This window comes from Erpetoichthys calabaricus, chromosome 14, assembly GCF_900747795.2.
Source record: "Erpetoichthys calabaricus chromosome 14, fErpCal1.3, whole genome shotgun sequence".
NCBI classification, from domain to species: domain Eukaryota; kingdom Metazoa; phylum Chordata; class Cladistia; order Polypteriformes; family Polypteridae; genus Erpetoichthys; species Erpetoichthys calabaricus.
In genome coordinates, this window is record NC_041407.2 from 62,777,700 (window position 1) to 62,921,878 (window position 144,179).

The window sequence follows — 144,179 nt, forward strand, 5'->3', positions numbered from 1 at the left end:
ATAAGCATTTGTGCTTTATAAATGAGATATGATGTTAACACTAGAAAAGAGCTGTGCAAGTCAAGGAGAGACGAGAAAGAAATATAGAATGATTCACGGTATCAAAAGTACCATTCAGGTCAACGAGAAGGAGAATATTGAGGGCACCATCTTCAGCAGACAAAAGGAAATCATTACCAACTTTAGGGCAGCACTCTCAGTACTGTGCAGAGTGAGAAAACCAGATCAGAAATGTTAAGTGTTGGCAACCACCCTCTCCCATTATTTTCTAGGAAGAGGAAGCTGAAAAGAGGGGTTCAGTTTTCAAGAATGAATAAATCAAGTAACTGAAACAGTTTTAGGGACAAATAGAACAGAGGCAAAGGTTAAAGATACATTCATCAGATAGGAAGTAAGGCTAGAGATGACATATATACAGTTTTAAGGAAGAAGATGGTCAGAATGAAGTCATGCGGAAAAGAGAGAGAAATAATAATTGGGGAGAAGCTAGATAAGAAATGCTCAAAAACGTTTGGTAGGGCTTCATGGAGAGAAGAGAGGAAGTAACTGGAGAGACCTGATGGCAGATTTTACTGGTTTCACCCTTAGAGAAGTGTAGAAAGCTGACATAGTTCCACAGAGGTGGAAGCAGTTGGAGTAGGGGGCTGTAAGTTTATTTAACGCTCTAAAAAATCTCATGACTGGTAACTGTGTCTACACTCATTTATAGTGAATGAATAGTAAGAAAAATGGGAATTATTTAGAGCTTCCCTATATTTGAGAATACACTTAGTGTTTTCTACAGAGTGAACAGTAAGGACAGTCCTCTTCCAATTGTTTTCCATTTGTTTTCATCATCCTAAACTTGTAGGAAAATCATGGATGAGCTGGATCTGACAAAACTGTTGAGTGTATTTGAAATAATGCAATTAAAATGAAAAACCACGTCATCAGGGCAATAAAGCTTAGAAATGTCCAAGACAGATGTGGCCTGATAAGACTGACAGAAACAGAAAAGTTCAACAGACAGCATTACAGAACAATATAATAGTTTTCATATCAGGTTCAGGAAAGGGAAAATAAATATTACATTCAGTTTGTGATCAGACATACCAATTAAAGAATCAGAAACAATAATATTATGAAGATCAGAGGAGCAAATCAAGACTTTTGTGCGACCATTAATATGAGTGTGAAAATTAACATTCCTGCGGTGGGCTGGTGCCCTGCCCGGGGTTTGTTTCCTGCCTTGCACCCTGTATTGGCTGGGATTGGCTCCAGCAGACCCCTGTGACCCTGTAGTTAGGAAATAGCGGGTTGGATAATGGATGGATGGATGGATGGATGGATGGATGGATGGAAAATGAACATTCTGGGTTTAGTTAAAGCTTTCAGGAACAGACAGAAACTGTTTAACAAAAATGTTAATGTCCTCGTGTAAATTAAAGTCTCCTAGGATAATGATAACGGACAAAAATGCAAAAGATAGATAGATAGATAGTGTAAAATTAAGCACAGAGACAAGATAAAGGGTTGGGGCTTCCGGCCCTGTATACTGTACAGTATGCCAAAAACCAAAAAAACAGCACTAGTTCAGTACACATCGACATTCAACAAAACCAGGGGGAAACTGGGGAACATTTATAGTAGGAGACCGGAAGCCAATCAGAGGAATGCTGGGTAAGGAGATGAATGGTCTTCTGGGAAACGTGATGTCATCAGAGGGAAGGAGAACGAGGAAGGAACTTATAAGCAGAGACTTACAGCACTGCTATAAGATAGGTAGTGACAAGAGTTGATGAAAACATATTAAACATGAACTTGAATGTGGTCTTCTAAGATGCTGATTTTGTAAGCGTCAAAAGATTAGTTCCTGATAATTCAATTATGTGAATTACATGTTTTTAGAATTTGTGGTTTAAAATGTGCACATCAATATGGATGGTGAAAACCACAAAATCAAGTATATCATCTTTGACTTTTTAGTGTTAGAGGGCAATACACCATTAAGAATCACTCTTGCCTAGTCAATACATACCAGGACCAGCCACCTTCACATGCCATAGTCAAGAGATGGACTGGAGAATTTTGCTATGGTACTTTCAAAGATGACCCCATGGCCCTAAAAAATTGGCCAAAGTGTTGTAAATTATAAATGAGAATCAAAAAGTGATGGTGCATGAAACAGCAAATACTGGTGGGTGAGTTGTGGGTCAAGAACAATCAAGCTTGTTGAATATTGACTCCTGAAATGAAGTATCACTGCTTCCAATGTTTCAATGAGAATCTTGAACTGATCAATTTGGACTTGTACAAATTTTAAAAAGTGTTTCAAAGTTGGGGATGATAATAGAATATATCATTTGACCTAGGATCCAAACAACAATAGATCAATGCAGATTCTACAACACCAAAAAATGGTCCCAGTCAGTGCTGCCAAGACCAAGGGCATAATCTTATGTGACTTTGAAGTGTAGTCCATATTGATTACATGTCTGTAGAAGCTTTCAGAAACACTCAATACTGTGATGGTTTGCTTTGGTGTTTTTAGAGGTCTGTAAATAGAAATCTCTTGCTCATACTCCCTCTGTTTCATGACAATACCCAAACCTTACTCAACACGGGTTGCAAAGGCTTCTATAAGAAACCATGTGAATCTTAAGGGCTACTTCACTGAGAGGTACTATATGACGATAATGAAAACGTCAAGTCAGATACATTAAAGGTTGTGACGAACGGCCGGGTCCCATGCCCGGCCGGGACGTCCCTGCTGTGTATGTTCCGGAGGAGCAGCCATGGACAGCTCAATACCTCCCCCGGGGCACTTGGTGGCAGCCTCCCTGGCCAACGCTGATTCCCCAACCTCCCGCAGGGCTCCATGGAAATGGAGTCCTCCACAGCTTGGTTGGGGCCCGGGGTGGCTGCTAGGGGGGGCTGTCTCCTTCCAACAGCCTGGCTGGATGAATCTGCAGCCCCAACCGGAAATGCAATTAGGACCAGGTGGTCAAGCACCTAAAACGCTTTCGGGTGGGTTATAAAAAGGGCCAGCCACCACCACTCGACAGCCAGAGTCGGGAGGAGGAGGAGGAGGACTAAGCTAAAGGAGGACTGGTGGTCAAGGAGAAGAGTGTTTTGGTGTGTTAAGTGCTTTGTGGTACTGTCTTGGGCCTGTGGGACATGGGGAAGGCATGCCCCACGGCTGAAGAGAAAATAAAAGTCTGTTTGTTTAAGTACGTGCCTCTGCGTCAGTCTGTGCCGTGTCGGGCGCTATATAGCGCCTTACACAAGGTGTTGTTCAAGCAAGACAAAACGTTTTATCTGATCGGAATTGAAAGGCTTCATTATAATAGATGTATTAGTGTTTATAGAGATTATGTTGAAAAAAGTAAACCTATTTGATTTTACAAGTATTTCTCTTAATTGGTCAAGCTCAGGACTTTTTGATCAGATTCAGTAGATCATTCTTGAGTTTAGATCTGATTTAGCTAAAGGCTTTACATTCTACAATAATTTTAAGGTGTTTTCACACCTAGTTTCTAATGGCATCTGTTTTAAATGTCAAATATTCCAGTTCAACTCTGGTACAGATCAAAACAACCCAACTGAGACCCTTTAGAGAGTAAAACATTACAAAATTAGAAAAATCTAGATGAAAACATGCAATCAAGTCCGACAAAACTCACCTGTCCTATCCATTTAATTCTTACAAAATAACATCAAGTTAAGTTTTGAAAGCCCCTAAAGTCCTACTGTCTACCACACTACTTGGTAGCTTATTCCATGTGTCCCTGGTTCTCTGTGTGAAGAAAAACTTCCTAATATCTGTGTGAAATGTACCCATAACAAGCTCCCAACTGTGTTCCCATGTTCTTGATGAACACATTTTAAAGTAACAGTCTTGAACCACTGTACTGATTCCTTTCATAATTTTAAACACTTAAATAATGTCACCTCTTAATTTCCTTTTGCTTAAACTGAAATGGTTCAGCTCTTTTAACCTTTCCTCATAATTCATACCCTGTAGCCCTGGAATGAGACTAGCTGGACTTTTTCTAGTGCTGCTATGTCCTTTTTGTGGCATGTAAACCAAAACTGCACACAGTACTCCAGATGAGGCCTTACCAGTATGTTATAAAGCGTGAGCAAAACCTCCTTGGACTTGTACTCCACATATCAGGGTGCTATATAACTTAACATTCTGCTAGTCTTCTGAACACTGTCTGCAGTTGATAGTGTAGAGTCCACTACAACTCGATATTCAGACATCCCATTGTGTATTCAAACCTATTTACTTCCGACATTTAATACTTTACACGTGTGATTATAAATGGTGATGTCGATTCTGTATCAAGCACACCGTTGAGTGGTTCACATGAGGCATGAATATGATTCACCATGACAACAGTCTCACTACAGGAAATACTGTAAATTATGGGCAATATCCTCTCTATCTCTGTGGTTGACTATTTAAAAAAAAAAGTATAAATTCACTTGTTATCAGGTCAATCCAACCACATGAAAAGGTTGTGAGAAATGAATAACCGTGTTCAGTGCGACCAACGATCAAACTCTCTAATCTAATACCCCAAGAGTGATGAGTGGAGTTTGGTATTCTCTCTATCTGATCAACCTTATGTGAACACTGGAGGCATATTTACGTTGTTACCATGAATTAAACATATTTCAGACATTCCAAAATTAACAAATATTTACAGACATGAAAACAGCAGACATGTGATTTGAGACAAACAAAATAAATACCTTATTATGTCAAGCTACTTGAGAAAGCATCTTCACTTTCCAAAATTGATAAAGTGGAGAAAGCAAGTTTTAAATGGTGTCAGAATGCCATGAGTAAATGTTATATTCTTGTTAACTTGTCATACTGAAATATAATTGCTTTGAATTGAGAGCTGTCACTATTGTCTTGCTATTGATATAACTGTGACCTGCAAAAACAATGTAATTATAGTGTCATGTATGAGCCTCAGCTATGGGAGCTTTCCAAAAACGTTGTTTGTTCAGGACCGACCATTTGCTCAAAAGATGTCTCCGTTTACAGTGTCTAGTGTTGACACTAAATATGAGACAGAAGTGGCAGAGAGCTCTTGAACTCTGTGTGGGCATTTATTGCTTTATGTGAACACCCAACACATACCATAAGTTGAGTTGTTAGTATTGTTACCTTACAGCGTGGATGTGAGTTCGGCCCTTTATAGTAGCTCATCTTATTACAAATGACAGAAAGAGTGTTATGAGCCTTACCATTAGTACTAGGGTGTTGTACCATGTTAGCCATTATGGGTGCAATGAGAAGTCAAACACCTTTTATTGGCTAACTGAACAGATTACAATATGCAAGCTTTCAAGGCAGTTCAGGCCCCTTCTTCAGGCAAAATGTAATCAAAGAAAATAAAAGGAACAATAGGTCCTAACTGAGACTGCTACAGTAATTTGGTTAAGAGGATTATTAGTAGTGATTTAAAGACTTAATGAAACATTCCACAAAGTGGCATAGTGATCAAGTGTGTAGCCCTCGTAAATCTCTGTATGAAGTTTGCATGTTCTCCTAATGTGTTTGTGGGTTTACTTGTGGCTGTTCTGCTTTTCTATGTTCCTTTTTAATTCCAAACTGCACCCTTCCCCTTTGTAAGAGTCGGTATGTGAATGAGTAGGACCTGAAGCGGACTGTCCAGGGCTGGTTCCTGCTTTAAACCATGCTCAGGAGACAGGCTCCAACATCTCTGTGGCCCTCGATTGGATTAAGTAGGTTTATGCTGTGAGGGATGGCCGGCCATATATTCCGGTCAACACCTCCAAGCCGCCAGATGGAGCCATCCCAGCAGCATCGAGGTTCCCTGAATTCCAGCAGGGCCTCATGGACCTTGTAGTTTTTACAACCAGCCCTGTTGGATACCATGGGGACCTCCAGAAGACGCTGTAGGGAGGCTCAGGGAATTCTACATGCCCTATAACTAGGAAGTACATCATAGGCAAGGCGACAAGGGAAATGACGTGCTTCCGGGATGAAGAAAAGGACTTTTTATCTGACCCGGAAGTGATAGGAGATCACATGGATTGTAGGGTTGCAACCACTTCCGGGTCAGGGAATATAAAAGGACGATGGGAAATCCCAGAGAATGAGGTGAGCTGGGTGGAAGGGTGGCAACACGTCTGGGAGTGGAGGATTGTTTACTGTAGTGATTGATTATTGGATTATTATATAAGTATTGTGGAGTGTAGGTGCTTTGTGCACTTATTTATAATAATAAATATTCATCTTCATCATCTTCATCTGAGGGTTCAAGGAGTCACAGGGACCATTTAAACTGTCACAATGCATACATTATAACTTTAAGGACATTGACCACTTCTGAAAATGCAGCATATGTAGAAGAACATGTTTATGAAGAAAACTGTGACATGGATGCACAATGGTTAGTTTTGACACTTCAAAGCTCTTAGGACCTAGGTTTAAAGCTGTGTGTGTTTAATGTCTGTGTGGAGTTTGCATGCTCTTACAATGTATGTTTAGATTATTCCCCAGAATCTGAAGATGTCTATGTTAGGCTGATTAACAACTCTGAATTGATCTAATATGGATGAGTGTGTGTCAGAATGTGCTTTGTGATGAACTGGACTTCCTCTCCAGGCTAAGGATGCCAGAAGAGGTTCAGGCCCCAGTATCCTCTAATTGAATCAGCAAGTTCACAATAATAAATACATTTTTTGGGGGAAAATGAATATAAATATAGATCAGTCTCACAGCCTTGATGCAAAAAATCCAACCTCAATGAAGAGTTAATGGTAAATGTGAAACAAAATAAGACTACTCTGTGGTGATGTTTCTCATTTAATAGTCGGAAAAGATTAACTGAGTGATGATGTATGAATGTTGCAGAAAATCACAGATAATTCAAGTCTACTGTAAGGACTTGGGGTCCAGATCAATGACAAGATGGACTGGTCTAGTAACACAGAGTAACTACATAATAAAGGACAGAGCAAACTATTTTTTCTTAGGAGACTGTGTTCCTTTAAAGTGGTAAGTGACATATTTTACATGTTCTATACCTTTGTGATAATAAGTGTGATTTCCTATGCTGTAGTGTGCTTGAATGGAAAAATCAGTTCATGAGGTGCAGGCTCAGTCAAGGGATGCACTTGTACAAATAAAGGCTATCTATCTATCTATCTATCTATCTATCTATCTATCTATCTATCTATCTATCTATCTATCTATCTATCTATCTATCTATCTATCTATCTATCTATCTATCTATCTATCTATCTATCTATCTATCTATCTATCTATCTATCTATCTATCTATCATGACATGTCCACACTCCTAAAAATCTTAGTTTGTTATTATGGCACATTACTGGATTGTGTAGTTAATTTTTGAACCTTTGGTTAACAAAGAACATTTTCATTCTGGGAAAGGTTGTTTGCATAGTTCTTCGGGCTTTAAAAAAGGTTCCTAAAATGTGGACAAAACAGAAATCTTTAACGTATAGAAAGTAGCAGGATACAACAAATCAGGAAAACTTGAACCATAGCCTGTGTGATTGTATGAACCAAGAGTCCTTTAATGAGGCCATTGGTATTTCACAAATCTGTTATCTATTTATGGTTATTTATGGAACCAGTTAACGATCTAAATAAAAAGTTTTTTTTTTTTCCTGGAATAATAATCTGGGTGGTTTTAGGGACTCTGAAGAACTACTTTAGCACTCTGTTTCTAAGAGTGTGGCTGCAAATGTCTGCACTCTTAAAAATAAGGGTTCTTCAATAGCATTTTATGTTTCATTACTGGGTTGTGTGATTCCTCATAGAACTATTTCTTGAAAAAGCACCGTTTAATTCTGAGAAGCTGGTTCTTTGTGTTTTGAAAAAAAAAAACCTGAAATTTTTCATGTATAGTAGGCTACCTAGCAGGACACCAATAAAAACAGACATCCTAGACTTAACTAGCCTGTGTTATTGTGGACAAGAGTACTTTTCAAATTAGGATTTTATTGGTATTTCACAACTCTGTTACCATCTATGCATGGTTATTTATTGTATGTAGGCTGTTACTGATCTAAATAAATAAAGGTTCATTCTGCAACCTTCATGTGGATGGGTTTTTTGGGAACCAAAAATGGGTCCCCTCTGACATTGCTCTGAAGATCCACTCTGGCAGCTAAATTTTTAAGAGTGTAGTATTGTGGTTCAAGTCCCACCAGTATCCCTTTTTTTCTTTCATTGACCTTGTTAATTTTTTGTAAACAAAAATATAAAAACTGAATTGGTGGTTCCTCCACCCCATGCAGTTAATATTGTTTACAAAGAACTAAAGTATGTTTTCAGAATTACACATCTCTGACAATATGAAATTAAAGGTACAGTATGTATTAAATAAAACTATTCCTTACTAATCTGTTCCTTGATAAAAATCCTTTGAATTTTAGATTATATTAGAATTTGAAAAATAGTTTTAAAAAAAGTTATTTTTTATTATTGTTCCTTATTTGTCGGACCCCTTTATCCAAGGCTACGTGCAACATGTGAGATATAATTGGTTACATTTCGTTTGTTTTTCCAGTTGTTGTGCAGACTGGTGAAGTGACACACTCAGGGTCACACTGTGTCTGTAGCTGGATTGGAATCCATAACCTCAGAGCTTGATGTCTAAAGTCTTAACCACTATTTCTACAAAAATCCTAAAATATTGAAACTTAACAGTATATACAATGCCCAGAATAGTCTGCTTCTTATGTTTTAAGATGTGCATATAAAGTATTCCATCCATCCATCCATTTTCCAACCCGCTGAATCCGAACACAGGGTCACGGGGGTCTGCTGGAGCCAATCCCAGCCAACACAGGGCACAAGGCAGGAAACAATCCCGGGCAGGGTGCCAACCCACCGCAGGACACACACAAACACCAAGCACACACTAGGGACAATGTAGAATCACCAATCCACCTAACCTGCATATCTTTGGACTGTGGGAGGAAACCGGAGCGCCCGGAGGAAACCCACGCAGACACGAGGAGAACATGCAAACTCCACGCAGGGAGGACCCGGGAATCGAACCCAAGTCCCCAGGTCTCCCAACTGCGAGGCAGCAGCGCTACCCATTGCGCCACCGTGCCGCCCTATATAAAGTATTTTATAATATTTTATTATCTGAAACGTAACATCGTTTCATTCTAGATTGCTGTCTTCTGTATGTTATAATTTAAACTAATTACATTACCAACATCCCCTTAAGGAATCAGAACCGTCTCTATTTATCCTGATTTATTCTTTTTCAGTTCTGACTTCCCCCTGCAAAAAATAAAGTTTAAAATGATCATTAGATTTCCTAAATATATCCTATCGTATGGGCGGCACGGTGGCGCAGTGGGTAGTGCTGCTGCCTCGCAGTTGGGAGATCTGGGGACCTGGGTTCGCTTCCCGGGTCCTCCCTGCGTGGAGTTTGCATGTTCTCACCATGTCTGCGTGGGTTTCCTCCGGGCACTCCAGTTTCCTCCCACAGTCCAAAGACATGCAGGTTAGGTGGATTGGCGATTGTAAATTGGCCCTAGTGTGTGCTAGGTGTGTTTGTGTGTGTCCTGCGGTGGGTTGGCACCCTGCCCAGGATTGTTTCCTGTGTTGGCTGGGTTTGGCTCCAACAGACCCCCATGACCCTGTGTTCAGATTCAGCGGGTTGGAAAATGGATGGATGGATGGATCCTATTGTATGAACTCCTGTTCCTATGCTGTAGTTATGATGACAGAATGAAATGACCCCCTGCAGAAAGCAACCCTTAATCATACTGTATGCTCTCTCTCTCTATATATATATATACAGTATATTTATGGAAGAGAAGGTCTGTGATACGGTTTGCACATTTGCATCTGGAGATCCACAAAGGGAGAAAAATAAATCACATATCATAAAGTAGTTTTTATTCCTGAGCTTTCAACTCCTGCCAGGGGTCTCCATCAGAGGATAATGCTTAGACTTACAAGAATCAAAGGCAATAGGCCTATATAGCAAAAAAAATTACGTGGGCACGTATACAGGAACATCGCAACGCCGTCAGAAGAAAGGACTCACTATCATTGATCTATATGCATACTAAATCAACAGGACATACATTTAACTGCGACAATGTACAAGTAAAATTTAAGGCCAGTACTAAAAGTGTGAGAGAGCTGGCCGACTCTTGGCTATCAAATGAGAACGCCATCAACAGACATTTGGACATCAATCCAGCATATGCAAACTTAAGAAGAACATGTTCATAATAAATAAACTGTACACCCAATACCCCCCCCTCCTGATCACACTGACTTAGTCACCTCCCCCCCCCCCCCACACACACACATAATTTTTGGTTATATATTGCCATTGATTCTTGTAAGTCTAAGCATTATCCTCTGATGAAGAACCCTGGCAGGGGTTGAAAGCTCAGGAATAAAAACTACTTTATGATACGTGATTAATTTTTCTCCCTTTGTGGATCTCCAGCTGCAAATATATATATATATATATATATATATATATATATATATATATATATATACCGTATATACCCCATAATATATATATGCTTTCGAGAGAGAGTATATATATACCCCATACGTATATAGGCTATATGCTGTCTCTCTATAGCCTACAGCAGGGGTAGGCAACGTCGGTCCTGGAGTGCCACAGTATGTGCAGGTTTTTGTTCCAACCCAGTTCCTTAACGAGAACTCAATTATTGCTGATGAAGCACATATTGCTTAAGTGACATTTTAATGCTTCATTTTAGTGGTCTCGCTTGTTAAGGTTCTCCAACCTTAATTGCTTATTTCAATCTTAAACTGCTGCATTCAGTGTTTTAATTGCTCCTTATTAGCAATAAGATGTAAAAGACAAAGCAGCCAGCAGTTCTCCAGCTAGCTTTTTTCCAATTACATCTGTGTGTGTTCATCATGCACGGTTTGATTTAATAAAACACTTAATAGAAAAATGTGACAGACTCAAAATGATCTGTTTTAGGCTTCAAATCATTTGGATGATATCCTTGGAAAGGAAAAAAATCTACGATATAAAAGCCTTACATTGCACAGACTAACAAGCCATAAAATTAAATAAGGTCTGAGATTGGCAATGATTGGTTTCTAATTAAGCAATTGGGTTGAATGAAAACCTGTAGCCACTGCGGCTCACCAGGACCGACATTGCCTACCCCTGTTTTACATCTTATTGCTAATAAGGAGCAATTAAAACACTGAATGCAGCAGTTTAAGATTGAAATAAGCAATTAAGGTTGGAGAACCTTAACAAGCGAGACCACTAAAATGAAGCATTAAAATGTCACTTAAGCAATATGTGCTTCATCAGCAATAATTGAGTTCTCGTTAAGGAACTGGGTTGGAACAAAAACCTGCACATACTGTGGCACTCCAGGACCGACGTTGCCTACCCCTGGCCTACAGTATATATATATATCTTTCTTCTCTCTATACAGTATATATATATATCTTTCTCAAAGATATATATATATACTGTATAGAGAGAAGAAAGATATATATATATACTGTATAGAAAGAGAGAGAGAGAGAGAGAGAGAGAGAGAGAGAGAGAGAGAGAGAGAGAGAACCCTCGAAAGCTTACATATTGTAATCTTTTAAGTTATACAATAAAAGGTGTCATTTTGCTTGACTTCTCATTTCATCCATAAAGGCTAACACGGTACTGTAAGCATTTCCATAATTAAATTTTAAAATTCGATATATGTACAAGTCGATAAAGATCCCAACATTGAATTAAATGAGTTCCCACTTGTTTTTCTTTAATTAATTCCCGGCATTCCCCTCGGTGTGAGTCCAGACGTGAAGGCACTGTTTTGAGTCCTTAGATCTTCACAAATACGCCCTGCAGGTGGACTCTCACGGCACCGATGGACTCTGATAAGGTCTTCTCACCCGATGGATAACAAAGCGTTTGCGTCAGTTGTGCAGGTGAGTGTCGCATGCGCTCCTCGCTTGCTCTCTGTGAGCTTGTGATTATCTTTTCGGGGCGTATGTTAATGACAAGAAAAAAAACGCGTCTTCTCGAGGTGTCTCGATGTGCTATAACGAATGCTATTAATGAGCGCCTGCCGCCGACCCTCCTCGCTTGGAGGGCAATTATCGAGTCAATAATTATTAGTGTAAACAGGCCGGCGCCCCGGTGCGATGTGCCGCCTCACTACAGCGGTCTCCAGCTGTGCGGCTGCGACCCTCCCTCCTCATCACCTCCCACTCAAGGACTTGCCAAACGCGCGACATTTGCTTGTACTGCCACCAAAGCAAAGTCCTGTCATAAAAATCGAGCAATCATGACGATCGTTTCTGTGTTAGATGGTGGTCATGTTTTGTTACCTTTGACAATGCTTAAAACAACAGGCAGCAATGATATCAAGGAAGCATCATTCATGTTGTTGCTTTGCAATCTCTTACACAAGTAAAACATTATCATTTTTACTGTTTTATAACCCTGGTCTCCTTTACAGAGCAGCAAAGAGTTAGTGCCTGTCTGGGTATCACAAGGTGGAAATTATGCTGCATTCCATTTTAAATGGAAAATCGGAATTTCCAAGTTCCTAGATAGAATTTTCAACTGGAATGCCCCCTTAAGTCTGGGCTGGTCCAACAAGTCTGATTTCAGATCATGACTTCAATCCAAAACGGCAACATACTCCACGAACTTTAGTGAAAGTTGTAATATTGTACTGTTTATTAGCACTTCTGTTAATTTGTGCCTCATTAAATCAGTCGTACACTGAAAGGAAAACCTTTGTTGTGCTTGCTCCATTGGACTAAATGCCGGTTTATTACAATACATTACACAGTATGTTGAGTAACAACATGACCATATATAGGGGGCATTCCAGTTGAAAATTCCAAATAGGAACTTGGAAATTCCGACTTCCCACTTCAGATGGAACACAGCATAGGAGACACACGTGTACACCCCCAACTGAGCTCAAATACAGTCACAAATTAACATAATTTGCACATCTTTAGGATCTTGAAGGAAAACCATTGCACACACAATGAAAATCCATAAACTCTGCCCAAACAGCTGCTGGTACTGGACCCAGAACCTCATAGGAGTGAGGCAGCACACACTGAGGCAGTCGTAACTCTGTGCATTATCTTAATCTGTTTAGTTTGTTTTAGGGACCCAGCAATACTGTAAGGCTGAATTTCTGAAAATTACATGTTACCCCACTTTAATTCAAGCCACATGCCCATTTTCACTCCAGATATCTGACTGATAGACAAAAGTTTGTTAGTCTTGGTAACAGCAGATCCAGCTCAGCGCCAGTCACACAAGGAGTTCCTCAGGGCTCTGTCCTCGGTCCTCTGCTTTTCTGTATTTACATGCTTCCCCTTGGCCATATTATACGTAGCTATGGACTGGGTTATCATTTTTATGCAGATGATACTCAACGTGGAACTTCATCAGAGCTTTCTCAGCTCACAACCTACCTTAGTGAAAGTAAAACCTGGATGGAGCAGAACTCTTTAAAATTAAATTGCAACAAAACTGAACTCCTGCAAATTGGGAATAAAATGCAACTTAATAAAATGAGCTCCTTCCCAGTCTATCTTGGCGGTAATCTCATCAGACCTGCCTCTACTGTAAAGAATCTTGGTGTCATTTTTGATTCCTCCCTCTCTTATTCCGCCCACATAAATCACATTAAGAAACATTCTTACTTTCACCTCCGTAACATATCCCGTGTTCACTCCTTCCTCTCCTTCTCTAATGCTGAGAAACTTGTCCATGCTTTTATCACATCCCGCATCGATTATTGTAATTCCCTACTGGCAGGTGCCCCTTCTAATCTTATATCACAGCTCCAGCTTATTCAAAACTCAGCTGCAAGAGTCCTTACACGGACCAGCAGCAGCGAGCACATAACACCCATCCTGCTTCGCCTTCACTGGCTCCCTGTGTCTTACAGAATCGAATATAAAATCCTACTAATAACCTACAAAGCCTTAAATAACCTTGCACCAAACTACATCAGTGACCTTCTCCATCACTATGTGCCTGCCCGTCCACTAAGGTCCTCTGATTCTGGCAATCTTGTTGTGCCCGTCACTAATCTACACTCCATGGGTGACAGTTGTATAGCGCCCAGACTCTGGAATGACCTACCGAAATTAATCAGGTCAGCTGACTCTATGAATTCTTTTTAAAAAACAACTCAAAACTCATCTGTTCAGGAAGGCTTTTAGCTCTACTTGACTTTATTACCCTTCTCTCAGTTTACCTTTATGTCAAGATGCTCATGTAACCTGTATGAGTGTGTGCTAGACCATCAATTATGTTGTCTGTTAGGCTTTTTTTCTCTGATTTCACTGTTGTAATCTTCTTTATTTATTTATCTGGTTTGTACAACGCTATATACTGTATACCCTGCCGTTCTTCTTATATTTTGTAAGTGCCTTGAGTATGGGAAAGGCGCTATATAAATAAAATGTATTATTATTATTATTAGATTTTTTGTATAATACTCTGAAAGCAACCCAAATAAGGCGCCTACAGATTTTTTACCAACTCGTTTTTTTTCTTTTTTACCCTGAAACTGGGCAGATCAGCACAAAGTCATAGGGGCAAGTCCCTATCAGAGGGCTGATACACTTTGACTTTATTGTTTGACAGCCAAATAATTGATAAATGGTGTGAAGATAATAGGCACTGAAGTAAATGGCACCAATGCCTTGAGGATTGCGTGCTTTCTGTATGTGATTTTACTAACTATACAGTCTAACTACAGTAAATGCAGAAGTAGCTTACATTGCTTGTGCATATACTGTCACCCACACAACCCAAAAATAATCAAAGGCTATCACTTTAAAAAAGATCTCTTCTGTGTAGACGGCTACAGACAAATCTGTGCAGAGTGATAGTCTGATCGTCGGATGATTTCATTTTAGAAATGAGGCAAATATAAATCAGTGAAATGAAAAATTTAAAGCAATATCTAGCTATCCATTTTAAGAGCATCAGATTTCACTAGATGGCTTTGTTCCAGCCCGAGAGCATGAAGCACAATTCAACAAATCTGTCCTGAATGAGGGCATCCATCGTTCACAAGTCCTGATGCCAGAAGCTTCTGCTAAAAACATACAATGAAAGATACATTTTAAAAGATGTATGATGTGCAATTGTGATCCGAGTATTGACACCCTCACTACATTCCAGTATAATTTCATGGTGCCCAGTACAGGATGATATAATACAGAAGTTAACCTGAAAACATGCTGTAGGCCTATACAATTATGCAAATACTTTTAAAAATTGATTGTTTCCGCATTGATTTAAAATACATGTTGGAACATGAATAATTGAGGATAAGCAGTAATGAGCATTTAATGATTGTGCAGACTGCCTGCTCCAAAGGGGAACACTTCGTTGTTATCGGGATCCTTTGTGCAGCCACAGCCATCCACAAAGGGCCACGCCCCACAGCCGCCCACAAAGGGCCACACCCCACAGCCGCCCACAAAGGGCCACGCCCCACAGCCGCCCACAAAGGGCCACACCCCCTTTGACAGCAAAGGAGGCGACAAGACGCAGACTGGGAGCAGCCAAGCCTTTTCAGTCATGAAAGGCTGAAGGAGGTCACATCTTAAGGTAACTGTTGTTCTGAGGAATATGACAGCATACCCTAAAAATACTTAAAAGAAATAAAAAAACAATTCTTGGTAATAAAACATGCACACACCAAAAAGCATGCTTTTTTTACCACATAATATGATAAAAAAACTGTTCATAACAATACTGTAGAATTCTGGTAAACCTAGTACAATATCTGCAGGATGTTTGGCAATAATAGCATAATTGGTTCTCTATTACTGTTGTTATTAAATAGCATCAACTTTTATGAAAAAGTATATTTTTGTACATAAATTGTGTACATATATATAGAGCCAAAAATAGTATTAATCTCCTAGGATGTTGTCTCATTTTATTCCTATACAAATTTGAATCACAGTGGATTTCACTTGGCTTTTTTGACACCGATGAACAGAAAAAGACTCTTTAATGCTAACGTGAAGATGGATCTCCACAGAGTCGTCCAAATGAGTTACTGATAAAAAACATAATATAATTGATTGCCTAACAATTTACCCCCATTAATATGATGTGTGTAAGGTAACATGACTTGGAATTTAAATATATGTTAACATTTTATACAAGTCACTTGACATATCGACATATTTCTTAGCACTGCTGCCTCAGGTTGGTAAGTTTCGGTGGCGTTTGCCTATTTTTTTTCTATCTTCATGTGAGTTTTCTCCTGCTTCTCCTGTTTACTTCCACATTCCAGAGATGTTAGTTAGTCAGTTTTTTATTTTTGGCAAGACAGAGTGAGCTGTGTTTGCTGACATCCCATTCAGAATTGGTTTGTGACTCACATCTGTTACCATGGCCATAGGCTCCAGCTCCTCACTACCCAGACTAATATCCTGAAAAATGGATGGACTGGTCCCATAACATTTCACGTAATGTGAAGGTGGTATTTGTTGTCTGCTGTCACTTCATTAGCCTATCCATATTTAACTTTAGCCATGTTCCTCATGGTTAGAATAATGTTACTTTCTCTCTTGTGCCTCATGAAAGGCAACTTAAGGAGTCTGTTGTCGCGTGGGCTATCTGGATATAAAAGCTTCTTCTTCAATAACCCCCTTTGAGGGGGCAGTTGAGCAACATACTGTAGGTGAACTCAGAAAATGGCTATAAAATCAAGAGAGACTGAAAGGTATATTTAATTTAAATTTGATACTTTTGTGTTAAGCCACGGTACGACATGGTAGCTACTGGCAGCCTGGCCTAGTGTCAGAGGCAGTATAGTGAACCACAGTGGAGTGGGGCGAGCTCCTCCACTTACCAAATCACTAAACCTACTACCAGTAACATAGATCTTGCTGCACCATCGTCATTTCTAAGTCATATATTCTTAAACCTGTAGGTACAACAGCTAGTCAAGAGCTAACTCTTTGACAAAATCTCATACATGTTAGCATTTTTATTTAGTCAGATTCTTATGTTGGTCTGTGTCCATACGTTTGTGCTTGTACTCATAACAAAACGACAAAATCATAGATAAAGAAGCCTGTTTTGAGTCTGCTAAAACTTAAATTGTGCTAAGCAAGCAAGTCCCCAAATGCCTACTTTCCCTTGTCTGTTTAATTCCTACAAGCTGCTAGGTGACTGGCGCCCCATCGAGGGATTATCCCTGCCTTGCGTTCTGTGCTTGCTAGGATAGGATCCCATGATACTGCTCAGGATTGGAAAATGGATGGATAGATGGATGGATGGAGTTGCAAGGTGCCTAGTCTATGGTAATTCACCATACATAGGACTTTTGCCCAAATTGTTAATTAATTTAAAGCATCAAATTGTGTTTAGTTAATAAAATTTTTAATTAAATATTACCCCACAGTAAGACACAACTGTGCTCCTTATAGGAAAATATAGCTTTAAAACTTTCATGAAAAAACACAAAAGTTCCACAATATAATTTCTAATATACGGGCCACAAGATGTAATACGTCCCGTCACCTGGCTGCCAACTCTATAAAGGGTGCTGGTGGGTTCACTGTTGCCCCAATATGTGTCTCCATTGCTGCTGTCCTGGACTTGATCATATTTACATCTCCAAGATGAGGGTGAAGTATTCTTCAAAACTGGAGCCCTTCATTAATTTTCCTCTGTTTCACTATTCTTCTCATGTTTGGTATCCAGCTGTGGCACTTGGGACAACCACTATATTGCCAAGCTATTGCTTCAGAAGGTACCCAGAAAGACAAAAGGGTTTAAACTTAATTTTACATTGGTTGGCATGTGTTGTGAACTAGAGAGCGTCAAAGCACAAAGTCCCAAAATATCGCCAAAGATGCCCACGTTGGCTGGGGGTAACCACCCACAAAACACAAGGAACATAACAGAACATATTTTGACATTCAGAAATAAAATAATCAACAAACAAAAGTAAATGAGAGTTTTGAACCCCAGGCATAAGGAGAACCCTGACTGAAACATGACAGCATTTACTTAATACAACGTACAATACCCTGAATGGGGTGGGTATGCAGTTGGCCCAGGGCATTAGCACTGTGATGCTGTCTGTTGTAATGGACCGTGGATCCACTAGAAGTTTATTTTCTACATAAATGTTGGTGACTGTGGGTGGGCACACTGAAACACACCATCAACATTAGGGGGATTACATTAAGAGATCAACTTAATTCACATGTCTTAAGGATGTGGCAAGGAACCTGAGTGCCTGGGCAAATCTCCAAAGAGAGGTAGTGGCATCAGCCACACTAGCCACAAACCATTCTTTAAGAGCACTAATTAAGGGTCCTTATATGCAGAGGATTCAGAGTATTTAGTACCTTTCACTCTTGGCACACTTTCTTGTGTTGTAGTTTTCATTTTAAATTTTTGCTCATCAATCTACACTCAATATCCTGTAATTACAAAGTAAAAATAGGTTTTCATAAAGGTTTTCAAATACATTATTTTAAAAATCATAAACTGAAACCTTTAAATTCATGTAAGTATTCACCATAGGGATGGTATTAGGTAGGTGATGAGCAGTTCCTGGCCTTCAGCAGATATAATACTTATAGTTCTGCCCAAAAAGTTCATGTTTTGTCTAATCATACAAGAGAATTTTCTCCTCATGAGCTCAGAGACCTTTAAATTGTCATAGACCTTTTACTCAAGAATGGCTCCTGTCTAACTAGTCTACCATTTGCGTTTGAGTGATGAAGTGCTGCTGAGATGGTCAACCTTCCAACAGGTTCAACCATCTCAGCAGAGGGCTTCTGAAGTTCAATTAGAGTAACCATAGAGTTATCGGTCAACTCCCTAACCATGGTTTCCTGTCTATTTACTCAGTTTGGTTTGATGGCAAACTCTGGAAAAATTCCTGGTGGTTTCAAACTTCTTCAGTTTCACAATTATTGAGAAACCTGTGCCCCTGGGGACAATGAAAGGTTTAGAAATGGCTTTATTTCCTTGTCCTGATCTATGCCTCACCATAACTTTATCACAGACGTCTAAAGAGTTCCTTGGACTTCATGGCTTGGTTTATGTCCTGACGTGTGGTGTCAGTTGTGGGGCCTCATATACTGTATACATATGTGTGCCTTTTTAAGTGACGTCCAATCATTTCAGTTTGCCAGAGGTGGTCTCCAATCAAGTTCTAGACACATCTCAAGAATAAATTAAAAAAACAGGACTCACCCAATCACAGTTTGGTGTGCCACAGCAAAGGGCCTAAATATTTATAAATGAGAGATTTCAGTTTTGGATTTTTAATAAATGTACAATCCTTTCTGAAATCATGTTTTCACTTTGTCATTTTGGGTTTTTGAGTGTAGAGTATCTGGCAAATATATTAATTTAAAATAAAATCTACAACACAATAAAGAGTGCAGAAAGGTAAAGGGTCTGAAAACTTTCCGAGACCACTTTACTGTAACTTTGTTCACCAATGAGGAGAACAGAATTTTTTTGAACCCTTATTCATTCTCATTAATAACAAATATGCCGCAAAGGCTCTTTTTAAAAGATTGTCCACTTTATTTTTGTTCCTTAATGTACTAACCTGCTAGTAGTATCAAAAGCATTCTTTGATGTACTTTCCTTTAATTTTTCAGTCAGCCAACATACTTATTATTTATTGTGTTTGAACAGTGTTGTTTTCAAATGGTGTGTCCCTGGTAATTAAACCTTCACAGAGTAGAAGTATAATTCATTTTTTATGAGATGCTGTGGGTTTTTAAAAAAAAAAAGAATTCAGAAGATAATACTAACTTAATTCATGGAGATATCTACACAATCTAGATATTAAAGGCACAATATTAAATAGATAAGTAAACAGAGTACTTTATTGATCTATAGAATGAAATTCATTAGCTCCAGGAGCAGTATAGTACTGTATATAAAGTTATAGTGCAATATACTAAAACCAAAGTACAAATTATGTGCAAAAATTAAAAATATACACACATTACATTAGCAAATTAGAAAATTTATGCAGGGTGTAACATTGAGGTGCATTCAGATACTTACTTAACTGCTGCAGAAGTCAGAGCATTTTTACACTTTTGTTTGTTATTCTGTTTTGTTATTAAAATCCTTGGAGGCCGTCTCCACCATTTAAAAATATTGTCCTGGGCCACTCTTGTGGCTCCTCCCTCTTTGAGTTAGTCAGAACTTCCAGGCATGTGTCTGGACAGTCATGTGTCGTGAAGGGTGAGATTTGAAAAGGATGAGCACCAGTCAGGATTCACTTGAGCACTGTGCCTCAAAAGTTGTTAAACCTTAATGTGTGTGTCACTGCTTTGATGCCTTTGAATTGCGTGCCTGTGGTTTAAGCTATCTTTCCAAACTTGACTTTACTTTCCGACTATGGCCAATAAGACACATTTATTTTCTTGTTAATAAGGATTCTTTTCAAGCTTTACCTCAGATATCAAACTGAATCAACTTATTCATTCAACTTGTACAATTGGCTGGGTGTTATGGCACACTTTCTCTGTCTTTGCCGTTGAGGCTTGGCTTCTTTCCAGATTCTTCCCTGGAGCATTGAACCAAGGGGGTGATCCAGCTTCTGGGTGAGGTGATGCAGACATGGCACATTTTTTTTCAAATAGTTGAATAATGATCAACTTATCATGATCCAAAAAACCCCTCAAGCTTCTCCACCCTGTACTTCCATGACAGACACCCCTTAGATGTTTTCATATTATTATATAACATTGAGTCACAGATGGATTTAATGCAGTATGTCAGTTATGACACTGTTGAGCAGAAAAAGGCTCTTTAATAATAAAGTGAAAACAGATCTCTGCAAAGTGATATAAATTAATTGCAAGAATTAATATTCGCTATATTTGCTTCATCATGGTGCTGGTGTGCCAGTGGGCATAGCAGACACCTACATCAATTAATGAATTGTATATCCAATCTTGTACTATATAATAAAACGCTAAGGGCTCTGTGTGTGTCCCATCTGAGCCATCTGATTGGTCAGTTTGGCTTTTGTGACATGATTGAAAGATGAAGTGCGAGTGCCAGATACGTGAGGAGGAGTAAAGGCTTAGGAGACATGCTGAGAGTCATCGTCAAGAATGGCTAGTATGAAAGTGGACAGGAGGCAAGTAAGACGCCTCGAAATGACAGAGTCTGAGAAGCAGGCTTTATGGGAACATGCCCAAGAAAGAGAGCAGATACATGAGGATGCCAAGAAAAAGGTGATGAAGGTACACATAGGGCAACAGATATCATATGTTTTTAAATGTATTCTGTTATCTATCTTTGACAGGTAATGAGGTGTACAGTGAATGGTTTGTTTATATGTGAGACCTGAGACCAATAATAGTGATCATTTACACTTCAGATGACTGTGGCTAGTCTTAGGTAGCAAATTTGACAATGTAGGTATTGATATTAGGAAAGGTGAACTTGTGAAACACAGAGAATATCTAGTAAATGTGGCATATTTCATAGAGGAAGTGCCAGTGACCTTGAATTTTATTATAGCTGTCATTTCATATTGTTTTAGTACTACATCTCAAGAGGAGGACCTCTTTGAAACTTTCAAAACATGTGTCTTTAGGATGAAAGTACATTGGCCAGAATGCTTTAGTGTTTCAATGATTTCCACAGGAATGTCTGCTGGTTCAAAGTAACAAATCTGTATGGCTGTATGGCTATATCTCAAAAACCATATAAGAGGAGATACATCAGAGATGGACAGACGTAAAAACAATCCTTTGGTAAAGCTCCCAGAGAAGTTCAGAAGAAATCAAATCAAAGCGAATTAAAAGGAATTTTCAGAACTACAATTTATTCTTTACAAGTCTGTAAAGAAGTTGAAATAATCCCAAGCGCTCTGGCCTCATGCTAGGCAGCTGCCATCGATGGGACACAAGCCCAATGCAAGACACACTAACGTTTACACCTAGACTCCAATCTCAAATGACAAAAAAAAACCAACTTTGAAATATGTGAGGAAACTGGACTGCCTAAAAGAACACCTCCACAAGATTAGGAAACGTAGGGCAGACTGGCATTACCCATTTTGCTTTGCTTTGGGGCTTTGCTTTCCTGTTTTAATTTCAGCTAAAGTGTCAGTTCTATTCACAGGGCTTCTCTTTGGAATGCAATGTCTCATCTGATAAGACTTATTGACCGCAGGCAACAGACACCCAGAGAAATCTATGTGATGCACCATTTGAACACTTGGCCAGTAAACCAAGAGCATTAGATCAGCGAATGGCAATTTTGATGGATAAAACTTTGCACCAATTCTCAACCAAAAAGTTTGGCTTATATGTACCCAAGAAACCAATGGAAAAATGTCAACTCCTTCCTTTATAACCCATTGCAAGAACTAGGTCTATGTTCTCTATATGCTCTGTGTTCTCAGCCTGGCCATAACTTCTGCTTTATAGCATTACAACTATTGCCTACAGTGTTACCATAACAAAGGCTGGAATGATCAACTTTACTCCAAAGGGTAACCTACAGTAGTGCTAGACTGAAAGAGTGAGAGACCATCTGCATCTGAAATGAAGCTGGACGACGGTGGCACAAGTCCAAACCTTGCTAAAGTAAAGCAAGATGCACAAGCAAGAGAGACCTTACATAAAGCCATGCATTCGTCCTGCTAAAGACAACAGTTGACTGTTTACCGACTACCGAGCAGACATAAATTTTCTGCTAGCAAACGAGGACCACTGTGAGAAACTTGGAGAAAACAGCAGTACCACCCACAATCAAAAAGTGCAACCAAAGTGTAGAAGGAGAAGAACTTCTGAACAAATGAAGGAAAAGGACACTGAACATCCTTCCATGTGTGCTGAAGAAAGCTGACCCAGAAGAGAGAAAGCATTGCCAACTCCCAAAGTCAACAGGAACCAAACTATAAGTACACTTGCTTTGATTTCTTCTTTCTATTGACTGTAACTAGTAGTTATTATAAAGCCAGTTAATGTATTGTAGATATTGATGTCAACATAACTGAAAAGTGTTAACCTTTGTGAAGGATACATTTTTAGATATTAAAAGTTTCTCTTCATAAATTTACTGAGAAAGTTCAGAACAGTTTCTGTCACACACACACCAAGTGCTGTCTGCTGTGAGCAGATCAATGGCACCATCACAGTATAGGCACTCAAAACTTTAGAAACTTTATAACTAGCTAAAGAACTTATCCATCTTGTCCAACTGAAAGATCAGAGTTCTTAGAAAACATTTTAAAGCCAGTCTGGAGAAAATGATGGTTCCCGAATAATTTCTTAGCTGAGAATTAAGGAAATAGAATTCATAAGTTATGTGCCTTTTCTTATAGGACAGAAAAAGTATAAACTAAGCTAGCGTGGATTTAATCCATGTTTTACCTCATTGTTACTGTCCCTCATCTATATATACTTGCATATATTCATATGATATTACCCTTACATTATGAAAACATTTTATGAAGTGTGTTTGGGTTATTTTTTAAAAAATAGTCTATCATCACGTCCAAATCACAAACACAGAAAGTAAAAGTTATTTAATCTGGATTTACTTATGAACTTAATGAACTTCGTTCATTAAATTGTAAAGTCTCTTTATACTTCTATCATCCTGGTTGGAAAGTGAAACAGAGATATCCCACACTTATATCACAGAAGAATGTATGGGAATCCAAAAACTGGGCTTTTGGGCAACAGCAGTAACATGTTCCCTAATGTGCCACCCTAGAGAAAAAACAGACAAAGTAAACACTTAGTCTTCAGCTTGCTGTGAGAAGAAACACACAGAAAGCACATCAGCTTTCCAGATTCCTCACATCTAGATAATTGATTTAATATTTCTTCAGTGCCCAAATACCATCCAGTCATCTCTGTGAAGGGTTATACTCAAGAATGTGCAGGTGGATGAGCCTATGGTGTCCTGGGTAATGGACTATCTGTCGGGTTGACCGCTGTTTGTGAGACTCAAGAATTGTGTTTCTTATGTGGGTGTCAGCAGCACTGGAGCCCCACTTCAGTCTGTACTATAAATATAACACCAGGTCATGTCACTTGCAGAAATTCTCAGATGACTCTGCAGTTATGGAGTGATTAGACAGAATACAGGAGTCAGGTGGAAAAGTTTGTTTTGTTTTGCAAAGAGAATTGTCTGCATCATAACATCAGCAAAACCAAGGATCTGATTATTGGCTTTCTCCACATGTAGAGGTAGTGCACTCCTAAAAGTACTTGAGGGTCCACATCAATGACAGGCTGGCCTAGTCTTGTATCACAGAGGAACTGTGAAGACTATGTTTCTTTAATGGGGGAAATTACATCCTTCACATCTTCTACAACTCTGTGATGGCCAGTGTGATTTTCTGTGCTGGGGTGTGCAGGGCTGGTATCATCACTTCAAGAGAGGCCCACCAAATCAACAAGTTAATTAAAAGAGAGCATGGTCAGTTATGGGACCACCGGCAGGTATTAGAAAAGAAGAAAATGAAAACAAAACCAAGTGCTATTATGAACAATGCTGCACATCCTCTCTGTGACACACTAAGACTGAGGATTTTCTTCAACAGAATCCCTGAGTACAGCAATAGAATTTTCTCTTCTTCTTTCTCTTCAGCTGCTACTCCTCCCAGAGGAGTGTTGCCTTTCTACTCTCCCGGTTCTGACTTGCCTGGATAAGGCAGCGTGGCTCTTTTAATTGAAGACCCAGGGAGTACTTCCGATGCCAGGGCACTGCTTGTTAGAAGCAGTTCCAGTTCATACCGAAGTTCCCATAAAATAGAGAGTGTAACTCCCTGCAGCACCCCCTGGAGGCACCCACAGACCCTAACATGGCTGTCTCACTGGACAACAGTTCCCAACATACCCTGCAGATGTCTGAATGGGTACTGAAGCCCAGGGATGCTGGCATCTAGTGGGTCAGAGGAGCATACAGCCTTGATATGGAACCTCCCCGATCTCCCGGCCGGTTAAGAAAGTGAGGCCTGTCCCTGGAGTTACATCAGCCCGTACGTGCTGTCCATTACACTATTTATTTATTTAAAGAGCTTCTGTAAAAAGTCATATTTCCCACAGGGGACAAGTAAAGTCCTCTCTGTTTGTTGACTTGCCACAGAATTGGACCAGTGGAGGGCTGATAAATCTTCCTTACTCCACACATTGCCTCTTCAAAACTCAAGAACATCAAAATAGGTTTATTACTATATGTACTGAAGTGAAATCTATATTAAAATAATATGGAGTGTAGTATTTTTTTCTTCTGTTTAAAATGCTGATGTGTTTAACTCCAAGACATTAAATTTTACTAGAATTAGACTTCTTATGTACGTTAATGGACTTCAGGGTTGTAGACTTATGTGTTATTTTGGGTACCTGAAGTTAATTTAATCCAGCAGTTAAACGTACTTTGTAATGCGAGATGTGAAAGATGCATTAAATGTCACACACTGACAAAGTAGAAATGGGAAGAATGATTATAAAGATTTGGTATGAATGAAATGGACTGCTAAGATGAGAGAAGAAACCAGACAGCTAGAGTGGTGGGTTCGCTCTTTAGTATGTCTAGACTTCATATTGTGCGTTCAAAGAAGCAGGACAAACAGCAACTGGCTGGACATGTGATATTAGCAGAGAGACTGTTTAATCTTTTTTTTTTCAGTACAAACAAATGTGGAATATGAGGACTCCTGCCAGAGTATTTTGAGGTAATAAAAATGACAAGCAATGCCAATTTAGAATAAGCTTTTGAAGAACCGTGGGCTGATGATGAACGAACCTGTTCAACAACATATTATGCAAGTGTAACAGGGTCGTGCTGCAGCATGTTTCTCCCTCCAGGATGCGGACACGCGACCACATGCTCTTCAACTCTATCTGTAAGGAGCACAAATTAGAAACCAGCCTGCTGTGTGCAAGGGACACTCGTTTAGATGAGGAGACTTCCGTTGCTCTTAACTCTGGGGAGGATGATGTCATGACAGCACTTGTAAGAAGCTCACACTGAGAAACTAGTCGTTCCAGAAACATTTAAAGTAGTGAGATGGAAAGTCAAAATATAAGAGTCATTCAACCTGAAATGCTGATGGAAGCTGAAACGGATTCTCCAAATAGTTCCTTTCTCATAAAGAGCTTTTAATATAATATGAACTGGGGATGGATAGGCAGTCATCATGACTGTTTTTTTATTATTTGGAAACCAAACATTAAAAACAAAACACAACTCAAACAAACAAATGAAGATAGCATATGCTTTGTAAGCAATCCAAAAAGAGCTCCACCTTCAACCCTGGCCCGTCAAAGAGAGCAATGCAAATAAAGAGCCCCATCTATAATAGTTCTTTGTATATGATAAAACAACAAGTATAATAAAAAAAGAGTTAAGTACGGGATTGGAATGTTTATTTTAGGATTACATTAAGAAGTTCTTGGTACGTTCTGAAAAAAAATTCAAAACGGATCCTCATAAAGAGAATTTGATTTCCACCAATGTGAGATAATAGGGAACATCACTTACCTGCTGAGTTATAGAAAGTGAACTGCATAAAATAAGTCCTTGTGCAAGCAGTGTGGTGTCGGATGTTACAATTTTTCATAGCACACCCATGTGATATAACTGTAGATATGACTGTTAAGGCATTAGAAATAATTTATCACCCAAAGCAGGGGTCCTCAATCACGGTCCTGGAGGGCCGCAGTGGCTGCAGGTTTTTGCTCCAACCCAATTGCTTAATAAGATGCCCTTATTGCTCAAGTGACACTTCTGCTTCACTTTAGTTGCCTTGCTTGTTAAGATTTTGAACCCTTATTGCTTATTTTAGTCTTAATTGTTCCTAATTAGCAATAACATGAAAATAACAAAAGAGAGCAGCGTTTCTCCATTTAGCTTGTTACCATTTACACCTGTGTTTATTTATCATGCACTATTGGGTTTAATTAAATACTTGGAAGGAAAGTGAAGAGAACAAAATGAAGGACTGAGAATTACTCCTCCATTTTAGCCTTCAACTCATTTGGATGAGATCCTTAGAGAAGGGAAAGAAAATCTAAGATATGAGAATTACCTGACATAGCAGAGTTAAAGCACTAACAAGCCAGGAAATTTAATTATTCACAAGGATTGCTTTCTAATTAAGAAACCAGGTTAGAACAAAAACCTGCAGCCACTGCGGCCCTCTAGGACTGGGATTGAGGACCCCTGACCCAAAGCAATCTGAGAGATATACAAAATATTTGTTAGAAATGGTTTACTTGGGGGCTTTCCTGAAACCTTGTGACACAGTCATTTGGTGTCGTTGGTAACATTTTCAGTCTTGCTCTGAATTGAATTGTGGCATCCTTGGCAGATAGACATCTCTTTGATGGTATTTCCTCTAGGTTAGTATGGGCAAAGATCTGAATCATCTCCTGCTTTTTGCAAGGGTGCCAAGGTTTAAACACATTATGAGTGGAGTCAACGTTAGTTAGCAAGTACTGACTTTTAGTTATGACTAAATACTACAACATTCTTAGTGTTTTGTCAAGGTCCAGCTACGCGCAACCACTGCAGAAGAACACAGTAGTTTGTGAGACACCAGAAGACAAAGTAACTGCAGGAGAATGAGGGGGACAGCCTAACATCTTTACAGCCTGTGCTTTTATCTCAGTTGTTATGGAGTACAGTTTCTCAATTGAAATGTGTTATGTGTACAAGCACTGAAATGAGAGCAAGGATTTTTGGTGTCCAGGCCATGGTGGTCTGCCAGTCAGGATAAAGTATTCTCAGATGATAACCTTCCACATTTCAACATATGGACAAAGCCTATGCAGTGTTATAAAAAGTACTCAACAGCCATACTTGAGTAAAAGTAGAAATGTTTTTGCAAAGTGATTATTCAGGTAAAAATAAAAGTTACCTGTGAGTAAACTACTCAAGTAGAGGTTTTAAAATTTCTGGTAGAAGTTAATGCAGAATTTCTCCCCATTTTATATCCATTTTTGAAACCTGTTTATCCAGAGCTTGATCGTGTTTGAAGCTAGACCCTATCCGAGCAAGCAATGTGTGCAAATCTATATATATAATTCACTAAGCCGACAAGGCACGCAAGACAACCATGGGATACGCACGACATAGCCACGCCCACCAACTCTAAGACCATGTGATACGACGACAACTCACAGAGCCACGCCCACCAACTCTAAGAATTCACTAAGTCCATGGCAAGCAAGACCCACGCAAGCCAGAGCCACGCCCGCCAACTCACAGAGCCCCGCCCACCAACAAATTGAGCGAGAGTGAAAGCATTTGCCAAGAATGTTTTCATTAATCAAGAACGAAAGTCGGAGGTTCGAAGACGATCACATACCGTCTCTATATATATAATTCACTAAGCCGACTGGGCACGTAAGACAACCATGGGATACACGAACAATGAAAAGTCAATGTGGCTCAGAGGTGCATGTGGACTGTAGTGGAGACAAAAGCGACTGAGGCGGTGTTTAGAAAATGAAAAGTCAGTGTGACTCACAGGTGCATGTGGACTGTACACAGATGAAAGCGACTCAGTTGGGGGCGGGCACATGAGCAGGCAGTGCATACTGAACGATGACTAAGAGATGACTGTGAAATCAGACTAGAATGGCGGGGGGGGCGGAATGGGCGTCCTTCCCCTCTCCCCCATTCCGCCTTCCGCTCCCGAGCGCCGTCCAGCCCCGTCCAGCCCCGTCCCTCGTTCTGGGAGGAGGAGGTGCGACGGCGGTCCTCCAGTTTTCAGTCATGGACAATTGTATGTCGCCCTCTCCAGAGTTCCATCTTTTCATTCACCTACAGTCGTATCCTCAAACTCACCCCATTTGGACAACTGTGTCTTTCAGGAAGTGTTCACCCATCAATACATAATTATGCGCATACGCTGCGGGTTGGCCAGTTAGGAATAATCTCTGGGCAGGATTCCAGCTTATTACAGTATGAATACACACACACACACGCACACACACAAGAAAGCATCTTAATAAAAATGTACCTTAATTCATTGAGGTAGGTGCTAATAGGAGAGGTATACAGGCTTTGTGGAAGAATAATTTTAGGGTAACATAACATTCATCTTAAAGAAATAGCATAAAGAGTTAATAAATGTGGGAAACTAAATAAAGGTCAAGTGAACAACAAAATGTACACTGAAATATAAGATTTGGTTTAGGAAAAATACTGAGATGGTCAATTAAATAAAGGATGTACCAGAAGAAAGGTTGATGTAATATACAAAATGTACTGAAGGATGACTAAGAAATCAGCAGATGTACTATAAGTAACGAGAATGGACAGTTGTTATATGCACAGAAATGTCAAGGGTGGTGGCGCAGCTCAAAGGTATAAGAAGAACCAGAATATAACAGACTTTTATTTTATATAAATCATTTGGGTGTAAACCAACGAACCAACCAGAGTAAAATGTATGCATTGATTGACTCAGTATGTAAATTCAACAGTTTATAAAATGAATCTCTATTCTTTGTAGTCCCTGGCCATTCTGACCATGCTGTAACAGACTGCTTTTGAAGAATGCTCCCTCTAAGGCATTTTGCTGAGAATTCATTAAAAGATACAATGAACATCTTTTCTCCTGCTTGATTACTGAATTGTCCTGTTGGAGGACGTTTCTTTCTTTAATATGATGTTAAATTTCAACCACAGCTTCCCCCAACTTTAAGTAACTGTTCTTGGGATCTCATTTGCAAAATTTTATTTGGATTTATGTGTGAAATTATGCATACTACAAAAAAAATCCTCTACTGTTCTTTCTGTACTTTGTATTCTTTTCTTATCAGTGCTATGCGAGTAAATCACAGCTAAACCTGTCGTTCCTACAGGAGGACAATACGATATCCGCTGGAATCTCTGCATGTCTTACTGTTATCACAAAATGGATGAAGGATCACCATCTACAGCCCAACCTAGCAAAAACCGAGCTTCTTGTGATCTTAGCCAGCCAGACTGTTCACCTCTCTATCTCTGTAGAGCTTGTTTCACTGTCGCTAATACCTGTCAATACGCAAACTTTGGTTGGTGATTGGTGAGCAGCTATCTTTATCTGACCAAATTTCTACTGTTTCTTGTCCATGCAGGTTCACGCTGTACAACATCTGCAAGATCAGAATTTTTCTGACATAGCATGAAGCATAACACTTCTGGTTCAGGCTTTGGTTTTGTTCCATCTAGACTACTGCAACTCGCTTAGGGCAGGAGAACCAGCATGTGCTATCAAGCCACTGCAGATGATCCAAAAGTAAAAAAGGGAGAGAATCTGCTTCCTCAGTGCTTTAAAAGCTTATTCTAAAATGTTATTGATTAGGTCCTGACAGGTTTTGAAAAAGTTCTGCACAGATCCTCTAAGTGAGAATTTGATTTTTTCCAATTTCAAATAGTATATAACATCAGTTACCCACTGACTTAGAATAGGGGAGTTAGACTCATCTTGCTCAACTGGAAGAATCCTATGTGCCAATAGTGTAGTGAAGGCAGTTACAGATTGTTTGTCCTTCTCCACTTTAAGCCCATCTGGGAGTCCACCAAACACAGCTGTTAATGGGTTAGGAGGGATTGTGACATCAAGGCTGTCTGATAGACATTTAAAAATTTTAATCCAGAATGTTAATTTGATGCAGGTTCAGAACATGTGACCCAGTGAGGCTGGAACTTGATTGCAACATTCACAGGTTGGATCTTACCCTGGAAACATTTTGGACAATTTTAAGTGAGACGTTATATATAATTTTGAGTTGAATAAGTGTATGCTTTGCACATATGGAGCTCGAGCGGATTCTCTGCATTGCTACTTTCCACTCCTTTTCTGAAATATTGAGTGAGAGATCCTTTTCCCATTGTCCTCTTGGATCTTTGAAAGGGAGGGACTGTAAAATGGTTTTAAATATTACAGAAATGCTGTCTGAGTCCTCGAAATTGAGCAATATTTTTTCCGGCATAGAGGGAGGTGGGAGGTGAGGAAATTTGTGCAGGTTCTGTTTAACAAAGTTTCTGATTTGAAGATATTGAAAGAAATGTCTTGCTGGGATGTTAAATTTGCAATGTAACTGTTCGTAGGATGCAAAGACGTTGTCTATTTACAGATCTCTAAGTGATTTAATCCCAAATATTTTCCAGATATTAAAAACTGCATGTGTTTGAGAGGGTGAAAAAAGGTGGTTCTCGTGCAGAGGTGCCACAGATAAAAGCTTCTTTATCTTAAAATACTTCCTACATTGGTTCCATATTCTGAGTGAGTGAAGCACAATTGGGTTGTTAGTATATTGGTGGTAACTTGCATTAATTGGGGTACAAAGCAAAGAATATAAAGATGTACTGCGGGATTTTATTTCTATTGCTGACCAAGCCTGTGTATGTTCATCTATTTCTGTCCATGTCCATGTTTTTATAGTTTGTATGTTTGCTGCCCAGTAATAAAATTAAAGGTTAGGTAAAGCCATGCCACTTTCTACCTTAGGTCTTTGTAGGGTCGCTCTTTGGATAAGTGTTTTGAATAGTTTTGAATTCCAAATAAATGAGGTTATGGTTGAATCTAATTTCTTAAAAAATGATTTATTGATGTATACTGGAATGTTTTAAAATAAAAAGAGAAGCTTAGGAAGGATATTCATCTTAACAATGTTAATTCTTCCAGCTAAAGTGAGATGAAGGGTTGACCATCTTGCTTAATTTTTTCAATACAGACAGCGAAATTTTGTTGATAAAGAGCTTTATGTCTACTTGTAACATTTACCCCTAGATATTTAAACGGATCTGCAATGATAAAAGGGAAGCTGTCCAATCTAATATTGTGTGCTTGAGAATTCACTGGAAAGAGCACACTTTTAGTCAAATTAATTCTGAGACCAGAAATCTCAGAAATTCTGCTAGTGCTGTTAGGACTGCAGACACAGTATTTTGTCAGTCTGATATATACAGTATGATATCATCTGCATATAGAGAAATTTTCTGTTCAAGTCCTTCTCTGATAATCCCCTTTATCCCATAAGCATTTCTTCAGTGAACTGCCAGTGGCTCAATGGCGATTGTAAAAAACAGTGGTGACAAAGGGAGCATGGGCCCTCTTAATAGGGAACTAAAAAAGAGTCTGTACATCATATTCATCATTTTTGAGATTTGTAATGTTTGTCAAATCATTGCACATTCTAATAACAGCTGCAATGATATGAATTATTATATGTGTGAGTTGTCACTTAGCAGCATTAGCAGGTTTCCCTACTTGATCAAGGGTGTTATCATCTTTTACTTTCTCTGAAATGTTGTGTACACATGGGTCAGAGTTGCCATAAACATATGCACATTCTCCCAACCAGTTTCCTTTTATAAATTCCAACTTTTGCATGGGAAGTTGCACATTTTGAGCCTCGTTTTGCCTGCGTATGCAAGTTGTATAAATCCGAACTCTGAAAGCTCTTTTGCAAAGTTAATTTACATAATGCAAATACCTAATCACAATTAATTTAAATGGAAACCATGTTTCAGAATTCTCTGGCCCCAGTAATGCCCCTTATTTTTGTTAAAATAATACCAGACTAAATGAAAATTGACAATATTAGTTTAATAACAGTCATAAAAACAAACACTTTTAATGTTTAATAAAGCACTTTAACTAGACTTTATCACTAGTTTCACATTCAAAGGAATGGTCTTTTGGTTTTTCAGGTTGGGCTTTTCTAACTCGTTCATGATCTGTTTTGGAGCTATAATGCCTGGGATAATGCGAGAAGACATACTATATGATCAACACACATGACAAGGTGAGTGAACCGCAGCACGTGAACATGCAGGTACACATCGAGCTCAGAGTCTGAACACAGCTGCATCAACTATTGAACAAAATTAGACTGGGATTACACGTCACCAAAGTCCAGCCTCGTTTCAGACATCCAGGCTCGTTCCCAACAGACTGCTGTGAGGATTGAAAGAGTCAACATTAACTGTGGAAATAACTGAGACTGAGATTGCATATCACCATCACGCAGCCCACTCCATACTATGAGATACAGCAAGGTATATTTGGAATTGTAGATGTATGGGTGTTATGCCAATGTTGCACATTTCAAAAACATTACGCATTTTTGCCAAGCCTGTTTTTTGCTTTAATATTACAGTAATAAATGTGTCCAACAAAATATGTTGGAGTAAAAGTATTTTCTTAATAGTTACATTATGGTCAGCTTAAAATATTGCAAGTGTACAAGAAAACAACAGACAAGGGAAAGGTTTGGGGTTCTACCTCGTATATTCTTTGCAATGTCTCAAAAACGAGAGGAATAAAGAGTAGTCTCAAATGAATGAGTCCAAAATGGGATTGACTGGGAAAGGCAAGTGGCTGGTTTTATAGGCAGGGGAAAGGAGGATGGGGGTCCAATGGGGAAGGGGCGGAAGCGAGGTCAATAGAAGGGCATGGCCTGGAGATGGAAGTGGAACCTGGTTTGAGGCGTTTTACCCCAAGTTAAACCCATTGACTGCCTCCCATGCACATGTGTGTGACACAAGTGTTTTGTTTTTGTTGTTTTTAATGCTTGCAGGGTACAAGTTCAGCTGAACTACTGATCGATTAGTAACATCACACATGCCTGTATATGCTGTAGATTACTCGGGGATGTCTGAAGCAGATCAGGTAGCGCCATAAAGTGTCAGGAGGTGTACACTTACAGTATGCACACGTGCAAGTTCTGTGCATGTGCAATCCAAATCAGGCATGGAGAGAAGATAAAATAGTGGTATTCCCATCCAGCATGGTGACTACAGCCCTGTGATATCACGTTGGCATCATAAGGCAACATGGGGTGCTGGGTGGTGCCGTTGGGAGGGAAGAGCTCTAGAGCATGGGTGTCGAACTCCAGGCCTGGAGGGCCGCAGTGGCTGCAGGTTTTCATTTTAACCATCTTCTTCATTAGTGACCAGTTTTTGCTACTAATTAACTTCTTTTGCTTTAGTTTTAATTAACTTGACTCAGGCACCTTAGTTGTCTCTTTTTCCTTAATTAGCAGCCAAACAATAATGAGACACAAAACGAACTGCCACATGACCAGCTCACCTGTGCCTGTTCACACAATATCTGAAAATAAAGAAAGGTGAAGGTCTCGGTAAGGTTGATCTCTCAGGTCACCAAAACATTTTGACGAACAGAAAATCAACGTTTGGAAGCGGAAATGATGTCATAGGAACGCAGGTTCTGAGGGGCTGGAGGTGGAAGTGACATCATAGGGAGGCACGTTCTGAGGGATTGGATGTGGAAATGACGTTTGTAGTAGGCAGGTTCTGAAGGACTGGAGGCAGAAGCGATGTTTTTATGAGGTGGGTTCTTCTGATGGTCTGCAGACAGAAAGAGGAGAAGTAGTTAGAGTGCCATGCCATCACCATGTCCGGTGGAGAAACACATTTATTCAAGCCTATAAACTGTCTCTCATGCACATGTGTGTGACAGTATATAAAAACACTTGACACAACAATGTGCCACCCACCCCCCCTCAGTTCCTCAGTGTTACATACACATTTCAGCATGCTCAAAACCCCAATGGGAGACCCCAGCTCCCTTGCTTTTCATGTTATATATGTATATCGACATGTTTAATACTCCAAGGGGACTCTCCTGCTACTCAATGTTATATACAGTATGTATATCAACAGACTTGAAACCCAAAGCGGGTGCCCACTCTTCAATTTTTTCTATGAATATCAATGCGCACAATACCTCAAGGGGACATCCCCTCACTCCTCGCTTTCATTTCTACCTAGACACCCATAAAGGGGGCTAATGACCCTGATACCATCAATTCTTAGAAACACCCTTGGTATTGAGGGAAAAAAACGTTTCTTCAAGCCAGCAACACAGCAAATTATTATGGGAAAAATTGGCTAGCTGAGTTACTGGTGAACCCAGTAACTCATCCCAATTCACTGCTAAAAAACGTTCACAGATCAACACAGATAGTGACCAGGCCAGGATGATGGAGCTGTGAGGCAGTAGTGTTTCCACGGCTTCCCAAAATATACGAAAATCAGGAATGATAAGTATGTCATATTTGTTATGACAGGTTGTTTAATTTGCCAAGAAATGATAATGCATTAAGTGGTACAAGGAAATGGCACACTCTAAACAATAGAGGAGTTTGGGGGATTGGAGACCCCTGTGCAGCAATGGGTGCTGGTTCACCGTTAAGCAATAAAACGCAATCCACAAGCTTTTATCCCTGATATCACCTGCATTGCAGTTCAAAAACAGATGCGCCACACAGTTAAAATTGCTGTGCTACTGCCAAGATCGCCAGCAGGAGAGATGGGCTGAATGTATGCAGCAAGCAGCAGGTGTTGCATCCAATTCAGTCCCCCTTGTCCCACCCTGTCCACCAAAACTTGAAATCATTGATGTTTCACAATCAATGCTGTTTGCGGTTTCAAATGAGCCACTAGCTGCTCATATCTGAAACCTGAGATAAAAGTGATCATAAGGGAAGAGCTTGAACAAAAAATCACTGTCTATGCTAAGGATACGGCACTTCATATCTTAGATTCATATTAATTAATGCACTAGTGTTCAGCCTACTAGGGGAATTTCACAAGATCTCTGGATTCAAAATGAATTTGAATAAAAGCAAGCATTTTCTAGGAAGTTCTTTGTCACGTCAAATTAGGGTGGATACCTTTTCACTGACTGCATCAGAGCAGATTAAATGCCAGAGGATTAAAACTACAAGGAAGCATAAAGATCTCTTTAAGTGCAATTTCACTGATATAATGGAAACCATCAAACCCATCTTGTGCAAACGTTATGGTACTCCAGGTCAACATGCACTATGGCCGGTGCTGATCAATAGCTGATATCCAAATGATATCCTGCAACAGCTGACAAGGTAATCCATAGGTCTTCTATGATGAAGGCATTCACCATGTTGATCTCGGCTTGTATGCACTATGTTGATGGTCAGCTATATCGAGCTTTGTTGGTTACATTTGATCTTCCTACTTTAAACCTTTCTACACATTCATTAGCTTTTTGTTGGGTCATCACTATGCAAGGAGTGGATATAATGGTGGTCCATTCCTACAAATACTTGGTGGGCCACATTAATGACAGGCTGGACTGGCCTAGGAACACAGAGGAACTACATAAGAAAGGACAGAGCAGGCTCTTTTTCCTCAGAAGACAGTGTTCCTTTAATGAAAGAAGTGACATCCTTCATATATTCTATAACTCTGTGATGGCCAGTGTGATTTTCTATACTGTGGTGTGTTGGGCTGGTAACATCACTTTAAGAAAGGCCCATTGCATCAACAAGCTACCGTATTTACCCGTGTATAAGTCGGGTCTTGAAACCTGAAAAATCGACTTGTATGTCCGTTGAAAAATACGACAGATTTTTTTTTTACATCTTTTTGCTTCTTCCAATCTCGCACCAGTTTCTCAGACACATCGAATTTTGTTGCAGCAGCGCAGTTACCAATTTCTTTTGCTATTTCAATGACTTTTAATTTAAAACCAGCTTCATATTTTCTTCTGATCAAATGCTCCATTGTAGATAAGGGATGCTTTTACGATAAAGGTGTATGATGGTGTGAGATACACAAAACAGTGCAAACATCGCTTCGGAATAGTTCAGGTATTACCGTGTGGTCACGTAGGCACAATACATAGAAAAAAAAGGCAGTGTGCTCAGTGGTTACTCTCTCAGGTGGGCGTTAGCATATCATAATCACTTGGATCAATCAGCGTGAGTTTTCCATGTTCGACTTATACGACAACATTATAAAATATCAGAAATTATATCAAGCTCCAACTTACCTGCGGGAGAAGATAAACACGAGTATGTACAGTAATTAAAAGCGCAAACTCACTTATAGGACACACTCTGGACCCCCTGGAGGTTGTAGAAAAGGAGAGAATTAAAGCAAAACTGAGTGTCATTATGAACAATGCTGCACATCCTCTCTCTGAGACACTGACACTGAGAGCTTTCAGAGAATGAATTATTCTGTAGAACCAACAGCAATATGTATGCATAATGCCTCACTGTGACTGTGACTGTCAAGTCAGAAGTTTTCTTTCTTTATAATTTCTTCTTCGTTCAGACCAAAGTTATCTTATTTATGTATTTATTTATTTAAAGAACGTCTGTAAAAAACCAAATTTCACCCTGGGGACAAATAAAGATCGATCTATCTATCTATCTATCTATCTATCTATCTATCTATCTATCTATCTATCTATCTATCTATCTATCTATCTATCTATCTATCTATCTATCTATCTGTACTGTTTTCACTTCCATGCTGAACCAACATACTATCTATCTATCTATCTATCTATCTATCTATCTATCTATCTATCTATCTATCTATCTATCTATCTATCTATCTATCTATCTATCTATCTATCTATCTATCTATCTATCTGTACTGTTTTCACTTCCATGCTGAACCAACATACTATCTATCTATCTATCTATCTATCTATCTATCTATCTATCTATCTATCTATCTATCTATCTATCTATCTATCTACTTCGGTGAAGTTTAGCAGGTGCCACTCTCTCTGCCCAAAGAAATCCCACTATGCAGTGTTTTTCAACAGTGATGCAATCCTGTACAGTGTCCATGTTCATTTGACATTGGCTTCAGCTAGACTAATGACAGAGTACTGCACTGCGTGTGTTCAAACTACCCATAAGCCATCACAAACATATTGTATTATATTAGCTTCTATCCATTATGGTTACCATGTAATTTTCAAATAGCCTTTACTTTTTGATTTTCCTTCGTATAAATTAGAATTCAAACAGAATGCTTGGTGTTCTTTCCTGCATTGAGCCTGATACTACCAGGATATGCTACATCCCTGAACTACAGTAACTGGGTTCTGGAAATGGAAGATGGCACAATCATATGGGTTGGGTGCCAAAGTGATTGGTGCTGATTTCATGCAACTCTAGGGACCTGAATTCAAATCCTAGTCCATTTAATATCTAAATGCAGATTATCTGTTCTCCTTGTGTTTGTAGTTCCTCCTTAATCCCCAAAACGTGCAGCTTGATGAATAAATCTCATTTTTGTAAAGTCTAGGGTCCCACCAAGTGTTGCAAACAGAGCTGCTGGGATAGGTTACAGTTGCCTGTGAGACTGTCATAGAGACATAAGATTGAGAATGTAGATAAATATTGTGCTTTCAAAAACGACTTGAGCTGTTAAGTGCTTTGTGATAGCACACAATTTAAGGACATTGCATAAATGCAGGGTTTGTTGATTATAGCAAAAAGAACAAAAAAAAAATTGGCTTGGAATTTATATTTGCATTATTTCACTAAGCTCTACCCCCATTTCAGCCAGCCCACCTATACATTTGGCTAATTTGATGGACGTGTTTCCTGTTAATGTTTAAAACAATCTGCAGACTTGTATTAGTTGCATCAGAAGAAGCCCATTGTTTAGAGTTGGAAGTCACGTTCCTTTAAAGACGGAACTCTTTCTTAGTAAAATGCTCTGCTGCTTGTGTTTATTTGCCTAGTCATCTATATATTTATCTATTCATGTTTTCCAAGTGACATCTTTTATGAAAGATGTGGTTTTTTTTTTTTTCTAGAACTACAAGCGTAAACCGCATTGTGAAGAGAATTTGACAGGCTTTTTTTTATTTGTCTTCTTTTTCAAACTGTATTGTGTACCTGCCCTTAAAATTAGAAGCATATCGCTGGAGGAAAAGGCAAGGTAATAACTATAATTACAGCATTGTACGGGAATGGTCGGTGTCTTCAGCGGAAGGTTGTTTTGCCAACTCCCGCCTCCTGGACAAAACATCTCCTTACAATTACAGAATGGAGCAACAATTGAACCACCAGTCGGCTTTAGAGGATGTTAGAGATTAGAGCTTAAAAGATACATTCAATTCTATAAACGGAGCTTTCACTGAAAATCCGCTGCTGTCTTTTCAGAGGTGCTTTTTGTCATTAAAAACCCAATCCTTTTCCCACCATATAATGGAAGTCATTTGTGAATGCCATAAACAGACACACAGAATATTCTGCAAGCTACCCTAAGGCAGGCTGACAGAGCAGTTGTGTTTAAATCTTGTCAAAGGCTCACTGTGTGACCCCGAGCAGGTCACTTAAATAACCTCCTGGCGCTCAAACTATGCTTGAAAAAGAATGTGTCTCGTGGTGTACAAGTTAAAAGAAAATTAAGATGAAACAAAAATCTAGTGCATGGCTTTACATGGCTCTCATTTGTTTCTTCTCTTACTTTAACATTGCACACACTAATATTTGGAAAGTGAAAAGGTGTAATTATGGTAATTGTATAACAGAAAAGTTGGATTATTTGTAAAAGGAGCTGCGAGGTGTTTCCATTCCACTTGTCAAGGGCTGTCGTTCTTTCTGTTTTGCAGACTTTCTTGGTATCAATTAACTTCATAACTCGATTATTTCCAATGAAGTCATGTCTCGCTGTAATCTACAGCAGAGATTCCTAGAGCTTCAGTGACTGATTATTTTCATGTCAAACAGTTTGTTAGACTTTTTTTCTATTTGTGTCTGTGATGGGTGACCAACCTTAACTGAACATTCTATTTCTGTGTACAGTTAGTGTAATGGTCCACAAAAACACAGATAGACAATATGCTCTAATGGCTAAAGAAATGGACATTGAACCCCAAGACTGTTAGCTCAGTCCCTGCCTCTAATCTACTGTGTGATCCTGATGAAGTAACTAAACCTGCTTGAACCATAAAAGTACAGTGGATTCAAAAAAGTATTCACGACCCCTTAATGTCCTGCACCTGTGTTGTAGATTTCATTTTAAATGGATCAATTTGTCATTTTTACCCATCAGTCTGCAATGAATAATCCATAATGACAAAGTGAAAACTTTGCACATTTATTAAAAATTAAAAACTGAAATCTGGCATTCATATAAGTATTCAGACCCTTAATTCAGTACTTTGTACAAGCCCCTCTGGCAACAATTACAGCTTTGAATCTTCTTGGGTGTGTCACGACAAGCTTTGCATGCTTGGATTTGGGCTGTTTATCTCATTCTTCTTGGCAGATCCTCTCAAGCTCCCTTAGATTGGATGGGAAGCGTCTGTAAACTGCCATCTTCAGTTGTCTCCACAGATGTTCTGTGGGGATCAAGTGTGGGCTTCAGCTGAGCCACGTAAAACAGTCAGAGACTTCTCCGGAAGTCACAGTCATGTTGAAAGGTGAACCGTCACCCAAGTCTGAGGTACCATGCCCTCTGCAACAGGTTTTCTTCAAGGACCTCTCTGTATTTGGCTACTTTCATCTATCCCTTCTTTCTGACCAGTCTCCCTGTCCCTGCCCCTGAAGAGGAGCACCATACCATGATGCTACCTCCACCATGCTTCACTGTAGGGATGGTATGAAGCAGGAAATGGGGACAGTGCTTGGAGTTCTGCCCAGAGATTTTAATTTCTGTCTCATCAGACCAGAGAACATTATCCCTCATGCTGTCAAGACTCCTTTAAATCCTGTTTAACAAACTTCATGTGGAAGTTAGCCACTGTACTGTAGAGGCTTGGTTGATGGAGGTCTGCTAAGATTGTTGTTCTCTTGACATTTTCTCCCATTTCAGTAGAGAAATTCTGAAGATCTGATAGAGTGACCATTAGGGATCTTGCTCACCACTCTGACCAAGGTCATTCTTGCTCGGTTACTCAGTTTGGTTGGACGGCCACCTCTAGGAAGTGTCCTGGTAGATCCAAACTTCTTCCATTTTACATTGTGATATATGGCCGGCTGTTTATCCTGGCCAATACCCCCAAGCTGCCAGATGGAGCCCTCCCTGCAACATGGAGGTGCCCCAAATTCCAGTAGGGCATCATGGACCTTGGAGTTTTAATTCACAGCCCTGCTGGATACCGTGGGGGCCACCAGGGGATGCTGCAGGGAGGGTCAGGGACTTATATTTTCCGTATAACCCAGAAGTACTTCCCAGTCACGGGGACAAAGGAAATGATGTAGTTCCGGGTTGAAGAAAAGAAGATGATTTCATCTGACCCGGAATTGAAGGACAGAAACATTTCCGGGTCAGGGACTATAAAAGGACTCTGGGAGATCCCAGCAAGGAGCCGAGTTGGGAGGAAGGGTGACTGAGCTGCTGGGAGTGGAGGATTGTGTATTGATTAGTGTATTATGATTATTATTGAATTATTATTGGAGTATTGTGGAGTGGAGGGTGCTTTGTGCACTTTATTATTATAATAAATAATATTTGGACTTTTACATGGTGTCTGATGTGTGGTCTGAGGGTTCAAGGGGATGACAGCGTCCCCTATCTGTCACAATATTTATTGAGGCCACTGTGCTTCTGAGAATGCTCATATCTTTAAAATGGTTTTAAACTCTTGCTGTGATCTCTGCCTTACCCAGGTTTTATCACAGAGGTCTACAGAGAGTTCCTTGGATGTTATGGCTTTGTTTTTGTCCTGACATGCCATGTGAATTGTGGGACCTTCTATACACAGGTGTGGGCCTTTCTAAACCATGTCTGTTTGCTAATGGTGGAGTCCAATTAAGTTCTCGGCACATCTCAAGGAGAATTAAAGAAAAGAGAATGTGCCTGACCACAATTTGGAGTGACACAGCAAAGGGTCTGAATATGTATATGAATAATAGATGTTACTTTGTAATTTGTAATAAATTTGAAAACCTTTCTGAAAACATTTTTTTTTGTTTGTCTTTGTGGGTTATTAAGTGTGGATGTGGGACGTGGAATGTCACCTCTCTGAAGGAGAAGGAGCCTGAGTTAGTGCTTGAGGTTGAGAGGTTCCGGCTAGATATAGTCAGACTCACCTCGACGCACAGCTTGGACTCTGGAACCAATCTACTTGAGAGGGGCTGGACTCTCTACCACTCTGGAGTTGCCCCCGGTGAGAGGCACCGAGCGGGTGTGGGTATACTTTTTGCCCCCCGACTTGGAGCTTGTTCATTGGGGTTTACCCCGGTGGACGAGAGGGTAGCCTCCCTCCGCCTTTGGGTGGGGGGACGGGTCCTAACTGTTGTTTGTGCGTATGCACCGAACAGCAGTTCGGAGTACCCACCCTTTTTGGAGTCCCTGGAGGGGGTGCTAGAGGGGGTACCTTCTGGGGACTCCCTCGTACTGCTGGGAGACTTCAGTGCTCACGTGGGCAATGACAGTGAGACCTGGAAGGGCGTTATTGGGAGGAATGGCCCCCACGAAATGAACCCGAGTGGTGTTTTGTTATTGGACTTCTGTGCTCGTCACGGATTGTCCATAACGAACACCATGTTCAAGCATAGGGGTGTTCATATGTGCACTTGGCACCAGGACACCCTAAGCCTCAGTTCGATGATCGACTTTGTGGTCGTGTCGTCAGACTTGCGGCCACATGTCTTGGACACTCGGGTGAAAAGAGGGGTGGAGCTGTCAACTGATCACCACCTGGTGGTGAGTTGGCTTTGATGGTGGGGGTAGATGCCAGTCAGGCCTGGTAGGCCCAAACGTGTTGTGAGGGTCTGCTGGGAACATCTGGCAGAGCCCCCTGTCAGAAGTAGCTTCAACTCCCACCTCCGGCAGAACTTCGACCACATCCCGAGGGGGGTGGGGGACATTGAGTCCAAATGGGCCATGTTCCGCGCCTCTATTGTTGAGGCGGCTGACTGGAGCTGTGGCCGTAAGGTGGTCGGTGCCTGTCGTGGCGGCAATTCCCAGACCCCGTTGGTGGACACCGGCGGTGAGGGATGCCGTCAAGCTGAAGAAGGAGTCCTACAGGACCTTTTTGTCCTGTGGGACTCTGGAGACAGCTGATAGGTACCGGCAGGCCAAGCGGAATGCGGCTTTGGTGGTTGCTGAGGCAAAAACTCTGGCATGGGAGGACTTTGGGGAGGCCATGGAGAACGACTTTCAGACGGCTTCGAGGAGATTCTGGTCCACCATCTGGCGTCTCAGGAAGGGCAAGCAGTGCAGTGTCAACACTGTATATGGTGGGGATGGTACGCTGCTGACCTCGACTCGGGACGTTGTGGGTCGGTGGGGGGAGTACTTCGAAGACCTCCTCAATCCCACTAACATGCCTTCCAATGAGGAAGCAGAGTCTGGGGACTCAGAGGTGGGCTCCCCCATCTCTGGGACTGAGGTCACCGAGGTGGTCAAAAAACTCCTTGGTGGCAGGGCCCCAGGGGTGGATGAGATACGCCCGGAGTTCCTCAAGGCTCTGGATGTTGTAGGACTGTCTTGGTTGACATGTCTCTGCAACATCGCATGGACATCAGGGACAGTGCCTCTGGATTGGCAGACCGGGGTGGTGGTCCCCCTCTTTAAGAAGGGGGACCGGAGGGTGTGTTCAAACTACAGAGGGATCACACTCCTCAGCCTCCCTGGAAAAGTCTATTCAGGGGTCCTGGAAAGGAGGGTCCGTCAGATAGTCGAGTCTCGGATTCAGGAGGAACAGTGTGGTTTTCGTCCTGGTCGCAGAACAGTAAACCAGCTCTACACCCTTAGCAGGGTCCTGGAGGGTGCATGGGAGTTTGCCCAACCAGTCTACATGTGTTTTGTGGACTTGGAAAAGGCATTCGACCGTGTCCCTCGGGGAATCCTGTGGGGGGTACTCCGAGAGTATGGGGTACTGGACCCCCTGATAAGGGCTGTTCGGTCCCTGTATGATCGGTGCCAGAGCTTGGTCCACATTGCCGGCAGTAAGTCGAGCCCGTTTCCAGTGAGAGTTGGACTCCGCCAGGGCTGCCCTTTGTCACTGATTCTGTTCATAACTTTTATGGACAGAATTTCTAGGCGCAGCCAGGGTGTTGAGGGGGTCCGGTTTGGTGGACTCAGGATTGGGTCACTGCTTTTTGCAGATGATGTTGTCCTGTTTGCTTCATCAGACCGTGATCTTCAGCTCTCTCTGGATCGGTTCGCAGCCAAGTGTGAAGTGGCTGGGATGGGAATCAGCACCTCCAAATCCGAGACCATGGTCCTCAGCCGGAAAAGGGTGGAGTGGCCCTCTCAGGGTTGGTAGTGAGATCCTGCCCCAAGTGGAGGAGTTCAAGTATCTTGGGATCTTGTTCACGAGTGAGGGAAGAATGGAGCGTGAGATCGACAGGTGGATCAGTGTGGCATCCGCAGTAATGCGGGCTATGCATCAGTCTGTTGTGGTGAAAAAGGAGCTGAGCCACAAGGCGAAGCTCTCAATTGACCAGTTGATCTATGTTCCTACCCTCACCTATGGTCATGATCTATGGGTAGTGACCGAACGAATGAGATCGCGAATACAAGTGGCTGAAATGAGTTTCCTCCGCAGGGTGTCTGGGCTTTCCCTTAAAGATAGGGTGAGAAGCTCAGTCATCCGGGAGGGGCTCAGAGTAGAGCCGCTGCTCCTCCGCATCGAGAGGAGTCAGATGAGGTGGCTCGGGCATCTGTTCAGGATGCCTCCTGGACGCCTCCCTGGTGAGGTGTTCTGGGCACGTCCAACCGGGAGGAGGCCCCGGGGAAGACCCAGGACATGCTGGAGGGACTATGTCTCCCGGCTGGCCTGGGAACGCCTTGGGATTCTCCCGGAAGAGCTAGAAGAAGTGGCTGGGGAGAGGGAAGTCTGGGCATCTCTGCTCAAGCTGCTGCCCCCGCGACCCAACCTCGGATAAGCGGAAGAGGATGGATGGATGGATGGTTAAGTGTAGATTGATGGGCAAAAATAGCAAACTTATTCATTTAAAATGAAATCTACAACACAATAAAGTGTGCAGAAAGTGAAGGGGTTGGAATACTTTCTGAACCCATTGTATGTATTTATACTGCTCAGACAAATTAAAGGAACACTTTGAAAACACATCAGATCTCAATGGGAAAAAAAAATCCTGCTGGATATCTATAATACCATGATATGGACTGGGTAATGTATTAGGAATGAAAGGATGCCACATCGTTTGATGGAAATGAAAATTATCAACCTACAGAGAGCTGAATTTAAAGACACCCCGAAAATCAAAGTGAAAAAATTATGCGGCAGACTTGTCCATTTGGCTGAAATTTCATTGCAGCAACTCAGAATCGTACTCAGTAGTTTGTATGGCCCCCACATGCTTGTATGCATGTCTGACAATGTCGGCACATGCTCCTAATGAGACAACGGATGGTGTCCTGGGGGATATCCTCCCAAATCTGGACCAGTGCATCACTGAGCTCCTGGACAGTCTGAGGTGCAACCTGGCGGTGGTGGATGGACCGATAACATAATATCTTAGAGGTGTTCTAATGGATTTAGGTCAGGCAAGCATGGGGGCTAGTCAATGATATCAATTCCTTCATCCTCTAGGAACTGCCAATATACACTTGCCACATGAGGCCGGGCATTGTCGTGCACCAGGAGGAACCCAGGACCCACTGCACCAGCATAGGGTCTGACAATAGGTCCAAGGATTTCATCCTGATACCTAATGGCAGTGAAGGTGCTGTGGTCTAGCCGGTGGACGTCTGCGTCCCTCCATGGATATGCCTCCCCAGACCATCACTGACCCTCCACCAAACCGGCCATGCTGAACAATGTTACAGGCAGCATAACGTTCTCCATGGCTTCTCCAGACCCTTTCACGTCTGTCACATGTGCTCAGGGTGAGCTTGCTCTCATCTGGGAAAAGCACAGGGTGCCAGTGGTGGACCTGCTAATTCTGGTATTTTATGGCAAATGCCAATCAAGCTCCACATTGCTGAGCAGTGAGCACAGGGCCCACTAGAGGACGTTGGGCCCTCAGGCCACCCTCATGAAGTCTGTTTCTGATTGTTTGGTCAGAGACATTCACACCAGTGGGCTGCTGGAGGTCATTGTGTAGGCTCTGGCAATGTTTATCCTGTTCCTCCTTGCCCAAAGAAGCAGATACCGGTTCTGCTGATGGGTTGAGGACCTTCTACAGCCTTGTCCAGCTCTCCTAGAGTAACTGCCTGTCTCCTGCAATCTCCTCCATGCCCTTGAGACTGTGTTGGGAGACACAGCAAACCTTCTCGCAATGGTACATATTAATGCGCCATCCTGGAGAAGTTGGACTACCTGTTCAACCTCTGTAGGGTCCATGTATCACCTCTTGCTACCAGCAGTGACACTGACCGTAGCCAAATGCAAAACTAGTGAAAAAACAGTCAGAAAAGATGAGGAGGGAAAAATGTCAGTGACCTCCACCTGTTAAACCATTCCTGTTTTGGAGGTCGTCTCATTGTTGCCCCTCTAGTGCACCTGTTGCTAATTTTATTAACACCAAAGCAGCTGAAACTGATTAACAACCCTCTCTGTTACTTAACTGACCGATCAATAGCCCAGAAGTTTCATTGACTTGATGCTATACTCTGATTAAAAAGTGTTCCTTTCATTTTTTGAGCAGTTTATATACAGGATGCCTGGTATCATAGGAATAAAATAAAAATGGCAATTCAAGCAGGTAAGTTTACAGAAAATTTTAAGCATTTTTCCTGATCATCAATGTAGATGAAATACTCAGTCAGTAAGAACAAATTGAATGAGGACAGGAGGAATGGTGTTACATCAATAACATTAATTTATACAGCACATTTTCATACATCCCTGTGGTTCAAAGTGCTTTACAAGGTAACAAAGAGAAAGTTACAAGAAAATAAAAACAAGATTAGGAAATAAAATTAAAGAATAAGCAACAAAGAAGAAAAAACCATAAATATCAAATAGAAGTCTGACATCCTTATATACAGTGTGTGACAGATGGCCGGGATGCCCCTTTACCACATATACCAGGGGGACAAGGGTGGGAAACCCAGTATCTCCCCCTGGACGCTAGATGGCAGCCTCCCTGGGTTGGAGCAGTGCCTTGAACTCCCCCAGGGCTTCATGGGGGTTGAAGTTCTGTGCAGCACTGTTGGGTTCCGCAGGTGCCACCAGGGGGTGCTGCAGCAGGAGCTGCTGGCCCCTTTTGGGCACTGGTCTCGCCACACCCAGAAGTGCAGCCGGATGTCAGCAATCAAGCACCTGGAGCACTTCCGGGTACTCAATAAAGGGAGCCAGCGACGACCACTCAGCGGCCGGAGTCGGGTGGAAAGAGGACAAGCTTGCTGAAGAGTGGTGATGGGAGAGAAAAGAAAAGTGCAGTTTAGTTTGTGAGTGCTGTGCTTGGGACTGTGTTGTGGCTGGAGGGATTATGGGGAAGACGTGCCCTCCAGCTGAAGAAAAATAAGTATTTGTTTTATTTTACCCGTGCCTCCCGTGTGAATCTGTGTCGGGTCGGGCACAATATAGTGCCTTTCTTACAAGTGTCATGATGTAAGTCTGTAAAGATGAGTCTGGTGATAAGGTCACATAGCTGGGAGGACAGAAAAACTCTGGAGAAAAAAAAACATTCTGCAGGGGTTCCAAGGCCAATAGACCACCCAGTCCCCACCGGGCATTCCACCTAACATAAATGTTCTTAAGTCATTCCTCTGTGTTTCCAGGCTTCACATGAGAGGATTTGATGAAGTCGGTCTCGTGGACATCTGGGGCACCAGCCTTCATTCCATCATCACAGGGGGCTGCATGGTGCCTTGATCAGGTGGTTACATGTGTCAGTTATGTGTTGTCAGAAATTTCCAACACTCTTGAGTTTTCTCCATTGAGACCAGTGAAGCCAGAAAAAAATAATCTATTGGTTTGAAATCAATATATAAAAGTGGGCAGTGAATATATAAATATAATCCATATATAAAAGTGGGCAGTCAATATATAAATATAATCCATATATAAAAGAGGGCAGTCCAGGGAAGATGGTGACTCATTTTGGAACTCGCCAGGTGGAGCTCCTGCTGATGAAACCCTTTTTTGCTTTGTTTGTTTCTTTGGCTAGAAGCCCTCATTTTAATGGAGTAGAGCTAACTATTTTTCCTGGCTCCTTCACATTCTGTCCACCGTTCACACATACCCTGTGACTCATTATTTATTTATACATGTTATGATATTGAGGAGTTTTGTGGTTTATTTTTTAGTTGCATTCATAACAGACTTATGATTAGTATTATTTTGAATAGACTTCTTATTATTTTGTTACGAATTTTGGCTGCCATTTTATGTTTCTCTGTTGTTTACTTTTATATATATGTAAATGTTAATGCTCTACGGTGGATCTTTAATAGCTTGTGAGACTTAAAAAAGATTGTCATTTATGTTTCAGTTTAGAATCAACTTTGTCACAGATGGTTTTCTAAAATTTCTTAGGAAAAACAACTTTAGGCAAAAAGGAGACATGAGATACAACTCAGGAAAATAGAGACAAAATTGGGAATTTGGTTTGTTTTTATCTCTTTCAAGACTTCTTATTTTTTACTTTTTGGTCTGATGCCTTTACACAAGGTGATTTATAACATTTCAGATAGGATTAGTTACATTTCTTGTGTTTTTCTAATTGAAGCACAGTCAGAGGAATTGACTTGCTGATGGTCACACAGTGCCAGTAGCAGGATTTGAAACCACAGCCTCAGGGTTTGATGCACCTGTTCACATCGTGCTCTGCTAATAGCTGTAAGTCATCCGTCCATTTTTCCCATTTCTGAATGTGTTTGACTTCCCCTTCTTCATCCCACCCATGTTTATCTTTGCACAAGTCTCTTAGAATGAGCTTTGCTGGGAGTGTAGCTGGAGCAAGAAATCCGAGGGGGTCATAAACTGAGCTAACAACAGACAATGTACCACACCTTGTAATGGGCTTGTTTTGTAACTGAAGTCTTAACCGCTATGCCACACTGCCTGCCGTTACTTCCAGAATGAGTATGATCTAACAGGAGCACAGCAAAAAGAAAATTAGAGCAAGTAATAGAATTACTTATTACCACAAATGACTGTCCATATATTACACCATGTATTAATGAGTACGCAATGCAAATACTTTCTAACTGCCAAAAAATGTCAAGACACTACTTGGAAGAGGCTGAGTTAAGTTCCTCACAAAAAACAAAAATCTATCCATGCCCAGTAAGTACAGTCATGGACAAAAGTTTTGACACAAATATTAATTTTCACATTTGCTGCCTCAGTTTTTATGATGGTAATTTCCATATGCTCCAGAATGTTATGAGGAGTGATCAGATGAATTGCAATTAATTTCAAAGTCCCTCTTTGCCATGAAAATGAACTTCATCCCAAAAAACCCAGTTCCACTGCAGTTGTGAAGAAGGCTTCAGGGTGTCCAAGAAAGTCCAGTAAGCTCCAGGACCGTCTCCTAAAGTTGATTCATGGCTCGGGATCAGAGCACCACCAGTGCAGAGCTTGCTCAGGAACTACACGTACAGTGAGGCAAAGACTTTTGGAGGATGGCCTGGTGTCAAGAAGGGCAGAAAAGAAGCCACTTCTCTCCAGGAAGAACATCAGGGACAGACTGATATTCTGCAAAAGGTACAGGGGATTGGACTGCTGAGGACTGGGGTAAAGTCATTTTCTCTGATGAATCCCCTTTTCCGATTGTTTGGGGCATCCGGAAAAAAAAGAAGAAAAGGTGAGTGCTACCATCAGTTCTGTGTCATGGCAACAGTAAAGCATCCTGAGACCATTCTTGTGTGGGGTTGCTTCTCAGCCAAGGCAGTGGGCTCACTCGCAATTTTTCCTAAGAGAACAGGCATGAATAAAGAATGGGACCAAAACATCCTCCAAGAGCAACTTCTCCCAACCATCCAAGAACATTTTGGTGATGAACAATGACTTTTCCAGCATGATGGAGTGCTGTGCCATAAGGCAAAAGTGATAACTAAGTGGCACGGGGAACAAAACATCAAAATTTTAGGTCCATGGCCAGGAAACTCCCCAGACCTTAATCCCATTGAGAATTTGTGGTCAATCTTCAAGAGGCTGGTGGACAAACAAAAACCTGCAAATTCTGACAAACTCCAAGCCTTGATTATGAAGGAATGGGCGGCCATCAGTCAGGATTTGGCCCAGAAGTTGATTGACAACATGCCGGGGTGAATTCAGAGGTCTTGAAAAAGAAGGGCAACCCTGCAAATATTGATTCTTTGTATAAACTTGATGTAATTGTCAATAAATGCCTTTGAAATTTATGAAATGCTTGTGATTAATAGTTCAGTATACCATAGAAGCATCTGATAAAAAGATCTAAAAACACTGAAGCAGCAAATTTTGTGAAAACCAATACTTGTGTCATTCTCAAAACGTTTGGCCACGACTGTAGAGCAGGTTTAGACAAAAAGGAGACATGAGATACAATTGAGGAAAATGGAGACAAAATTGGGAATTTGGTTTGAAGAAGCAGAGTATATTTTGTAGACCATATTCTAGATTTGTTTTAATCTCTTCCAGGACTTCATATTTTGAATTTATTGGACTGGGGCCTTCACACAAGGTGATTTACAACATTTCAGATATGATTAGTTACATTTCTTGTATTTTTCCAATTGGAACACAGTCAGATGAAGTGACTTGCTGATGGTCACACAGTGTCAGTTAGCAGGGTTTGAACCCACAACCTCAGGGCTTGACAACTAAAGTCTTTAATCGCTATGTCACACTGCCTGCCATTCCTTCCAGAATGAGTATGATCTAACTGGAGCACAGCAATCAGAAAATTAGAGCAAACAGAATTATTCAGAAACAAGGAATACAGTTTTAAAAGCATAGAATAGTGTTTTATTACCACAAACAACTGTCCATATATTACACCATGTATTACTGAGCACACAATGCAAATACTTTCAAACTGCCAAAAAAACGTCAAGACACTACTTGGAAAATCTGAGCCCATCGTGTGACTTTACTGAGATCTCTGCTGAAACTCAAGTGGAGACACTTGTAAAAAATCTGAGGAGCATAAGACAAAGAATGATGTCTCCCTTTTATTTCTTTCTGATCTCATTGTTGTCTATTAAGGAGATCTCTTTTTTGATTTTTCATTTTCATGGGTTGGCCTCTACTGCTGTCCTGTGCATATTATCCTGTTTTCTTGCCCTCACATACAATAACACTGGTGTAAGTCATTATGTCAATTCCAGGAAGTATATCAGATGGTGGCACTTTTTCTGGTGTCCATGACTACAGATTCTTCTTTAAAAGGTGCTAGAAGGAGGGTTAAAAAGAATGATTCAGAACAAAAGACTTTGGTTTGTTATTTCAACTTCAGGTTTTCACTAACGTTTTAGGTTTGTTACTATTGGTTTCATTTTGATCTTTGGTAGTTTTTACATTTTTTTTTTTTTTTTGTCCCCAACTGCAAATAATGTCTCTTCCATTTCCTGGTTATTTATAAAGTATATTTCTCTCTGTTTTTTCCATCCTTACCAGAACAATATAGTAAAAGCTGGACCTCTAACAATAGGTTTGTTACCTTCATAAAGGACAAGGAGGTGGGACTCAGAAGAATACTGGGGAGAACAACCAGTTTGGCACTACCCAGTCACAATTTATAGTATGGGGAAAGCCCTGGCGCCACTAGGCAGAGTACCACAGGAGCACTAACAGATCTTTGAATGGTGGCCAGTTAACCCAGAAGTGATTAGGAACTAATACCCAGAAGTGTTCCTGAAACTGAAGGCTTAAAAGACCTTTCCTAAGGGTACCCTGTGAGCTTGGAGTTGGAATTTGCCTGGTGATGTGGGCTCCATTGGTTGAAGCTTGGAATGAAGGCCAGAGGTGTGGAGAGTGACATGCGTAAAACTGTAAGGTGAACAGAGCAAAGGGACAGTGGGCAAGTGGACCAGTCACCCCATTAACTATCGGATATCCCCTGTGTGTGTTTGGGGCTTGGGGTGTCAGGCCCGAAACCTTTGGTCTTTTACTTTCCTTGCTTTTATGGTTCACTTGTTGCATTTTAAGTTTCATTTCTTTGAATACTTTGATTGTTCTGGTCATCATTTGGGTTTGGCGATGGCTAAGTAGTGCCCCACCTTCAATAATCAGTGCTAAGCTTGTCCTCCAGTTGCTTGGTAATCATTGTGCAGTGACATGTAATATATGTGGTTCATAAAGCAGAATTGCTGCTGGTTGAAGATGCAGCATTGAAGATGCAGAGTGGGATTTCATGCTCATGCCAGAAGCAGGGGGAGCAAATTGGAGAGATTTTGCTTCCTTTACCCTTCCCTGTATTTACTGTGGGAAGTCAAAATCAGATGGGGGAAAACTCATGGATGTCTGTTTGGGGAGAAATATGATTTGAAAGGTGCATTTGTGGGAAATGTGGTGTATTTGGATTAGCACACCACACCCCTAGTTGCTCAAAGGAATGCCTCATTTACATTCTGCCAGCTCAATTAAAAGTCAGGTCCACCTTGCAAGGAGACCCTCCTCCCCCACTTTTTAAAGGGCGAGGACAGGCACACCCATTTTCTAAAGAGGAGTACACGGTTGTGTGTCTAAGGGGAATTCCCCACAATCATCTCTCCCAAAGGGAAATTAGAAAAGGGGTTGAGGTGTGAAGGGGTAAAGGTCTGAACAAATAGAGATTCTAAGTGTGCCATAAAGGGGTAAAGGATAATCCACCTGGAAACCCTGACAGACAGACACCACCTTTGTGGTCTAACCCTTGGCTCTATGGACCCGACCACACTTACCATGCTGTCAACCAAAACTGCCAAAGCACTGTTGGCCATGTGCCACCATCATGATTGGCAGCTGTGGTGCTACCTTTTGACGCCATCAGTTGTGCCCATTCTGTGCCAGTTTTACACTTGTAGGAGCTGTCAGGCAGTTCACTCAGGACTTGAACTTGTGGTCCAAGGATTAATAATCAATCTGCACCTTTTGGAAGACAGACCTGGGTTTTATTTGATTAACTGCTCAAAAAAATTAAAAGAACACTTTTTAATCAGAGTATAGCATTAACTCAATGAAAGACAGGGCCATAGAAGGTCCTTAACCCATCAGCAGGACCAGTAAGAAGGGCAAGGAGGAACAGTATGAGAACTTCCAGAGCTCTACAAAATGACCTTCAGCAGGCCACTGGTGTGAATGTCTCTGACCAGACAAACAGAAACAGACTTCATGAGGGTGGCCTGAGGGCCCAACACCCTCTAGTGGGCCCTGCGCTCACTACCTGGCACCGTGGAGCTTGATTGGCATTAGCCATAGAATACCAGAATTGATAGGTCTACCACTGGCACCCTGTGGTTTTCACAGATGAGAGCAGGTTCACCCTGAGCACGTGTGACAGACATGAAAGGGCCTGGAGGAGCTGTAGAGAGCGTTATGCTGCCTGTAACATCGTTCCGCATGACCGGTTTGGTGGTGGGTCAGTGATGGTCTGGGGTGTATATCCATGGAGGGACGCACAGACGTCCGCCGGCTAGACAACAGCACCTTGACTGCCATTAGGTATCGGGATGAAGTCCTTGGACCTATTGTCAGACCCTATGCTGGTGTAGTGGGTCCTAGGCTCCTCCTGGTGCACGACAATGCCCTCCTCCTGTGGCGAGAGTATGTAGGCAGTTCCTGGAGGATGAAGGAATTGATACCATTGACTGGCCCCCACACTCGCCTGACCTAAATCCATTAGAACACCTCTAGGGCATTATGTTTCGGTCCATCCAACGCCTGATCCAGATCTGGGAGGAGATCCCCCAGGACACCATCCGTCATCTCATTAGGAGCATGCCCCCTCTCAGGCATGCATACAAGCACATGGGGGCCATTGTCCTCACAGGTGGCTCAGTGGTAGTGCTGCTGCTTTGCAGTAAGGAGACTGTGGAAGATTGTGGGTTTGCTTCCCAGTTCCTCCCTGTGTGGATAGCACTTTGAGTACTGAGAACAGCGCTATATAAATGTAATGAATTATTATGATTATTATTATACAAACCACTGAGTATGATTTTGAGTTGCTGCAATGAAATTTCAGCAAAATGGACAAGCCTGCAGCATCATTTTTTCACTTTGATTTTTGGGGTGTCTTTGAATTCAACTCCTCTGTAGGTTGATAATTTTCATTTCCATCAAACGATGTGGCATCCTTTTGTTCCTAACACATTACACAGTCCATATCAGAATAAATATCCAGCAGGACTTTTTTTCCCATTGAAATCTGATGTGTTTTCAAAGTGTTCCTGTAATTTTTTTGAGCAGTGTATTTTACAGTTCCAGCACTAGCTTTTATCTCTTACCAGTGTTCAGTCATGTATATAAAAGTTTCTGAAAACTCTTTAGCACACTTTATTATATTATTTGAAGGCATTATTTGAAAATATGAGGAATTCAATGACTTCTAGTCAATTAATAAAAAAGGTTTTGGTGTTGAATGTTTGTATATTTAAATGGTGCTTCTGTCACATTGCTTTTCTTACTCTGTGTGGCGGCTGGCTGGAACCCTTACCTGCCCAGGATGCCCTGAGTATGGAATGACTGTGGGAGAGTGTATTTTTAAAACCGTTTCTCCCCTGGACCAACAGGGCAGCCCTCTTGGTTTCCAGTGGGGCCACTGCCAGGGGGTGCATGGACATTTTCAGGACTCTATTTGGCCGCATTTCCGCCACACACAGAAGTACGGCCAGAAAAAACTCATTGGGCACCTGGAGTCCTTCCGAGTGCCCTATAAAAAAGGGCTGGCTGACAGAAGTCAATGGGCAGAGTCAGGAGGAAGAGGACAGAGGAGGAGTGGAGGCAGAGGGACTGGTGGCAAAAAAGGGACTGTGTTGTGCTCTGTGCCTTGTGTACTGTGTGCTGAACTGTGTTAATAATCTGTGTGCTATGTGTGCCAAAGTCGTATTGTGCCTGTCTGTTTCAGGGTAAGGGAGGCTGTATGCGTCCTGGGCTTCACGTCTGGTATAATCTTATATACTGTATATACCCAAAAAGAACACCAGAGCCACTAAGAAGAAGCTGGGTAGTGCTCCTCATGCAAATCCAGTAAGCAGAGCAGCAGCCAGCATGCTGGTGTTTGTTTTGCTTTTCAGCTTCAGGAACATTCAGGCTGGTTTGGAGGATTATGGAAGGGGGGGGGGGGGGGGGCACAGGAAGGAGCTTATCTTTACCCCTTACATCTTGCCTGAAGATGGGGCCTGAATTGCCTCAAAACCTTGCATATTGTAAACTTTTAGTTTGCCAATAAAAGGTGTCATTTTGCTTGACTTCTCACCCCTTGCATGAAATTCTAGAGCAAACAGCTTCAGTTCCTTATCAACAGGGACATACACAGTAAATCCTTTATTACTGATTTAATAATAGTGATTCGAAATTGTGAACTTTTTTCCCTAAGTTTTCTTAAATTTGTTGTTTCCAGTTGTGTCCCTAAGATTTATATAAACACATACATGAATGTTTATAATCACCATGCAAGGCATATAGGAAATAACTGACACCAATGTGCCACACTCAGGCTCAACAGAAATCTGAATATGAAGCGGAGGTGGACAGATCAAGACTCCCATCATCTATGTAAGCTTCTCTTTTAGGTTTTTGGTAACAGAAGAGGTGTTTTAAAATGAATCACTGATCGTAAGCTTGTTTGTAAAACATGACTTCCTGAAGAATAGGGGAGATTACCCAAGGCCCAAACGCTGCCTATTGTTTTACCTGCAGAGCTTGCAATAACAGTATCCAAGCGATGTTCTTGGAGACCCTAGTGTAACCACAGCTCCTCAGCTGCCATGGAGATCAAACGTGAAATTATTGTTTGTCAGGAGTACAATGCGCTCTCACTCTGTGGGACTATTAAATTCATCTTGGAGTTGTTTGGTGGTGAAGCCTATTAGCCTAAAAGTTCACTTTGTACTGTATTATTTTACATGAAGGCTGACCTCACCAGATTATCTTGTACTTTCCTTGATTTATGGTCCTTTTGTGAAAGCTGCTTTGATACCACCCTAATTGCAAAATCTAAAGAAGCCAATATCTAAGTATATATTATTATCTGAAAATATGGAGCATTATTCTCCTAAAACGGAGTACAATGAAACAGAGAAGTCTCCCATTCATTTCTGATCCTGCCTTTTTCATTATGGGATTACAGTGAGGCAAAGTCTGGTAGCATTACACACAAGGCAGGAGTCGGCCCCAGATGAGATGCCAGGATTTTGCAGAGCTTCTCATGCACTTAGACTTGCTCATTCTGGAGCAGCTCAGAGTCATCAGTTTTCATTCAAGAAAGGCTGCTTCGGGATGTGGAAAAAAAACCATGCTGGCCATTGACAAACTGCTCCCAGTGAGAGTAATGGGAGCTGAACCCTGGTGTTGGGAGTGGAAAGACATTTGTGCTAACTTCTGAGCCATCATTCTGCCAACAGAAACAAAGCCTAAGAGTCTGTCTATCCACTGAAATTGATTAATCCAACGTAAGGGTCTGCAGGAGCTGGAGCAAGGCATGAACCAACTCTGGACAGCACAATACAGTTTTACTGTTCTAACATTATACAAAAGTTCATTAAAGAAATAAAACATTGAGTTATAACATATAACATTCTTAGTTGCATGGATAAGAGTATATTCTCACATTCCTGGGTGCAAGATAGATAGATAATGAAAGGCACTATATGATAGATAGATAGATAGATAGATAGATAGATAGATGATGAAAGGCGCTATATGTATGATAGATAGATAAATAGATCTCTTTGGCCCCAGAGGGAAATATGGCTTTTTACAGAGACTTTTTAAATGCATAAATAAATTCCTAAACAGATAGATAAATAAATATACACATCCACACTATGATCTGAACACATACCAGAATGACTAAAAAACACGAAAATTTAATAAGTAAGGTATCATTTGACTTTGCGGTCACAATCCAAGTGTTTCATATTGCTGTTGATATAAAGGAGCCCCCTTAGTGTTTCTTGACACACTTCAGCTGAATGATTCAATTCCTGACAGTCCTCAGTGTTAAGTGTGTCACAGAGAGAATGTGCAGCATTGTTCATAATGGCACTCAGTTTTGTTTTAATTCTCCTTTGCCACGACCACCAGGATGTTCAGAGTGTGTTGCATAACTGAGCTTACACTTTAAATTAGCTTGTTGATTTAGTGGGCTTTTCTTGAAATGATGTTACCAGCCCAGCACACCACAGTGTAGAAAATCGCACTGGCCATCACAGAGTTGTAGAAGATGTAAAAGATATCACTTCTCACATTAAAGGAACACAGTCTCCTAAGGAATAGAAGTCTGCCCTACCCTTTCATATATAGTTCCTCTGTGTTCTGAGACATTTACATTTACATTTACATCATTTAGCAGACGCTCTTATCCAGAGCGACTTACAACAGTGTTTGTTAGTTTTTTTTTGTTTTTTTTTTCGCATACCCCTTGGGGTCAGAGCGCAGGGTACAGCGCCCCCTGGTGCAATTACAGGTTAAGGGCCTTGCTCAAGGGCCCAGCAGAGTAGGATCTCTTTTGGCACTGACGGGGATTCGAACTGGCAACCTTCGGGATACCAGCGCAGACCAGTCCAACCTGTCATTAATGTGGACCCCCCATATACGTGTAAGAGTAGACCATCTCTACATCCACTCACTGAATAGTGACTGGACATAGAGGCTTTTTAGTGCCAGTTCCCTGGTTTTGCTGTTGTTAAGATGCAGACAATTCTCACAAAACAAATGTCCCTTTATCAATACACCTCATAAATGCAGAATCATCTGAGAATTTCTGTCAGTGACATGACCTGGTGTTATATTTATAGTCTGAGTTGTACAGAGTGAAGAGAAAAGGAAATGGGACTGTTCCCTCTGGTGCTCCAGTCTTGCCCACATCCACATAAGAAAGACGGACCTTGAGTCTCACAAACTGTGATCTGCCCGAGAGATAGTCCATTATCCAGGACACCATAGACTCATCCACCTGCAGGATGGCTGGATGGCATTAAAGGCACCGGAGAACTCAGAAAACATAATCGTCACAGTGCTGCCAGCTTTGTCCAGGTGAGACTAAGCGTTGTGGAGCAGACAGATAATTGCATCCTCCAATCGAACTGCAGTGGGTCCAGGTGTCTGCCACAAGATGACTCACATAGTCCAGGACCAGCCTCTCAAAGGTCTTCATTATGTGAGACGTGAGTGCCACTGGTCTGTAGTCATTAGGTGAAGAGCCACCTGCCTTCTATGGAACAGGGACACACACATACAGAGTGGGTCAGCCTAATCTGTATGTCTTTGGTGATTTGGGATGTAGACTGGAGTACGTGGAGAAAACCCCACACAGACACAGGAGAAGTGTACAAAGGTCCACACAGGCAGTGGCCAGGCTACAACTGAAACCCAGTCTCCTGGAACTCTGAGACTACAGCAGGGATGTCAAACTCAGGTCCTGGGGAGCCATAAGGCCTGCAGATTTACATTTCAGCCACTTTCTCCGTAATGAACTATTTACTAATAATAATAGAACAGCATATGCTGTTGCCTTGATGTTAATTTGCTTCCATTTTAATTGCTCCATTTCTTCTTTACTGAGCAGCCAAACAATAATGCGATGACCAGCTAACTTGGGTCTTACTTGCAGCTGTGTATTTTCATACAGTACAGTATGTGTCTCAATAAAATATATGAAAAGAAAAAAAAAATGAAGGTCTGAGAAATTCCGATCCACAAAACATTTAAATGATGATCTCAGAAAAAAAGAAAATCCATTTTAAAAATGACTGCTGTGGCAGAATGAGAATACTAATGAGCCGTAGAATGAAATAATGGGCTTCATTAACAGCTAAATGGGAAATTGGTTGGTGTGAAAATGGTGGCCCTCAACTCTGTTTGCGACCCCTGTGTGTTAGCTGATCATCTGTTGGCTTGCTTTGTATCTCTTTATTGTTTGGCTGTACGATGAGAAAAAAAAACAATTAAGCAAGTCAATTCTAATTAAGGCATATGCATTATGTTAAATAAACAGCAGTGACTCATTACTAATTAAGAAAGTGGCTAAAATGAAAGCCCGCAACCTCTGAGGCCCTCCTGGATCTGATTTTGACACCCCTGGTCTACCATATTAATATGAGACCTGATACTGAAATGACATATTATGTAATAAAAAATTTAGTAATTAAATCAGAGTAAGGACTGTCTAGATTTTATTCTTATAGATAAATACTGTATGTTAAATTCTGCCACACTGAAACTGGTTTAAAATGTAAGCATTATTCTTAACATGCCCTCCATGTATCTATCTATCTATCTATCTATCTATCTATAAACATATGTTTTGAGCTGTTAAACACATGCTGATATGTCACTTCAAATCATTAAACATAAAGAAAACAGACACTGGATGGATTTACAGAGCCATCATGTTTTTTTTCCTCAAAACCAAAATACTGCAGGCACCTTTAACGTTTACTAAACACGATCAGGACCATAAATGCATTCTTAAACTTACAGCATGTTAATGATAGGTGAAAGACATTAAGTTTTATGTAAACCAGGAGAGATGGAAAATTATGTTGTAGTCCTATAAAATAAACTAATAGGAGGGCACTTTAGACAAATGGAAATAACAGCTTTGCCCTGAAGATATATTTTTAAGTACTAACTGTCATTATTTCTATAGAGCATTATATAACAAATATAAATAATATCTAGGGATGACTGTTTAAACATCTTCTTTCGGCCGCTCCCGTTAGGCGTTACCACAGCAGATCATCTTCTTCCATATCTTCCTGTCCTCTGCATCTTGTTCTGTTACACCCATCACCTGCATGTCCTCTCTCACTACATCCATAAGCCTTTGCTTAGGCCTTCCACTTTTCCTCTTCCCTGGCAGCTCTATCCTTAGCATACGTCTCCCAATATACTCAGCATCTCTCTTCTGCACATGTCCAAACCAACGCAATCTCGCCTCTCTGACTTTGTCTCCCAACCGTCCAACTTGAGCTGACCCTCTAATGTACTCATTTCTAATCCTATCCATCCTCATCACACCCAATGCAAATCTTAGCATCTTTAACTCTGCCACCTTCAGCTCTGTCTCCTGCTTTCTGGTCAGTGCCACCGTCTCCAACCCATATAACATAACTGGTCTCTCTACCATCCTGTAGACCTTCCCTTTCACTCTTGTTGATATCCGTCTGTCACAAATAACCCCTGTCACTCTTCTCCACCCATTCCACCCTGCCTGCACTCTCTTTTTCACCTCTCTTCCACAATCCCTATTACTCTGTACTGTTGATCACAAGTATTTAAACTCATCCACCTTCACCAACTCTACTCCTTGCATCCTCACCATTCCACTGACCTCCCTCTCATTTGCACACATGTATTCTGTCTTGTTCCTACTGACCTTCATTCCTCTCCTCTCTAGAGCATATCTCCACCTCTCCAGAGTCTCCTCAACCTGCTCCCTACTATCGCTACAGATCACAATGTCATCAGCAAACATCATAGTCCATGGGGACTCCTGTCTAATCTCGTCTGTCAACCTGCCATCACCATTGCAAATAAGAAAGGGCTCAGAGCCGATCCCTGATGTAATCCAACCTCCAATTTGAATGCATCCGTCACTCCTACCGCAGACCTCACCATGGTCACATTTCCCTCGTACATATCCTGTACAAGTCTTACGTACTTCTCTGCCACTCCCGACTTCCTCATACAATACCACAGCTCCTTTCGAGGCACCCTGTCATATGCTTTTTCCAGGTCCACAAAGATGCAATGCAGCTCCTTCTGGCCATTTCTAAACTTTTCCATCAACATTCTCAGAGCAAACATTGCATCTGTGGTTCTCTTTCTTGGCATGAAACTATTCATACTCGCTAATCATCACCTCACTTCTTAACCTAGCTTCCACTACTCTTTCCCATAACTTCATGCTGTGGCTCATCAATTTTATCCCCCTGTAGTTATTATGGTCCTGCATATCCCCCTTATTCTTAAATATCGGCACCAGTACACTTCTAAGGGTTCAATTTACTTCTTCGGACTAATATTCACAATTATGGTTAAATTAGGACATCATGGCCAAGACTAGAAAGCCCCACTCGCTTAGTGTGCTCAATTCACTCTGATACATTCTGTCCAACCTGGCAGATCACAGAGACATCGGTCGCCTGTGGACTGACTGTCACTCAGACTGAGGCTGATCACAAGTAGTCCAGATGAGTCAGTCCTAAAGATCTGTTCAGTTTGGTTGCACCTACTGGGTCAGTAGGAGGAGATCTGTAACTTATAGATATTCTCATTCAGATAGTGATATGTTTTAATACAGGTTTTGGCATTTGGTAGGTTATTAATAAGGCAAAATGGAATCTGAAACATTTTATCCTTGGTTTGCTAAAAGTGAAACTATGCAATAAGGTAAATGTAATTTTTGTTAACACACAAATGATTTGTGAAAGTGTTTCTAAAGGAGTCATTCACGAAAAGGTGACAAGTTTCTTAGTTTGTCTTCTTTACTGCATATGCTGAGCTGTTTAAGCACTATTATGCTAAAATAATAGCTATATAGTCTGATTTAACCTCTGACTGTATTATTATAGCCTTATTGTAAATCAAGTGAGGAGCAGCTTACCATTAACAATTTGTATGTAAATCATTGCCACTTAGAAAGCAGATTATGCCGTACTTCAATATAAGTCATCATACATTAGTGCCAATGTCCTCAATTAAGACCCAATAAAGGTAGACACTGGGAGATACTAGCATCATTTGTAATTAAGATAGTGGACTAAATAAACACATTGCCAGGTTGGAAATAAAACACTTAACCCACCATGGTCCTCCATGAACTGACTTGAGAAGACTAGTTTTAATACAATAGGGTAACAAACTTTCTCCATTATCATGGACAACATATATTCACACAATGGCTCTGTCTATTTATATTTGAAAAAGTATCAGACCTCTACTTTCTGCACACTTTTATTGTGGTGCAGATTTAATTTTAAATGGATACATTTGCCATTTTTGCTGGTCAGTCTACACTCAGTAACCCATAATAACAAACTGAAAACAAGCTTTTATTAAAATTTAAAAAGTGAAATCTCTCATTCATATACAGTTAGTATGCAGAAGCATAACTCTTTGACAGCAATTACAGCTTTGAGTCTTCATGGGTAAGTCTCTACAAGATTTGCACACATGGATGTGGGCAGCTTATCGCATTCTTTCCGGCAGATCCTCTCAGACTCTACTAGATTGGATGGGACATGCCTGTAAAGTGCCACCTTCAATTCTCTACAAAGATGCTCTATGGGACTTAGGTCTGGACTTTGCTGGGCCACTCAAGGATTTTCTCAAACTCATCCCAAAACCACTTTAACATGGTCTTGGCTGCACACTTCGGGGTGTTGTTGTGCTAAAAGGTGAAGTGCTGCCACAGTCTGAGGATGTGTGTGCTCTGAAGCAGGCTTTCTTCATTGATCTCTCTGTATATGGCTGAATTCATCTTTCCTCAATTCTGACCTGTCACTGAGAAGCACCCCCAAAGTATGAGGCTTTCATCATCCTGCTTCATTGCATGGATGGTACAAGGCAGGTGATGAGCAGTGTCTTGCCTTCTCTAGGTATTGTGCTTAAAGTTCTGCCCAAACAGTCCAGTTTTAGTCTCATCCAACCAGAGAATCTTTTATCTCCTGCTCTTGGAGTCCTTTAAATGTTATTTGGCAAACTCCATGCCTGCTGTCAAATGCTTTTTTTCTAAAAAAGTGACTTTTGTCCAGTCACCCTGCCATTATTGCTTGATTGATGGAGTGCTGCTGTGATAATCATCCTTCTGACAAGTTCTTCCATCTCAGTAGAGGACTTTTGAAGTTCTGCTAGATTGACTATTATTGTTCTTGGTCACCTCTCTGACCAAGACTATTCTTTCTTGGTTACTCAGTTTAGCCGGACAGCCATATTGGCTCAAAACTTATTTCATTTCACAATTGTGAGGCCCTCTACTTCTGCAAACATTCAGAGCATTAGAAATGGTTTTATACCCTTGCCATGATCTATTCCTCAATACAAATTTTATTATGACGCTCTACAGAGAGTTCTTTGGACTTCATGGCTTGTTCTTTTTCATGACATGCAGTGTGAATTGTGTGTGTGCTTTTCTAAACAGTTTTCAATCAATTCAGTTTGCCACAGGCAGACTCCACTCAAGTCCTAGACACATCTCAAGGAGATTTAAAGTCAACAGGAGACACCTGACCACAGTCTGGACCACCACAGCAAAAGGTCGGAATATGAACAAGAGATGTCAGGTTTCGATTTGTAAGAACTTTACAGACCTTTCTGAAAACTTGTTTTCACTTTGTCATTATGAGTTATTCAGTGTAAGACTGATGGGCAAAAATGGCAAATGTATACACTTTAAATACACAAATTAAATCTAACACAGTGTGCAGAAAGTGAAGGGGTCTGAATACTTTGTCAATCCATTGTATTTCAATCCACTATGCAGGTAATAAAATGTCATGCTGTTTGTGTTATATGCCAGTTGTGTGGTAGGTGAGTTAATGACTCTTATATATAAATATAGTGTATATATAAACAAGAGCATAATGTTTTGGCATTTCATAAAAGCAAGAATGGAAACTTCTGCACACATGCTGTAGTTTTATGATACACTATTATTAGTGTAATGATGCCCAATTATTAACTATGTAAGTGAAGAGATATCTGATATATAAAATGAGCACTGAACTTTGATTGCATAATGACTTCATTTACTTTAGGTAACGTTCATTCTGCCCTTAAATCTCTTATTGTAATGAGAGATCCTTTTAATTGGTATTGTATTCAATTTCTGGGATTTTCTTTTTTAATGAGAATAGTTTAAAGCTGATGGAAAGTAGATAGATGTAAATCTTTATTGTTACCAAATGGAAAGAAAAAAAAAGCTTTTTAGAAGCAATCCTGTTGAATGAACCCTTTTGATGTCCCAGTAAATTGTGAGCAGCACCTCCCAATTTAACCATTCTCCTGGCAGAAAGGGTGGGGTAGATGCCTTAGTTTCTCGGAAAATTGCTTGCTAAACCAAACTGACAGCCTCAGGGTCTAAGAGACGGTTAACATTAGAGTTCAAACACCTGTTGCAGTTCAGGTATACTTTTTAAGAGAGTGTGTGTGTGTGTGTGTGTGTGCGTGTGTGTGTGTGCGCGCGCGTGTGTGTTTGTTTGTGTGTCGTTATACACCCTAAAATTCCTTTGCCTCCTGGGGCTTTTTTAAGCGTATCCCAACAGATATCGTGTTTCTTCTTTTATTATCTCCAAGGCACAGCCAGGCAACCAAAGGAATTTAAAATCTCCTCAATTATTACAAATTAACTATGTTTGTGAATTGAATCTGTTTTTCTGTTTATGGATGCCTATCATGAAGGTATTAAGAAATATACATTTTTCTTTGGTTAAGGGGGGAAAATGAGCTATTTAGAGACGAGAGTAAAAATCCAACAATGAAAGCTGCTGATTTTGTCTGTGAAGAACCGTCACTCTTTCTTCCAACTCACACAGTTTGTTGGGCGTCTTCAGATTAACTGAATGTGCTTACGGCCTGCTGCATGCTGTGCCCAAGCAAACTTCAAGTCTTCAGTGATTCAAGACAGTCACGTGTTCCACTTATATACAGTTGCATTATATTATATTGTGCTATAATATAAAACCTAATAAAATTCTAATTTCAGAAATGTTTACTTTTTATAGCAGGTATGTCATTATTCTATTGATTGTAGTACCAGAAAATGGTAAATTAATGCATAATGACCTGTCAGTTATTTTTTAAAACATGAAATAATTGTTTCATGAAAATAAAGCAGTCAACAGTTTTCTGATTTCCCCTTCTCCGTTAGAGGATCATTAGAAGTTGGAGTTGATCCAAGCAGCATTGCATGACTGGAAGGAAGGAAAGATGGACATGTCACCAGCCCATCAGAGGGTGCACCTTTTCTAAATCTTCAGACTTTCAAATAATCTAACCAGCCCATCTTAGGGAGGGTGTTTGAGCACCCAGAGATAACAGGAGAAACATGACAGCTCCACACTGAGAGCGACCAGGCTGGAATTCAAACCTCGTGACATGAACATGTGAAGCAGCAGTGTTAAGCTATTGCTGAAATATTCAGCAATTTATATAATGATTCATAAATGGTTCTTTAATGGCCCTTTACTGGTTTGTGTGGTTCCTTGTAGAACTATTTGTTTGACAAAGAACCCTTGGGGGCTGTGAAGGGTTCCTTGCATGTGAAATTGGTTCTTTGGGCTTGGAAAATATTCCAAATCTATGGACAAAACAGAAATCTTTAATGTACACTCTTAAAAACAGTGGTTCTTTAAAGGCATTTTATGGTTCTTTACTGGGTTATATGGTTCCTCATAGAACTATTGCTTGACCAAGCACCCTTTCATTCTGGGATGGGTTCTTTGCATATGAACATTTTTTTTGTGCTTTGACAAACTTCCTAACATGTGGAATAAACTGAAATCTTTAATGTATTTTGGGCTTCCTACAGTAGCAGGACACCAACAGATTAAGAAAACCTGGACATAGTTCTTATTACTGGACATATGCAGCAAGACTCCTTTTAAAATTATGAGACATTGGTATTTCATAGATATGTTACCACCTATTCTTGGTTACTTACTGTATGATGCCTGTTATGGATTTAAATAAATAAATGTTCTTTCTGGAACCTTCATGTTGATAGATCTTTTAGGAGCCAGAAATGGTTCTCCTCTGAGGAACCACTCCTTCACCTTTATTTTTAAGAGTGTATGGTAGGCTAATCAAGCCTGTGTTATTGTCCTCTTAAAATCAGGAACCCATTGGTATTCTACAAATCTTTTGCCATTTATTCATTATTACTTATGCATTCTGTTACACATCTACATTAAAGGTTCTTTCTGGTATCTTCATGTGCAAGGTTCTTTTTCGAACCAAAAACATTTTAAGAACTGCTTTGGCACCTTTATTTTAAAGAGTGTACTTCAGAGTGTCTCTTAAATGTAAAACACTGTCTTTGTCTTATTTACATGGAGTTGTCCTTTATGAGAACATCCATCCATCCATTTTCCAACCCACTGAATCCGAACACAGGGTCACGGGGGTCTGCTGGAGCCAATCCCAGCCAACACAGGGCACAAGGCAGGAACCAATCCCGGGCAGGGTGCCAACCCACCGCAGGACACACACAAACACACCCACTAGGGCCAATTTAGAATCACCAATCCACCTAACCTGCATGTCTTTGGACTGTGGGAGGAAACCGGAGTGCCCGGAGGAAACCCACGCAGACACGGGGAGAACATGCAAACTCCACGTAGGGAGGACCCGGGAAGCGAACCCAGGTCTCCTAACTGTGAGGCAGCAGCGCTACCACTGCGCCACCGTGCCACCCTTTATGAGAACATGCATTCTGGTATTAAATTGAGCTCTTAGTGGCTGAATGTTTCCCACACTTTATAAAATATATTTTTACTTTAGGGTGGAATGGTGTTGCTTCCTCACAGGTCCAGAGGCCAATGCCTGAATTTGAATCTCTGTAGAATTTTGACATACTGTATTCTTACTGTTTCTGTGTCGGTTTTTCTTCCAGTAATGTGGTTGTGCCAGTATGAGTGTGCCCTGCATTTGACTGGCACCCCTGCCGGGACAGGCTACCACCTGGCATCTGATGCTGCTAGGGTAGACTTCTGTCCCTATGACGCTGAACTTAATTAGCAATTTGGAAAATTAATAGACTGAATTTAACCCTGTTACTGAATATAAAAATACAAGCCATGTCAGACTCATATGAGTCAGAGTGTGGGTGTGTGTTGGCCCTGGGCCCACTCCATCTGTGGGTAGATCCTGCCTTGTACCCAAAGCTGCCAGGATAGGCTCTGATCCCCTTTGACCCAGAATTGGATTAAGTGGGTTTGAGAGGGTAAGGTTATTTTGCACTACATTTTTCAGAATGGCTGAGAGTTAAAATTGCTTTTCTATCTTCACATTGCTTATTTTTATTTTAGACATGCAGCTGCAGTATCTTTGCAAGAATACAAATAGGAGTTCATATTTGTGGACTAGAAATAGCACATAAACTGCACAAAAGGTATGTGGAAATCAGAACGTCTTTCATCTCAATTCTGCGTGAGCCAGATGACATATTTTAAGTGAAAAAAAAAAACAAATGACATGTTGACGTGCAGATTTTGACATTATTGTTATCTTTTTTCCTATGGCATTTATAGTTTAGAGATGTAGTTAATGTGCCATAAAAAAATGATGACCAAAAAAATGTCATTCATGAAGAGAAGTTGAAATGACAATCAAAAACTGTAAGAAAAGAGCAGAGCAGTTGAAATAGAAATTTGATCAATGGCGTGTTTATGTTAGATAGTTTGAGGATTTGCTCCTTAGTAAAGCACACCACGTCAGCTTATGAAATGCTTTTTTGTTTCATTTTAAGTCAGGCATGTCTGAAGAAACCACACTATCAAAACAGAGTACGAAAAAATGTGAGTGAAGTATTGAGAGTGCAAAATGTCATGCAATATAAAAATTATTTGTTTCTACTTCATCATTTCTACTTTGTCAGAATTTGGTGATGCTGTTGCAGTTCGGTTTATTCTTATTAAGTGCTCTTCCACTAATAGACAGGCATGGCACAAAATCCACTGTTGGAGAAAAAGTAGAGTACAGTAGAATAAAACTACAAAGTGATATAAAATACACACAGATGTAATGTAAAACACATAAAAAATAAAACATGTGAATGGAAATACGTAAGTGTATTTATTTGTACCTTTCAGTACAGTTTTATAATGTGATAAACTAGCTGCAGATATGATTCATCAAAGTTAATTTCTAATGTACATGCAGCATCAGTCCATTGTTGATTAGATTTTGGGATAACTTAACTATTTGCACAGTGATGAGACTGGACATTTCTAAAATGTCTGGCCTACGGTCTCTAATAAGACATCTGTAAATATGGGATCACAGTGAATGCACGGTTGTTTACTTATAACTCATCTTGTACCAGTTCTCCGACAGGAAACACCCTGAAGAGAAATAAGCATGGTACAAAAATACTGAAATCATTAACACTAACAGCAGGCTGTGGTTTTGGTCGGTCAAGTTTAAACAATGAGGTATGTCTAATAACAACTTTCTTAGAGATTTTGCTATCAGTTAGTCTTCTTTTCTTCTGGTTTATCGTTCTATTTAATACAAATTAACAGTCTTATGATGATGCAGCCTTAAAGCACACACTTCAAAGAAATGCAGAGATCTTTATCTCCAGTTTCTTCTGCATCTGATGTAACTTTCATGTTAGTAGTCGATACACTTAGTTCCTTTTTTTCTCAACACAGTCTCAACTTGATCATTCCTTGGCTGATATCCTCCGTGACACAACCCGCAATTGTTCAGTGAGGATTGGCAGTCTTACACAGGAAGATTTAAATGTACTGCACCTGCCTTGTCATGAACCTGTCTGCAGGCACCTGTCCTGATCTGCGCACCAATCAGAGGCGGGTAGTAGGTGGGTGGAAGGGGGAGGGGGAGGGGGTGGCAATCTACCTGTCAGCAGAAATACCTCAACACCAAGCGGAGCATAAATCAAACATTTCACTCCGTAGGACATGCTTCCTTCACTCTGCTGAAAGCAAATCCTAGAAGCACAGGTTTTACTAATAAAGCAAGCAGGAACACTCTGAAGAAAAATGACTAAGGAGATGGAGTAAGTAGAGTGGTCATTCCTCATTAGCTTTGCAATGGTCAATATTAACTGCAAAACGTTTTTGTTTACGGTAATCACAAACTGGGGGCTTTAACGTGCTAGGCTGTTTATCTCTAGAGAAATCTAAGTTCTGGAATGTTTGAGCAAATGTCTGCTTGTTAAATCCTAGTGTTTTATTTTAAAAGAAATTTAAAAACACAATCTGTACTAATATTTTAATCTGTCATCTTTTCTCTTTCTGTTTAAACACTTTAAATTGTTGGTACAAAAGGATACAAATACGTTAAGTACAACCTGGACTGTTTTCATATATATGTTGAAAATTGCATTTAAAAGGAAATCTTTGCAGGCTTCTTAAGCATAAATTGTTTAGAATTCCAGCTTAATCGGCAAAAATTAATAATGGCATGGGACATGTTTGAAAGGAAAAATAGAATTCTATTCATTAAGGTGTGTTTATGCATTTATTGTAATATCGCTTCAGTAGACTCATTGTGTACTCACTCTTAGAATAAAAAAAAAAAGGCAGATATTTAGGTGAAATACAATATGTGAAGGGAATTGGTGTTTTTAGGATTTGCTTCAGTTTTGAAATTTTAGTGCTGGTGCATTCCAAGTAAACTGACATTTAGTGAAGATGTGTTATGCATAATTGGCTATCTACTTATCACAGTTTTTACTATTGTACTTCTTATGTGTTTTTTATTATTATTTTAGAAATATGTATCCATCCACTAATTTTTGGTGTTGAGTTTTGTCTTTAATATAATATAATATAATATAATATAATATAATATAATATAATATAATATAATATAATATAATATAATCATGGCCCTGAACTCAGAATAAAACTGCTCCATATCATTCTCCCAATGTGCAATATAGACCTTAAGTCAACAAGTGCAATTTGTATATTTTGTAAAGTACTTTTATTACTATTCGGTTTTTAACTCTTATGCCTCACTCTGAGTCGACTGCACCTTCAATTTCGTTGTTCCTTTGTAAAAGTGACAATGACAATAAAGATCTATCTATCTATCTATCTATCTATCTATCTATCTATCTATCTATCTATCTATCTATCTATCTATCTATCTATCTATCTATCTATCTATCTATCTAATATAATATAATATAATATAATATAATAAATTGAACTTTATAATACAATTCTCAGCAAACATGGAAAGACATCAATAAATGCAATAGTATATCTCTATAAAATTAAACAATTACTCAAGTGGAAAATAAACCTTTCATATGTAGTAATAATTTCTTACATATTTTTCTATGTGTGTATGCCTTCTGGCAAGAAATATAATTTGTATTTCAGAATTTTCTGCACACTTGTACCCTCTATCATGAAAAATAGTCCAGTCTATAATCTTTGTGTTTTTTCTAAAAAGGGAGCTAATAATAATTTGCTGGTCCGATTCCTCTTGTTGATGAGTAAATCTCAAAGGTTCCACAAACTCTTTCTTAGTTGCAATAAAGGGAAGTTTTGAAATGCTGAAAAACCATCCGATTTGTTTGTGCCTAAACAACTAGTGTTTTCCTCCAGTCCGCTCAGATGACAGCATGTGTCTGTTCTACGAGGAAGTGCTTGCCGTCTCTGGATTACCAGACGTATCAAGTCGCGTTCCGTCAAGTTAAAAGTTTAATTATAAACATTAATTTAAAACTCCATGTGCCAGCACCCTACCAACACAGAGTCCTTATCGCATTACTATTTTTTTATTCATTAAAATACTGCTTAACATCCAGTTGAAATTCATGACAGATGGAGTACATCAGTGTCAAAACAGTTTCGAAGAGTTATCTTCTTTCAACATTTGAATGAAAGCATTAATTTTGTCAACTTTACTAGAGTATTTTGTTAGAGTGCAGAGTTATTCAGTTATATTTAATACATAAATTAACCCTAACAGTATTTATACCATCACATTCTTTGTAGGCTGAGACTGCATTATAAGTCAAGATGTGATTTAACGTCTTCAGACATTCTTTATTGTAATTCACATGCACAGATATGATTATTCTTAAAGATGCATTTGCAATAATCAGACCCTTTACCAAAAAAAAAAAAAGTTCATTAAAACACTAACAATTAATTAAGTCTCTTCACTTTTTTTCTTTCTTACTCAACTGAAGAGTTTTTCCTTCAATATGCCTATTGGCTAAAACAGAGGCTTTTTAGAATAAAGGCACTTTGGCCGAGTTTCTCGGAGCTCCTAATTGATAGCACCATTGGCAACACTTTACCGAGGTGTGGTCACCGATGCTTCTGTTAAAGATCAGCAAATAGCCGGCAGCCGTGTGAGACCACTGTCATTGAAAAGGCTAATCAATGCTTAGACAATTTACCTGTGGGCGAGCAATAAATTCTGCAGACAGAAAGGCTGCGGGAAAAAAAAATATCCACATGCTTACTAACAGCTATATTTAATTTGAACAAAGCAGATCTTTAATCAGAAAGCAGGAGCAGCAGCTCTATAATCATGCAATAAAGAGGAATGGGAGTTTTTATTTTTCGGATTTTATAAATTTTCACATTTCACCTTTACTGAATAGTTTAAACCTTTGATGTTACATTGAACCCCACAATCCACTAAGGGAGGTTCAGGGTCCTAAAATGAACGGGTGTTTAAATGGAAAGTGATACAGTAGTCCAGAAGTGGACAGGTTCATTTTTGTCTTTAACTGTTACATAGTTGTCCAGTTCACCTCACATCATGAGGTGCCTTAATTCACTTTAATCACTTTTCCAATGTAATATAGAGATGATATTATGAAATTTTTTTTAGATGAATGCAGTAAAAATATTTGTATTTTGGGTAATTCTGCCTAAAACCTAGTTTGCTGTTTACCTTTTCCTTGTGGCTACTTATCACACACGTTGCAACTTTTAATTTGTAGTACTTTTCATAGTCTCCTAACACAAGAAATTACTGTTCCAATATTTTAAAATATTTATACTGTTTTTTGAGGCTACTATAGACTTAAGCTGTTGCTGAGCCCATGTAATAGACTTTAAAGGATCTCACTCATGCATTGCTTCAGTGCAGTCCACCTTAATGCTGTCTGCCGGTCACAAATAAGGTCCCACCTTCTTAATGTTAGCCACCATTGTTAGTATAAGTGGCATCAATTAAAGCGCATCATAATCATTTCACTTACAAAGGCCCATTTACAGGGCAGTAACTTGGTCACACTTATAACAGAAATCAGGCATTGCATTTTTCAAATTGGCTTTTGAAATTCAAATATTCATGTATATAGTGTTGTAAGTAGAAAATGCTGTCATTTTTAGTAACTACATGCCTAGTATCACAGCCTGACTTCATACAAACATTAGTGACCAATGTGTGTTTGTATGGGTGTTTTATTTCAAAAAAGCTTAGCTGACACAAACTACATGAATGCCACTTTGGTCAGCAGCTGTTTTTCAGATTCATTTTCTTTTCTTTTGCCCTGATTTGATCTCTGCCAAGCACTGTTTTTAAATCACAGTCGCTTTCAACAGTTGAAATAGCGTGGTGCAAAACCACCCACTGCCTTGATACAAAAGAAAAAAAAAAGATTTATGACTTACCAACTGAGAGGTTTTGCAACCGAAACCTACTTTGCCAGAAGCAAATTTCTGTCATGCTCATGGTATGTTATTAAAACTTCATGTCTATTACAATGCCAGGGTTATCAGACAAGCTCTGAAAATGAATACTAAAAGATTGATTTGAAGGATAGATTACTCTATTCTCTTACTGCAAAAATAAAAGGTAGGGCCAAATAACGAATAAACCCTGAGTGATATGAGATCACCATGAAACTTGCACAGCAGACCAGGCTTTGAGTCGAAGATACTTTAGATGATGCACGTCTTGGCTTTTCCCTGATCACTGAGGTCATGAAGCTGCAGTAGATTATGGAAAGTAAGAATACGGCTTTTCTTGCCCTTTAATAAATGGAAGAATGCATTGAACTGTCAAAACTGAGACATAACAGCTTAGTATTTATATACACTATCATCTGCCAATAACTCATCTTTAATACTCTGGATCATCTTATTTCAGTGCAAGGTTCTGGAGAGTGAGAACAAGTACAATGATATTTTTACAGTCACTCTTGCAAAGTCAGTTTATATGCACCTATGTAGAATATCAGAAACAGTGAACAAGAATGTAAGCAGAACATGTATATGTTACACAGAGAAGGTCAAACCTGGGACTAGAAGCCAGCTCCTTGTCATTTTGAAGCAGCAAAGCTAACCACTGTTCCTCCTTGCCACCCTTAATAACAACTAAGAGTATACTGTATAGTAAGATCTGATCACGGCTAATAAATAACTCAGTACTGTATTTGTTGCATGTTCTAAGGAATGAAAGGAGCATATTGTTTACATTTAGACCTGAGTAATGTTGGCCTATTAATTTATGTAGCTATGTATGTATATATTTGGTGACATATGTAACCTGTGGCATGATATATATAACTTCTGCATTTTCCAAATATTGAGCTAGTAAACACTGCTGCCTCACAGATCCAGCATCCTGGGTTTGAAGCCCATAAAGTCCACCTGTAGTCTCTGCGTGTTTTCACGATGCCTACATGGCATTTCCAAAAGGGAGTCAAATTTTTCCTCCCACATTGCTCACGACATGCCAGTTAGGCTGATTGGTGGTTCCAGTGTGAGTGCGGGTAGGTGCAAAAGTGGAACTTCAGATAGAAATGCACCCAGTCCAGGGCTGGTTCATGCTTTATGCTGGTGATTATAAATCGGATTATGTGGATTTGATAAAATTATTCTTCAACTTAATATTACTAAGTGAATGGATTGTTGTTCAAAAAGTATGAATTGCTGCTTTTCACTGAAAAGCAAACTCTTATGTTTGAACTGTCTCATAGCCTCACCATTTAATTTTTCTTAACGATCAAAACGTTTCTGTTACTTTTGTAATAGTGACATATCACATTTACCAAAATAAGTGCTTTAGTCTTCAGGCAATGAGAGGAATGTATTATTTTTTACCACTTAATTGGCCTTTAACCAAATGGGCATGAGGCTTTAGCGTCTCTAGCCTTACATTGTCGCACACAAGAAGGCGTGAACGCTCTCTGTCAAACGTCAAGTTTCAAATCGTGTTTTATCACTCTAACAAAACAATACCCTAGGAGCATTGTGCATTAGCTTAGATAATTGGGTGCTGTACTGTAATTCATACCTCTCTGTGATCAGTCTAGTATTTAAATTTACAAAATAGCATTAGGGGGTACGGTCTATAAGAGGCAGATGTCATTTACTTAAAATGTTTTAAAAGTTCTGTGCAGCCGCACCGCAAAGAATGTTAGAACACTCAACCTCACCAATGTTTTACAGGATGTTCATTCAAAAACAAGAGCCAGGTAAGACACCTATCACCTTTCTGAGGGCAACAGACGCAGATTAATCACAGGGTGCATTTTAGGAACGGATTTGTTGTGTTAGTGACAGAACTCAAAACAAGTATCCAGTGACACACGAGTAAGTCTGAGGTGCCTCTGAGACAATAGCAAACATCAGACAGGCCATTAAGAGTATGTGTCACTAGCAGCCATCAGAAAATATCTCTTCTGTTCCCATTCATGACCTCTCTTTTGCAATACATTTTTCTTCTAGCCTGAGATCTGGGATCGTCCCCCATACAGAAAACACAAACCACAGATACGCCTACACTAACCATGAGGATCCCTGGAAATCCTACCATGAAAACCCAATGCCGATCACAAGCAAACCCAGGATGAAACTGAACAGCGACGACGAGGCGGTACTGAGCTTCTTCTGTGATCACTACAGCAAGGTATTAGATTGTAGAGCTTTCATACTCATTCTGTTCATATAAGCAAATTCTAATATTTTGTTCACTTGAATAATGATAATGAATACATTGAAAAGGTATTTTTCCAAGTCTGCAAAGTCTCTCTGTATAGAATGGTCCTCTGTCATTTTAGATTGTTTGACCTCCTTCACTTGCCTTGTGGCCTTGAGTGCCCAATTGACTTTGGCACAAATCAAACCTGCATGCTTGGGAAGGACTTTAATCAAAAATAATACAAGTAGATGTGCATCTTGTTTATTTCTTAAAATAACACACTTTTAATTTTTTAAGGGTCCAAAAGACTTGAAAATAACTGCATCAAGCCGGACAGTTGGCGTCTATGAACAGAATAAAAGGTAAACCAATGCTTTAGGTTAGAATTGTGAAAGATTAAGAGAGGAAATATTTAGTCAGTTCAGAAATTACATTTTGCTCAGAATCAAAATAAAGAGATAAAGTGGTAAAATACTTCATCAATTCAAAAATTACCTTTTGCTAGAAGAAAAAGAAAGCAAAAAAGGTAGTAACTGTGCAAATACATACCAAATATGTATAGTTTACAAAAATTGGGGTTAGACAAAATTATTTCAGTTAGTGTTAATGGTGATAAAAGTCCAAAAAAGGATGTTTCTTTTCTTTTCTTTTCGCTTGGTTTCACCAGCACTGTGCATTTATACCCTTTCAGCCTTAGCACAGTTACGTTAAGGAGAATTTTCTACAGAAGGGAAATATTTTGCACAACAAAAGATTTTGTAAGCATAACATTCTTTGCTTGGAATGCAATGTGCTTTTTCGCCAATATCGTTTAAAAGCAAAGAAACGCTTCGCTTATTTCAAGGTAACCTTTCAACGTTCTTCGCCAGTCTTGACCTTTTACACAAAGATTAGCTTCCTTCCTTTTCCCCTTTATTTATGTGATGCTGCACTTGTGTGGCTGTAGAAGTCAATTGTGTATCTTGAACAATTTTAATCCACTTTCCTTCGCTGTAATCATTTTGATTTTGGCAAAGCTAGTTGACGTGAAGTTCAGCGCAGATGTTCATTACATATTATTTGTGCTTAGAACTTTGGGATGATACTCATAATAAAAAACACTGTGTGAGTATAAAAAATAATTAATTAATAATCAGAGGTTAATTGGTTTTATCTCCTTCATTGCCAGCTGTTTTTAGCTTAATATATTTTATATTTAGAGCGATTTTTCATTACCATTGGCATGCTGTGGTGGAGCTGATTGTTGCTGTGTGTTCATTAGTTGACTGTCTCCTAGACATTTAGGATGGTTGAATAAATAATGTGATTGGATGGATAGATAATGGGTGGGCTGCTATTTGAAAGGTCAGAAGGGCCACTTGTTTATGCAATGGCCATATCAGTGTCTCTTTCCTCAGCTGTGCACCTCCATCTTATTCAACTTGTCTCATGAGACTGTCTCTCCAATCAGACCTTGTTCTCCTGTTCTTCATCCACCAACTGCACCGATTAAGAGTCTCACTTTGATCTCATGGAGTCTGTGCATCAATCCATAGCAGAATGGCTCTAGAGACTCTACCAAGAAGGCCAGGGTTAATGGATTTTAGGGGAGGAGAGTCTGACATATCCGTTTGACAAATTAGTTCTCTCTTTGTGTCCCATGCGTGGGCCAAGATCCTTTAATAGTTGACTTTTTCTTATGACCCCTTAGTCGGGTCTCTTTCACAGGTTTAGTGTGTATGTCTATGTGTTTTTGTATATGTATGTGACTGATTACTTTTTGCTCAGTTATCTATTAGTTGTCAAATCTAGTTCAGGAACTTGGACATTTTGATAATTTACCGGCTTGTTCAATAGGCAAGCTTAATACGTACCTACAGGTCAATTTCTTTGCCAATAATAAATACCAACAACATTCTGTCCAAATGGAGCTGATCAACTAATTGAGTTGTAATAGGAAATTAACATCAAGATAACTGTCATAAAAGCCATTAAACACTTAAAATCATATTGTGTATCCTCAAAAATCAGTAAGATTTGTAAACCTGTATGTAAACCTGTAGGTAGGATTGCAGGGGGCCATGGTCTATTTAGGCCACACTGGGCACAAGGCAGAAAAGATCAGTGAGAAAAAGCATATGAATTCATTAATTTGTATTTTACCACAAGTACATATAATATGCATACCCAAAATTAATTCAATATTTTATAAATGTATACATTTTATAAATTAATTTTAGTTTACAATTTTAAATTATCTGAGTTTGTTAAACTATTAACAAGTCCTTGCAGTATCATTATTTCATTAAGGCTTTAACTTCCTTGATACAGTTAATACATAATTCATTTTAGTAATGTATGTGAACCTCTTTTAAGGTTCTGGAGAAATGCACAGTTTTTCACACTTGGTACAGTATGTCCATAGAGTCACTATACCAGATGCATTCATTGCAATTGTTTCAATATTATGCATGGTGGAGAGTGTGGCCTATTGGTTAAGTCAGCAGACTGTAAAGCACAAGGTTGCTGATTTAATTCCTAGCTTTGACTCACTGTTTAACTCTGAGCAATTCTTTTCACCTGCTTATGCTCCATTTGCAATGTAAACCTAATGGAAAACCCAGCCTTTTGTTGGACTCAAATGAGTGAGCCACGGCTAGCGCTCTGATTTTATTTACTTTAAACGTACAAATGAGTTATAAAGGCATATTGTCACCATAGTGCTCATAGGCACCTTTGTGGCATTACTTCAAATGGTCTTCTGAAGCTAAGTAATGTGTTCATAGTGGAATTTACTTTGGCATTAAATAGGCGCTTGATAATAGTGGTGTGTAGAGGTTAGAACTGCTGACTCATGGCTGCTTTGTGTGTTACATTTGTACTGTACATTCTCCCCATGTCTTTCCGGGTTTTTAACTGGGTATTCTGGTTGTTCCCTTATGAAAAGTTGTGTATGTTAACTGGCGATTCTAAATTGGCCCATTGTGTGTGTATTAGCTGTGCTACTGGTCTGATCTGGTTGAATGCTAAGTAACCAGCATAGACTTCACTGTTAATGTTCGCAGTGCACAGTGTAGTGCATATGCCTCTGTTTGATGCCATTGGGTATGGGATTCGTAAAAGCAGTATTAATATTTGTGATGTGCCATCTATTGGAATGACAAATGCAATGCATTTTATAGCTAAACATGTTTGCTGTGTGCCATCTTTTAAAATGACAGAGACTTAGCAACTTAATGAACACATAGACACTTAACCTTTAATTAATGTGGATGTATATAAATTAGTTCTGCGATGTTCCAACCATCCATCCAAGGGTAGTCCCTGCTTTGTGAATGACATTGTTGGAATGATCTCTAGATCCTCGTCCCCCACCACCTCACTGATTGGGATTAAGCAGATTTGAGAATATCATGTTATGTTTTCTCATTTTAATAAATGCACACCACATACATGCAAAACTTACAGCAAGCATTTAAAGTGAGCACATTCTCCCATGGTCTGAGCAGTTTTTGCCTTGCAGTTTTTCTCCCATTTCCAAAAGCATAGCTTATTATGTTAATTGGTGGCTCTAAACTGGCTCATTATGGGTGAGTATGTGTGTGTACTGTGCAATTGACTGGACTGATTGCTGTGTTTGTGTTCAATACTGCTGGATTAAGTCAGTTCAGTGATGAATGGTTTATTACAAAGGCGAATAACTGATCATGAACTATTGTTGGTCTCTACAGGGGCTGCAATGGACTGGGAAACAACATTCCTGAGCTAACACCCACAACCTATGAAATGAAATTTTTAGCAGAAAACATTTCATCAAATTTAAATGGCCTGGACTCTGTACTAACTGCACACAAACCTGATAGACCGTGTGGGACAGCATTTCCTATTAAACAAGATAATGAGGATTTTCTGACTCCTGCAACTGAAACTTATGACAAAAACATGTTGAGTTCTATCTTCGATTCCATCTTGCTTCCACAGCCTCACAAATGGACATTAGACAGCACTTTCAAAGGCTCACATGAGGTGAGTGATCATACAAAGCTTTCCACTGGAATGATCAACTGTGTTTAGTAAATTGGCAATGGACACCCTAACCCCCCATTTTTGAATCTGTAATAACCTCACTTTGAGGAATAGTTATTTGGATCATTGATGAAAGTATTCCTTTTTCTAAATAACAATAGTATTTAATGATAACAATAATTAAAGCATTTACTTTAAGAAACGGCTTTAACTCACATATATTCATAAATCGTTTCAACACAGCCTTATATAGTGTAAATATCTTGTGCTTTATATATTTAGTATGATAATCCCACAAGGTCTCCTTTGGCACTTTGATAGCGATGTCTTCTGTGTTCACCTTCATTGTCGATCTCTTCTTTCTCTTACAGCATGTGTCCTGTGATGACCCCTTCACTGACCAGACAGAGCCAGCCTACTCCGACAGCTATCCACGTTCTGTTCCAGCCAGGTACAGCAATGACTTCCTTTCGTCTACTTCAATCATGAAACTACTTCTTCCATTACAGGATCGTAGACAAACGTGAACACCCCACAGTATTAGGAGTAAGACAGAAACAAAATATGACAGAGGCCCTAATTCTTTAAAGGCTATACACATGCATATCGGACTAGTTCAGACTCATCAGTTTTCGTAGCTTGGTTATGTTGAGAGGTGTCAAGAAGATGACATAATTAAAAAAAATGGATGTGGGTAAAATGTGCAAACATCACACAGATTATGACCTGGTAAGAAACAGAACCCATGACACTTGAGCTATAAAGTAGCAGTATTAGCCTCTACTGTATGCTATCACTCATTCTACCAAATACTCTTACACTACAGAAGAAGATTAGTAGTAGAAATATAAGCAGCAGTATTATGTGAAATTCTTACTTACATGTCTAACCAACATGCAAAATTTCAAGTCTTTTCAGTAACGTAGTAAACAACAATGTATTAAATTAGATGCACAGAGTGTAAAGCTTATTTGATCTACCTGGTCTTCACTCAGTGAAAGTGTCATATATGGACAGATTCCAGCCACCCATGTATGCTTATGGACAATTAATAATTGTGCTATGGATTGGAGCTGCCCTAAAAATGAACTTAAACTGGCACACTATAGAGCAGGTTGTGCAGCTCACAGGCAGACATGTATTCCTTCAATTTGTGAATCCATCCGTTCCAATACAGGAATGGGAAAGCAGGAGCCTTTATTGACAACATAAAACATAAGGCAGCAATGAACTCTAAATTAGGTGCCAGTCCTTCTAATAGCACACCCACACACACAAATGCACCCATTCGGGAATAGACTATATTATGTCCGAATGCAGAGAGTGGCCAGGCACATAACTCGACGCATGCCACTGCAGCAGTAACGCCATTAATCCGTAAATATGTAGAGGAAGACTATCCTAATTAGTTACATGTGCCATTCATTATTAGTTACATGTGCCATGTAGTTGAATTTTCTTGTCGGTGCTGGCAAATACTCTACCAAGGTATGTGTGTGAACTGACAACCTGGTGCTTGTACCACCTAAGACCTTTATTTATTCATTCAGATCCTTTGTCATAATAGGGAGGCATCCTGTAGTGCAGGTTTTTGTATTCTACAGACATTATTTTTTAATTCATTCAGTTTCTGAATTAATTTTTTGCAATATATGGGGCTATGGAGTTTTGGAGCCTATTCTGCCAGCACAACATATGAACCAACCCTAAACAGGGTGCCACTCTACTACTGGATACAGTGAGCCACACATCCACCCTCACACAAACTGATCCGAATCTGTCTTTAGGATGTAGGAGGAACACTGGAATACTTGGAGAAAATGTAATGTGCCTCCTCAGATATTATCTTCATTTTCTATTAATGTCAAGAACGCTCTTGCACGGATTGTATGGTACCAGAGGTAGACATGACAATGACATTTCATTTCAGTTTCAGTGAGATGAAACAATTCTGCATCTTCTTACATGCAGCATTCTGCATTGTCACTGAAATCATGGCATTCTCTGAACCTGATTCACATTTGTTGTTTTAGGTGTTTTAGTTGGCAGTTAGAAGCCAAACTCAGTGACTCATTGAATTATACAATGAGCTTTGAATTCAGATGATGCAGTCTGATTATTTAGAGCTGAAAAGTCTCTTTGCTTTTATCAGTAGTTGAAGCAAAGGGGGGATCATGTCAGCAAATGTCGTCTTTAGAAATGATACGAATGCTGGTGTTATGATGGTGCAGGAGTTTAGCTAGAACACTGAAACAATTAGCCTTCTGGGAGAGCCCTCCTCCTATCATTCCTCCTCCTCTTTCACAAGCACGTGGGTAAATCTGGGGAGTTGGTAGCATTCTGAATGGTCAGATTCATTGGGGCTGTTGTTTACATAGCTATGTCAAAGAACATGGCTAACTGCTTGTTGTATATTTCTTGTTTTTGTGTGTGTTTTCATGTTAGAAGTGACTTTGAGTACTTGTTAGGCTGCCCAAGAGCGTCCTTGGCTAAATCCGGGGAGATTCCCATGGCGTATCTCAATAAGGGTCAGTTCTACCCCATCTTCCTGAAAGCAACTGGAGGAAATAAAGGTCTGGGACTTTCATCCACTAAAGTCAAGGCAAGTCTGTTTTATCTTCTAGCAGAACTTATCCCGAAGGAAAGTAACACTGTATTGCTACTACTGCTGCTCAGCAGATCTTAGGGAAAACTTCATAACGTACACACCAGCTACTCTGTTCCTGAATTTCAGATCTAGTGTTTAGGGGAACAAATCATATCAGCAGGTTATAATGTAACTTTTGTGTGGGTCATGTTTCAAAATGTTACTTTTAGGTTGCTTAATATTAAAGCTTGTATAATTATGTTGTGATTTGCTCTTAAGTTAAACCATTATAGAGCATCAATATATTTCACTTCTTAACAGACCAGGTTGAAGGATGCTGGAGCCTGAATGACCAAAGATGAATGCAGTTTTTTATTTCACTCTTTTGGGGGTTAGGGTCCATTTATTTTTCTTAACTCAGTGAATTCAATAAAGATTCAAATGGTGTCAGAGTCTATCCTTCCAGCATCAAGAGCAAGGAAGGGACCAAACCTGAACGGGATACCAGTGTATCAGTGGAAATACTCACCCATTTTTGGCCAATTTAGAGCTAAAGAGACATATTTAGAAGGTGGAAGGAAATTGTAGTGCAAGGAGTAATCATGCAAACTCCGCATAAATAGTAGTCTGGCCTGAAATTTCTCTTATGTTCCTGAAGTGGAGAAGCAGCAGTACTAACATTTGTGCCAGCTTCTTACTGGATATTTTGTTATTTAAATGTGTGTAGCACAATTTTATAACTATGGTTTTTCTCTCAATGTCAATGTCAAATTATTTTTATAGCACTTTTAAATAACCAAAGTACTGTACAGCATAATAATCCAAAAATACAAATTAAAAACAAATAAAAGTAAAATAATCTAAATGCATACAAAACAAAATATCTACATTAGTAAAAACAGGAAGGGAAGGCTTCAATAACCCAGAAAAGCTTTGGAAAACAAAAAAGGTTCTAAGCTGGGCCTTCAAGGTACTAACATAAGAAGTAGTTGTAATAAACAGTGGTAGACTGTTTCTAAAGTCACAGGATAGTTACTGAAAAGGCATGGACTCTCTTTAATTTCAAATGAGAACAGGAAATAGTGAAAACTGAAGACCTTAAAGATTCTGTGGCTCATGCTGGACAAAGTAGTTCAACTGAATTCTGAACCTCACAGGAAACCAATGGAGTGTGACTAAAATTAGTGAAATTCAATGCCTCTTCTTAGTAGCAGTGAGCATCCTAGCAGTTGCATTCTGCACTATTGTAGCCAAGAAGGCAGACTGATTAACACCCAAGTAAAGTACATTGCAGTAATCTAATCGTGAGGTAATAAGGATGAATGACTATCTCTAAGCCATTCAGAGGTCAGAGATAAATAGATTTTAAGTATGGTCTGCTTAGCAGTGATACATAATATTGTGCGTCTTCAAGGTATTTTTCAAGGGAAGCATATAAAGAGAGAACAATACAGGAGCCAACAGCAATCCCAAAGGAACCCCACATGCCAATGGAGCAGAGGAAGAAAAGCATTCACCAATTTTAATAGAGAAGGATGCGTCCCTGAGATACAATGTTAACCACTCCAAGGCTGACCCCTGAATGCCAGCCATAACTCTTAACAAAATGAAATAATCAGCTGTATCCAAAGCTGAGCTCAAGTCCAGAAGAAGTAAAACACAACATTTCCCAGAGAGAATCAGTATGTTTACATGCACTTTAATAACTTGATTATTCACAGAAACTTGGATTCTAAAATGGCATATAGAGAAACCGGGTTATTGGTCTCTGACAAACCTGGTTGACAGATGCAGATTTCTCCATGAGTGATGCAGTCAGGTACACCATTAACCGGGTTACAGTTAAATCTGTGCATGTCCGTTGCACTATTTTAGCCTGCATGCATGCTTTCAACAGGGGGATGAGACCACAAAATACATTTCTTGAGGCAAATGTTTGTTATTCTGACTGAGTTAATCTGTCTGAATATTACAGAAATCACTAAATTCATGTTGTTGAGCTGAATGTACAGTGCTGAACTCAGTAGCACAATCTCGAGAGCATTAGGGTAATGTATAAAAAGTTACATGCATTATGTAGTCTGATTACTTTTTTTAAACTAACGAGTAACCCAACACAATACTTATTTCACTGAAGTAATAATACCTGTGTTACTATTACCCCAGCAGCATTGGGTGTAATGTAAGAAGCACACTTACTGATGTGCCGCTCCCTTGCAAGGCTCAATCACACAGTCAGACAAAAAAAAAAGGAACTGCATGCAATCCACTAACAGAAAAATATTAAGAAAGTGTCAGTTTAGTTTTAGCTCAGCTATTTGCTATAGATTTGTTAGAACAGTGTGATCAGTGATGCAGTGGCCAGTGTTCATAAGTTGAGTCTTCAAGGGCTCAGGTTAGTCAAGGAGGGTAAAGGGGATAAATGTTATTTACTTCAAATACTTGATTGACTAAACATATTAATAAAATAATAATAATAATTTTTTACATTATATATAGCACTTTTCTCACTACTCAAAGTGATTTTCCATAGTGAGTGTGGAGTCACTTCAACCACCATTATTGTGCAGCATACACCTGGATGATGTAACAGCAGCCATTTTTGCACCAGTACATTAGCTCACCATACATTAGCTGTTAGGTGGTGAAGTGATGAGAAAGAGAGCCAATAAGAGATAGGGTACGAATAGGGGGCCAGAATGACTAGGCCATGCAGGTCAATTTATTCCGGATATCGGGATTCACACTACTCTTTATGAAGGATGCCCAAGGATCTTTTATGACCACAAACAGTCAGAACCTTGGTTTTACATCTCATCCAAAGGATGGCACCATTTTTACAGCACAGTGTCCCTGTCACTGCACTGGGGCAATGGGATCCACACACAGCTTACAGGGTAAGCACCCCTTGCTGGCCTCACCAACACCTCTTCCAGCAGCAACTTAAGCTTTCCTAGATGGTCTCCTATCCAAGTACTGGCCGGGCCCAAACATGCTTAGCTTCAGGTGGATGACCTGTTCTGACTTATAACAGTCTACACGCTTGTTTTTGATTCATGATGGCTGATAATGATGTTTAATTCTTTTTCCATAATTTAGTGAGGTTGGAGAGTTTAAGGAGTGAATCATTGCTCACTCTTACAACAGCAGACTGCATGCTGACTGAAATGTATCAATTACTAGTTATTATCAAGGTAAACAGAGAGATCTGATATACCTCCATCTATAGGACCTTGGCTAGGAAAGATACTTTTGAAACAAACTGACCTGTAATTACTTAAGATTGAGGGATCCAGATATAGTTTTTTTTAAGCAGCAGTTGAACCACAGCATGTTTATAATGTGAGAGTAACAGATTGGGGGAAACGGAATCGGTAGTGGGTAAGTGCAAGGCTTGAATTTATAGTTGGAGGTTTTATTTTCAGATGTATTTTCAAAGATGTCACTCCTTTTTTTCTTGTAGAATTGTATTTAGGGACTTTGTGTGCCACAAACTTGCACACATTATGTAGCCTAACACTATGTCATTTTAAATATTTTTTCTTCATTGTAATCCATTGAAATTTTGAATAGCAGACTAGATCAACACAATTGCTTCCTCCAGATAAATGTTAAAAGTCAGTCATCATAGCTAATTTTAGAATGTGTACAGCTTCCCTACCAGTGTTAACTTACTGGATCCTCTTATACAGCACACAGCAAGTGTTCATTTAATGCAGCAACTGTTTTGTTGAAATTCAGTTTATCAATCACATTGTGACACCATTGACAGATTTGTAATGGAAATAATGATGTAGCAGAACCATATTTTAGGATTTACCTCTTCAAACATTTGAGCAATCAGACTCAATGGATTTGGCAACTTTATTTCTGTTGCTTTAGTTAAATATGAAGCATTAAATTCTATTATGAAGGTTGACGCACGCACTTGTCAGAACCTGAGAGAGGAAGCTCTTCTTTGTTTTTACATAAGTAACACCCTTTGTGTTGACCTTTTATAGACAGCTCCTAAAATAGCAAGATTTTTCTCTTTAATTTATGGCGTTCAACTGGATGGGGTTTGATGATGGAAGGTTGGGTGACTCGGCCCCATTCCCTCCGTCTTAGACACGTCTAAGGTAAACTTGAATAGATGCCAAGGAGCTTTTTATCATTTTATCATAAGAGAAACAAATCTTTGCATGCCGTGAGCCAATTTTTGACTTGCAATTTTGTCTTTATGACTAACTTACAAATTGTAAATAATAAAGGGGTGTGGCTCACCAGGGCAATGACAAGCACTTATTCTGAACTGTGAATGAAAACTGGCACTAAAAGTATATTTTCAGCTTTGTTCAGTGTTGCCATACACCTTACATACTGTGGACAAGAACTTGGCTTTCCTTGAAAGTTGCAATTTATTTTTACTAATAATTATGACAGACCAAAAGACCTGCATGAGTCAGTGTTGATCCTTGATTTTCAAGTGACCCTCGTACTCTGCATAATATTATTCTATGAACATTTTTTCTGTTAAAATTTTCAGATTTAATTTAATATCATAAGCCAAAATACTTATATAAGTGAAATATCTGGGCTATATTTTGAACTTTTTATTTAAGCACAGCATGGTAGCGCTGTCACATCACTGGCCCTGCACCTTAATTTTCGAAATTCTGTTGTCTGTGTGGAGTTTGCACATCTTTGTAACTTTTCCCCTCACATTCTCAAAGACATGCAATTAGTGATTCTGAAATGGCCTGAGTGTAGTTGTGTGAGTGAGTGTGGCAATGGACTAGTTCCATGTCCAAGTCTGTTCTGCTTCTTTGCTCTGGCCCCTCATGACAATAAATTGGAATTAGTAGGTCTGATAATCATGTTGTTATTTTTGATGATCCAGTCCCAGAGCCCTTTTGATAACTGACAACTTTCATGATACCACAATTTCTCATTTTTCTTCTGTCATTATGATCAAACAAACCACTGTATGTTCATCCACCTCTAAGATCAGAAACCCGTTCAGATTGTTGAAATTTCATAGAATAAACATTGCAGAGTTCATCAGCTCTAAAGAACTGGACTAAATCAGTAGCCATCTTTAAAAAGGGTTAGAAAGTTTATTATAAGAGATTTAATAACAAATATCAAATGCTACCATAGTAAAGAGCATTAATTGCTCCAACTCATATGGGTTGAAGTGTTCATTCAGTGATGAAGTGTGGAAGAATCAAAAACCACACAAATACAGTCAAAAGATTCCTGTGTCTCCAGAAACATCCATCAAGTTATTCCATTATGCTTTCAAAAGTTGTAATCCTCAAGAATTCTTTCATTTAAACAGTGTCACACACACACATTCGAGGACGCCAGTGGAAATCAAGGGGAACTGCACTTAAGATGTACACCAGGAAGCACTTCTTTACCATAAAGGTTCTTAGAAATGTGTAACAGTTTACTGAGTCATGTAAGGCAAACATCAGGCTACTAGACTCAACATGATATCTAGTCAGAGAGCATGTCATATTTAATGATTGTATTTGCTGAATTTTGTTGAGTCTGAGGGTGTCAGATTATATGAACAGGAATTGTACAAGGTTACTGATTCCATAATTCTCCCTCTGCTTTTCTTCACAGTTCCAAATCTTGTACTGAGACCCAAAGTACCATAATGTCTCATTTTGACAGCCAGTCAAACTGGAATGAGTCTCAGTCTTGGCTTATCTCTTTTTTTCTCATTCTGTTATGGTACAGCAAACACAAAACATTGAACAGACATCTTCACTGACTCCAAAGTTCAACAAACCTCTTCTCTATTTATACCATCTGATATACTTGCGTTCTTTCTGTCCTTGCATTCACTAATGTTCCTCATTGTCGGTGGATATGTTATGCATTTTACTTCTGGTTGACCTGTCAATGGTGTAACAGTCCATTTTATAACTTGTGGCCTGTTCCAATAAAATAATTCAGTTGGGTTTTATCGTAGCGAATCACTTAGTGTTATGACTGAATCTTTGAGGATGTCACACTACTCAATGGAGGGTAGCAGATGTGTACTGACACTGCAATTCATGGTGATTTCCTTAAGATTTTGTAAATGAAGATTATGACTGAAATGTTTTGTAGTGTAATGCCAGAGTAATTAATGTAGAAATCTTGGCACTAGGACCTCTTAGCTTGCAGCTGAGCAAACACACTTGATAACTAAATGGTCTCCTCTTGCTTGTCAGACTCTTAAGGTCTTATTTTAGGGTTAGTGCTGTGTTATGTTATCTATAAATATTTCTATATATATTTTAATGGTTATGATTAGTCTATATTATCTATTTCAAGGTTACTCAATAGGGGTGTTGTTTTTACTCCTGTTGATATGTATTCATTTTTAATGCTAATGAAGATTGCTATCAATCATTAAATGACAAGTAACGACTCTCATAAACCGAAGGTGTTCCCGCCAGTCTAGAGGCCCTATACAATGTGTGCTGCCTGTGTTTTGTGTGTGGGAGGAAATTGAAGAAACACTCACTCAAACATGAGAGAGCATGGAAACTAAACATCTAAACCAGGAAATAAGTCCAGGTCATTAGCCGTCTTAATATATGGCCACAATGGGCACTGGCCAGGTGCCCCAGCAGCATAGGGGCCCATGATGTTTCTGATGCCTATGTACAGTATGTTTCTGTTTTGCTATCAAAACAGGGGCTCCAGCACACTACTTTGCCCCAGGACCTATGATGCTGGGAATATGGACCTGGCTGAGAGGCAGCTGCATTAACCACTATGTCCCCACACTATCTAACCTACAAATTCATAAACTGATAAATTCAATAGCTATGGAACTGACAGCACACAAAAATCAACTAGGTCAGCCCATTCTTGGTGGTTTAAACCAATTGAGTTACATCAGAATGCTACAGTGCTGCCACAGCAGTCATTACAAAGAAAATGGTTGGAGCTACATTGTCCAGAACTTTTGTTATCAGGAAACAGACGTTGATGTTGTGTAGAATATTAAAAGTTCATTTTTTTTGTTGTGACCTCTTAAGTAACCATGACTATGTTTGTTTTTTCTACCAATAGACGGTGGTTATGGCAGTGTTTGAAAATGAGAAAAATGCAGAAACACAACTGAAATGTTGGAATCATTGGCATTCCCGACAACCTACTGCAAAGCAAAGAGTCATTGACATTGGTAAGTGTCAGCAGGCCTTTTACAAAGGAGATGGAACATTCATTTAAATTTTTCTTTATCTGTGAGGAGATGTCCAGAGGTTAAGAACTATACACATGAGACTCTTTAATCGAGTGCAGTCACACTGCCACTTCATGTATGGCCACACCAAATGGTCATTCTTGTTTACTTAATGCCACTGCTACTTATATTGACAATTTTTAGTCTGCCCCAATAATTTCATTGCCCCAAGCTGACACTGTCTTGTTATTGTCCTTGGTAGGTTTTCCTTTAGAGCAGTGGTAGTCAACCTGGTCCCTACTGCCCACTAGTGGGCGTTCCAGCTTTCATGGTGGGTGGTAGCGGAGCAACCAAACGGCGCTGCGATTACATACTAATCAACTAATTTAACTATAGTAAGTTGTTTTATAAAGATTTATTCTGCCAAACTTAGTGAAAATCCGACATAAAGTACTTGGTAAGTAATTATTATTATATGCTTTAACTTGCTGTAACTCTGCTTTATAAATTTTATAAAGTAAAGTTACTTCCATACTTTATAAATCACCATAACTGTGGAACTGGTGGGCGGTTAGAAAATTTTACTACTAACAGAGATACAAAAGTGGGCGGTAGGTATAAAAAGGTTGGCTACCCCTGCTTTAGAGGATAATAAGGAAAAAAACATTTTTAATAGAAAAAAATAAGGTTTACTTACATTTAAAAGACATACAAAGGGCCTTTAAATAATAGTGTGTGCTATCATCGTGTCACACAGTGTGCCACCCTTCCCTTTATGCACCCGCCACTGTGAAGTTTTGACACAGTTTGGCTGGCTAGCACATTTCTTTTTCCCCCGAAGCTGGCACAGCTGCTCAAGCAACATTCCTGTAAAACCTGTCTTAATATGTGTTGAGATTTAGTTGTTCAAAAACATGATGGCAGTCTTTATGAACGGCAGAGAAGATTTTGCACCTCACTGTGTCTTGCTTTCTCTTCCAGCTGATTACAAAGAGGTCTATAGCACAGTCAGCAACATAGAAGAGGTCGCATTCAATGCCTTGTCATTCACCTGGAACACCAACGACGAAGCCAAGGTATGGGAAAGGGCCCAATGAAAAAGGGAAAGAAAATCCCTGTGTATAGAGAAGCTTGTTTTGCCTGTCAAGGCCTAGTGGCAAAGTGGTTTTATGTTAGCACAAGCCTCTCACCTATAGAGACACAAGCTGAAAAAAATAGAATGGGGGTCAACTGAATGTAGACTTTGGTCGCCAACGCTCCCTTCCCGGGGCACTTTCATTCCAGGGCTAAGCCTTGCTTTTAGAAGTGAAGGTGAATAAGGTAAACAAAAGGCCGGCTTGTGCAAGTCTCATTCACTCAGGCCTGCCTTTCACGAGATCCAGTCTGCATTTCCAATAAATAAAATGCATGTGCTTCATTAAACAGCGGCCTTTGCCTGATGATGAATGGGTTTGCCTCAGTCAACACGCTCACTCATAGCCTTGTGAATGGCCAATAAATCCAGGGTGATTGACTATATAATAAGTGCAGTGTTTACTGTAGCTTTAAAAAGTAGAGCATGAGCTTGCTGTCTTTTGGCCCACCTCCTTTAAAACAACAACAGGAGGGCGTTAATCAACACATTAGGTCAGAAATGTAGATTGAAAAATTCCACTTATGTAACTTCCTGAAGTGTTTTTAACCGGAGTATAGGCTTTAAGTGCTGAAGCAGCCAATCTTTTGGCCTCAGGGCTGACAAAAAAGAACAAACAGACAGCAAAATGTAGAGCTGTAGAGTGGGGTGATCTGCAGAAGATCATGTTTATGCTGTGTGTCCACATATGACATGACTGAGTGGTCCGGCTGACTCCTAGTTTAACATACCATCCACCTGTCATACTGTACTTTGTATTTATGAAGAAGATGTTCAGTTTATCTATCACAAGTGCACACCATATACTATATGTGCAAATGTGTAGCCCTTTCTGACATTTAATTCCTAGCACTTTCTTGAGCTTCATGTCACCAAAGTGTCTTCGACCTAAGCAAGGAAGATCAGTCACCAAGTTCTTTTACAAAAGAAGTACAGTTTTGATATCCAGGCTGCTTGGAAGCAGCTAGCACACTTTTTATTCCCTTGCAGACACTGGTCACTTACTTCTGCTTAAAATCTTGTTAAATAGTGTCATCAACAGCATGCACCATCACAAAGAACTTTACCAAGTAAATAAGGCTCCAATATAACAAATGGATTAGTACAATGAAACAAAAAAACAGTAGGAGAGGTACACAGATAAGCAAGGTGCAGACAGACATTCAGTGGAACAAAAAACAAACAGTATACTTTGGAAACAGGGAAACTGAACAACACTACAGAGGCCATAGCACACTAATAATAATAATACAAAATAATTATTTACACATATATAGAATGTTTCTAGCTACTTCGAGTACTTTACATAGACAATGATGAATTACTTCAGCATCAGCATTGTGTATCATATGTCTGGATGATGCAATAGCAGGCATTCCTGTGGCAGTTCACTCACCACACATTAGCTATTAGGTGGTGAAGGGCTGAGGGCTGATTTGAAGTGCAGGTAGTGTGAAAGCACAGCAGAGTTCATCTTAAAGCAGATAAACTCATTTCAGAAGGAAGAAGCGACAAGGTGTGTTTTATGGAGCCCCACATACAGATCATGAAAGAGGCTAAGAAACAAGTGCTGTGCAGTGAGGCTCTGGGACCTGTGGTAGTGCTGCTGCCTTTGCAGTAAGGAGATCATGGGTTGGCGTCCCAGGTTCTTTCTGCATAGAGAGTGCTTTCAGTAGTGACAAAAGTGCTATATAAATGTAAAGAATTATTATTATCATTTGAAGGCTAAAGATGAAAGTTCTTAGGTGTTAATTTGAATATGCAGCATTGCCAGGTATTCTGGTGTTAATGTGACAGTTGTGTAGGGTCATAGCAGAGTTTTATAGATAGCTCTCTATTTTATAGACACCCAGTATGGTAGAGACATTCAACTTGTAATGTGATTTTAATGACGGCAATTAATGTGAATCAGCATCATAGACAAAATAATATAAATCTGGGATAATTTCCTTGAAAGACTCACATGATAGATGTGTGACTTTAATTACAAAAATAATTAACCAAGGTATCTGTCTGTTAGAGGGATGTGCATTAGTCATCCTGGTGTGATTGTGTGTATGAGTGAGTAATCAGTTATCTGCCATATAATATAATGAGTGAGTAATCAGTTATCTGCCATATAATATAATATAATATAATATAATATAATATAATATAATATAATATAATATAATATCAGTAGGACAGTTCCAGGAGCTCAAATACTGTGTTTATCAAATTTGCACATTCTGTCTGTGCCTACATAATTTTTCCTATCACGTGGCGCAGTGGGTAGCGCTGCTGCCTCACAGTTGGGAGACCTGGGGACCCAGGTTCGCTTCCCGGGTCCTCCCTGCGTGGAGTTTGCATGTTCTCCCCATGTCTGCGTGGGTTTCTTCCGGGCGCTCCGGTTTCCTCCCACAGACCAAAGACATGCAGGTTAGGTGGATTGGTGATTCTAAATTGGCCCTAGTGTGTGCTTGGTGTTTGTGTGTGTCCTGCGGTGGGTTGGCACCCTGCCCAGGATTGGTTCCTGCCTTGTGCCCTGTGTTGGCTGGGATTGGCTCCAGCAGACCCCCCGTGACCCTGTGTTCGGATTCAACGGGTTGGAAAATGGATGGATGGATGGATGGATGGACTTCCAAAAAATACACGTGTTAGGCTAACTGGCCACACAGCGCTAACTGGGTTTGACCATATGAGGGTGAGTTCATGTGGTGCCCTTTAATGGACAGGCAACAGAGTCTATCTAGATAATATTAGGCACTGAAGAAGCAATCAAACCTAGAAAATGTGCTAGTTCCTTAAAGGACACACTCAAACACAAACTTGCCTTTATTGATATGGGACAAATGTGACTCTTTTAAAGGGACAAATGCTGGAGAATCCAGGTGGGAAAACATATATGAACAAAAAGAGGATAGAATCTCCATCCAGAATTGGCTCCTATACTGCTTGCAAGGCTAATAGGATGGGTTGTAACTTCCCATGACCCTGTAAAAGAGTTTCAAAACTTGATAGATGGATTAGTGTGTATATGAGTGATATTGTAATGTACTTGCATCCCATCTGGTGTAGGTATCTACTTTGTGCCAGATGCTGCCAGGAGATGCTGCCATTCCCTGTGATTTTGCACTAGATCAAATAAATACAAAATATTAACAAATAGGCTGAATAGTTTAAGAGTTTGTCTCACTGCCTGTTTATCATCGTGACTTCTCAGTTAACTGCACTTGCGGGAATCAAGTTACATTACCTTCCTGAATGTTTCTATGGAAAACAAGTGTAGTAAAAACATCTTAAACAATTTACTGAGTCAATGATGCTTGAAGACTCATTAACAAGCAAGAGAAAAGTGGCCCATTGTTCAGAAACAGCCAGCACAGGTCAAGCTAAAAGCCTAATAATGTTCCACCCCTCACAGTGTTTTAAGACGCCTTCAACAACGGGTGTGGACCGATGGCCTCCCAGAGCCCTGCTGACTGAGCTCTGACTCTAAAGAACGGTGTGCACTGGACACCAGAGCTTATTGTCACATTAGGAATGTATGCAGCTACTTCTAAAGCAAATGTCGGATAGGGTTTTTACTTTATTTTTAAACTTATTTTTTACTCCTTTTTTAATGTATTTTACTTTCAAAAATAGAACATTACAGTGGCATCCTACTCAATCAAACAAATAATAATAAAAGATACTACAATTTACTTCAAAATCAATACAGAGAAAACAAAGGAAAAATAGAACTACAAAGAAAAAAAGAACTACATGATTCAACCCCCCTGCCCAAATTAATTAATTTTGATTCTTAACAATTTGTAACATTTCATTTTCTCATAGTCTTCAAATGACATGTGGTTGAAAGCAAGGGTCAAGCCATTCTCATTTCCCCACTTAGTCCTGAACAGGGTCGCAGAGGACACTGGAGCCTATCCCAGCTAGCATAGGGCACAAGGCTGATACAAACCCTGGACAGGGTGCCAGTCTATCGCAGGGCAAACACACACCCACCACACACTAGGGCCAATATACCATTGCCAATTCACCTAATGTGCAATGCCTTTGGATGGTGGGAGGAAACCAGAGGACCTGGTGGAAATCCACACACACAAACTCCACACAGGGAAGACCCAGGAAGCAAACCCAGGTCTCCTGAGTGTGTGGCTGCAGCGCTACCACTGCACCACTGTGCCACTCAAAATCATGTGTATTATCCCTCAGAAATTATATACAAGTACTCTGTATCTGTTGTATGTTGTCTGGTTGGATTTCAGGCTAATAGTTGAGAAATAGCCTACATTTGAGTCTCCATAGGATCATGACCTCATCCATATTCATTTCCTTAGACACACCTTTCGTGTCTGTGTTGAATGTGCTAAGTTAAATTATTATTATTGTAATTATTTTAATTGGTATCTGGCATTTACAGAGACAATCAGTTGTTCATACCTTACACAGCCTACGCACATCAGAAGTGATTAATCATAGGATACAAGAGAACGCTTCTTTTTTTCCTTGAATTTACTTTTTAGTTTTACAACAGGTGTGTAAAGAAAGTAGAGCGAAAAAAAGAGCCATGTATGTCAAATATTTACCGTGGAAAACTCATTTTTGTACAGATTATTGTAACCATTAAAACCCAGTTCTGGCAGACTACACAAATACTGTGTACACAGATAAGTAAATACAGGCTTAACATTGAGATTCTGTTTATTTTAAATAATTCGATGTTATCTGAAATCACAGTACAGATCTACCATGAATATGTAACTGATTATGCTGACATGCCTTAAACAAGTCCATACATAAACGTCAAGGGAGTGCATGGAATCGCATTATACATGTTGCCCTGTAAATATTAGTTTTTATCTATCTATCTATCTATCTATCTATCTATCTATCTATCTATCTATCTATCTATCTATCTATCTATCTATCTATCTATCTATCATTAGATGAATAAAATAATTTAATATGATCAATCTGTTGACGCTCAGTCCATGATAACTCGTGTCTTGCGTCAATTGGTCGGGACTCTGCACTAGATATTGTTGGCTGACTTATAACAGATCGATATATCAAGTTACATTACCTTTCTGAATGTTTGGATGGATTAACTATTTAGGTGGCGCAGCCTTTATCGCGGATGCTTCGCAGCTTAAATGCGTTCACCATCTTGACTACGCGTCTAGGCTGAGCCCTGTCTGGCAGTTCTCGAAAGCTGTGTTCGTTCTTCTGATTGACAGTCCTAAAGTGGCGCGAGATGCAGGATATGCGCATGCGCCATGCCACATACTGGCTGGACGCGGTGCTGAAATAAAATTTTGTAGCTTCGTAGGACCCAAAATTAAGCAAACGGGTTAAAATGGTCACTCCTGTTATTTATAATACCTGGATTAATTGCTTTAAAGGCAAGTTCTTTTCTTCTTTTCAAATATAATATTATGAAATGAATTATGAAACCTCAGGTTAGACAGTTTTATTTTCAATTCGTTGAATTATATAAAGGTTACTGTGGGGGGAAAAACAAACAAAAACTTATCTACCGGAGGTAGAATTTGTTCAATTTTAGTTTAATTACGATATCGTTACATATTTTTATTGCTGTTAGCATACAATTAAATAAAGTTTCGACAGACGTCATGTTTTGAAGTAAGGATCTAGTAAAGTCACTGAAAGTCCACATCCACGCTAAATGCCTAATGCTCTCTGAGTGATAACATAAACATGTGTAAATAATTATTGTACAATCACAAATGACATACATTTTAATTGAAAAATGGCAAACCTGAACTACAGTGTAAAAAACAAATCAAGAAATGATCCCAAGAAGCACAGTTCAGAAGGACATCACCATTTCTTAGTGTTTTTCATTACATGGTACTGTTTAACTATTACTCCAAATTATTAAGCTTCAATTGAAACAAATTTTTATTTTTGTTAAAAAAAAAATACACACACATCCACATGAAGGTTCAAGGTTGGATCTGTATCAGTTTCCATAAATATACAGGAATAGATGATAACAGATTTGTGAAATACTAATTGGTTTCTAATTTATAATGACTCTCTCTGCATACAATAACAGACTACGTTGGGGTTCTCTTGATGTATTAGTATCCAGCTAGGTAGTCTACTGTACAGTAAATATTTTTGTCCAAATATTATCAACTTTATTAAACCCTAAAGTACCAAATTCATATGCAAAAAACCCTTCCCAGAATGAAAGGGTTCTTTGTCACACAATGGTTCAACAAATAGCCACACAACCCAGTAAAGTACCATTACTATGATTTTTTTTAAGAGTGAAGGTTTGTTCCTGATATTTGATTCTGAGACACCATTTTGGACTAAATGAGTTTAGAAAACAGATGTTATTAATGTTTCTGGAAAGCGACATTGGATTAAGTGATATAAATACATATTTAATATCTCATATATATATATATATATATCCATTAATTAATTTTGATCTAGTCTAGGATGATGGAGGGGCCATGGCATATCATAGTATTAAGACTTGGTTTGTGTTCTTCTTTTACTTTAGATAACCAGAAAAATGACATTGCCAATGTGTTTATTTGCAGGTATACATTGGAATAAACTGCCTGAGCACAGACTTTTCTTCCCAGAAGGGAGTGAAGGGGCTCCCCTTGAATCTGCAGATCGACACCTATGACTATGGGACTGGAACAAACAGATTAATTCACAGAGCAGCCTGCCAGATCAAAGTTTTCTGTGACAAAGTAATTATATTTGTAATTATTCTGACACAGTCCAAAGGATAAATGTGGACTTTTCTGTTTTATGAATGCCTGGTTATTCTTAACATTGAAAAAAGTTCACGTTCTCTTTTTATTTATAAATAATACATTTTGGCTTCATAGGGTTGTCCAGAACATCACCAAGTTAGATTAAGCTAATTTAAAATGGATGGGTAAATTAATACATTTGAATGGTTTCCAGTGTTTCTTAGATAAGTGGTTTACCAAAAATGATTATATAGTGTGGAGAGTTCAATCCACATGAGTAGTAGTCAGGGAATTCCAGAATGCTGTATAGTGTTGAGATGATGGGTGGGCCAACAGGCCCATCAGTGTGCCATCTCATCCCAGAACAAAATCAAGCACTGAATAAAAAGAAACAGGTAATTACAGGAAAAATGTAAAAGATTCAATAAATACGTGTAACAAGCAGAGTGCCTATAACACTGGATAGTAAATGTCAGAGCTGACAGTTCAGTTCCTGCCTATGACTAAGTACGTAACCCACAGCAAGTAACTACACCTGTGAAAAATATTGAAATGTATCCTGATTTTTAAGGTTATCTTAGACAAAGGTATCAGCTAAATGTACAATAAAAATAAAACGCAAATTCCGATTTCTGCCAATGGGCATAGCTAGAGTGTGTAGGTTCCCAAATTTTAATTCAGGTGGCCTGTCCAAATGCCATCATGTCACAGTCACAACAAATTGAGGTCTTCCTCTTATTTTTTTCTATTCCCCATCTGTAAACCATTGCATCAGTTTGACTCATTAATAGAGAAGTAAAGTGTTTTTCATAAAAAAAAACTTTAAACTTTAAATTGTGATTTAGGATTTACATGACTTACATCTGAGTTCATGGATGACCTTTAAAAATAATAATGCTTCATGATAACCATGATCAGTGACGGTACTTGAAGCCACAATTTCTCTTTATTGAAGAATAGCATGAAATAAATTGTTGGCCTACAGCTTGTAAAGCCACTTTGATGCCACCTGCTGGATTGGAGGAGTTCCAGTAATTTTTTGACAGTTCCCTTTCACTAAAACTGGTTCCTTAGGGTGTCTCTGGTGCATTCTCTTACCATCCCCTGGAGTTTTCCCTGTCTGTGTGGGCTCCTTTTTCATTACTCTTTTTCTATTCCATGCCATACTAAATCTTATTTTAGTCAGGCAACCTATTACAGAAATAATAATAAAATAAACATTAATTGTGTGTGAAAGTTGCTTCGTTCATACAGTATCTATATAAATGTAAAGAATTATTTTTATTGGTATTCCCAGACTGGCATGCAGTCCAGGACTGCTTCTTGCCTTGTGCCTAGTGCTGCTGGGATAATCTGTGAGCCACTGAATCTCTGAATTGATTGAAGTGGCTTCTAGATTATTTAATGTTATTGCACTATGTAAAGATTCACTCAGTGCAACAGGTTTTGCAAAAATGTGTTACAATTTATGTTTATAGAAATCTGGAAACCAGGCTGAATAACACTAAATGGGCAAACAAAAGAAGTGGACACATAAAAGCCTGATGAAAATTTGAGGTTTGAAATAAAAAAAAAATTGTAACTTTAAAGTGAAAATTAAAGTCGACCCACAAACTCCAGGAGACCAAATTTGCCCCAATACTAAACTGCTTGTGTAGCCTCTTTGTGTTGTTGTGCTATTTCACTTACTGTTCCCACTTGAAATTTATTAAACCCTTTCATTTTCCATTGAGTATCATTCGGAGGCCATAAGCTCCTATGTAGCTAGGATATACACATAATTTAGGTTCAGACAAAGACAGAAGATCATGATGAAGGAGTTCTTTCTTTCTTTCTTTCTTTCTTTCTTTCTTTCTTTCTTTCTTTCTTTCTTTCTTGCCAATCATGTCACTAATTAAGCCAGTTAGCAGGTGTAAAGACCGATGGGTTTCTGTTATTTTTATCTTTTACGCTGCCTTGGTAACATCTTAAAGAAATATCTATAGAACAAAGATGGAATAAACTTTGGCCAAAATTGCTAGGCAGCCCAGTAATATAAAAAGTGTGTTCAAAAAATTAATGGATATAATGTTTCCTCTACCTGAGGAAGAATGCTTCCACATTTAGTTAACCACTATCTGGTAGTTTGTATATTGACTCTGGTAATTGTAAATAAAGAATATCTTCATTGTATAGATGACACACTTATTTTACATGCTTGCATGCTTATTTGGCCTTTAAGCAGTGAAACAGTCCTAAATATTTCAGAAATTTAGTAAAATTACATTTATCAAGTTAAGAACATGTTAATATGTCATGTGAACATCTGAACATGATGGTGCTACTGTTTTCTTGTATAGCACCTTTTATGTTGATCAATAACACAACTAGGTGTATTCAAGATAAACAACATCTCCATGCTATTTACATACTATAAAGACATGCAAAAAGACAAGACATCTTTATTCCTTTTACACTTAACTTGAAATGCAATTAAAAACAGTTTAGTTTTAACTACCAGTCATAATTATGAACATTCAAAACAATATCAAACTGAAAATCTGGCTAAATTATGAGAGCCCATTGACTATACTGGGATAATTGGGTGTGAGGCAGGAACGAACCCTGGATGGGACAACATTCCCTCACAGAGCACACTGCTGCACACAACCACGTTTATTTTATTTTATTTTGCTTTGCTTTGGTTAGTAGACACAATGTAGTTTAACACAGTTACAGTTCATGAGGCAGAACATGGACCTGATGCGCTGCACTTAGAGCTTATAGGAACTGCTAATTTCTAAATTGCATCCCTGGTTAGGCTTTTTAACTACTATATTGCTACAAAAATATTAATGAGTACATTTCTGATTTGCTTTTAGGAAGCACTTAACCTTTGTGTTAAATATTTAATATCTTGAATTGCATTTCATTTCAATTAGTAACATATCCAAAGTTGAGTTCCCCTTTATGGAAAAGCTGATTGTTCCAGTGTATCCTCACAACGTGCTACTCTGCAGCTGGCCTTTGCTGTGCTGTTAATTTAATTTTCATGTTGTCTACTCACAGATCTTCATAAAATGTCTGGAATTAGATTCAAACACTTTAAAACTAATTTGAGATATTAAAAAATCTATGAAAGTCTCAAAGCTAAACAGTATGTGGCCATGATGCCATCTTATTGTTTTTTATCCATTATTTTTAATTGGAAATTGAGAAACTTGAGTCCAAACTATAAACCATTATAAAAAAGGTGAGAAAAAAATAAACATAATATGCACAGATAATTGCACTGTGTTAGTAGGCACATAGTTAATCTTTTCTGTATCTGACCTTAATTTGAGTTGCAGATCTAATATTATTCCCATATATTTGACATCACTAATCTCTATTTTCTCATTTTTTATTTAAACTTTAAATGTATCAAATGAAGTCTGTTTTCTAATTGAAAAGCACATAGAAACAATTTACTTTTTAAATTTAATGTAAGATGGTTATATAGGGCAGCACGGTGGTGCAGTGGTAGCGCTGGTGCCTCGCAGTTAGGAGACCTGGGTTCATTTCCCGGGTCCTCCCTGTGTGGAGTTTTCATGTTCTCGCCGTGTCTGCGTGGGTTTCCTCCCACAGTCCAAAGACATGCAAGTTAGGTGGATTGGTGATTCTAAATTGGCCCTAGTGTGTGCTTGGTGTGTGGGTGTGTTTGTGTGTGTCCTGCGGTGGTTTGGCACCCTGCCCGGGATTGGTTCCTGCCTTGTGCCCTGTGTTGGCTGGGATTGGCTCCAGCAGACCCCCGTGACCTTGTGTTTGGATTCAGCGGGTTGGAAAATGGATGGATGGATGGATGGTTATATAATTGGCCAAAGCTTAGGCTGCTGTACTGGACATTTTAGCTGATGCATATGTTACAGTATCATATAATATAATATGCAAGCCCCACATAAACAGCGAGTGGAGCAGAATTTGAACCTAGTCTCCTGGAACTGTGATGCAGAAATGTTAACCACTGCGTTACCGTACCATCTGATAGTATAGCTGTCACTTTAAATTCACATGTTATAATTATCGTTAACTCAGTAATTATGGAGATACAAGCACACAGGAATTATGTTTTAGCCTATAATTATAGGCCCTCAGTAGCTTTGAACAGGTGTCTTCTTGGATTTTGCATACAATTCAGTATGATAAACACTTCAAATGATGTTCTCATTTAAGTAAGAAAAAAATAACCCATTTCAAGAATACAAATTGAATTATCCTTAATTAAATGTGCTTGATGCAGGTCACAGATTACGCATTTAAAACATGCAAACATTAAAAAGCTGAGGATTAAGTTTAATTGCAGGCAGCTTTCTTGGATATGCAGTAAGTGTTGGGAAAAAAACAAAGATTTTTTTGGAGAAACTCAAGCAGAAGAAAAGATGTATTATATGTTTTAAGTTTTCACATTTAATTGCTATTGGCATTTTATACACCTCTGCTAATTTTCTTTACAAGAAAGGATTTGCAGTGGCCCGCAGGATGCCCCAGTTTCTGAGGTTTGTTTAAACAGCCTTGTACACCTGTCTTGTGTATTTTAAATCAACAAGCCTATCTGTCTTCTTCATCACCCTGATGATCTGTTTTTGATGCAGAACAATACATGGGGAGAGAAAAATCCTTGTGAAGACCACGACAAACAGGTTTTTCCAAAATATTTCAAGGAGGAATGTGAGCTGATGAAAAGGCATAAGTAGTAATCTTTTAGTGTGCTCCTTAAGAACACAGGAAGGGGCAACAACTGACCCACCCAAAACTTTACTTTTTCAATGGCTACGACTGCACATTTGTGTCTTAAAAGAAGGCATATATTACACACCCTTTCATTATTTAGGAATGGCTAAAATGGATTTAATAAATAGGAAAACTTTGTTACCTGCTCCTCTGTTTCCACATAGAGATTAACTTTGAGAAGTAAAATGATAAAGAAATTAATTGTTGTCAATCAGTCCTCTAGTTACCAAAAAACATCTACTAAAAGTCATATGAATGCATTAAAATAACATTCTGTGTCATTGACTCTTCACGTGAATAAGCAGTGTGGCATAAGGGACTGGAAATCATACCTTTACTTATACAAGTATTTGAATGTATTCATATGTGTTCACTATATATATATATAAAACACACACACAGATATAAAAATATATATATAAAATTAAAAAAATTGTATAGCAGCTATGGTGCATGTTGTTAAAATCAAACTAAAGTAATGCTTTCATGAATTGTATTGTGATTAATGAAGATTTAATAGCTTAATAATTGCTTTCCTTTATAACTGTACTGACTAAAGGGAATAGTGAATCTAGTGATATAATTATATATGTTGATACTGGAACACTGAAGAAACAGAGCTAGGCAAACAAGTTTTAAATTCTGTAGTATCCTAAAAATAGTGAAGAAATATAATATAATATAATATAATATAATATAATATAATATAATATAATATAATATAATATAGAGTGGCATGTTAGTACACTAGGTAGCATTGTCAAAAACCCATCATCCCAGGTTTAGATCCCACACCTGGACAGTATGGAGTTAGCATGTTCTTGCCGTGCATTCCTGAATTTTCATTCCACATCACTCAAGACACACAAAATATGTTGACAGGTGATTCTAAATTGATCCAGTGTGATTGTGGTTGTGTACGTAAGTGAGCCCTGTGATGGACTTTTGCCCTGTCCAGGTCTGGCCAAAAGCAATTCTGAGTTGGATTATTTGGCTGTGAGAATGTAATGTGTGTTATAAGATAATATAGAGAAGGATATTGTAGTGTCCTCTGTAGAGCTGCTACCTCCAGAAGACTGTGTTCAAATCAGAGTAAAACCATTGACTATGAGGAGTTTGCATGGGTTTTTCTCCAGGTGCTCCACTTTTCCTCCCACATCCCAAACACAGTGGTTTCACATTCTAAACGCAGGTTTAGTTAACTGGTGTCTCTAAAATAGCCCAATGTAGATGAGTGAATGTGGATGTGTGCCAGTTTGCTTCATAATGGACTGACTCCCAAATGATGGGCAGTTTCTTCTTGATGTTGCCAGGATAGTCAGTGGCTCCCCACAACCCTAAAGTTGGATCAAGCAAATACAGTAAATGGATGGATAATGTAATATACTATACCATAACATAATATAGTAAAAAATGTATGAATTTTACACAGTTTGCAATTAACTGTTCATTCACGTCCAATAAAAATACATAGAAGTAATTCTTACTCTTTTAACCATAAAAGCTGGAAGTTATATGACTGAAAAATACATGCAAATCCTATTCCACACTCTGGCAGATGTTACTAATGTGATATGCAATCACTGGGTAAAGAGGCACAATGTATGATGGGCCTTCATTGTTGACAGCTCAGAAGGTCTGCGTTTTATAGCAGCACAGTTAATCCAAAATGGAAATTGAACCTGCAGGTGGAGTTTTACATATAGAATATCAGTTAAAGAAAGCATCCTGGGATGACCTTCTGACACTGTCCGTTTGCCTGGAGGGGTTAGTCCATTTATATCCAGCATAGTGTATTTTAAAGAACAGAGTTAAAAGAGTGAAGCAAAAGGGTCTGGATTGTTTTTTTTTTCCAAATTGATTGAATACATATATTTAACATAATGCTACAAGCATGCAAATAACTCATTGCAGTTTAGAATACATAATTTCTTTGGTATCTAATAAACAATGGCATTATAGAAAATCTATAAAAAAAAAAAGTATATTGGAAAGACATACAGCACTATGTATGTTTAGATACTAGACTGTATATAAGGGCTGTTCAGCCAAACTAATCAACAGAAAAAATGCTACTTTCATAGTCCTGCCATCCTAAAATGGTGTCAGCCTTATTTTAATTACCTTCTCTTATATTTAGTAATTTCATTTATTCTTCATTTTGTAAATATTCTGAACTTAAAAATGAGGTGCCCATCAGCATTCATTGAATTTTCCAAAAACAGTTTAACCATATGCCATTTAAACAATTCTTAAGGAAGTATCAGCGGCTGTTTGTCAAACATGTAGAAATATTGTGAAAGGATTTATAGAAATGTTTTTTAGAGGCTTAAAACTGCAAAGGATAAAAGAAATTAATTGAATGTTCTGAAAAGTTTAAAAGAACAATAGAAAGAATTGCCTTCAAAATAAGATATATATCAGAAAACAAAGAAACCAAAATAGGTCTGTGATGGGTAACCACAAATGTCAGAGGTGTCTAAAGATTTACATGGAGCATGAAGGCGTGCTTTTTTTTTTTTTTTTTTTTTTAAGTCAGGGATGGTGTAGCAACGTCAATACTTCTGGAATGTGCCTTAAGGGGAGAAGTTACCTGTAGAAGAAAATGAATTAACCCCCTTTAGGAAAGGAGTGAAAAAAGATAATAATATGAAAATTACAGCCATTGGCCATAAGCAGCCAAAAGCTCATTTTAATGTATGGGTGTTCTTAGAGCACTGAATCATGGCATTTATTTGTCAAGATTAAAAAATTGAAGTCTAATCATAAAATTAAAAAAGAGAAAATGCAGTTCTATTTTTGTTTTTTTATTAATTATTCAAATTGTTTTAACTTGTGTTATAATTCCTTTAGCATTTTATTTAAATGAAAATGTACTCATAGAAAAGTAAATCATCGTTTATTTTATATAAAGAAGTGTTGGATTATATATAGGGGTAAGCATACAGTATATAATTCTATGTGTAATGATAATGATAATAGCATTCAGGATGTACATTAAAATAAATACTGACATGGATTTCACTTAAAAACTTATCTGTTGTGAATATTGGCTAAATGTCCGTTTACCCATTGAATAAATCACATAGATGATAAGCAAGCAAGTGGTAGAAATAATCAATTAATTGACGGGCACAGCAGCCTGGTGACTGAGGCACTGGTCTTGAAGTAGTGCGCCACAGAGCTGAAGGTGGTGACCAAGACCAAATATAACAGTGGTTCCATCCAGGGTGTGTATAAAGAAAACACTGGCTAAGCTGGAAATTGAATCCAGGTTTCTACAGCCATGAGGCAGTATCTCTAACCACTAGGCTACCCTATCATTGCACTTTCAGTAAGTTAAAGCCTGCTCATGAAGACGTTTAGAGTTGGCACCTTTCCTTTGTTTACTGGGCAGTGCTTCTTCTTTTACCTTACAGCTTTATGTTCAACTGCTGACTCTCTGCATTTGGCCTGTTGGGTTCCCTTTACCATCTAAAATGTTTTAGAGATGCTGTCCTTTAAAATCAAATGACAGTATGGCCACATTTTCATATATTCATGAAATGCATTTCGCGCACCATACAGATTTAATACTGACATTCCATCCCAAAAATAAATCAATATACAGCGTCAGATGTAAAAATGTTATATGCTGCCATAACAGTGTCTTAGATTTACAAAACAAGTGTAAGGCCATTGTATTTTTGCAATTTGATTATTTTTTAAAATAAATAATGAGGTGTACTGAGCTCTTAGGCTGTCATTCCCTTCTTGTCCATGCAAGAAGTGAATAACTTTCAATTTTTTTCTCAAAAAACTAAGAAAACTTTTCGAATTATTTTGCAGGGAGCCGAGAGGAAGATGCGAGATGAGGAGAGAAAACAAGTAAGGAGGAAAGGAAAGGGAGCAGACTCCAGTAATAACGGTAAAAAAAAAATCAAGGGTGTTAATACAAAAAAAAGCTTTTGTGAAAACTATGTGCACAAATGACAGCTAATCACAGAACTGATTGAAGTAATTATAGTTTTGCGTGCTAAACACAATAGCAGATTATGGCTGTCTACAGTTCAAGAACCACCCTTCAGTTTCAGAAAAAAAATAACAAACTTGGCACTCTCTTTCTTTTGCGGACACACGCTGATTTCTTCCTAAAGACTTCTTTATCCGAGGAACTGGTATAACCCTAACCCTCTTTTATCCTGTATTTCTCTGTATTTTATTCAGTATACAACCTCACAGCAGCGTTAGAAGCTAATTCTGTCTTGACCTCCTTTAAGTTCCAGTACATTTGCTAAACATTTGACCTCATCACAAAAATTAAAAAGCAGAAACTTATCTGGTTGTTTGAGAATTTATTTAGAATAAAGCAATTTTCTAGTGATTTATTAGACTCATTGGAGAATGATTGCAAATCTTATATATGGCACTGATGATGACACACTATTAAATAATACAAGAGTATGTATAAAAATGATTGTGATGAAAAACTTAATCCATCCTCATGCATTACTTGCATATACATATACAAATATATATTTGTTTGTTTTCTTACAGGTTCAAGTGTAAAACAGAGTGCAACGTCCAGTCCAAGTCAAACGGAGTTTACCTGCTTCCAGTCGCTAGATGACCTTGTTACACAGCCAGTTCTCTTCATTCCTGAGATCCATTACTCAAATATGCAGAGATGTGGCCTGGTATGTACTGTGCATGTTTGCAAAAAACAGATAATTCAAAGAATTCCAAAGTTATCTGTAAATATATCAGATCAGCCTTATTATACCAGCAGTCCACAAGCACAAGCACTCGTTCATTTTATTCAGAGGTGCTAATTTAAAAGTGGAGAGAGGTAAATAAAGAGAAGATCTGTTTTCCTGTTGAAATAAAGATAACATCATAGTTCTATATATGCATCTATTATACCATTATGGGAAAACTGAACACATCTCAGTGGCATTAGGGTACAAGGCAAAATCAAACCTGGGTAAGATATCAGTCCATTTTAGAACACATAGCATTGAAAGTTAAACTGCTGTTAATGGTTTGAGGTTGTGGAAAGGAAACATTTAAATTAAAAAGAAACCTATACGCATTCTGCTTAGATTGACTGATATGAACAAAGACTACAGAAAAAAAAATACACTAGAAAACAGTAAGGACTGCAAATGTCTACAGTCCTTTGGGTTTGTGGGTTTTGACCAGAATAGTAATACAGTATCCAATATTTGTGCTTTGCAGTTGTTAGTGGCATCTTGTTAACTTGCAGATAATGTCTGCATTCCTAACGGCTGGGCCAGATTAGCAGGTCAGTACTTACAAATTCTTTACAGAGGATTTAAATGGCAGGCCCTGAGGCTGTGATGCAAAGGGAGTGGCCTGACCGCAGGATCTCAATCTGATTTTATTGGCTCCAGTAAAGAATTTATAACTTTTACTCAGAGCTTTAATATATTATAAGTTAAAAAAATGAATACATAAGGTAATTTACAAAAACACCACAAGTGACTTTATGCCATGTTAGAGGTAGTGTGGTAAAGTGAAAGTCTTTTACAGTAACAAGTATTCTTTTATGAAGGAAATTTAGGTTTAACTTTTGAAATGACAAAAAAAACCTGTAATTTTACCATATCTGACTGGTACTTTCGGGAATATTTACATACAATATATTCCTGTATTATTTTTCAAACATATTGTTCACACATGTACAGTGCCAAATTGCAATTCTAGCCAATTCTCCCCATATATCCTTTCTTGTTTGGCTTATTATATTTTATAATCCTAAAAGTAAAATAAAATAGATTTTACCACTAGACATTCATTTCCTGTAGCAAATTAAATATCATTTGTACTCCAGATTTCTCAAGTATTTCTGTTTGATTAACTGGTTTATGACACCTCTATTCTGCTATGAATGAGCACCTTAAACATTTACAAAGCATTTGTGGTCAGTTCTTTTCTCACCATATTTATTCTTATTTTTAAAATGGCCATAGATACATACAGTAGATAGGCATACAGACAGAGAGACTTCAGCTTCCACAGAACTGACTTGGATTAAATGTGTTTGAAAGTGGATGGTTTGGACACATCTCATTGGTAAACAGCTTCATAATGCCACACCATTTACAATACAAAGTGAAATTCCTTTTTATTAATTTTTGTAATAATTAATTAAGGTATACAGTATTATTATGTCCTGGTCCCTTTTATGCATCCTCCATACAGAAAGGAAATGAACAGAAAGCTTAATATACTGTGTATACTGTATACTGTACTTGGGAAAAGTTGCAATATGCTTTAAAAGTAGTATTTTAAATGGAGTAACTTCTAGTGTGACACCTCATTTACACAGTATACATAAAAACATAGATACAATTCAGAAATTGTGTTTTATGCTAAATGTATTTTATTTGTAAATATGTACTTGTCAATGGGAAGGGCACTATTTAAAAATTGACAGAATATTTAAAGAATTTTTAGAACATTTTTATTAAAAAAGTAAAAAATTGTGTTTTTCATGATCAAAATATTATCCATGCAGATTTTGTTTACAGATAGAAATATGGTTTATTTGAATTATTTAATAGTCCAATTCTTAATGGTGCTTGAGAAAAAAAAACTAAAATGTCTACTCTGAATAAAAAGTAACTTACGTTCTGAAAATAAAATCCTATGTTCAGGGCTTTAAGGTGCCAGAGTTTATCATAGCAGCATCTGGTGCAAGTCCTACATATTCATTATAGTAAAATAAGGAACTATTCAGATGGTAAATTAATTTATAAATTTGTTTAATTTGTAAATAAATATCCTTTGTGCTATACAGGTACCACCAGCTGTTCCAGAAGACATTGACAGGTAGCTATTTAATTTTTTTTCATTGCTATGAAGAATGAAATGCTATAAATATGAGGCTTACAAAAATCAGTATGAGATGTTGACAGAGTTTCATAAGGGTTTTGTTTAAAATTTATTTTTTATTTATTTTTAGTTTTATTAAAGCTAAGTCTTACTAAACTTCCAATGTAACTTAAGAATTTTTGATTTCATTCAAGGTATTAAAGCTAAAAACGTTTTTATTAAAATCTTTGTCATCATCTTTTATATAAATAAATATAATTTTCAAGAGCTGAAGTAAAAGTTATAACTTTCTTGTAGGCCACTGTTAAAAAGAAGCTCTGTGTCCTACACAGACAACAGCAGCTCTCCACCACTGAAACAGTCGAGGATCGAAGAGCGGCAGCAAAGAGGTATGGAGTCAGTCCAGACCAGTTTAACTTGAAAATAAATAGACATAAGAAATATGTATGTGCTATACTTAATTGTCATGCACCTTCTGTCAGCTGCTCATAAATGATACTTTATCAACACAATAATTATTGTTCAGCCAGGAACACGTTAGCAGATAATCCTCTTAGGGAAATCTTGATTTATAGCACACTGCTTGGTGTTACTTCAGTTATTTTCTGTACTTAACACTTTGTGTTCTTGCCACTTCTTTGTATTTATTGACAATCATGTATTGCATTACTTTAGTTCTCTTGTATGTTCGGACTGAATCAGAAGAGGTATTTGATGCCTTGATGCTGAACACGCCTGACATGAAAGGACTAAGAGATGCTGTAAGTAATGCCTTTTACAAATCTTCAAGCAAAATAAAAAGATGTTGCATAAGTTACCCAAGTAGCTGTAAAATCTTTCACCTCTTGGTATTACTTTGGAATATGAGCTTTAAGGGCTTGCTCTAACATGTTGGTTAGTCCCATATTGCTGTGTAACACAAACAAAGTCTTTGTGAAAGTTTTGTTATTTCTATGCATTTTATCCTACAGTTGTATTTCTAAGAGCAGGATTGCAGTTTTTCTTTTCTGTTCTATATAGACGCTGAATGCCCTGATTTTCTTCAGCATTTCCTCATGACCTTTTAAAAAATGTCTCTGTTTTTAAATTCCATTTCTGTGTTTATTAATAATTCTTTACTGCAACCGTCACCTAGAAAAGTGGATGGAAAGATGAGATAAAATTAATAATACTGCATTCTGATAATTGGTGCAGCACTGTGAGCTGCTCTTTTTATACCAAACATCTTATAATATGCCAGTCGTCGCAGTCTCTGACTCAGGCCTGCGACTTTGTGCTATTTAGTTCATAGTGAACAAATGAGTGACTTGATCTGCTGAGCTAAAGAAGCATTTGTTTAGCCTGAGAAATTGCTACTATTCTTCCTCAGAGAGGCATGATGATTTTACAGAACCACTTTTTGTAACAGATTTAACTCTTCTGCAATGTAATTTGTTAACATTGTTTCTTTTTGCAAATATCTGGCACATTGTAACAAATAATACAAATATGTAGATTTGATAAAAAATATATTTAACTAACAGCATAACATTTTTTAATTGTAGATTTCAGAAAAGTATGGACTTCCTGAAGAAACTATTAGCAAAATATATAAGAAGTGCAAAAGAGGGTAAGTGTTATAATATAATATAATATAATATAATATAATATAATATAATATAATATAATATAATATACTGCGGTGGGTTGGCACCCTGCCCGGGATTGGTTCCCTGCCTTGTGCCCTGTGTTGGCTGGGATTGGCTCCAGCTGACCCCCGTGACCCTGTGTTCGGATTCAGCGGGTTAGAAAATGGATGGATGGATAATATAATATAATATAATATAATATCTGCGGTGGGTTGGCACCCTACCCGGGATTGGTTCTTGCCTTGTGCCCTGTGTTGGCTGGGATTGGCTCCAGCAGACCCCCATGACCCTGTGTTCGGATTCAGCGGGTTGGATAATATAATATAATATAATATAATATAATATAATATAATATAATATAATATAATATAATATAATATAATACTAGTCCGCATGGGTTGCTTCCAGGTGGTCCAGTTTCTTCTCACAGTCCAAAGACATGTAGGTTAGGTGGACTGGTGAAGCTAAATTGGCCTTAATATGTGTGTGTGTGTGTGTGTGTGTGTGTGTGTGTGTTCACCTTGTGATGGGTTGGTGTTCTGTCCAGGGATTGTTCCTGCCTTGTTCCCAGTGTTTGCTAGATAAGGCTCCAGCATCCCTATGACCCTATTCTGGATAATTAGGTTTAGAAAATGAAGGAATAGATATATACTATATCTATGAATCAGTTTTAAAATTTGGACCACAAGAACCCAGAGTGCTAAAGTGTCTAAGATGGATGCCATTCTATTGCAGGTGCAATGTCCTCAAATCACAGGAATTTGTTTTGGAGAGACTGACTGTCTTACCTGACAAAATTTCAATAAGAGAATCCATGCCAACATTTAGGATAACAAACATATTTCCTATGCAGAATCTGACTTAGAGCAGATTTCATCAGTGTGGCAAATTCTATCCTTCATTGAAGACAATTAATTCAATTTGGGGCAGCAAGAACAGGAGCTAGGCACCAGTGCCAGTGCAGGGCATATTTATTTACTGATACGTGACCATTTTGGAATTGACACTCAACTTTGGGATGTGAAGAGAGAAAGCCCCACACTGACATGAATGTTAAGAAAAAAGTTACTTACAAAATTCACTGTACTGAAAAAAATAGAAGCACAGAAAAACTGAGAATCTAGATAGATTAATATACATCAAAGGCTATTGTAGAAATAAGTATCAAAAGAGAAGTCAAAGCCATAATGTTAGTTTCAGAAGACACTGGGATAAGGCATATCAACTAACTGAAAGAGAAGTTCATTTAACAATAAGGACAGGTACCATGTTAAGAAATTGATTGAAATGAAAGCCCGTGACCACCAAGGCCTATGAGGGTCAGGGGCTAGTCTCTCTCAGTGATGGGATAGGCCAGCACTACTTTCTGCAAAAGAAGACCCTGCTCTTTACACTGATAAAAGAGCAAAAGGGAAATGAAGGAAATACGTGAACATATTAAGGTACTAGTTACAGTGCAGATGAATACAAGAAAGTAAGGAAAGCATTAAGCTCATCATTTTAAATAAATTCATAGTGATCTTAAGATGCTTATTAAATAACATTGTGAAAGTCTGACTTTCAGTAAAACAGGTGTGTTCTCCTTACGTCTTTGATCCCTAAATCAAATAGATACACAAAGTAATTTTTTGAATAACTGAAACTGTATCTAGCACACTCCCTTTGTATTTAAACGCATAAAAAATATGACCCTATATTGAATCAGAGCTTAGGTTTTCCTCAGCAATATTTAAGGAAACTAAAGGACGCTGCTTTAAACCAAGGGTGCGCCTGAGGAATGCATTAATTAGACCTGTGTGGATGACTCACTTCATTTTTCTTCCTTTTTGATTCAGATGAACTGGAACTCCAGGAAGTTGATGGGTTTATTTTATTGGTTAAACAGAGATACTAAGATTCATTTGACAGATATGATCAGCCTAAATGAAACAGCGAAGATTGAAGAAGAGATTATTACATGCCTTATGCTAAATGCAGCTAGTTCAGTTTATTTTCTTGAGTAAAAATGAAGCAAAACCACAGAAATGGCCAAAGGTTGTTCATGGCAGTTTTGTAGAAAGTCAGCCAAGTCCATCCTGTCATTTAGCACCTCCTCCTGTGAATATTTAGGTAGTTTTTAATTCTTTGTTCCTCCAATTCTTGAGTTTATTTGTTTTGTGGAGGAATTATCTAAAATGGTTCACATAATTGTTTACTGTGCTCGTGCCACAGTTCGCTTTTAGACATACGCTTTAGCTTTCTCCCATATTCAAAAGACATGGCTGTTAGTGTAAGTGGTGAGTAAGCCCTGTGATAGAGTGGCTCCTGCTTGCACCCCATGATTCTAAGAAAGACTCCAGCTCCATGCTACCTTGTTTTAGAAAAAACAGGTTTACACTGGAGATGAAAGGTTTGATGGAGTTTCTGAAGCAACTAATTGAATTAACAGATACTGCTATGTTCCATTTATCTACATCAGCTTTGAACTACTTTGTTTTCCTGTCTATTTAAATAAATCTATCTCTTGACGTAGTGTGGTGCTGAGGTGTCAGGTGTAGGTCTTGGGTCCTACATTGGGATTCTGAGCTGATTCGTTGTGTGGTGGGTGCAGCAACTCACGTTATCAGTGTATACTCCCAACCTGTCCTTTCTCTCTTTATGTGTACTCATTAATTAATTATTAAGTGTATTTATTATTATTAAGTGTAACTTGAGTTTTACTTGAGAACATGTCTCAGTGCTCTGCACCTGCACTCAGCGAAGTATGCTATACAAAAATCAGATGAATTGACCTGAATTGAGTTACATGCAGTAAATCAATAGACCCGTAAATGCCAATTATCAAAGAACTGAAGCATCAGGGTACTTTTTTTAAGTGCTAAGCATCTTCCACGACAATTGCCTCTTTCAGCAAAGCTCATTAGAGTAACTATAATAAATGATGTTATTGTGATTAAATGTCTACATTTATTCTTATGAAGGGAACAATTGGATTGTCATAAATGCCAATGGAATTGTGTCTTATACAGTATAAGGCTGAAGGCATCGGGTTCCTTTTTCTGGTTACAGTAGCCGGTGCGACAGGTATTGCGTTTCAGAGATTGTTAATTTCAGTATCAGGTTGCTTCGGCAACTCTGTCCAGAAATATTAAATATATCTCATTACCCTTTCAGACATCATTCTTTCACCGTCAGAGGATTTACTTGTGTTTTGGGGCATTTCTTGTTTTCCATAAGCAGGCTAAGAAATGTGTGTTATATTAGTTTGAATATGTGTGTAAAAGAGGCACAGTGCTAGAAGTGTCGCTCTGTACAGAAATGGCCCACGCCTTTTTTTTTTCACATTAGTCACTTGCCCGTAAGCACAACCGAAGGCTTGGGATTGAAATGACTTGCTCCTGTTTTCTGAAGTTGTGTGCAGTAATTTTCTAGATTGCTTCTTAAACTGTGCTTCAGCACCTTTTTGTTGTGACTTGAGTGTTATCATAAATAAATTCTTTATTTTAGAAATACATGCAATAACATGATAAAAATGCCACTTCCTCACCTTCAAAGTTATTTACTTCTAAATAAATGTTAGTGCCTCTTTCCTAAGATATTAAAGGATTGGTAGAGTAAATAAGATGGATAACATCTAAATTCTAAAGATTTATGGATCATTTATGTCAGTTAAAAATTGATTTTAATTGTATAAAGTATATGGTAGCAGAAAGTATTTAAAGATCCGTGGAAAGTTCAATACCAGTTTCTGTTATAAACTTTGCCTGATGCCCTTAGGTCCCCAGTGCGGGTAACCTGGGTGGCATATCAGACCACGTCCTTCTCATTCCAAGAGGCTGTGGTGGCGGTGGCTCGAGTTAAGAGGAGGGTACTCAAAAACACACACTGACAGACAGCTATCTGCTTTAAACAGTAACTCTGTGATTAGACTGTCTTTGCCCTTGAACCTCTCCATAAAAGTTTAAAAAGGCAAATGTTCCTTCAGCATAAGGGAGACAATGTTTAGAGAGAAAATCCTCTTCTCATTTGCTCATACAAATTCAGACCACCAAGCTTATGAAATGCCTCATTATTATGATTGGTGTTTTTCCTTAATTTTTTTGACATTTCCTGAATTAATTTTTACAACACGTGTCTATTTCGGACGTTGGGCCCCAAGGCTTCTGAATTTTAAAAACTAGTTAAATTAGTTTTTGGTTTCATAATAAATTGAAAAGTTTTAGATATTTACCATTATGCTGCAATGTCATCTTTGTTTTGTTATGAGAACCATCATTTTAGAGCAAAGGTGTTGGGTGTTTCATAGCCGATTGTTTCCAGAATTCTCCAGAATGTGTAACGCGTGTTATGTCATCAAAGCGATGGCATGAAAGGTTGCTCGTGACATTCTGTCACTATCTGATAACCCCTGTGTAGCACACAAATGGAATTCTTGATCATTGACTTAGTTTCCGTTGTATGTCTTTGAGTTTTTGTTATCAATTTGATTTTGACGACAGATCAGTTTGGCTTTTGGTATTGACCTCAGCTTGTTGATAACATTCATCTCCTGGTCCTTATCATCCATAAAACATACTGGCTTATGCCGAGTCAGTATACTCACAACCTTGTCCATTTCTAGCCAAACAGTTCTGCTAAGCAATTGTCTTGTATATTGACATCTAAATAACCCTAATCCTAGGCCTAAATGCATACAGATTTACACAAATAATTTACAAAAGTCTTCATTTGTTTAGTGCAGGGTAAAAAGAAGGTAACTTTTAAAAATAAATGAATTACCTTCATGTTCCAAAGCTAGGAAGTAGCTATATTTCTGACCAGTGTTCCTGTGTTGATTACAGTGATTTACTCTCTCATATGGTATATTTATATCTATATATAAAATCCAACATCTGTCTGTCTGTCTGCTTTTCATGAGAGAACTGCTTAATGGATTTAGATCGGGTTTTTTTCTATAATTTGATTGAACATTCCGGTTGATTTAACAAATTCTCTCATCGCGCTAAGTATCATAGTTCGCTTGCAGTACTGATTTATTTGCTCAAATCCGAGAGAGACGCTGCAGGCCGAGGGGAGGGGGGCGGGGTCCTCCTCACTCACGCGCCTGCCTCCGTTCGAGTCAGTCTACCTCTCACCACGTGTTGGAGTGTACCTTGCCTCCACGTAGATTACGATACCTGTTTGTTCAATAGACAATATCATCTAGAGATTGTTAAGGAGTAATGTTTGATGTTTTTGAGAGAGAGAGAGATCAGAGATACGTGTGTTTTAGAGGGTACCTGCTGATTTCCAGGGATATCACGGCCACGTGCTTTTCTCCCAACATGGAGGACCCTCTCCCGTCAGAGCTGAACACGATCAGATATAGTGCCAACGTTTGACATTGGAGTATACCTACCTGCCACTTGGCCAGAATTCCATTTTTTTTTATTGTCCTGTTTCACTACTATGTAGGTGTAGCCGCGGGGGACAGCTAGTACCAGATATTATTTTAATATTAAGTCACAACATTAAAGAAAAACAAACAGTCAATTTATATATTGTGTATTATGAAAGGTAACAGCATTTAATAATAATAATCATCATCATCATCATAATCATAATTGTTTACATTTATAAAAATATTTGGAATTCTTCTGGATAAGATCTATAAACTCCAGTTTTACTCTCAAAAATAAGAAAAACTCCAAAGTATCCAATGTGCACCAGATCTGTAATTATACAGCAAGGTTTTGGAACTCCAAAGTTTGTCCTCAAAGAGCTAATCAACTACCAGAGCGCGGACAGAATCGGTTAAAAAGAATAAGAGGGTCTTGCAGAGTACTGTGCAGAGTACAACTCAAGTGGGTTATACGGTATGTTTAACCTGTATTGTCTGCACTTGAGGAGCTACATCTGAAAGTCATTTCACCACTATGGCAGCAGTCCTGACTAACAGTTGCCTCAGAAGTCTAATGTGATGAATCCTTTTAAGCCCAACACGTTTTAAGAAACGTATTGAAGACATGGTAAATGCCCAACAGATTTTAACATTGTGAAAGCGTCTGCCATTGAAAGAATTGTTTTTGGCCATGTTCATTAACAAAGCAACTTCTCCTTTTTTCTTTCTCCAGAATTTTTGTTAACATGGATGACAACATCATACAACATTACTGCAACCATGCAGCATTTCTTTTGGACATCACAGAAATGATGGGCAGATACCAGATCACCCTCCGGGAGCTTTAACCCATATGTTGAAACCACAAGCAAAGAACAGCAAGGCACTGTGTTGGATGGGGCTTTTTATTTTCAAATACTCTTGTGAGATGTAAATGCACCAGTGTAAATTTTGCCAAGGCAATGCAACTTTGATTTTGGACCTAAACACTGCCAAGGTGTTGCCAAGAATATGGAAGCATTTCTCAGCCTGAACTAAAGAACAGGGGAAACTGCATCTTTTCATTTTTAAAACATTTTCAAGTGTTTTGTATTGCGTTTCATGTTTCATTTATTTTGATAGCATTTATACTTCCTGTAAATATTTATAAATATATGTACTGTATATGTTTTTGTGTATTTGTATAGATTGCTGGATCTGGCCCTTTTATTGAGGGGGGCACGTGCCACTTAAATACAGTCCTACTTTTTATAAGACTGTTTGTACAAAAAGAGCTTCCTGCGAAAACATTTCTGTATACTCCTGCCTACAAAAGTGCCTTAGAAATAACAGTTTCTGGTATAATAATAAGCTGATTTATCTGTGCATGTATTAAAACTAAACATTTTATTGATATCTTTGTACTATTTCAAACTAATTTGTTCTGTCACAAAATATTTTTCATTGTTTCAACTTCAAACACTGCCTTTTGAACAGCAGCTATTTGCTGTTTTGTCAGGACAAACCAGGAAAGCCAAAACTTTCAAATAATTGTCACACATTTCTTTTATAAGCTGTATTCTTTACATTCAGATGTAATTTTTAATAGTATTTTGCATCATTTCAAGTGTGTACCCTTGTGTTCAGTGTACTTTAATATTATTAATTTCTTTTTACTATATGTTTTGTGATAAAATAAAAAAATGACAAGAAATGATTCATGATTTTTAATTTGAGACAGACTGTTTAGTATTATCACTCATGTTTTACAAGTATATTAGATAGTAAAATCAGAACTATAAGGCACCTTATTCCTTCCACCCATCTTCTGTAACCCCTTTTACAGTGATGCAGGGTTCGGTGAGGTGTCCGCGCATACCACCCTGCCTGTAAACCACTCCAAATGATTCCTACAAGTAAAAGAAGTTTTGATTATTTCCCAAAATCATAGTGTTTCAACATCAGCAAAATGAGAGATGGTGTCTTTAGGGAACTTTGGAGCAAGAATTTTTAGTTCATACATTTTGTACCCTGCTGAATGAAAACCCTAGCAATTCAATTCAGCTTTATGAAGTGCTGCCCTGAGAGTTTATGAACATTTAACAGTAATATTCGTCCGTTAATGCATCCACTGTCCTTATCCAGTTTTAGGACACTGACCCAGAGTTCATCCCAACAGTTTTTGGCCCAAGAAAGGAATAAGTGCTGCATGGGGGCACCAGTCCATCACAGGGCACGCATGAAGAGTGGGATAATTAAAAATCACCAATAAACTTAACACAGGCGTCTGTGGGATGTATTATATGTCATCTACACAATAGAAGTTGTCACACACATGCGTTTAGGAGGCAGTCAAAAAGCCTAAAGGTGAGTGAAACCTCACGAGATGAGGGGTTGTCACGTGGTACTTACCTGAATCTCTTGATCTCCCAACAGAAAAACTGAAGAAAAAAAAACTCCCATCCATTTCTGAGTTCCAAAATGGCCACCACGACGTCACTTCCGGTGCCTGCCATTGACATCACGTCTGGCCACCATAGATGACTTCACTTCTGGCTCCTGAATTCAACGTCATTTCCTGCCAACCATTTCCTGTACTCATTTCCCATCTGTATTTAAACGCCATCTTGTTTCATGAACTTTGTCAAATGTTACCGATTCCAGTACTTTTGATCATTTACACCGTTTTTCATTGCTTTATTTTGTCCATTGGACCCCAAAATTTTATTTTTGTGGGGCTTCTTTTTTTCGTTATTTCCACAATTGGCATAGCCGGCAGGATGTATTTTTTCGAAGATGACGGAAAAAGAGGACCACAGTACTGTACTTTCCACGATTATGGGCAAGCTTCGTACTTTGAAGCTGCAGATGGGCGAAACTCGAACACAGCTAGCCAAGTCCGAGGCTTGCGCTACTGCTACAGTACGGAAGGAGGCTGCTCAGTTATTACCGACCCAGCTAGCGTACCTAACTGAGGGCGATGATATCAAGACTTATTTTTTGTTTTTTGAGCGAACTGCGAAGCGGAACGCATGGCCGAGGTTGGAATGGGTGTACCTACTGGCCCCCTACCTGAAGGGGATAGCGCAGAGGGCTTACTACGATTTAACCAAGGAGCAGGCTGCAGACTATGATGTTCTGAAAACGGAAGTGTTCAAATGCTATGGCATCTCTCCGGAACAGCAAGCGAGAGAATGGAGGGAGTGGCAATTTGATTCTGAACTACCTTTAAGAACACAGGCATTCGAGGCGTGGAGTAAGGTGTGTCGTTGGCTAAGGCCCGATATTAACACCTCCCACAAGATGGCCGAGCTCTTGGCATTTGAGACCTTTATTCATGCCCTGCCTGAAAATATCACCCAGCAAATCCGGAAACAAAATTTTGAAAACATGGACACCTTGATCAAGGTTGCTGAACATCATTGGGCGGGTTGCAAATCGGGGCGATTGGAACGGTTCTCTCGCTGTAACCAACAGGAACGTGGGGCAGCCCCTGAGCCCTCTTGACAAGTTCCAGAGTCTGCCGTCCGTAAATGGAACAAACAGTTCAACCTTCCCCGCTGTTTCAAGTGTGGGAGGTTGGTCATCTGTCCCCAAATTGCACCAATGAACCCATGGATTGCTCACTGGTTAGGGGAGAAAGGTACTGTGCCGCTGTGATTAACCCATTGTCTCTTCCTTATACAGGTGCAGTTATTATAAATGGCAGAAAGGTAAGGGCAATGTTCAATTCCTGGAGAAACATTTCCATTGTTGCTTCCCGATTTATTTTACCCCGACAATGGCTTAGAATAAAAACTAGCCTAAAGTGTATTCATGAGGACATCCATTATTATAAGACTGCTAGCTGCGTGATTTCTGTAGATCATGTCATGACCAAACTAACCATGGCAGTACTACCGGATCCCCCATTCCCAGTCATATTAGGGAGAGATTGGGAAAAAATTAACATTGGTAAAAACGCAACTGTTCCTAAAAAGAATTTGGGCTTAATAATGGAGATTTCTTCTACTCCGACTGCCTCCATGCCGTGTACAGCGGTCACTAGGATCCATACAGGTACTCAGTATGAGGTCAGTAGAGACCAATTAACATTGGTAAAAACACAACTGTTCCTAAAAAGAATTTGGGCTTAATAATGGAGATTTCTTCTACTCCGACTGCCTCCATGCCGTGTACAGCGGTCACTAGGATCCATACAGGTACTCAGTATGAGGGAATTGATGTCCCATCGTCGTCTGCCGGAACTGATACAGTTAATGTAGAGGACATGGTGGCAGAAGCCCCTCCCATTGAGGTCAGTAGAGACCCTATTCAAAATTTATCGGCCCAATTTCTAATTACCCCATCTTCTTTTAAAAGAGAACAATGGAATGACGATTCCTTAAAATTTGCGAGGAATGCAATAGTGTCTACTGAGGGTCATACAACCCTAGGTCCCATGCCACTGATGCCTTTCTTTGTAATAAAAAATGAACTTTTGTATCGAGTGGCAGAACACGGGGGTGAAGTGAGGGTATTGCTTTTAATACCACCATCGGCGACAAGTATGTGAACTAGCGCATGCTCACCTTCTAGGAGCCCATTTAGGCTCTGAAAAAACATTGGAGAGAATAAAGCTCCGATTTTATTGGCCAGGGATAAATAGATGAGGAGGTCCGACGATTTTGCGCTTCTTGTCCAGAATGCCAACTTTGGCAGATTCCTAGGAGGGACCATGCTCCTCTTGTTCCCCTTCCCCTTATTGATGTACCATTTGAACGAGTCGGTATCGACCTTGTAGGACCATTAGAACCCTCGTTAAAAGGCTATAAATATATTTTAGTTCTAGTAGACTATGCCACTCGATTTCCAGAAGCTGTTCCCCTGTGCTCAGCTACTTCGAAAAACATTGCACGGGAATTAGTAGGGATATTCGCACGTGTAGGGATCCCCAAAGAGGTTCTGACGGACCAAGGGACTCCCTTCACTTCGGAGATGTTCAGGGAGGTGGCTAAATTACTCAGGATAAATCATCTGAAAATATCGGTCTATCACCCCCATACAGACGGGTTGGTGGAACGATTTAATCAAACGTTAAAACAGATGTTACGCAAAGTATTTAACAAGGATGGGAGAAATTGGGATCAGCTACTCCCTCTTGTATTGTTTGCCTATTGGGAAGTCCCACAGGCCTCTACAGATTTTTCTCCGTTTTAATTATTATATGGAAGACATCCCCGTAGTCTATTGGACATGTTAAAAGAAGGCTGGGAAGAGGAGGTCCTTCCTACCTCAAATATACTTGAATATATCTCACAATTACACGATAGTTTGGAAAAAATTAGGCCCATACTAAAAGAAAACTTGGAGAAAGCTCAAGCATCACAGTCTTGTTATTATAATAGAAACACCACCATTCGGGAATTTGTCCCGGGTGATCATGTAATGGTGCTCGTTCCAACTTTCCATTCTAAATTATTGGCACATTGGCAAGGCCCTTACGAAATTAAGGAAAGGAAAGGACTCGTAGATTATTTAGTTAAACAACCAAATCGTCAACGGAGTGAGTGAGTATATCATATAAATTTGCTGAAGCCGTGGAAGGACAGGGAAACTGATCCCTTCTCCGGCCAGCCTCGCTCCCTTTTCATATCACAGTCTCGCCTTAATTTCAGACCTGATTTGACCCCGGAACAAAAACAGGACCTAGAAATGGCTATCCTGTCAGTACCGGAAGTAGTGAAAGAGCTACCAGGATGGACTGCTCTGATTGAGCATGACATCATTACTGACCCAGGGGTAATTGTCAGAGAAAGACCTTATAGGCTCCCGGAGGCAAAGAAGGCGGAAGTCCAGTTGGAAATTAGACGAATGCTAAAATTAGGGGTTATTGAAGAAAGTTATAGCCCCTGGTCTAGTCCAATTGTATTAGTTCCTAAGCCAGATGGGTTGTGGAGGTTTTGTAATGACTTTCGACGACTTAACCAGGTCCCTAAATTTGATGCATATCCAATGCCGCGAGTAGATGAACTACTCGATCGACTTGGGAACCCTTAATTCCTAACTACTCTTAATATGACTAAAGGGTATTGGCAAATTCCTTTAATGGCCTCCGCTAAAGAAAAAAATGCTTTTAGTACTCCAGGTGGACATTGGCAATACATGGTTCTCCCTTTTGGTTTGCATGGGGCGCCAGCAACCTTCCAACGTCTGGTAGATACACTGCTATGGCCCCACAATTCATTTAATGCCGCCTATCTGGATGACGTAGTCATTTATTCTGGCACATGGAAGGAGCATGTATTGCAGTTTAAAACTGTGCTCTCCACACTGGCACGAGCTGGACTTCGCATTAATCCTAAGAATTGTTTCTTTGGATTGAAAGAAGCCAAATATTTGGGCTATCTGGTGGGTGGGGGCACTGTTAAAGCACAATGTTCCAAAATTGATGCCATCATAAATTGGCCCCGTCCGATGACTAAGAGGCAGGTTCAAGCATTTCTGGGCTTAGCGGGCTACTATCGCCGTTTTGCACCTCATTTCTCTGAAATTGCTACACCCTTATCTAATCTAACAAAGAAAAGAGCACCTTTAAAAGTGGTATATGATGACAAGGCTGATACTACATTCAGTGACTTAAAATTGGCCCTTACGTCAGCACCTGTTTTAAAATCTCCTGATTTTTCTTTTCCTTTCATACTCCAGACTGATACATCGGACACAGGATTAGGAGCTGTGTTGAACCAATGCGTCAATGGTGCTGAACATCCCATTATGTACCTCAGCTGCAAACTGCTGGACCAGGAGACCAGGTATGCTGCAGTGGAGCAAGAAGCCTTGGCGATCAAATGGGCTATCACGTGGTTAAGATACTACCTATTGGGTTGGGAATATACTCTGGTGACGGATCATGGTGCTTTACAGTGGATGTCCCTTCACCGGGAGTCTAATCCCAGAGTCACTAGGTGGTTTTTGGACCTTCAACCGTATCATTTTAGTGTTTATCGTAAAGGTTCATTGCAGGCCAACGCGGATGCTTTCTCCTGTGCCCACGACCTCTCGGTGCAGGTCGCCAGACCCGATGGGTCTGGGCGGGGGGGGGGGGGAGGGGGAGGTTTGTCACACACATGCATTTAGAAGGCAGTCAAAAAGCCTAAAGGTGAGTGAAACATCGCGAGACGAGAGGTTGTCACATGGTACTTACTTGAATCTCTTGATCTCCCAACAGAAAAACCGAAGAAAAAAAAAAACTCAATTCATTTCCGAGTTTCAAAATGGCCACCATAACGTCACTTCTGGCGCCCGCCATTGACATCACATCCAGCTGCCATAGATGACTTCACTTCCGGCTCCTGAATTCAACATCATTTCCTACCAACCATTTCTTGTACTCATTTCCCATCTGTATTTAAACGGCATCTTGTTTCATGAACTTTGTCAAATGTTACTGATTCCAGTACTTTTGATCATCTACACCGTTTTTCATTGATTTATTTTGTCCGTTGGACAATATGCGGGGACGGTCCCCAAAACTTTATTTTTGTGGAGCTTCTTTTTTTCGTTATTTCCATAAAGTATACTGCACATTGTATTTAGAAATTCAGAATTGCCAGACAACACACTTCTTTGGATGAAGTGGAAGGACAGAAGGACAACAGAACATGGAGAACACAAAGAACACCCACAGGTAAAAAAATGAAAGACCTAAAGTAGTCTACATCTATACACAAGGGGCCCCTAACTACCATGTGGACTGGCTCGTCCACTTGCCCACAATTATTCCACAATAACACTTTCTGCACGTCTTCATCTAAACAGGACATCACCAAATACTGATTTGATTTAGTTATTTACTATTTGAAGAAATTTTCAATATATTTTTTGGTACTTAGAAACATTTTGTCCTTTTTGAAAGCATCCTCACTTTACAGACGTCTTTTTACATGTCCCTAGGATATTTCCACAGAATGGTAGCTGCAGTATATGCTGTATATAAAGCTGAAAGTGGCTTTGTTTGTCCAGTATGCAAATCCACACTGTTAAACCTAGCTCTCAAGCAAGCCTATCTACATTTCTTCCCATTTATATTGGCCAACACCATAGGCTATGATTTATTCTGAAACTGAGGTTTTAGTCCCACTAGACAGCACCAGGTACCCCAGTGTTGCCCACCTTAATTCAGGAAATTTCATAAGACAGTAGGCATCAATTATAACACCATTGGGTACAGTTCAAAAAATGAAATCTAAGCAAGTGAAAAGTATATCATGTCATTTAATCTTTTTTTTCTTATTGTAAGAATAATTGACTATATAATGCTGTATACTGTATATATATATATATATATATATATATATATATATATATATATATATATATATACAGTCATATGAAAAAGTGGGAACCCCTCTCAGCCTGCATAATAATTTACTTTCAACAAAAAAGATAACAGTGGTATGTCTTTCATTTCCTAGGAACATCAGAGTACTGGGGTGTTTTCCAAACAAAGATTTTTAGTGAAGAAGTATTTAGTTGTATGAAATTAAATCAAATGTGAGAAACTGGCTGTGAAAAAATGTGTCCCCTTGTAACTTTGCTGATTTGAATGCATGTAACTGCTCAGTGCTAATTACTTACAACACCAAATGGGTTGGATTAGCTCATTAAGCCTTGAACTTCATAGACAGGTGTGTCCAATCATGAGAAAGGGTATTTAAGGTGGTCAATTGCAAGTTGTGCTTCCCTTTGACTCTCCTCTGAAGAGTTACAGCATGGGATCCTCAAAGCAACCCTCAAAAGATCTGAAAATAAAGATTGTTCAGTGTCATGGTTTAGGGGAAGGCTTCGAAAAGCTATCTCAGAGGTTTAAACTGTCAGTTTCAACTTTAAGGAATGGAATCAGGAAATGGAAGGCCACAGGCACAGTTGCTGTTAAACCCAGCAGGTCTGGCAGGCCAAGAAAAATACAAGAGCGGCATATGCGCAGGATTGTGAGAATGGTTATAGACAACCCACAGATCACCTCCAAAGACCTGCAGGAACATCTTGCTGCAAATGGTGTATCTGTACATCGTTCTACAATTCAGCGCAATCTGCACAAAGAACAAGCGACAAACAGAGTCGCTTGTTGTATTCAAATGCTCATTTAGACAAGCCAGATTAATTTTGGAACAAAGTGCTTTGGACTGATGAGACAAAAAAATGAGTTATCTGGTCATAACAAAAAGCGCTTTGCATGGCAGAAGAAGAACACCGCATTCCAAGAAAAACACCTGCTACCTACTGTCAAATTTGCTGGAGGTTCCATCATGCTATGGGGCTGTGTGGCTAGTTCAGAGACTGGGGCCCTTGTTAAAGTCGAGGGTTGGATGAATTAAACCCAATATCAACAAATTCTTCAGGATAATGTTCAAGTATCAGTCACAAAGTTGAAGTTACGCAGGGGTTGGATATTCCAACAAGACAATGACCCAAAGCACAGTTCCAAATCTACAAAGGCATTCATGCAGAGGGAGAAGTACAATGTTCTGGAATGGCTGTCACAGTCCCCTGACTTGAATATCATCGAAAATCTATGGGATGATTTGAAGCAGGCTGTCCATGCTCGGCAGCCATCAAATTTAACTGAACTGAGATTTTGTATGGAAGAAAGGTCAAAAATACCTCCATCCAGAATCCAGACACTCATCAAAGGCTATAGGAGGTGTCCAGAGGCTGTTATATTTACAAAAGGAGGCTCAACTAAGTATTGATGTAATATGTCTGTTGGGGTGCCCAAATTAATGCACCTCTCTAATTTTGTTATGATGCATATTGCATATTTTCTGTTAATCCAATAAACTTAATGTCACTGCTAAAATACTACTGTTTCCATAAGGCATGTTGTATAGCCAATTATAAACAAAAATCCAAAGACTTAAGAGGGGGTCCCAAACCTTTTCATATGACTGTGTGTGTATATATATATATATATATATATATACTGTATATACTGTATATACTGTATATGTTTTGTATATGTAGTGGTCACCAGGGGGCACACCTGCTCCTCAAACACCAAACACAAACAGGCTCGGACACAAGTTCAGCAAACAAGATGATTTATTTGGTGTGACACACTTCCGAGTAAGCATTTCCCACCACACCAAGCTCAAATACAAGTACAATTCAATACTGTAAGCACTCTCTGTCTTCTTCTGTCTGTTTCACTGTGTCTCCTTCACTCTTCTCAGCAAGCTTCCGACTCTGGCTCTTAGAGTTGACATAGGCAGCTCCTTTTATGTAATCCCTGGAAGTATATCTGGTTTCCCAAAGGCTTGGCCCTGTGCCGGCTGACTCCCCCTTTCCTTACACATTGAGGGCATCCCAGTCAGGCAAGGTTCCTGGTCATCCCAATTTTCACTTGTATACAGACAGCATCACAGTTATACATTTATTTTACACCAAATAACGTTTCTCCAAAGGTGTCCTTAATTAATTATGCCAGTGAGTTAAAGAAGTAAATGGGTGAGAACTATGTGCCTCTGAACACAGAAAAAACAGAAATGTTAATTGTTTGGTAACTGATGCAGACCACAGCAATATTCTTTTACTTTTTAATTCAGCTGGACTAACCATTAGTTTTACTGAATTTCTACAGACATTAGATATTATTTTTGATACCAGTACAACACACATCACAAAGTATCTAAAGCTTGTTTCTTCCATCTTAAAACTATCGGAAAATTTACATATTTCTAAATACAGAGGGATACTGAGAAATTAATTAATTCATTTATTTCTAGTAAGTGTGACTGCTTTGTTGCCTTATTTACAGGCTGTTTAAATTGTTCTTTTTTATAGTTAATGTAAAATGTTGCTGCAAGAATCATTCTCTTGCTAATATGGAATTTTTTTTCTGTCTTCCCAGACTATCTGAGCTTATCATCAGACTCATCTTTAGAGACATATAAAACGATCTCTATATTAGGACTCTACTTTTCTGTTAATTATGTATCTATTTTATGCAAGTGTATATTCATTTATTGGTAACATATTAGTTTTGGTACTGCAAAAATGCATGTATTACTCATTTATTATTATGTAACAAGACTTTATCAGACACTTCTTTGTGTCTTCATCACACTTACATTGCATCAGTAAAGTGTTTAGTCATCTCGGTGAAGTGACCGAATAACAAACCTTCACTTTGAAGTAGTCAGAGGTGGCTTAACTGAGACATATTTCTCTTGATATTTCATATTTAGTATAAGACTTCTGAATCATTCATATTAGCAAGTCATTTTACCACCATGTCAATATACCATACAGCACAGAGATGAATAACCTGTCTACTGATGTTCCATAAGTGTCACGAAGTAGTGTATGTTAACATCATTTTACTTAAGAGTAAATGAGTAATAAATGCATTTTTGCAGCACCTAAAGTGGTACTAATTTTTGTATGTTATTTATTCATTATTTATCAAATTTTACCTTGTTACAATTTCTTTGAAATTTTGCAAAGCACTTTCAGCTACATCCCGTATATGAAAATGTTCTATAGAAACAAATGTCGGAGTGGCTGTTGTTCTTACAAGAACTAGAAAGTATGAACACATAACACCTGTTTGAAATTCGCTACACTGGCTTTCACTTCAGCTTAGAGCTGAATCTTCCTTTTTCCATATACAGCTTTCAATGGCCAAGGCCCAGTTTACCTATCTGAATGTATTTTTACCTGAAAGCCAGAGCATGCATTAAGATCTCACCAATGCTAAAGATTCTAACGATTAACACCATAACATTGGCAGGTTAAACCTTTAGCTATAGGGCCCCAAAGCTGTAGAATGATCAGCCTGCCTGCCTAAATGAGAGGTGCCCCCTTCTGTCTCAACTTTAAAATGCAGGCTGAGGACCCACCACTTTAGTCTAGCATACCCTGACTAGGACTTGGCTGAGGTCTGCAGAACTGTGGCTGTGTTCTAATTGGCTGAGGACCACCACGGAATGTCGCTGACTGGAGTTCTTGTTTTTCTCAGCTGGCCACAGTTCGACTATAATGTTAACAGACAGATATCATTGGGTTCCATTTATGTTAATCAGTTCCAAACTGCTTTGTTTTCCTGTTGGTTTTAAACAAATCTTTTTATGGATTCATTATGTAATTAGTATTTTGTAATTTACCTGTGGCCTTGCTCCAGGGCTGTAAAGATCACTATATAAAAATAAACTGAATTGAGTGTATGAAAAGTGAGAATGAAGTGTTGGTTCTGCTTTCTGTGCTTACACAGTAGCTTTGGAGCTGCAAATTTCCTGCTTTGTGGCGATTGTCAAACCATTTGTGTCATCTCCTTCTTTCATAAGGTCTCCTGATTAGGACGTTTTCCAAAATATCAGATTTGCATACTCCGTCATACTGGTCTGGTTTGGACACTACTTCTTTGATAATGTTTAGAAGACTAGGGGGTTTTGCCCCCTGCTCATTTCGCTCGCCATCCCCTGCCCTGTCAGCGCTATGCACCGTTGTGAAGAGGGGAGCTGAACGCACCCCAAGGAGATGCGGCCACTCCTCTGAAACCCCTCTTAAACAGTGATACAATGGGAAACAAGTAACAGTTGTTTTTTTATCTCCTGTTTGCTCGATCAGCTGCTAGCTTGCTGCTGCTGCTGTGCCGCGTGATCTGCATTTTGTGCATCGCTTTGAACGTGTACAGCAGCTGTCCTTTCGTCTCACTGCCTTGTCTCTCTTCTCCCCTAGACATCCTCAAACACTATTCGATCTCTTTTCGCTGTTCCATTATTTCACCGAGTAATATTTTGCATTTGTTTGCGCTAATGCGATCTTTACTGTTATTTTTTGAGACTTTCGAATTTTCCTACTTCCATTATCTCTAACCTGCTCTGCATGTGTATCACGGGACTTACTTCCAAAGGTTGTAAGTATGACGTGACTTGACCATCACTCAGGACGTGAAAGTGTCTCTCTGTCTCTCTTCAAAAGATCACGTCTCATCGCAGGAAAAAAGTCTTGTATCGTCGCAAGATTTTTTTTTTTTATAATAGAGAGATTCATGTAATCCATTTTCAAGTGAACAGCTTGCTTGCCTCGTTGCAAGACTTCTCGGCTGTGCAGAACAGTGGCACAATGCTTAGTGACGCTGCCTATAGAGGTGCACATTCTCCTTCTTGGTTGTTCTTCTTTATTCATTCATGCTTCGTTTCGCATTCCAAAGATGTGGCAGTTGTAAAACGGCTTTTGATGTGCATGTTTGACTATTCTCAGACAAGGACTGGCGTCCTGGGGTGGGTCCCTCCTTTATGTCTGAAATGCTGTGATTGAAACTGAGAATCCCAAATTTGAAAGAATATAATACTTCTTTTCCATTGCTGCCGTATAAATTATCTTATGAAGTTTAGAAGAGGGCTTGGACTGTTTAAAAACCCACTTTGGGTCGGAAGGTTTTCCACTTGGTGGAATCTGGATGTTTGCATACACATTGGTTTCTGCAGGGACAAAAAAGATATTCAATTCAGTTAAATGACTTCTCCAAATTGCTCTGCTCTGACCGTATGTAGGGCTGCGTTTGTGTCAGCTTTACAATCTATTGGAGTCCATCTACGTTGGTGTCAGAATGATCTGACAACTGAGATAAACAGGTGTGCGAACCATCAGATGGGTAGACACTGAGTGACGGGCACAGCCATTATTTGCCCCATATGGAGACACAAAAACTAGAGTTCTTTGTTACAAGGGGAGCACAACAGTGGGAGTCAACTCACAGAACACACAGAAACTAATTACAACTTTCCTTCCTTTTCTAGGGCTAGCATTCTGCTTGGATCTCAACGTTTCTCATTTTTCTGTCCTTATTTCTCTGGCCACCCATCTTTCTTGCCGATGAGGTGGGCTGTTTATCAGATAATTCATCCTAGTGCTCACTTCCAAGAAGTGGGCTCTCATTATTCCTGTTGTTGGTTTCTAAGACTCAGGCAACCATAACTATTCTTAGACCGTCTGCTCTTTTTTGAAATAATGCCAAGCCATGGAGTTTCACTTGTGTAATCCTAGCTGGCAGCTCCATTACAGGGCAGTCATTTTATGAACGAGAACAGTGGTGGTGAATGTGTGCCAGTGACCAAGAATCTCCCACCCGTTGCTTGATCCCTTTCCCTAATGAAGTGCGTTTTACTCTTCCCTTCAAGTTCCAGACTGAACATTATGTAGTTGTCAGATTACGAAAGTCAAACATGGCCCTTAAATCAGGATCCTCGACAGGCTTGTTTTTGGGTATCTCAGAGGAAACAGCAACTGACATTGAGAGCTACAGGGCAAGAGTGAATAACCTTTCCAAAGACACACTAATCTTCTCGAAATCTCATAATTAGGGACAGAATCACAGGGAGGTATTCAAGATTAAGAGTCTCAGTTTGTTATATGGGTAAGGCCAAACTGTCATAAGTTCAAGCACTTTATTGTCATTGTGTAACACAACAAAATTACTTTTTGTGACAGCCCCAAGGTAAGATAACTTGAACGTAACAGCTTTTGCATTAGCTTGGAACAAAAATGGATGCAGCAGATAAACACTGCAGACACTGCTATGCAACTGAAACCATGCAAAGGGGTTTTGCCAATTCTGATATTACCAGTTTACAAAAAGGTTTGAAGTGTTTCCAGAGAAGATGGCTGTAAGAGGTGAGAGCTGTCAGCTCTGAACACCAATCTTGAAAAGGGCAATCACTTGAAAAATCTATGTGTATGTGTCTGCACCATAAAAAGTATTCCCCCTTTGGAAGTTTTCACATTTTATTGTTGTACAACAGGGGTCAGCAACCTATTGGCACGCGGAAATAATTTTCAATGGCACTCTGATTGAACTGAAATATTGAAATATAGTTAAAAAAAAATACATTTTAATTATTTTTGCGCCCATCACCTACGTTTTGCGTATGCCACTCATGTAAATGGAAACCATTGGTTCAGTGCAGGCCGTGGTACATTAAAACAAACCTCGTTATTATTAAGTAATATACTGCCCTATAATGACTCATAAAAGACAAAAACTTGATGTTTGCTCTTTTCAAGACTCTTGGATGAATGAATATTGATTTGTACAACAAAAGGAGTGTGCTGTGTGTACGTTATGCAGTGAAAGTATCGTGTGTCGTATGTCAAGCAGGACATTATGAAACTAAACATCAGTTCACATTTAAAAACTCTGATGAGAAAAGTGAAGATATAAAAAGGGCTGTTTCTGGCTATTTTAGTCAAATAATTGGAACCAGAAATAAAGTCACTGAATGTAGTTCTAAAAACATTTGACAAAACATTCTTTTCACATATGATCTAATGTATTTTAAAATGTTGAATCAAAAATAATTCTACATTTCAGCCTGCATAATAATTTACTCTACTTTCAACAAAAAAAGATAACAGTGGTATGTCTTTCATTTCCTAGGAACATCTGAGTACTGGGGTGTTTTCCGAACAAAGATTTTTAGTGAAGCAGTATTTAGTTGTATGAAATTAAATCAGAAGTGAAAAACTGGCTGTGCAAAAATTTTGCTTATTTGAATGCATGTAACTGCTCAATGTTGATTACTTACAACACCAAATTGGTTGGATTAGCTCATTAAGCCTTGAACTTCATAGACAGGTGTGTCCACTCATGAGAAAAGGTATTTAAGGTGGTCAATTGCAAGTTGTGCGTCCCTTTGACTCTCCTCTGAAGAATGACAGCATGGGATCCTCAAAGCATCTCTCAAAAGATCTGAAAACAAAGATTGTTCAGTCTCATGGTTTAGGGGAAGGCTACAAAAAGCTATCTCAGAGGTTTAAACTGTCAGTTTCAACTGTAAGGAATGGAATCAGGAAATGGAAGGCCACAGGCACAGTTGCTGTTAAAACCCTGGTCTGGCAGGCCAAGAAAAATACAGGAGCGGCATATGCGCAGGATTGTGAGAACGGTTACAGACAACCCACAGATCACCTCCAAAGACCTGCAAGAACATCTTGCTGCAGATGGTGTATCTATACATCGTTCTACAATTCAGTTCTTTTTGCACAAAGAACATCTGTATGGCAGAGTGATGAGAAAGAAGTCCTTTCTGCACTCACGCCACAGAGTCGCTTGTTGTATGCACATGCTCATTTAGACAAGCCAGATTCATTTTGGAACAAACTGCTTTGGACTGAAGAGACAAAAATTGAGTTATTTGGTCATAACAAAAAGCATTTTGCATGGCAGAAGAAGAATATCACATACCAAGAAAAACACCTGCTACCTACTGTCAAATTTGGTGGAGGTTCCATCATGCTGTGGGGCTGTGTTGCTAGTTCAGGGACTGGGGCCCTTGTTAAAGTTGAGGGTCGGATGAATTCAACCCAATATCAACAAATTCTTCAGGATAATGTTAAAGCATCAGTCACAAAGTTGAAGTTACGCAGGGGTTGGATATTCCAATAAGACAATGACCCAAAACCCTGTTCGAAAGCTACAAAGGCATTCATGCAGAGGGAGACGTACAATGTTCTGGAATGGCTGTCACAGCCCCCTGACTTGAATATCATTGAAAATCTATGGGATGATTGAAGCAGGCTGTCCATGCTCGGCAGCCATCAAATTTAACTGAACTGGAGAGATTTTATATGGAAGAATGGTCAAAAATACCTCCATCCAGAATCCAGACACTCACCAAAGGCTATAGGAGGCGTCTAGAGGCTGTTATATTGGCAAAAGGAGGCTCAACTAAGTATTGATGTAATATCTCTGTTGGGGTGCCCAAATTTATGTACCTGTCTAATTTTGTTATGATGCATATTGCATATTTTCTGTTAATCCAATAAACTTAATGTCACTGCTGAAATACTACTGTTTCCATAAGGCATGTCATATATTAAAAGGAAGTTGCTACTTTGAAAGCTCAGCCAATGATAAACAAAAATCCAAAGAATTAAGAGGGGTTCCCAAACTTTTTCATATGACTGTAAGATCCAGTTATAATGGGCTTCAAAAGTATATACTTTTGTTAAGTATATACTTTTGAAGCCCATTATAACTGAACCAAGTTTGATACCATATATAACAAAATTGGTAGAATTATGTTGGCACGCGGAATAACATTGTAACATAGGTTCAGCACAACAATGCTGAAAGGTTGCCAACCCCTGTTGTACAACATTGAATCACAATGGATTCAATTTGGCTTTTTTTGACACTGATCAACAGAAAAAGAGTTTTGTCAAAGTGAAAACAGATCTCTGTGAAGAGGTCTAAATTAATTACAAATATAAAACACAGAGTAATTGATTGCTTAGATATTCACCCCCATTTAATGTGACACATCTCTAAATCATCACTGGTGCTGCCAATTGGCTTTAGATGTCACCTGATTAGTTCAATGGAGATCACCTGTCTGGAGTTTCAGTTGATTGTGGTGTAAATACACCTTAACTGGAGGGTCCAACCTGTGGTGAGTAAGTAAGATGGTCTGATCTACACAATGAAGACAAAAGAACACTCCAACAACTCCACGAAAAGGTGATTGAAAAACACAAGTTAGGGGATGAAGACAAGAAAATGTCCAAGTCACTGAATATTCTTTGGAGTCCACTGGAATCAATCATGGATGGAATGAGTATGGCACAGCTGTAAATCCGCCTAGAGAAAGCCATCCACAAAAACTCAGTGACATGCAAGAAGACCACCAGTGAGGTAGGCCACCAAGAGACCTATGATAACTCTTAAAGGAGTCAAAATCTGTGGTGGCTGGGATTGGAGAGTCTGTGTCGAGAACAACTATTGCCTGGGTGCTTCACCAGTCACAGGTTTATAAGTGAGTGGCAAAGAGAAAGCTGATTTGGATTACCTCTTGCATTGCATTCAAAAAAAATTTTTTTTTAAAATGTTAGTCTATCATATATCCTCCCAATGGCATTTGCCACTTGATTGACATACAGGGCGGCCAGTCTGAGATCTCTAACACACTGGTCATCCCGCATGCACGATCAAACGTGCGAGCTACTGCAAAACTCCGGCTATCTAAGTGATCTAGTTAGCCTTCCTATTTACATGGACTAAAGAAGGGGTTAAAAAAAAGTTGCTGGAGGGCGGGCTGGATATGGGCTGGATGTGGAAATGGAAGAGGATTTTTTTTTCTCACAATGTCACAATTGAAGTGCGTTTGTCTGATCTGTCAATCTATCATTGCTATTCCAAAGAAGGAAAATTTGGAAAGGCACTTCGAACTGTTCATAACAACTACGAAACTGACTTCCTTCCAAAAAGCGATCTGAGAAAGAGAAAGGAGAGGGAACTAAAATCCCAGTTAATCGGACAGCCATCATTTTTCACTCGGCTGAATTCAAAAGCAAAGGCAGACACACCGAAGCATCGTTCCGGGTGAGTCACTCTATCATTAAGCATAAGAAGTCCTTCCAAAATGAAGAGATGATAAAAGAAGCCTTCATTGAGGCAGATGGCTAGGGAGAAATTCCTGCTGAGATTTCGAGACCCCTGGCCGGAGAAAATGGAGTCTCTCCATGTCATTAAACATGTAGAGTACAAGCAACTTAATAATGATCAATGGCCGCTAGACTTGCCATTTTTTTTCTGGTCTGACCAACATGTTGAATGAGCTTAATTTACAGCTGCAAGGAAAACACAAAACCATGGTCAATATGATTAGCTCAGTTAATGCTTTCAAATTAAAAATGCAACATCTGTCCTCAAAGCTGCAGCGCCTTGATTTGGGGAACATCCAAAACCTCGCGTCAGAGAAACGCAATGGAAGGCGTGTGCGCAACTTGACAGCATACGCTACACAGAGCAGATTGAAAATTGTCTGTCTGACTTTGACAGACGGTTTCAAGACTCCGCTTTACTTGAGCCAATCACTACATTTAAGTGCTATCCATTTAGGGAAGATGTTGAGGGTGATTCACCCGCATCAAAAATTGCAACACTGTTTCACCTAAAACTCCTCTACAGTGGAGGATAAGATTTTGACACTACAACATGACATTCAGCTGAAGTCTGGGGCTCATGGACAGTTTTGGAACTTACTCACAGAGGAAAAGTACCCAAACATGAGGAAATGTGCTACCTCCTTGACTGCATTATTCGGCTCTACTTATTTATGCAAGTCAGCTTTTTCCCACATGAAGATTATTAGATTCAAATACTGTAGTGACCATAAATGTATTGAATTGTTACTGTGCCATAAGGGTTATTCAGTTAGGCAAGGTACGACAACATATATTTTATGTATAAAGTATACTCAGTATATATATCATTTTTAATGTAGGTAGATCATTTTGACCTGGTCATTTTAAAAGTAGCTCGCAAGCCGAAAAAGTGTGGGCATCCCTGTTCTAAGTATACAGGTCATGGTGAAAAAGGAAGAATTCACAACTGAAATCCTCCAGCCAGTAGGTGGCAGCACTGTGTTTCCAGGTGGAGCAGATGGAACTTTGTTGTTCACAGTGGAGGGCAGGAAGCCTGGGAGCTTCTGATAGAACTTGGTCCTTTAACTATAAATAGGGGCTCATCATAGCATGAACACCTGTCGCTGACCACCAGGATTCACTTCTGACTCAAGAAGTAAAAGCCTTGAGCATGGTAAAGGTGCTATATAAATAAAATGTATTGTTATTATTATTATTAAACAACTGGGTGTAGTTTTAAGACCATTCTCTGCCAGACGTTTATTGAGCTTGGAGTTGGGAGACAAATTTGGGCAAGTGATTGCATGGAAGGGAGGTTATGTTGCTAGAATCTGAAGTGTGCTTAACATCTCAGGCAGGGTCTGGTCAGTTTATGTGAGCCATCAGTAACGATACCTACAGATAAAGAACCTGTAGTAGTCAGGCAGGCATGTTGTTCAATGGGGAGTCTTTGTATCACTGTCCTTTATTTGAGTTCTCTCTGTTGACCCCCCCCACCTTGTTTTAGTGAAATACAGCAAAACCATACTTTTAATACCTCCAGGACTTTTTGACACCTCTCGTTTCATGTTACGAAGGCTCATAAGGTGTGCCTTCATGTACAACATATATATTATTCATACATACAAAAACATACTGTAGTATGCTAAAAAAACACATTGCAAATAACCTACAGTATAACACATTAGTTCATTTTAAACAGAGTTTGATAACATAATTATTTATTCTATACATGATGTTTGATTGTACACTTTAAAACTTTAAAAAAAAGATAATACAGTATGTTTCAACATGGCATCTTAAGGTAGAACACAGTAACATTTTAAGCGTTGTCAGTTCTGTTAATTGGGTACCCACTTCTTATTGTTATTATATAGAAATGAATGTTTTTTTGGTTTTTCAGGCTCATAGAAACCTGTGAACAGACAGAAAAATATAAATAAATTCACATTGCATGACTTTTTCACACTTACTGAAGCTAGATAAGATCTTAAAGTAAAATATATCTAAAAGAGAAAAAGCATAATTAGCTACAAAAAAAAAAACTATCTGAACTAGTCCTCTTGTGTAGACAAGAACCTGGGAAATGTTCACTTTACGTCTGTGCAGAAAATGTTGGTCAATGTAAAAGTGAAGTGCAGATTTTAACACTTGATGGGCATAATTTAATAGAGCAGGAATTAGGTGTAAACATGAAAAAGGAGGAGACTTGTCACATTTAAAGAATGTCTAAATGTGGTTTGGCACAGCTGAGAACAACGCAGAAAGAAGATTGGTTTGCACGGTTTTGTGTGTGTGGGTGGGAAGGTGTGTCTGTAGTGCTTGAGGCTTATATTGATTGTTTAATTTCATTAGTTTACCTGGCTCAAAAGATCTTAACCAGGATAAGCAGGTTTAGAAAATACATCGATGGATACTCTACCTGGCCCAGGGAATTCTTTGCACTTGTTATCTCCAGCCCATCGGCTTGTGTTGGACACAAAGACAGCACTTGACATATAATGTTTTGGTGGACCATTATAGTCTACCATTTCATACTGGCCAGGACCTGGCAGTGGTGGTGTTTTTGGCATTTTCATAGCAGGGGCGGAAATGCATAGGTAGTGTCTCTTTCTGTAAGCAAGATTTGGACAGCATATTTTTTTCAATAATTGATTTTGGTAATGAAAAGAATATTACAATAAAAAATAAAAGCATTATATAATTAGCTGTAGTAATTTCAAAGCATTTCACTCAGTTAATAGCAAAATGGTAATTTGGTTTTAACCACACATTACACAAAAAAAAGTATACCCAGTATAGTAAACTCAAACTCGACACCAAGGCAAATCTAAAATACACCACAAATTATCTGTATACTGTACTTACTTAAAACCACTATATGGTTTCTGGGTGCCAGGGTCTTTCCTGACAGCATTGAGTGCAAGGAGAGAAACAGCCCAGGTAAGGGCACCAGTCCACTACAGGGTCACTCAAATCTATACCCTTACACTCTGTGAGGTCCAATTTAGAGCCACTAAACAAGGGATGAGAAAGGACTGGGGTGCCTCAAGAAAAAAACCCCACAGACACAGGGAGAATGGGTAGATTTCTGGACACTGGCACTGACCATGTAATAACATTTGAACTCGGGATGCTGAATCTGTGAAGCAGTAGTACTAATTACTGCATCACAGTGCTGCCCCTCTAGTGTAACACAATTAATGAATCATTTTCAAAGCACGTCAGTTCAATCAGAACAGTACACATATAACAAAAAGTCAAAATGAATCTACACTTTTATTACTGAGTTTGTGATATGAAATATTACATTTGAGTTTGATTTCAGCAATCAAAGCAGAAGAGGTAACAAACTGAATGTCTTACTCAAATTTCTAATACAATCTCATCACCAGAAGAGGAATTAATAAATGTTATTTGCTACTCCTTGGATGTTCTTGTCAAAGTGTGTCACTTCCATCCTTCTATTCTTCCATATTATCTATCTTTATCTTACTGTCTCATCCTCCCTTACCTTATTTAACATAAAATGATTGGGCAATTCTGCTCACGCAGACATTCAGTCAAACGAGTTTAAACAAGCCCAAGAAACACTTTGTCAGCCAGTTTAAGTCTTTTAACTAATTTCTATTTCTGGTATTCTTCGGTTACATTGAAGACCTCATGATTGGTGAGTTTATGTGTGGGTAGTTTCTGTAGCATAGTGATCTGAGTCATAAAGTTTTTAAACTAACAAAAAAGTTTAGAACAAGTTTCAACTACTTCACGGCAATCTTCCTCAGATCATCTAATATAACTTACTTTTACATCAACCAAAAATGTACTATTATACTTGATCTCAATTATACATTTAAAATAAGTAGACATAATTTAAAATAAACTTTTTCAACTCCTGAGCTGTGATCATTTTCAACATGACAGTGTATGGCTACTAAAGCACATAGTCTATAACCTAATCATGGACTGATCATTTTTTCAAATCAGCTCGGTTGCTTACTTACTGCAAAGTACTGTTTTGAACAGGCTTGGGAGGATCAAAAGGATTATAAGCAGCAGGTCCTGGTACTTGTGAAGTGTCTTCAAGGAATTTACGTGTAGTAGTTGACCTAAAGGAAGAAACCACAGTCTTCGATGATTCCTTGGTGAGAGAATCATTCACTCTGTAATGGCCTGTTAAAGACAAGAAACAGAAAACCACACAAAAATAAATTTTGTGATTTGTTCAGCAGAACACTTAGAAATGGTCTTTTTTGCATTACACATGGGAGTTTTTACCCTATTCCATGTTTAGATTGCCCGTTCATCCATTTTCAAACCTGATTTTTGAAGTCAGGGTCCTGGGAGACGGTGCCAATCCAGCAGTACTGAGAACAAGATGAGAGCCAATCTTAGACAGGGTGCTGCTCCATCACAAGATGTTCTCATGCACACTCGCTTATACCTGGCCAATTCAACCTTGCTGATGAACCTAACAAAGACTTCTTTGAGATGCAGAAGGAAAGCAAACTGACAGTGACCAGACATGGGAAACAACCAACCTAGGCCACTGTAAGGCAGCAGTTCTAACCACTGTGCTACCATGTTACCCTATGTACAAACTGTAATATAACATAGCTTTCTCAAATCCACTCAAACCAATTCAAGGTCACTGGGGCCCAGTCTACTCCAGCAACACTGAAGCAAACTAGCAAGAAGAACTGGGCAGAAGCCCAGTCAGGTACACACTCACACTGCTTCAATTTGAAATTGCTATTAACCTAACCAGCATGTCTTTGTGCTCATTTTGATTTTTTAGGCAATATGCTGGGAGTCTATACAGATCTAGGGTTCTAGTGAGTCAAGTAAAGTTCTGGTGAATAATAGTTTAGGGCCTGAGGAAAAGTGATGAGATGTTTTCCATTTGCTTTGCAGGTCATGTACTTAACAGCGAATGTACAGAAGGTTAGGAGTATCTGGCAATTCTTTCTAATCAAGTGACACAAAGAACAAAGCTCAATTATTTTTTAACCACTCAATTGACCACTCCTTCCTACTATTAGCACCTTTCATGAAGAAGAATATCACAAAGCACTATATATGTATATAAGAATTTTTTACTAAATTATAACAGACTCAGTGGCATTATAACAAATTCACTTCTTAAGAATCCTCAGTTCAAACATAAGCCTGGTCATCCCTCTTATGGTGTTCTCCCTGTCTTTGCAGGTTTTCTCAAGATTCTTACCATCTCACAATTATATGCAAATGGTGTTGACTGGCTACTCTGAAATGTCCTACGGCCTCATGTATAATGCCATGTGTAGAATTCACACTATAACATGGCCTACGGACAAAAGCGGAAATGTGCTTATGCACAAAAAAATCCAGGTGCATAAATCTGTGCGTAAGCCAACTTCCACGTTCTTCCGCTACATAAATCCTGGTCAGCGTGAAAAGTAACGCACGTGCACGTACTTGCTGTCCCATCCCAACACCTCCCAGAATTACACCTCTTTGAATATGCAAATCAATATAAATAGCCCTTAAGCTCAGCCTTCTCTGAAAAGACAATGGAAAATAGAAGAATTTCAGCGAATACCAAGTGAAGGCAAGGAAACATTTACTATTTGTTGGTTTAAACAGTGGTATAAACAACAAAAGGAAGTTGATCGAGTGACATAGTGTGTCAGAGAAACTCGAAAGCTCAAGTTCACAAAGTTGCACAGTGCCCAAAATAAAAAAAAAAAGTTGTCAGATATCAAAGTTGCCGTGAAAAGGCGAGTCGTAGGTCACCGTCTGAGTGTCAAATGACAGCTAATTAGGGTGCAGAGGAAAAAAAAAAAAGGCACACAGTGGGGAAAAAAGCACGAAATGTCAACTTTAATCTTGAAATTTCCACTTTAATCACGTAGTTTATTTTATCATTAAAGTAGAACATCATACACTTCATCTTAAAATCATTTCATTTAGTAGTTTCTCAAATCCCATTGTAACTAAAGTAGCACGTTATATGCTTTGTTTTGTATTTGATCTTCTATGTGCTCCGTGTGTGTGAATCACTACGTGCTTCCGGGCTTTCTCTTCCTCCGACAGGACACAGAATCCATTACATTCGTAATATTACAGCTCTCTGAATAATTAAAATACTGAGATGTATACGTGATATCATGTTCATTATGATAGGAGTTAAAGCATTTTATTAAACATGGGAACATGGTGGCGCAGTGATTGTTCATGTCTCACGCAAGATGCTTGCTGTGCCATGCGCGACCTCCGATGAAATACTTTATTGTAGCAGTACTGTCTCTTTCAAACGTACTAACCCCCAATTCCTGTCCTTACTTTTCTTTCTCCAAATACCCAATCGCCACACAATCAGCTCTGTAATAGACGTTAATTCATCTGTAAGCTTAGAACGCCGATTCTTCGAAACCTTTAAGGAACATTGAAATATCTTCGTAGTTAGTGTTTAATTATTCTATACATTCAGTGTCGCGCGAATACAGCGTGAAGCAGGAAAAATCCGTGAACGGAGCACCAGATCCTTGTTGGCGCACTGACACTGTGTCCTCACATGTTTAATTATTAACAATATAGATTATTTAAATGAAGTTGTAGCGGGGCTACATAGTTAGTGTTGTCAAATGTCAGTTCTGAGTGCGTCTTGTTTCCATTGTCCCGTTTGCTGTTTATGTGTGTGTATCAGGAAATGCCGTCCCCGTAAAGGGGGACGGATGATGGAAGAAGACCACAGCCTCTAACCTGGAAAACACCTGCTCTTAATTAATCAATTACAGCCGTCACATGGACTATTTAAGTAATCAGGAAGGAGAGAGAAAAAGAAGAAAGAAGAGAAGAGAGACCATTCGTTTTCAACCATGTATCAACTTACTTGCTGTTTTTCCACATCACGCCTTTGCATTAGTTTGTTTTTCATTTTGCCGGACTGTCTTTCAACCTTCATCTGCTGAGACCCCGGGGTCGATTCGCCATCCACCATACACCGAGGAATCACGGTGAGGTTGCTCCAATTGCCGGGAAATTCAAACGACTCATTTACCATTAGTTCAGTCATCTGTATTCAGGACAGTTTTTATAACTGAACTCAAGTTCATAATCATTCAGTATATCATTCATTTTTGTTATTCGTGTTGTGTGTTATATGTTACAGGGGCAAGGGAGGGTTTTGTTGTATTTATATATGGTGGTGTCTCTTTGTTGATGTGGTGGAGGGATATTTATATTTATGTTTCTATTTTTGCATTTGTCTTGTGGTTTCATTTAATACATTTAATCAGTTTATTTTTTACATCATCTGCTTTTTGCATACTTATATTTACACCGTCGATTGTGGAGGAAAAGTGTAATTTGTTAGAGGTACGGCTTGATAGTGAGATTCATCTCAGGAAATTATCCAGGCCACAGGTCTTGGAGGTGTAGTTGCCGGCTGGGTACGGGGTCGACCGTTACAAAGTTAAAGTTTTATCTGTATAATAATAAACATATTTTGCTGCATTTCATCTTAAAAATGATATCATCATCATATGTAAATATGCACTTTATAAAGTGGCTCAGGTTGTGCAATATTATAACTATCCAAGTTTACAGTGAGATTTGTACTTATAAGTACAAACAGTTCTACAAGGAGCACTTGATGAACTGATTGAGTGCGTTTATAGTTCTTGGGATGAAAATGTTTCTGAACAGTGAGGTCAGTATAGGAAAGGCTTTGAAGCGTTTGCCATGTGAGAGCAGTTCAAATAGGCAGCATGCCTGAGGCAGCGTGTGCTTGATGCTGTATCCCGATAATTCTCTGCTGTAGAGTGGTGCAGTGAGAGTAATATGGAAAAAGATGATCTGCTGTGGCAACCCCTAACGGGAGCAGCTGAAAGAAGAAAAAGATGGTGAAGCGAGAGTAACAACGCTAAAGCAACTATGGTATTTGGAATACTTTGGCTATTCTCTGGACCATTATATTGTTACAGATTAACTACAATCAGATGCATTAAACTAATAAACAATATGCAGTTAGTTTCAGTGTACAGTATATGATAAAGCTGCGTCAGGGATGTGGATCTAAAAAAGAAAGGGTAACCACACAGGAACAGTAGCACTGCTTTGACGCTGGGTGCTGCCAGTCTGCAAAACCGAGCAGAGAACTTGCGTACGTCAGGGTTGGAGCTACCGTGGAAATGTTTGTGGCTTTATGCCAAGTTTATGTTTTATACATCGTGATTTGAGTGTGGAAACGTTTGTACGTAACATTTTTGTGCGTACGCACCGTTTATACATGAGGCCCATGGTGTATGTTTTACTCCACTGAGAAACTCCCATTACGCTGCATGAGAATAAGTGAAACAATAAAGGAATTAATTTATAAATGGATTTTCTCAGGTAAGGTTTCATAAAAGTAACAAACTACTAAAGTAGATGATTAAACATAAACATTATAGTGTATATATACACTCCCAGTTAAAAGTTTTAGAACACCTCAGTTTTTCTTCATATTTTATCAGGTGAAATGCAGTGAATGACCTAAAATGGTGAAAAGATAAGCAGTGAAATGCTAGAGGTTTAAATTTAAAATTTAGGTAAGCAAAAAATGAAAACAAAAAGGAAATATCATAAAACTACAAATAGAATTTCTTCAGGGAACAACTAATAGGTTACAACCTATTAGCAATTAAAGTAAATTAAGCCTTGCAAGTTGATGCAGTTTGCACGGGTGTCCCAGCTTCTGTTGATTACTTAAAATCTCTCCATCTGTCTTAATGCTGAGTTGGAACAGACTACGTTGCTACACCCTCTACAGTACTACTTGGGCAATATGACACTGTAGAAAGTTGTAAATTCAAGACATAAAGGCAAGAAAATGGCAATTAACAAATGAAATGAGACAGAGCATTATTACCCTTAGAAGTGTAGGCCTTTTAATTTAGAGAAGTTGCAAAAAAAACTGAAGTGCCAGTGTGTATAGTGTCCTGCACAAACCAAAGGCAATTGGAAACTGGAAGAAATTCTGATAGGAAGTCACAACCCAATTAGAAGAGACAAGTTTCTGAGGGTCACCGGCTTAAGTGAAAGGCACCTCACAGCACAACAGCTTCAAGTACAGCTTAACAGTGGTCAACAAAAGTAAGTCTCAGTTTCTACTGTGAAGAAGGGACTTTGTGCTGCTGGTTTGAGAGGGCAAGTGGCAGTAAGAAAGCAATTCCTGAAAAGACCAATTAGGGCCTTGAAATACCAGCTGTGGACTACTGCAGACTGGACAAAGTCTCCCCATTTAAATGTGTGTCTGGTTGAACCTGTATGTGCGTAAATCAGACATTTGGACATGAAGCATATGCAGGCTTGAAAAGAAGAACATGAAGACTTTATGACCAACACCCTTTGAACCCCACTTTATTAATCCTCCTCCTACATTCACATACCCTCCCCTCCTAATCTGCTCTATATTGCCTTGGATTCCTGTATGTCTAATCATTTTCCTCTAATCATGACTCCTGATAGGAGTTGAAAGCTTAGGAATAAATAAAAAACTATTTTAAGATATGGGATTCATTTTCTCCCTTTGTGGACCTCCAGCTACATATATACATATATTTCCACAGGAGGCTGGGGGTCAGACCCAGCCAGGACGCCTTGAAGGACCGGTAGGTGACTTATACGTCCCCCGGGGCCATGAGGGGGCAACCACCCTGGATGTTGAGGGGACCACAGGGAAGGAGCAAGCAGCCTCAAGCCCACTGGGGCCCGTGGCCACCGCCAGGGGGCGCCCCGAGTGCCGTGGAGCCTGGGAGATCGACACTTTCACCACACCTGGGAAGGTGGAGGAAGAACCTTCCAGGGACGCCCGGAGTGCTTCTGCGTGCAAGGTTAGCACTTCCGCCACACCAGGAAGTGCTGCCGGAAGAGTGTCATCACGCACCTGGAGCACATCCGGGTGGGAATAAAAGGGGCCCCCTCACTCCAATCAGAGAGCTAGAGTCGGGAGTGGGAGCAGGACGAAGCTCCCGTGAGGAGAGGAAAAGCATCCCACAGACATTTAGAGAAAGGCCTGTGGAAGGTGATTGGTGCTGGGTGCACTGTGTGGAACTTGTTTAATAAATGTGTGGTTGATAAAGTGCTGGTGTTAGTCTGGTGGTGTTCGGACCAGAGTCTCACATATATATATATATAATACTAGCAAAATACCCGCGCTTCGCAGCGGAGAAATAGTGTGTTAAAGAGGTTATGAAAAAAAAAAGGAAACATTTTAAAAATAACGTAACATGATTGTCAATGTAATTGTGTTGTCATTGTTATAAGTGTTGCTGTCTTTTATATATATATATATATATATATATATATATATAATATACACACACACATAAACATATATATACATATACATATATATACATATCTACATATACACATATCTACATATATATACATATACACATCCACATATATATACATATATATATATATATATATATATATATATATATATACACACATATCAACATATATATATATATACACACATACATAAACACACACATATACATACACACACATTATATATATATATATATATATATATATACGTATACATATATACATATACATATACACACAGAGACACATATATATACATAAATATTTACATATCTACATATATACACATCTACATATATATACACATATATATACATATCTATATATATATATCCATCCATCGATTTTCCAACCCGCTGAATCCGAACACAGGGTCACGGGGGTCTGCTGGAGCCAATCCCAGCCAACACAGGGCACAAGGCAGGAAACAATCCTGGGCAGGGTGCCAACCCACCGCAGTATATATATATATATATATATATATATATCTAGACATACATACATAGGTAGATTGACACATATATATATATACATATCTACATATATATATATGTAATTGTGTTGTCATTGTTATGAGTGTTGCTGTCATATATATATATATATATATATATATATATATATATATATATAGCAAAATACCCACGCTTCGCAGTGGAGAAGTAGTGTGTTAAAGAGGTTATGAAAAAGTAAAGGAAAATTTTAAAAATGACATATGTATATGTATATATATATATATATATATGTATGTGTATATATATATATATGTATGTGTATATATGTATGTGTATATATATATATATATATATATATATA

At 39.0% G+C, this 144,179-nt stretch overlaps 2 protein-coding genes across 3 annotated transcripts in view; one reads left to right on the forward strand and one right to left on the reverse strand.

Annotated features, from left to right (window-relative positions):
- Positions 1-11,830: 11,830 nt before the first annotated feature.
- Positions 11,831-115,890, forward strand: grhl3 (grainyhead-like transcription factor 3). Of its 2 annotated transcripts, XM_051919068.1 has the most exons (17): positions 11,831-11,965; positions 32,721-32,815; positions 74,229-74,409; positions 74,719-74,783; positions 78,132-78,426; positions 78,798-78,877; positions 80,872-81,028; positions 88,073-88,184; positions 89,166-89,260; positions 95,880-96,038; positions 104,622-104,700; positions 105,330-105,469; positions 107,596-107,627; positions 107,928-108,019; positions 108,306-108,391; positions 109,175-109,239; positions 115,351-115,890. In XM_051919068.1, the coding sequence occupies exons 2-17, from the start codon at positions 32,808-32,810 to the stop codon at positions 115,463-115,465; spliced, it is 1,761 nt and encodes a 586-aa protein (XP_051775028.1). In that variant the 5' UTR covers positions 11,831-11,965; positions 32,721-32,807; the 3' UTR covers positions 115,466-115,890. The 2 variants fall into 2 exon arrangements, with proteins under 2 accessions (XP_051775028.1, XP_028674421.2); XM_028818588.2 differs by lacking the exons at positions 11,831-11,965; positions 32,721-32,815 and adding an exon at positions 68,415-68,572.
- Positions 115,891-134,692: 18,802 nt separating this feature from the next.
- The window catches only part of stpg1 (sperm-tail PG-rich repeat containing 1), a 20,140-nt gene continuing 10,653 nt past the window's right edge, over positions 134,693-144,179 (reverse strand). The window contains exons 7-9 of the mRNA XM_051918827.1: positions 137,006-137,174; positions 135,427-135,617; positions 134,693-134,919 (exon numbers count right to left, since the gene is read on the reverse strand). Coding sequence (XP_051774787.1) covers positions 134,846-134,919; positions 135,427-135,617; positions 137,006-137,174 — 434 coding nt within the window. The 3' untranslated portion in view covers positions 134,693-134,845. The remainder of the gene's footprint in view (positions 134,920-135,426; positions 135,618-137,005; positions 137,175-144,179) is intronic.

Bases quoted from the DNA above. Each gene is read 5' to 3' on its own strand.
- grhl3 (XM_028818588.2), top strand. The intron at 104,701-105,329 runs GTAAAAAAAAAA...GTTTTCTTACAG, and splicing joins AGCAGACTCCAGTAATAACG to GTTCAAGTGTAAAACAGAGT. The intron at 107,628-107,927 runs GTAGCTATTTAA...ACTTTCTTGTAG, and splicing joins GTTCCAGAAGACATTGACAG to GCCACTGTTAAAAAGAAGCT.